Raw genomic sequence first — 144,179 nt, forward strand, 5'->3', positions numbered from 1 at the left:
TTGCAAAACTGAACAGCACTTCCATAAAACCCCAGATAATCTGTCAAAATATCATGCCACACCTGACTCAAATGCAGGCACACCAAAACAACCATCTCTGAAATCTAAGGACAATCAGCATCACTTTACACAATCACCAAGTAGTTATGCTAATTCACCTTCCTAACTCTTTAAATCCAACAATAACAGCAAAGACTAAAGAGGTGTCACAACGTTTAAGCTTCAGCAATACTCAGGAAAGAAAGTAATACTACACCAGAGCAGAGTGAAAATACTCAAGAATTAATGCTAGTCCAAAAATAATAAAAATGGTGTCTTTGGAAAATAAATGAGTCAAAAGATTATGGACGTTTGGTGGAAACACTTCACTATCTCTACAAAAGGAAAATCATCAGTTTCCATCACTATTCAGGAGGAAATATTGCATATTTGTGGAGCAGCCTATACCCTAAATACCACACAAAGCTATCAAAAAATAAACTTTTGCGCAGAAATGTGGATACTCATTAGAAAACTAATTACAACCTTTATCATGGAGAAAGGAGTATTTGATTTCCACACCATAAAACTTATGGAAACAGTGGCAGAGAGGAAAGGAATAGATTCATAGTCATCTCTTGGAGCATTACTGATACAGGAAAACAGGAGGAACGAACAAAGACATAAGACAACTCTACCGTTTCTGTTGTTCAACCGTATTAATGGCCGAGTCCAGGTTGCAGCTACTGTGAACAGGACAACAACATCACAGCTGATTAACAGTCAGTATTTTAGCTCCTGTATGACAGCCTGTTTAAATCAGGATTTTCATCACTCCCATTTGCATGCAGCAGTTTAGCTCTGTTGCCTGTGGCATGTTTTGGTAACCGTGACCTGCCAAAATCAGCTTGGTCCTGACATGACCAAGCTGAAACATCTTCAGTCTGACTGGCCCAATTGTAACGCTTGGTATCCTGCCACCATGACAGACCAGACACCTCAATCCCGAGGCAGGTCCGCGTTTAAATTAAGGGTCAAGAATTAACCAACCCGCACGCGCCACACACCTGCCGGTTTGCCTGTGTTCACCATGTGGCTGCTTATAAAAGAGCTGCAGCATCGCCGGGATGTGGGGGTGGCACAACCGCGGCATAGTGTGAAGCGTGAAGAGGACACCGGAGCTGAAAAATCACTGCACCACGCAGAAAAACAGCTTGGCGACCTTTTTCACGGCGACAAGACACTAAGGAGCCTTGCTCAAGGCCTCACTCGCCGGTCAGCAGAAGGGCAGGCCTCGAACCCCAGAGCCCTCGCTCCAACCACGCCAGGAACCGCCATGGGAGCCGCCATGCCAGGGCCCTCGAAATATCTGCACCCCTCTCCACCTCGGCCAGGAGCCCACCTACAGCGGACACGTCAGCATCCTACGGTGTCAGTATGGGCAGACGGCACACCACAATTACATGTGGCCAGATAGCTATACGGTCCCACTGCCAGGAGACGGCATGTCTGCAGGGTGGCCTGACTGACGAACGGTCTCAGTACCAGGAGATACGCGTTTGTCCAGAACAGCCTTTCGGGTGCCTTTTTGTTGTTTCGTCTTTGTATGTTGGGTCTCATTTCTTCAGACAACCTACTATTCCTTGTATGCATGTACTTTTAGGTTATTTTAAATAGTACCTCTATCCACCCTTGCAGTAAATACTTAGTTGTACATATACCAGAGTTTTCAGGGTTATTGGTTATAATTGTTATTTTTAATTGTTATTAAAGGTTGTTTGTCTGTTGATACTACTTGTGACACTGTAAATCCGTTCATTCTAACAAATACGCCTATATTGCCATCCCAAAAATATTTGATTCACGGTTGCCTATCTTTTACCCCATCGCCACCATCACGTCCTTCTGCTGGGGTGCTTGCCCTTCTGGGTCGGACCATAGCACCTCCTCTTTGTAATAGCCCCTTATTTATATTAAGATAGATTGGAAAAACTTGAATAAAACCCATTTCAGAATACAATCCTAAAATCTATTTGCTGTGGCAGATCAGAAGGGACGAATGTGCTATATTTAACTTTTAAACTGGAAAGAATTAGGTTAACTATTAAAGCACACTGCATATAAATACCTACATTGTATTTATACAGAGAAAGAGATTGAAAGAGTCATTATCAACAATTTCAAGCCTACAAAAGAAATCAGTAATCTTAAACTGTAAATACATCAATAAAAGAAAGCCAACAGTAATGAAACTTTGCGTCTCGAGTTTTTTATTCCTAAAAAAGGCTTTTTGTGATATTTTTCTTTTAAATCTATGGTGCCTGCTAAGGGTATACGTATAAGATAAATGCTTTTTACAGTCTTTATTAAATCAAGGTGTCAGGAGACATTAATGTCCTAAAGGAGCAAACAGTGAACTCCCACCTGAACAGGCAGAAAGAATGCATTTTCTATTTCAGATTGACACAATTGAATATACCATGCTCTTGAAAAGCAACACAATAAAGTTCTTTATTAAACCAGATCAGAGAAGCAGCATGGTCTCAGCCTGGGCAGGAATTAAGCACTTCTGCAGATGAAAAGATCATTCAGATTGCATGGATACCCAGTTCTTGGCTTGCGCTGAGTGCAGTATGACAAGGGGTTTAGTTAGTATCATTTGTAGAAGGAATATGAAGTGGATGTAGCTCTGAAATTCACTTTATCTCATTTCTTCTCTAAGCCTCTAGGAAAGAAGGACTTTCTTCTTTTATCATCAGCTCTCAATCTGTACGTTGGTGTCCAGCTGGGTCAGAGCCTGAAACCAGGCTGTCTGTGAGGATGCTGAATACTCCAAATTGTGCAAAATCTCTGATGAGTCAAGTAACTTTAGGCAAACTTTGCTTTATGATTCACTTATAAGAAGCAATCAGATATATTCCAATGAGCTACGGATGTCTTGTTTTAGGATAAGATAAGATAGACAAAATGAGGAAAAGAGAGCAAATAATAGTCATCCAGTCACCATAGCTAAAAATAGATGCTGAAGTCAATTGTCAGAGCATTATAGATGAACCAACTATTTTTGTCCTAAGTAAGAGTCTCCTTTCTTCCTTCTTTCCAAATAATAGCCCACTATAGTTCAGTTATGATTTTCTTTAAATTTGAGAAGACGGAGCAATGCAACAACTGGAATAACATTTTTGTAGTTGGGTGCTACGGGGTAACTTCTGCATTTAGATCCTAGAGATAGAACTTCAGCAGAAGATGGGAGAAGGATGTTAGAAAAGTGCATGCATTACAAAATCTGCTACAAAATGCATTCTTCTGTAAAGTGAGATCTGGAACTTCAGTGAATAAACTGAGTTTCCCAAACTGATTTTCTCATCCAGAGGGGTTTGAGTGGTGCCATTTTAAGTATTAGTCCACCCCGCCTTGAACATTTTGATATTCACAATTCTACCCAAGACAATATCTCCCCTGCAGCCTCTGCCTTCTAGTATCCCTTCATCCTTCTCTTTTCCTCAGAGCTTGCTGTGTCTTTGGCTCCAAGCCATTTCTTGAGTGATGTGTGCACCATACAGGGACATTTTTGAAAAAATGAATGGGTACAGATGTCCTATTGAGCTGCGCTCTTGTCACTGCAGTTGTGTGGAAACTCTCCTGAGCATCCACCAAACCTCTCTGCAGTACTCCAAGAGTCACAGCCTGATGCTCAGTTGCAAACCCACAGAAAGTATTGGCATAATGCAGTCATAGTCTGTGTAACACTCTGATTAAATTAGGTATTTAACTGTGAGTGTCCTATACGTACGACCCCACTACATCAGGTTAATTCACCAGCCATAAGTTACAATAGCAATGGTTACACCTCCATTGATAGGATGGCAAACCAAAAAATTCTGACGATTTAAAAATTATTAGCTTAAAAATTGTTAGCTAAGACCTCTTCTTACTGACAAATCTGTTGAGCATTACTGCCAAGTATTTAAACAGTACGACTTTAACTCTCCCTATTTTTAGGAATATCTGCCATATTTTTGTTGCTAGTTTAATAAAGTACATGGCTAATTATGTGGACTTTTTTCTAATTCCGTATAGGAATGGAGACACAGTGTTTCCTACAAAAATATTGTATTGGTTTCATTTTATTTTAAATATTTTTAATTCTAAAATATTTTTAAAGTTTACTCATAGTTTCATTTACAAAAAGGTAGTTGCAAATTTCTGTTGGCTCTTTAATTATTGCAATATAAATAAATGTCCTTAAATAATTACTCAACTGGAAAACATCTCAGTAAATTCGCACTGGACTAATCTATTCTCTGTGTCTTCCCATTTGAAATTTTGCTGAAATATGTAAATTCCAGTGGAATGTTTTTTCCAGTAGCATGCATTTTAAGGATAAGATTGTCCTCCTACCTCCTATTTCCATTCCTGAAATTATTCTTATCAGCTTTTAGCTAGGACTTCTGAATACAGTTCACAGGCCCTAAAGACATTTGCATAGGAACACCTTATCTAGGATTAAGGAAAAAAGTGAGCATTCCTTCTACAAACTGCAGGTGTTTGGCTTTCCCTGACTAATGAGGTAATCAGAGTTGTCTAATCACCCACTGTCATCTCTTAACTTTTAGCTCCTGCAACTTTTTATTATTTCACAAGATCTGTGGAGAATACCTACAGATTCTAAAAGCTGTTCCTTTGGTTAAATTTCTTGCAACCAGGTTTAGCACCTTCTGTGATACAGACTTTGTTCTAAATGGTCTCTTGAAGGTTGATGTTACTTGTGCTTCTTAAGAAAATTGTCAAAAAATTGGCTTCATTATTATGGTTAGCCTGGGCGTCTGAGGTCTCAGAATTAACATTAATCCAAATTTATGACCCTTGCCGTTCAGATGTAAGGTCCTTCTGGGTTTAGATGTAAAACACAATTAAATGAAAATTCTTTCATTATTTTGCAGCTAGAGAATCACATGAAAGATGAGTATGTAGCCTCTATTGCCTGGAAACTTATTGACAGAAGTTGGTAAATAGGGAGAGCTGTTCTGTGTGCACTTAGACCCTTTTAAACCACTAGAGAGTGGTAATTTTTTGTTGATGGGAGCATTGTTACGAGTTATGATGTACTATTATTCTGACACTTTAGATAAGGTGTTTTAGCAAGTAGGAGAGATAAGTGCAGCAGAAATTTCATTATTATTACAATGCACAGTTCTGTAGTGTCTCTTCTAGCATGTAATGCCATTATATAGAAGTGGAAGCATGCAATTTCCCTCAAAGACAAGATCAGTGCTCCTTTATCCTTCTGTCCCCTTCACAGTACAACAGATTAGAACAATTTACAGAGAAGGGAATTTTTTTTTGTCAGCTGTTTGGGGTTTGGGGTTCCCCTTTTCCCCAAATTTTCAGTTTACCTCCCAGAGAAGATTTGACATGAAACCAAAAGAGTAATTCTTCTATGAGCTAAATGAGCTACGACTTGTGCTGAACCGGACCTCAAGAATTAATAAAGATTTGACCAAGATTTGATAAATCCTCAACTAGGAGCATCAGCAAACTCAAAATATCCCGATCTCCAAAGTTAGCATCTACAAATCAGAGTTTCTCTAATATAGCTAGTCTCAACTCAATTTTAAGGTACTGAATGTAAAATTGAGGGTTAGATCACTTGTTACATCAGAGGGTTAGGTTCCTTTTCTGTGAAAGCTCCTTTAGGTCCCTAGTTTTTTTCTTTGTCTTTCAAAGTATTCTGACCATCTCAAAACACTTAACAGTCTGAGAGGTTACTTCCACAAAACGGGAGCAATCCCACAGAACTGTCTTCCATCAGACTATAGTCCCTTTCTCTTCTTCACATAGGGCTGAGAAAGAACTTCCCCAGTACTAATTATACTAACTTTTTTTTTTTTTTGGGGGGGGGGTCAGGAATTGCCTTATCAAGTATAAAAAAGTTCTAACAGTAATTACCTTCCTCTTTCCTACACTACAGTAACAGCTTTGATGGACATGTTTGCCTAAATTGCTTGAAAGAAAAACTCTTTTCTTCTTACTTAAAGAAGCATTTCCCAGTCTTATTTTGAACCTAATATAATAGCCTCTTTCCTTTTGTTTTCTTGGCCTGACAGATGTTTAAAGTTGCCTATGGTGTCACACAAATGGAAAGGCCAAATTTCCTCTCTCACAGGAAAAAAAAAAAACGAAACATGGGTTTGTGTCAGGAGGTTTCAATGATTAACTCGGAAAAGTAGTACATTCTATCCTATTGCAAGAAAGAAGGGAGCTTTAATGAGATAAAAGTAAGGGTAGAGAGACATTTATACGAAACACTAAAAGTTAAGCTGAATATCAGATCTGTAGTCCAGAATAGAAAACCCCCCAAACCCTAATATAGTTGCAGAAACTTCCATGGAAAATTCTCATATTTTAGTATTTCCCGTACTACCCTGAAACTTGCTGAAATGGTTATTTAACGCTTTGAAAGGCTGCACTTTAAAAAATCACCAAACTGAACGTGAACAGAAGTGACTACTTGGGTGTTCATTCATAACCTGCCATTTGTGTCACCTGCACTTGGACCAGTTCAAGCATCATCCAAAACAATCTGTATGTTCTGATTCACTCTGAGAGTTTACTGAAAATTTTCATACAGGAGGGTTTTACAAAGATAAAGTTACACATGTTCTGCCACAACCTTTTCAGAATACTTTAGCCAGGAAGAGGAGGTTGGACGGAGACTGGTAATTAGTAGGCTCCTTTTCTATGAGGAATGTCTCTTTAGTAAAGGAATAATTGCTGCTTCAGAACTCTGATAAGGAATGTGTCTGCTCCAGGAGTCAGTTCAAATTTTAATAATATATAGCGTTTGAAGCCTACACTTTTCTGAGGACAAAAAAGAAATTCAAAGACAGAAGTACAAATACAGGAAAGACCGGCCAGAGTCACCTCATGGCACCTAATTTGCACATCAGAAAAATACAGAGGTGAAAATAGTGGACAAGAAGTAATATTACAAGTTGATCGGTTTTCAAGGAAGTAGTTTTAAGCATATATCTTATTGCACTTTTAAGCATGTTTCTCATCCTTACTGAAAAGGTTGTCTTCTGCATGTTCCTTATAGTCTAGAAATACTAAAGGAAGGTGTTTTGTGTTCTAAACTAGCTGCACATACATTTCTCACTTACACAAGTCCACTGTAGCTGCCGTGTTTTACTTATGCTATTGAAAATGCAAAACTCCTGCTTACCTAAACCCACGGGGTAGAATGAGGCTCTCTTTCTCTGGCTCCATCTCTTGTTTGTTCTCTCAGCCATGGAAAGGACTCCCAGTGTGTGATTTTTCTGATGGAAAGTAAATAGAAAGATTCTCAATGACCTTTGATGATAATTCCCCAATAGCATTGTCTAAGTAAATAAGTTGAAATATTTAAGATAATGAAACTTCCCACCAATCTTTAAGGTCAAATCTATAAGTGTCTTATCAAGAGACTACTTTTAAAGCAACTGAGGTTGTGATCTTCAGCTTATCACCATAGCCTAAGTAGAACAGGGAGGAAAAAAAAAAAAAGATAAAAAAATGATTACTGGTTTGGGGCTTTAATTTTCCTTTAATAGAAAACCTACTCTCCATACTCTCTTGCTCTAAATCACAATATCTCCCCAGCCCATCAACATTTCCTAAACATATATGTGGTTCTTTTACTCCCTTCTTGCAGCCCATTCTCCAGCCAGGCCTACGCATCAGTCCCCACAGAGAGGTGGGATTTGAAATCAGCTAAGTTGGAGGAAAAAAGGAGAAGCAGAGTGAGAAAAAGGGAAGAGAGGAGAAATAAGGATTTTCCTGGAAGTGGAGATAGACCGGAACATGTTCTCTAATGCAATTGTAGAAAAATTTCATAATTGGCTTCCTCATTTTAAAACAATTATCATCTGTGAAACCAATAATAAAAAAGCTGTCTATCCAAGCTGCTCCAAAGCAAGGATATAAAATTTAGCTGCATAGTATGAAATGATTTCCACCACTTACAAGCTTAATAGGATACACCCTATAATTGCAAGATAACACATTATTTCTCAAAAAGCATAAAATACACTTCTTTCCACTACAATCTTAAATAGCCTACGTTTTCCTCTGGAGTTTTAGTGCATCTATCATGTAGTACTGAATATTACTGTATGCATTCTGGACTCATGGACCATTAAAGTCATTTAGACAAAAGGTACACTATAAATGATTCTTATACGACCCAGAGCAGAATAAATATAGCAAGAGTAGTAACGGAAATGTTGTGACATATGCATGTCTTTCAGGCTTATTTTAACTGCAAGTTGGTTAACTACCTTAGTCCATCTATTGCACTCAAGAAATGTTGTGCTGTCTGATGACAAGAAATTGTTCACTCAGGCTACCTACTAAATTAGTAGATTATATGGAATAGCAAGTGTATCACAAACAGGAAAAATTTTCTCTTCTACTGAGATTCTTTTAGCAAAGGAAAAAGAGATGCAACCAGTGAGCACCCCAGTTCTTAAAGTCCCCTTTATCTTCCCTATGCTCAGATTAGAACAGCCTAATCTGAGCAATCTTTTTTAGTGTTAAATTGAGGCTGTGGTTACTCAGGGTGAGATTTGTCGCACTACTAATCTTCTAAACTTCAGTGTCTAGTCCACTTTAATCATCTATGCTCTAGTCAATGAAGAGAAAGAACCCTCTTCTAGCAGACAATTCATCCTATTTTAAAATAGGTTTCTAAAAGAGATGAGATGAACTGCCCTCAGAGGGAGTCTGTCTTACTGCATGGACTAAAGAGCGAGACTGGACAGCCTCCTTAGATGAGAAGCCCAGTTTTAAGCTCAGCTTAGGTGAGACTAGTACTATCTTACATGATCAATTATCATTTGGAAAATGGATGAACTGGCACTTCCTTACCTGTTAAAAATTTTCAAGGGGCAATTTGCAACACATATCCCATGGCGCTTTTAGCCAGGCAGCCGGTGTTAGACTTGTACCTCTCTGCACAAATTAAGCAGTACTAGCTGTGGAAAATTTCATTCTGTTGTAACAGTGGCATAGCTAAAAATTAATTTCACTGAAATATGCTGAGTGACATCAGGACACTAACAATGTCAGAAAGGAATTCAAATAGCAATTATACAAAAAGAGCGTAGTTAAGTTCTCCACAAATGTGCTTCATCTGATCAAGTCCTTATACGTGATATGTCTTCGGTATAAAATCCTTAATACAGCCCTTTACCACACTTAGTCTCTACAGAATACATGTAGTGAACATGGCACACCTAATCTACAAATACATACCTCTAACACTCTGTGCAAAACTTGATGTGTTTGTATTCGCCAACCACAGCATGGCCTGTCTTTCATGTTGTGATAAAATGTCCCAAATAGTGCTAATTCTTAAATGGTTATAGTTTTTGTTAAAGTTTTTTCTTCTCCTTGATGCGCGATATATCAAGAACTATTCTCCTGCACAGGTCCAAAGAATCCCCAGGTCAGTCTGAAATACGTCAAGCTGAGACCCAAACATTGCCCTGAAGGAACGTGTACCAACTAGTGTACAGTAACAGCCACTATGATGAGTTAATCCTGAATCAAAACCTCTCTGCGTTCTGTACTCTGGGAAGTTTTAACTTTAGATGGACCTACCTGCCTCCCTTTATTTTTGCTTTGTCTCAATTTTCATATGACTTCAAACATGACCACAGTATTGTATCCTTCTCATTATTTTTCTTAGCAACCAGCCACCCTGAGTGAATTTTCACCTACTGTAGATTTTCTTAAAAGTGCACTACCAGAAATTAGCAAAATGTCTCTGTCGTATAACTTGTCTATAGTAGCCTAGCACTGATTGTTCTAGAGTTGCCAGGCATCTTGCTCTAATATCACATCCAAGATGACCATCACCATAAGCTAACCGTTATCTGCTTATATTTGCTGTAAATTCCCACCCACAGTCACTTGCAAATGCCAATGCGTTCTGTAAGATCTCCACCTGATAAAAATTCTGACTGCAAAAGGCAGTTTAGCCATTAACATTTGTATGAATGGATAGGCTGTAAGATTAGTTCTGCATGAAAAGATTTCAAAAAATGTTCAGTTCAAGAATGTCAAAACACTTCATTTATCATGGGTATTCTCTCAGTATTGGTTTCATTCACAGTAGCTGTGATTCTTGGTCCCAAACACCTCTGCTGTCCTTTGTAGTTATGATCTTTGTCTGTGCCTTAGTATGTAAAGGTTTTTTACAGTTCCACATGTACAGAATCTACAGTGAACTGAGGGAAATGGAGTTTGGATGGGGAACTGTTTTGATGTATGCATGCCCTTTGAGTTTATGTCAACTGCCGGCTAAGAGCTATCATTGTGGCTCCAATAGGTGAAAACACTGATAGAGCCCCCACTGACTTTAGCCTTACTTGGAACCTGAGAATGTGAATGATCCTATAAACTAGTCCTCAGCTGAGATTTCATTTCCTCCTAGGTAATAAATTTCCTGCCTGACTATCATGAACCAAATAGACAGTAATGCGTGCAGAAGCAGATGACATTTATAATTTTATAGGAAGTTTCTAGACAAAGCTCAACATCTGTAATAGCCAAAAGATGTTATCCCAGAACACCAAATGACACTGTAGAGTCCATAATTCCAACAGACTGAAAAGATTCTGATACTAATTTAAAGTATCTGCTTAAGAAAGCATGTTGTCATAGAATTATAAATAGATCTGCTCATATTAAAAAAAAAAAAAGAGGAAAACAATTATTTGACCAAATACAGCAAATAGTGCAAGACCAGTTGACTTGTCTAGCATGTATGGGATCAAAAGCACAAAAGTAATAAATGCCTATACTCTACACCTTGCTTGTTAGCTTACTGCAAGTAAATCAGCTTTCCAAATGCAGGGAAGACAGCTTTTCTGGTAGGGGCACTGGAAGTGGTGGTGAAATGGCAGCCTTGGTTTGTATCCTGAGGCCCATCCTATTTCTCCACACTATGAGGGAGGAAGGCATATCTTACAGTAAGGTCTCTTGGAAATTACTGCCTTTGGGAGCAAGGGGAGAAAATTTCTGCTATCCTGAACTGAGTTAGTCCCCTGATGCTTTTCCAATTTGATATGTTGACACCTTATCTGGACGAGAAACGTGACACTTGATAAACAGGGGTAGTGCTAAAGGTGCAAACACAATCTTCATGCTGTTTCGTAGTTTTACAGTGCATTGTAAAAATGGAACTGGGGACCAATGATAATATCATTCCATTTGTTACATATTCTGTTTCACATACAAGAATGTCTATATTTGAAAGATACCCCTAATTGTGAGTAGGTAGCATAAATCTTTATACTGAACATTTTAACTTAAGGGAGAACAAGACAGTGAAGGGTCTGTTATTCCCGTGGAAGTCAGACTTACTGGTGTTCTCATCTTAACATGTTATCTATCTATCTGCTTTGTTATTTTAATTTATGTCATTAGCTTCCCTGGGGTATTTCCTACTCCTTTAGGTTTTTTAACAAGTGCAATACAAGATAAACACTTGCAATAACTGCCTTTCTATTTGGGGGGAGTAATTGCCTTCCTTTGAGCCTCCTTATCACTCAAATAAATGTGTTTATTTTAATAACCTTAATAGACATAAACAGGTAAAATCTGAAGTACTTATTCTGGGTTGGCTGAAGACTCCTGCTTGCAATTTGTATTACATTATCATGTAATGCACCTTTTAACAATTAATTAATTTTGTCCTAATGCTGGAAAGAGAGAAGCACTTGCAACTCTCATTACACAACTAGGCAGAAAAATATTATAAATGTTTCCCTAGACAATAATGCCAGTCGTCCGTTAGCTCAGCCAAGCTGTGTCTGAAAGCTTGAGGAAGGTACTTGCTCATACACAGGGTAAAAATTTTGCCTGGAGGAAGCAAAGGATTATCCTGGAATTTAGGACTTCATTTGCACTAAACTGTAATAATCTATTTGTCATTATCCTGCTCCTTAGTTTATGGATCCCCTTAAGATCCATGCGAATTGACAGATATTTGCCTGGTCAATTTTCACCTCCACACTACCATGCACTTCTATTATCTGCTGTCAGCCATTGTATTTAGAATCTCTTAAGAAGGCAGAGTAATCTCAGCATTCAGGGTAAAATACAAATTAACTCAGGTTATTTTAACTTCCCCACATTATCTAAGGGTAGTAGCAAGCTAGATGAACCCATTTCATCTCTTCCTGGGCTCTTGGAGCTGCAACTCAAGAGAACTCCTGAGCAGAACGGTTGGCATAAAAGATTTGCCTCCAGCTCTCGTAAAACACACTAACAGCAGATTTCTCCATTACATATGAATGATATGCTTAAAGTTTGTCATGATGCAAAATGCTCCATAATCCACCAAGGCAAGGATCACATCACCTGCCATTTAACAGATTCTATCTAGAGCAACTGACAAGTGCTTACACAGAAATGCGGTATCAGGAGAAAAAGGGATTTTGCTTCTTTAATAAGATTTAGCAACTGAAAGCAAAGGGAGGATGCAGTATCCAGTGATCATCCAGATCAGACAGTTTTACTTGAAAAAAGCAAATGTATGTGTTTTCCAAAGAATACACAATCATTTGGTAATCCAGCCATTCTTGCTTCAATTTCATGATACAATTTATTCAAAGCACAGATGGAGCTTGGGCCTCTCATATCCAGCAGGAAAAAAAAAAAAAACTTGCTTATGAAAGCATCCAAAATTTCCATTTCCACAAAGCAGAATTTTCCAATCACAACAACAAAATATGTTTCAGCTACAAATTCCTCATTTTCATTTTGTTCAATGCATTTTTTCTAAATTGAGGGATATAATCCTGAAAAACAAATCGATCCATGAGAGGGTTTTCTCCAACGTGCCGGTGTTTCTGCTAGGACTTTGGAGGAGACGGAGAATTGCCACTAATGAGGAATGGAAAGCCCAGCAGAGTAATGCTTAATCTCATATTGCTTTTACCTTTATTTTTATATATATATATATTTATATAGACATTTAAAAACATTAGGGCATTTTCTGAAGGTCCACTCTTCTAAAAATAAGCTTTCAGTGAGTCTTCAGAACTCACTTTCACTTTATCTAGCAACAATTTTCAGCATGTCCAAAAAATATCGAGCATTTTTAGTTTTTTTAATTTAAAAATAACTTTTAATCCATTCTAAACTTATTCTTTCCTTAAAATTATTCTGCTTCAGAAGTTTCAATGAGAAAGCACATCCAGAATTATTAATATGCACACACGTGCATGCACGTGCCATGAGTGAAGTAGCTGAGCGTATCCCATGTGACACGTCAAAGTGTTACAATAGCTCTTTCTGCAGATGGAAAGACGGGTGCAATAACGTTATACCTGTGCAGTAAAGCTTAGTAATATTGTTTTCTTTTCACCCGTTCTAGTATTTCTACATATTCATAAACAGCACTTCTATAACCCACACGTGAAACTTCCACATTTTTGTCTTTCACTGTATCAGGAGTTTATTTGAACATATGCTGGGCCACAAATCTGTTGCCCTGTACATTTTGCATGAGGAATTATACTTGTTAGGTTCAGTTTCTTTCCCATTGTCAAAAAGAGTATGTTTCTGCAACTGAACTTTTCATATATAACTATCACTAGGTGAATACCTGAGGGATAAGACAAACAAACAAATGTTCATGGATCACAGTAAATCTGGCTGTTTAGCTACTCTACATACTTGGAAAAATATTCCTTTAATTTTTTTTTTTAGATCAGCTTTACTCTACACACTTGGAAATATTACTTAAACTTTTGTTAAATAAACTTTAGGGAAACTAGAAAGAACTGACAAATCCTTGGAAAATCATTTTAAAAGAAATAATAAAACTGTATTCATAGGCACAAACAGATTTTCTAAGGATTTCTTAATAAAAAGGATTTCATAAGGTTATATCATCTATTTCAAAATAGGACAAGTTCAAGATGAATTTTTACTTTGGTCTCTAAAAGTCTCAAAGTTGCCTCTTAAAATTAAAGCAAAAAGCAAAGGCTGTGCCACTGGTAGACAGAGGATTAAAAAAACATTAAAAAATCTAGGGTGACCCCAGCATTCTCAAGGAGTTCAATAATCTGTCTGGATTCCTAATAGCCTGCCCCAGACATGCCTGAAAATACTAATTCTTTACAAGTCAGGACTCTGTGGTTATCCAAAAGCATTAGATATCTCAGCCACATTGGAGCCACCAGGAAGAGCAAGGTGGTCCTATGCGTATGCTACAGAGTCATCGTTAGTTTTATTTTTATTGTATCAAATGCTGGTCAGCACAAAAATGTCACCTCTCTCCGAGTGGAAATCCTACTTTTCCTGGAATTCAGTGTTTCAAAATGCCTGCAAGCAAAATTGAGGCAAGGAAGATAGGGAGCAATTTTCTGCTGTGTGCCTCCAGCACATGTGCTGGCCACGGACACTGTGTTGGCAGGATTCCAGCCACCAGTTCTCTGGAAGATCCCTGCTGGCTGATATGCTTCAGTAGAGCAACACGGCAGTGAACATTTTTATTCTTCTGGAAAACTCTAGGTAGTTGTGCAATACAGACAGAAGGAGTCAATCTGATCTCTCCCATCAGCTGCAACATACGCCTTGAGCAATGTGAGAAAATTTTAGCTATGTCCATTTTTGTATACTGTAACTCAGAATGACTTCTTCAAAGCCTTACTCTAGGAACCAACATGAAGTCCCACAAATATACAACCTGCTGCTCAGTCCTCCCAGCACAAAGTCAGCCAGGAAAGAGCGTGTTTGTAGCACAAAGGTGGAGCAATGCATTCCTATGAGAGCCATCTTTAAAAAGAGGCATTAGCTCTGAGACAGGAGTTGGGGTGATTCAGTGCATTTTCTCAGAAAGCTGTGGAGCACTTGATACAGTCTAAAGCCGCCATTCACTCTGCCTTTCCTTTCTGAATTATAAATCTCACGGGGCATAAGCACTCCCACTGACACAGGAAGGTACAATCAAGAGCAAGAGCATCAGTGAATCTAGCTTTTAGTAGGTTAGTCCACACAGAATAGTATGTCTTTATACTGTAACTTATAAAAAAATCTTTAAGACAGAAGCATTACCTCGAGGGAGTTACAACGCGGGGAAAGCAGACTTATGCGTCTGGAGTGAAAATTGAGCACTAAGTCTGAAGTTCCTTTAAAAAAAAGACCAACCTTTCTCTACCAAGATGTGTAGCACAATTAAATCATATTTTTATGACTTGGCAATAAAGTACAGCATTTTTCCTTTCTCATCTATGATTATTTCGCATATCTAAGTAGCAGGTTTACAAGGCAGAAAAGAGTTATTTTGCTGTAAAACCTTTTCATTTAAAAAAATGGTAGCCTTTCCCTCAGAAAATATATGAAAAATACAATATTGCTGCAGTGAGATTAAAAGCTTTGCTCGTTTACAGGCACAGTGAAATGTCCCAGTTCTGATTTGCAAATTCTTATAGGCAATTATAAATATATCTGAGGAGTTCTTTACCCAATTATGACCATGCCATTCCCGGACTAAACAAACTGAATACATACACCTTGAACTTCTTGGCACATGTGACTTACAGAATGCTTGCAGTAACAAAGAATATAAGGTTTCCAAGTCTGTGTGAAACACTTTTCAGAAGTATTATGTTTTCTGCTAGTGTTTTGATCTGAAGCTTTTATATTTCTGACTATCAGAAGTGACACAAGCATAGCTTGTAGCTAAGGAAAATTTCTCTGCTATGGAAAAGATAAAACTGCACAAATCAGGGGCTCCTAGAAACTTAATATAGAAAGAAATTGTGTGAGAGCTGTTATACTATTAGACAAAAAATAACTATTACTAGGAAATGCAGGTGAAGATTTTTTCAAACGAGTGTCCAGGCTGATATTCCTAAATGTCTGTAGGTGCTTAAATAAAGGGTCTGCTGCCAAGGCTAACACTAAAGGCTCATACTACATTGTCACTTTGGAAAATTTCTGCATAATCTTTGGAATATCTATATTTTCCTAAATTTCCCTTCTAGTCTGAAAGATCTTACACAAATTTAGAAGTGAACATTTTAACTTAGGGAAGAACAAGACAGTGAAGGGTCTGTTATTCCCGTGGAAGTCAGACTTACTGGTGTTCTCATCTTAACATGTTATCTATCTGCTTTGTTATTTTAATTTATGTCATTAGCTTCCCTGGGGTATTTCCTACTCCTTTAGGTTTTTTAACAAGTGCAATACAAGATAAACACTTGCAATAACTGCCTTTCTATTTGGGGGGAGTAATTGCCTTCCTTTGAGCCTCCTTATCACTCAAATAAATGTGTTTATTTTAATAACCTTAATAGACATAAACAGGTAAAATCTGAAGTACTTATTCTGGGTTGGCTGAAGACTCCTGCTTACTTTGTATTATGGTATCATTATATTATCATGTAATGCACCTTTTACACCTCTTACACCGGTTTATAAGTGGTCCCTGATATTACTGGCAATATTGTACTCTAACTGCTCTGCTTCCAAAAGGTGTAAGACACGCAGTAGTCTCTGCCTGTGCACAAACATGTGATATTCCACAAATTTCCAACAAAAACAAAGGGAAATAAACTGCACTGATAGCACTGCAGTGCTGCTAGGTTGTTTTCTAGTAGATGACTGCCAGCAGGCTATCTCAGAGATGTAGGCAGGAAGTAGCTCCATCTGCCTTTAGTTTTGGGCCATCATTTGGCACATCGCTTTGCGTGCCATATCAGTCCAGAATCTGGATTTTAAAACATGTGGTGCTATCCATTAATCATATCACAATAAATGAACTTCAAACTAAGCAACTAATCAGTTTAAAAAATCTAAACGTCAACATCATAAACGTGTGTCTTCTTGATGATCAGAAGACTGGAATGGTTTCTGATTTTAATAACTTCCAGATTTGTCAGCAGACAGAATATACAAACGGAAGGGTTTTATATTGTTTTGGTGCTGGGAGATCTCACTAAACTGTGCCTTACTGTTCACTGTTTCACTAAGGATATTTCACTTCCTCACGAACGTTCACATTCTCGTAATTGTCTCCTGCTGCCTAACCCACATTATATCCTGGGGAGAACAGTATATTGTGTGTCTCATCTGCATCTAAGCAGAGAAGTTTAAAAAAAAAAAAAGAACAAAAGAACGTGAACATAGAGTGGAAGACAAGCCAAAGAGGGCTCCAAAAAGTGGGTCAAATGCAAAGCAAATATATATAGTAGATGTATATCTCAAAGGTATGTAGTTGCTCAGCTCCCCTGGATCTTCACGTCTGGACCTCAGCTGAGAGTACCGTGACAGGCACTTGCTGGACTAAATCCTAAATCAATATATTCAGGTGATGCTCAGGAACCTCACCCCAGCCCCCAGCAACCTCACCTGGACCCCACCCACACCAACAGCAGCCCTGCGCAAGGGCTGAAACGCAGCTCAGTGGGGCAGCCAGTGAGGCTCATCAGGGCAATTAGGACCATCAGTGCTCCCAGGGCCCAGCTGAAGGGCTGCACCTCTCACTGGAGCCTACGCTGCAGGCAGCAGGCAGGCGGGCAGGCACCGCAAGGCCTTGCTGAACACCCAGGCCTCCCTGCACCCTGCAGCAAGGCTGAGCTCCACGTTTAGGAAGCCGTGGCTGATACACATAAAGTCATAATTGCCACACATACCAAGCAGCTTTTCCAAAGGAATAAGCATCCGGCTGCCTGCACGATAGTAACAACACATATAGATGATGAATTAGGACGTTTCTTTATACAGTCTTCCAGCGTGCACATGTCAACATGATCACTTATACTCCTTTATTGAACTGTTGTGACAAACCCATGCCCTACGTGTTAGACCATCTGAAGTCACCATCAAAAAGACATGGAAATCCAATGCAGAGAGTGAAATGCAAACTGGGTGACAAACTGATCTTTTTGTTTACTACTGGTAGTATACCATTGTTTTAAATTATGCATTTCAGCACTGAATATTTTAACATTTACATAAGCAGGAGAGTCAGCAATCAAAGTCGTTAGTACCCTCTACTGGTAGAATTCATAGTAGCAGACGATGTACAAGTCTCACCTTGTTCAAATGACTTCTGTGCAACCCATCTTTTTAATAGGATCCATAGCTAATTAAGAGAGCTAATTATTCCTCTATAAGTTACAGAAAAGGTAGAATTATAAAAAGACATTAGAAACTGGACACAGTTTTGTAATCTGATATTTAGATTTCTTAGAAGAAAGTTAAGCTTGGAGTCTCTTTCAAAGTCCTACAAATCCCCTCTGCTGGATGAGGATGTAAGCAGAATACAGTCTCTCCGGTGCTTTAGAACAGGGACTAGCAAAGTGTTCTCATTCTGCTTGCTTCCATGCTTTTTAAAAAAAGGAAATACACCTTACGATCTTTGTGCTTAGCACATCGGTTTCTCTCACTGTCTGTAGAAACCAGTGTTGAATATATAGGGATAAGAGTACTGATGCAATAAAGAAAGATGTGCAGACAGCAAGGCCCCTAAAGTCACTTGCATCATAAAAACTTCCTGCTTCCCAAAGCCAGCCAACCAGCATCAAACAGTCTGGGCACATGCATTGTCCAGCTCAATCTCAGCCTCAAGGCTCAAAATAAAAGCATGGTGCCCTTTACTCTGCAGGCCACGGTATCCCATTGTGCTACATCAAGGCACAGAGACGTATTTGTGGCTCAGAACTTTGCAGTGTGAAATAAAGCACTGAACACAGGGGTGCTAAAAGGTAGTAGAGAAGATACTGACAGTGAGCACTGTGTGTCACATTTTCAGAGACTGGGGCACGAGCAAACTCTGCTCTCTTCATTCTTCGACTACAGAGGAATAGAAGAGTGTGCCAAGTATCTAAATTACTTCTGGATGGCTTGACATATCTGTGATGATAATCAAAAGGAAAGACCATGTAGCAGCCATCATTTTGTAACAAGAAGTCACAACCTGTTATGATCTATCCAGGGCTTGTGAAATCTTTTGCTTGAGCATTTTGCTCAAATGCCATTCAGTCCAGAGAAGCAGCAGACCAGATCAACAGAAGGTAAAATCACTGAGAAGGAATCCAGAAAATCTTTGTAGCTCCGAACATCCTTCAGCCTTTACGGGTAGTAAGAGTAATCCCTTTCCATAAGTACTTAAAAGGACCTGTGCTGAGAGAAGTAATGAGAATAAAACAGCTTATTTTTAAACTTAGAAAGAAGCTACCCTGTGCTGCCCACTAACGTAGTTAAGTGATAACAACACAGGAAATAGTGATATGAAACAATGATTTTAGCTTATCACCATCTTTCGATTTTTGGTGCAACACAGTAAGATTTTCTGTTAGAGATTATTGGAACACTCAGTTCAGGGCAACAGAAGACGAAAAATCCAAGTATTATAATGTCTATCTTTCTATCTGTCTTCCTTATTGTCTATCTTTCCAGTATGCAGACTTTGTTTTAGAAGCAAGTCTTAAGCCTTAGAGGACTGTAAATACATTTATGCTTTACTGATATGATCACATATTATTTACCTTGCTGACAGAAGTACATACAAGCTCCAAAAAAGGTCAGGATCAATGATGCTAAACACCGAGTAAAACCAGGTAAGTTAAGGCAAACTAACGGTCCAATGAGTTCATAGTTTGATGAAAAATTAGTATTAGTACACATACTTTCGGAAACATCCCTGGATACTTGTAGCAAAGCTCTGAACTTTAGCCTGATCTCATGAGTGCTGAAATGATGACTTAGTCAAGATCTACCATCCCTCCTTGACGCTTTAGAGGGAATTGCATCTTCCAGGTTCTGGTAGGCAAGACAGATGCACTTGTGGAAATCTGTCTAGCGTGTGTATTTACCTAGTCAGATGTCACCCCTCACCTGCTGATACTCAAATCTGAGGCAAAAAACATTAATTAAAGATACACAGGGGAAAAAAGATAATTGCAGGCAGCTTGAAGTAAGGCAGAAGTTATTTTCTGTTTAATACAGATCACATTTTTCATTAACCTTAGTATCATGATCTAGCACTTTTCATGTAAATAATTCACAGTAATGCTAAGTCTGTGTGAGGTGAAAAAAATAAAGTAAATTTGAATCTACAAGAGGCAAGAGGGAAGAGCTAAATGGCACGTATTTCACTACTATACCAATGGGATGAAGAGCGTGTATTTTAAAGTTATGCCAGTACCTAAAGATATAGATAGTCACCTAAGGGGAATTGCAAACAAAAACAAGTTAATCATATGAAATCACTAAAAATCAAGGAGAAGTAGCTGCTAGCCACTTTGAATAATTCTACTATGCAGTCTTCTTTATCTCAATGTTATGAAAGTTACCGTAAAAAATCTGTATCCAAGACAATATATCCTCATATCTAGTTTACTTTTGCAAGTCTGCCACAGAAATTCACATTGTTTGAAAACCCTTAAAATATATCAATAAAAGAAATTACTTTGTGAATGTAGTTAACTGTAGGGATGGCTATAATCAGCTAAACAGCTTTAGCCATTATTAAAAAAAAATCAATATTCTATCTGCTCTTTATAAGTATTAAAGTACCTATTTTCCTAGGGATTTTTGCCCTAGTGTGCTTAGTTTCCTTAATCATCTGCTATGCATGTGATTAAGTGCCTTACTCAGAAGTAAGCTTCAGAGAAGGTGAAGCAATGAGAAAAAGATGCAAGACTGAAGCCAAAGATATTGAACTTGTGGCATAAGTCTGAGGAAGTCATTTTAAGGGGAAGAGTACAGAGGAATAAGCTTCAATTGCAAAGAACCTTGTAACCTTCAGATACGCCTTTTGTTCTCAGGAAAAATCCACACCAAATTCCAGTCTTTACTACTGGAAGAATGTAACTAGCAACATAAAAACCCAAATACTCCTCAGTATCTGCAAAGGACTCCAGTACTGAGACTCTACCTATCTCCCCTTAACCCTAGGTGGAGGTAAGTGTAGCAAAATCTCTGCATGCCAGAAAAAGAGGCTATGCATGATATTACCTATAGCCTCATGCCATTGAGCTACCAGGGATCTTAACTCATGCCAAAAATTAGTACCATCAGTAGGCATTCCTCCCCTTTGCATATCTCCAGGACTTGATACTGGTGCAAAAGGGAGTGGTCAGCAAGAATTTGGAGGAAAGTGTCCTCTGGTGTATTCAGTAGATCAGAGCGTGGATCTTCCCTTCCCCTTGGCCTGATTCAGGTCTTGCATAAATTCCCACATCATTAGACACTACCTGAAATGCACAGTATCATGAAATAAGTGCTTCCCCATCCGTTCAACTGAGGCCATTCCACTTCTTATAAATAGTCTTCTCAGGACAAGAGGTAGGCAGAGACAAAACAGACAATCCAGTTGTTAGTGTGCTCACCTAGTTAGTCTAAATCCCGACCCATAAAATATTGATAAAATGTGGAATGACTTCCGAGGAGAAAAAGGTCAAGCCTATAATAGCTAATAACAGAGTGCTGGACATAAAAGAAGACTTTTTTCTCCTCCAGACCAGGCCAGAAAGTTTAGAATGTACACCATTGACTGCCCTAGCTACTAGTTAAATGGAGAGGTTCTTTTTTTTTTCACATTTTGTAGGATTGACCCCAGCTTTAGGAGAGGGTTTAAAATTGAGCAGCATTAGATGTTTCCTTCTGATTTGGGCTTAACCATCTAATTATCTGTGAAGAATGGGAGCCACAGTCTTATCCCTCTCCTTGGCATTTCCTGCTGCCTAGCTAGGAAGACTCTTTGCTCAAATTACTAGATCCAGTAAGTTCTCTGCTTTGGCATCAAATTCTCCAGGCACTCACTAGAGAAGCCAGATACTATCCACACTAAGCCTGATCATCCCAGAGACATTGGGAAGTTGCTGGAATAGTCTGCTGTATTTGAAGAATTTCCACCCAGGAATTGGGAATTGTGGCTAAATAAGGTAAAAAGATTGAATCATCATCACATCATTGTCTTAACATTTCAAATAATTAATTTAATTCCTGGTCATTTTTCACTAGAAAATAGTTGTATTTCAAATACGTTTCAGTGTAATATTTAAGGACTTAATCTAAAATCGAATTTTAGTGTATTTTTGTGTATTTTTGTGTAGTTCTGCCCAAATCAAGCAGTTCCATTCAGCATTCTTAAAACAGCTGTAATTAACCTCTAAACCAAATTTAATAAAGGTAATAATTTAATTTATATCGCTGTTCATACACAAAAGATGGTGCAACCCTTGTGATTACAAGTCTTCTGTAAGCACACATTCAGAATCAGGCTTTTCAGCAACACCTTGCAGAGAAGTATATTTCAGTTTATACCATAATGAGTTCGAGGTAGAAATGGGCAAATTCCATATGAGGCTGCTGTCCAAATTGCTTAGTTAAAACCATGAATTGTGGATTCAGGCCTTCACCTGTTTGTACATCAGAGCAGAAATTTCACAGTAGTTAACACTCAAAAGCTTCCTGGTTTTTTTCCTGATAACAGCGGTTTGGGTTCAGATTGCCTAACAAAACAAGAAGAGAAGTGAGGAAGTGTATGCAAATCCTTCAAAGACAAATTATATCCAGCATCAGAAACAAAATTGTTTCCTCCCCTCACACTTCATGCAATTAATGAAAGCAAATGTAAGGTTACAGAGCAGAGACTCCCTCCCTTTCACATAGCATGTTCACCAATATATCTACAGTTCCAAAAAGGGGATCCATGTCCTCTTATAAAATTTTGAGATATGAATTTTCTGACTTGAGCGTTTTTTTCTTGTGTGTAGAAGGCAAATTGTTTGGGACTACATCTCGAGGGAATTTGTTAGCTGGCTACAGGGAGAGTAAACCAGGCCTGAAGTGATATGCTCCAGGGTTTAGAAAGCAGTTACTGAGAAGAGCATTTGGCAAGAGAAAAGATTTGAGGCATAAAATGAGAACATGAAGAAACATGCAAACAGTTTAAATGCCTGTTCTCAGTTTCTACCTGTGACAAACGCAAGGCACTCCAACCAGAAACAGTGCAGCAGAGATTGGGCTGCTCAACACTTCTCCTCCGTGTAAAGGAAAGGGTTCAGACACCCCAGTGTGCTGCCACCGCCAGCTGGGCAGAAAGAGCCAGAGGAAAACAAGGGATCACATCCGCCAGGCCTCCCCAGCTACCTTGCAGCAAAGTTGCAAGAGATAGACGAACTCTGAAAGAGCTGAAAATTTGGGATGGCAACCCTCTGGAACTAGCTAACAAAACTAAACTAAAGGCAAGATAAACAAACAAACAAACAAACAAACAAACCAAATTAAAATAAAATTTAAAAAAAGAGTCAGATCTCCCAGAATAGATCTAATCTGCATTTCAGGTACTGGAGGAGAGGTAGGAAAAAACACCAAACTGTGCTATGTTAAATATCTGTTTCAGCTTTACATATTACTCGAGCTGATCGCCTGTACTAACTTTCGTGACAAATACTTCATCCCACCAGCCACACAGAGCCAACCTAGCTACTTCCATTGGCACATATTCCTCTCTTAGCATTACTAAATCCAGGGGGTTACATTTATATCCTCACTGACGGGCTGAACACGCACCATTAAGAGCATAACAAAGGCCCCCGTTTCAATGGGAAAACTGAGGGCCTGATGCAGTTGCTATCACCTAATATTACTGGTAGTGATGGGTAGGGAACAAAGAAACTAGCTCAGCATCCAGGATAAACAAGTACCACTGTTCTGGAGGAAGAGAAATTCACATCTTTTTACTTATAAATTGAAAGTGTTAGATATGGAAATTAGGGAGAAACAAGAAATACTAGGTACTGTCACTTTTCAGGGTAGAATTGTTCTTGACTTTTATTTATTTCATTATCATCTTCTCCCATAAATCTGGCCTATCTTGAATGCACAAAGACTATCTGTATAAAAAAGGTCTCAGCAGTAGGCAGTTTGCACCTGATTATTTTTTCTCATATCTGCAGTATCCAAATCACCCTCGGAAGAGAGCCATGTGGCAAGCAAAAGTGAGAACAGCAAAACTTTCTGCATTCTATTTAGCATCCTAAAGACAAAGGTTTGGGGTTTTTCTCAGGCTTGTTTTCAGCTTTCTGCTCTAAAAGAGATATTCTGCCTAGACTTTATTCCCAGTAGCATTAATTCAGAATATGCTACTCCCCATAGGAAATTTTCCAGTCCCTATGTCCAAATTTTTTTCTTTAAATCAACAGGCAAGTTTGATGGAGTTGAAAGGCCAATGTGAGCCCTAGCATAAGTAGTTGCTGTTCCGGTACAGTTGACAGTGCTAACATCAGCACTTAATTTGGATGGGCCAAGCTTGCCTCAAAGACCTATTCTGATAAATCACCCTGAGGAAAGACGATTCAGTCAGCTTGTCAGGACAGCTTATCGTAGTGACTAATAAACTAAGACTTAGCTTTGGTAATATGGAGAAGAGCTGGGCGGCTGACATTGCTCCGCTGGGATGTTCTGTGTTTGTTAGTGCAAGAAACCCGGACCAGCTCATGTTCCTTCTCTAGGGTTATTTAAGCATAAACTATGTACATCATCAGGCATTTTAGTGTGTTCTCTCAGAACATTTGATTAGGGGCATCAGCAAGAGAACAAACCAAGAACTGAGTCAGTCTGACCTTCTACCCTGTTATAAACATGAAGCCTTTACAAAAAAAGTAAAAATCAGCGCCAGCAGCAGCGTGGTCATGAGCAATGAGCCCATGCCAAATACCCAGCACCTGCCCAGTCCTCAGACAACAGGCCACTAACTGGGCAGCTCTGCTCTCCTCTCTGCTCACCTTCTGGCAGCCAGCTCCCTCATGGCAATGCTAAACGCAGTTGCTGTCGTAATGGAAAACTCACCATTACTCCCTTAATATGCCAGCTAACAAATTGCAAAATTGAACTTTGGTGCATAAAATGTCCAAATCCAATGAGTGATTATTGCTTTTTCACACATGTAGGTATAAATTGCGCATTGGAGAAGAGTAACCCAATATTCAGCAGTGGGGGTGTTTATAACTTGTGTTGCGAGAATATGAGGAAAGTTGATCACTCTCCCTCCTGAGCAGTCCCCTGCACTGCTTGCTCTTCCTTTCCTCTATGGCCTTCATTGCTAGGCTTCCTGCAGAGCACCACCAGTCTTGGTTCTCCTACCTTTTAACTAGTATCTGTTAAACCACGCTGCCTAAGTTGTTCATATAGTATATTCTGACGTACCTGTATTGTACATGAAAGTAGAATATTCTTCACGGACTGTGAGTGAAAGACCCAGGCTCACTGGGTGTGCTGAGGTTTAAATTTTGCCCGTATGTAAGTACTTTGCAGAAACAACATTGCAGTCAAATGTGGAGATGGTTGTTTTTGGGGGTTTTTTTTCACTGCTACCGCATAAGAAGTTACAAATGCTGCAGGGTATAGACCACAGCTAACTGGAAAAGATTTCCCAGATGCAGGAGAGATTGGGTAGTCAAAGCAGAAGTATAGGAATCCAGAATAAGCCGGGGGTCAGAGCTCCTGCCTAGAGTTGGTACTACTGGGTACGAATCCCTGGCCTGATTCTGACAGAGCAGAAAAAGACCTGGATTTCTCACATCTTAAGCAAGACTTCTCTTCTAGAGACCTTTCCTTCTGTTTTTCTGCAGAAAATTATCTGAGATGACCTAGGGTTTCTCTCAGTCTAAAATGGCTATTATCCCAGATTTCAAGGCTGTTACACCATCGCAAAGAAAAAATATTTACTGTCTACATTTTGTGAAAGATGATAAGGGTTCAACAGAGCAGTATGAAAGTGTTTCAGTCTTAGAGAAAAAATGCTTTGGCATAGTTTCTAGGACCAGTTTATAGCATTTGTCTTTATTGTTCCACATTGGCTAGAAAACTCCCATTATTTATTGGTTTGAATTGCTTCCACACTGATGAGTTAGCCCTTTTGCTGCTCCATTCCAGAAACAGAGTTTATCAAGTATTTCTCATTTCCTTTGAGACTGGCAAATCTCCCAAGGAATGATACAGTTGCAAAGTCACTGGAAATAAAATAATTTGCAATATTCAGGACAATCTTGCTCAATTTTGACCACTTGAGATTTCCAGACTTGTACATATATACAGTTTTATATGCAGGAAGTAAATACATTATTTGTATGTACATAACTACAGCTGACAGAACAAACCACACTGATAGTATGCAATTCTGAATGTTCAGGCTACAACAGATAGTTGAATTTATAAGCATTTAAGGCTGTATTAGTGTTGTATTAGTTTTCTGTGCGCTATCACAGCTCCAGATGTAGAAAAAGAATAGAATTCACTCCAGCAGAAGTTCTGTCAGTAATAAGTATTGTGAACTGCAGCCACAAACTGTGCTCCCCAGGTGAAACACTGATAAACTGTGATCTCAATTTGTGGGTACTGGGTACAAGAAAAATTGCTTTTGCCTTGGACTGTGGCAACATATTCTGCACTACACATCTCTGCTAAGCTTCAGCAAAGTGCAGAAGAAAAATGGAGATAGATAAAACCAGGGGTGATAACTGCACACAGTGAGATGGAAGAGATGCAACTGTCAGCTGGGTAATGGGATCATTCCATGTACAATGGTATGAAGAGGAGGAAAACAACATTACAGCAGAATAGCTGAATGTAGTGCATAGCAAAGACTTGGCTGGGTACCCAGACATCTTAGAAATCTAGTGGCTAAAAAGACTCAAGACACAAAAGAAGACATGAGCAGATGATCATTAACTTTCAGGCATCAAATGATAGAAACAAAGAAATGGTTCTAAACTCACAGGATTTGCCAGAAGACTGAAGACCACAGCTTCGTTTATGAATTACTGAAAAATGGTAGGCTATATCTGTAGCTGTCCTGCAGACTTTTAAGGTCTTGCCCAATGAAGAAAGAGAAATGTTCAAATGTTTCAGTTCCTCCAGGTATATTACTGTTTGTGCTGCACAGTGTGATAAAAGCTAGCTCATTTCTTACAATGGAAAGAGATCGTTGTTTCCAAACTCCAAAAATATCAAGCAGATTTCTGTGGAAAATGATTTCTGTGCCAACTCTCACCCAGCCACCTCAAACTGAGTTTGCAAAAATCTTTCTGCTTTGTCTAGCAGTGAAATAAACAGACTTTTCAAAACTTTTCTCAAAAAATGGGCAAGAATAGCCCACAACCCAGCAGTTAAAGCAACCACCTGGTTTTTAGGACACTCCCACTCCAGTTTGGGTCCTGCTGTTCCCTCACATGTTGTCTATCCTGGAGTAAGTTTATTTTAATATATTTTTGTTAGAGGCATTTCACTTTCTATAAATAGCTACTGAATTGAGCTGAGAGTCGAATATAAATCCTGTATTTGAAGAAAGTTCTTTTGCCTCTTCCCTCTGATTTTGATAAGAAATTACACCCTGTGGACTGAACTTTGCTGCTGGAAGTTGAGCGACATTTGGTACAGTCCCGTGAAAATGTATTTTGTCAGAAACCTTTCTAACTGACAAGCATGCTGATGAAGCTGTGTCTCACAAGGGTATCTACAGTTGGGTAATGGGAAAAGCAGGACTTGACGTGAAATGAAGATAGAGGTCTGTGAAGGAGAGAAGAGCCTGGTGGAGGAATCCAGCATGGTGCTCTCTCTGATATCCTGAAAGATATTCCATTTTGTCTGTTTTCCACTTAAGAGCTGGGACCAAAATGTGGAAATTTTCTCTTTTACCTACCTTACAGAAATCTTTAGCTTTTTAATTGCTCCTTCTTAGACAGCAAAAGGAATAGGGAAGAGATCTGTAGGAGTGAGTCTATTCACTCAACAGAGATACCTGAAGTCAAGCTTCGCCCTTGCAGAGAAACTTTTATTAGGTACTTCACACTGATTTTGGAAAGTCTTGCTACAAATAGCAATCCGTGTTAAGTTAGTTAGACCCCACTGCTCAAAAGCAGAACCAAAAAGGGATTCCTACAGTTCTTTTCCTGATTAGGGACAAAACCTTGGAAACAAGTTAATTATCTGAACCTCTTACCCATACTGCTGAAGTGCAGATTATTTCCTTACAAATGATCCACGCTCATTCCCTCAGGTGTTCTTTAGGCTCTTAATTTAGTATCTTTCACAAATACAAAGCCACCTTTGTATAAAATTGAAAGTGTAAAAAAAAGTTGAAAGCCAGGAGAGGGAGCTTTAGCAGGTGCAAATAACTCGAAACACTCCACAGAAGAAGAAATGTATTATGTTGGAATTTATACTATCACTACAACTGTACACCAAGTCTATATACACGTAAATGTTCCTAAAATACAGTAAATGCTTTCAGCTGATAAATGTTGTAATAAAAGGCCAGAAAAACATTCTTCATGCAGTAGAATTCCCTATGATTTGGTAGTTCCCAGTAAGAGGATGCTGAAATCTAGCTGACCAGCATTTTGGTCAGAAAGCACACAAGCAAAAGTAGCTTATCAAAAAAAGCCTCCCTATTTTTTGTCCTCAGGATCAGGTTAAAATTCCTGCAGTTAACTTTCCAGGTGCCAATATCCTTTGGGAAGCTTGCCTCAGGCCCTCTTCTCAGGAAGATTATTCGGGTTTCCATGTCTCATGGCTGATGCCAGCCATGAGAAAGGAGATTGAAGCAAGAGAGAAACATTTCATTCTTCATTGCATAGATTGTGGGCATTTCTTCAAAATCCAGTTCCAGTATATCGGATTGAATGGACATCTGTTACACAACATAGAAAAGACCAGTTTTATTTTGTTTTAAGATTTTCAGCCTTTCTTGGTGTGGAATAATGGCCCCACTTTATTTACTGTAAAGTCTTAGCTTTCTAATTATTGTCTTCTATAAGAGTGATGTGAGACCCATGAGAATCAACAATACTATCAAAGAGAGGAAAATGTGCTACAAAAATACTCCTAAGGAAATTCCTAAGGGGGAGGGGACTTTAAAATCACACATTTTCTTGTAGCTACACTAAAGAAAAAGCATTACTTAGAAACCTCTCAGATTTTCTAATGAGTAACAAACAAAGAGGGGTGTTAAGAAATAAGGCTTATCTCATATTTTCCTTTCTGCTGACGAAAAAATGCTGACTCCTTTCCTTAAGCTCTTTCTTGCCTCCCAAAATCAGAAGTTATGGGAAAGATTTCACGCATTACAGATTATAGAGCAGGCTCTGCCCTCAGACAAAGTCAATAGCTGCTTGCAGCAGTACATCTCCAGAGAGCTCAACAGTCACAGCCTCCCTCCTTTGCAAAAGCCAGGCTGGCTGCCCCATGGGAGAAGCTGGAATGTCTCAGGCAGCAGCTATGAGGGCACATTGGCCACCTGAAGTTGCCAAAGAAATCGCTTGGTTTCCCACTCTCCAACTGCTTCAGGGGCAGTAGCAGCACCAAGCCCAACTGGCTAGGGTTCTCCTATTCACGTCTCAGCCAGCTCCAACTCCTTTCTAAATTCATGGCCCTCAAGGAAGAGCAGGCTAATCAAAAGTCTGGCTTAATTTTGGCTTAAACTGATGAGAAACCTAGATTCCTGTCCTCAGAAGAAATAAATAAATCTCCCTTTAGATTTGTATGTGTTCTCAGAGAGGGGGGAGAAAAAGTCAAATGCACTCAAAGCAGGATAGGGAAAAACACTAATTTTGATGTTTCTCATAGCTACTGTAAAAACTTATTCCTCTAGAAATCAGACACAAAATAATCAATACAAAAGATATTCTGCAGTCTGTGAAAGACTCTGTAGATTGATAGTTTGGTGTGAGATTTATTCACAGGAGTATTCCCTCTTGTTCAAGAATAAAACACACAGTAAAAAGAGAAGCGCTGCTGATGCCCTTGCAAATGACTATGTACGGTTCACCGGTCACTTTGGAAGACAGTCTCTTCAGATCTGGAAAAATCTCAGCTTTCTTACTGTCAGTCAAGTTACCATTTTCTCCAGTACATGCGGGAAACAAGAATGATTTTCTCTGCTTCATATTATTGTGCAGTCTGTGCTAACATTATACAAAGAACAGCTTATAGAAAAGTTCTAATTTCGGAGCCAGACGGAGAAAATACTTTATATAAGCACAGTGGCTCACTACTTTATGATTCAGCCTGAAGACATTCTTCTCTACAATAATCAATATAATAAATGTGATTTATGCGATTAGAAACATGAGAAAACGTCCTTCCATTGCGTTGTCATTCCAGCCAAACTCACCTCATGTTCTTTCACAGATCCCAGGTTGAGCAAAAAAGCTCAAGGAATAATTGGTTTTCCTAATCTTTAATGATGCTCTGGTTGAACAAAGCAGACCTTAATGTAGGCAAAAAGAGCTGTTTTGCAGCTTCTGTGTTCCTAAAGGTTGATAGTAATCTCCCTCAAATGCCATGACAATACTACCAGAAAAGCTACCCTGTAGATTTAGAATTGCACTTCTAGAAAGTGTGATCAATAATTTGACAAAAGATCTTTCTTGGCTGAAATTATTTTGAAGGGAAGGATATTTTCCCCTATCCAAAAAGGAAAATCACTAAGAACAAAGGGGATATGCTACTCTGTGTATACTGCCTTTAAAAACTTACATCACACGTACCAAATTCATCCCTGACTGCAGTGAAATCCCATGAGGGATGAATGTGGTCCCTACGGCACCTTTTTAGACCTATTTCCTGTAGAAGTGTCAAAAAGAGTGCATTATAAAGAATTCGTTTTCCCTTTAACTGCCAAAACCACATAAGATACAATCAAAACTAAAACAGTTATTAGTTTCACAGTGCAAAATCAGAGGATTAACATTCAGAGTTATAATAAACAACAAATGCATCAAAATACACAAAATTGTTTACTACTTCATTTCAAGACAAATTTCACTTTGCTCTCCTTTCATTTTCACCTTGCTTTCTTGCGCTAGTAGGAGCATTATGAAATTTTCATCTGGAGGAGTTAAAGAAAGTACGTACATTGACATGCCAGAGTCCTATATATTCATACTCACACCAAAGTAAATGACTCTAAGAGCTTAAGGGTTCAATAAAACTTTGTTTGCACAAAATTTACACTTAAGTAGTTAGGCCAATAGGTGTGACTTTTTGCATTCAATTTCATTTGCATACACATGCCTCCATTTCTGCAGGCACAGTCCAGAACCGGTTTTTGAAAAATAAGCTATAAAGAGTACTAGGTATTTTGTAAGCATCAATATCATGTGTCCTGGGGTTTCCATGTTACATATTTTAACTGTGGAATTATCAGAAGTACAGAATATCTCCCCAGTTGCTCCAAGTAAATCACTGCTGACTTCACCATTAACTTCCATGGAAAGAGTGGTCAATTTAAAAAGGGTGCTTCTGAAAAATCTGATTTCTGCAATAACCCTGAAATAATTGCAGTGAAGGTCTCTAATCCTTGACAGATTAATAGCACAAAGAATATATATGACAAAACAGTGATTTTTTTTTTACATAAACAAATAGACTTTTTCAATTATAATGAAGTGACTTTTGGTTGCTTTAATAAATTCAGCAAATGAAATTTAAGCAGTAAAGTAGATGCAAGCAATTAATAAATCTGAAACAGAAAATCCCTTCCAGACCTTTAAAACAAACTTGCCACCAAAGGTGACATTTCCAGATAGAGATAAAAGTTTTTGCCCTTCCCCATCATTGCAGCATTTCAGCGTGTCTCCATCCTAGACAGATTAAAAACTCTGAGACCTCTCCCACCCCTTGTTCTTTCAGAATTTTACTTCAGGGCTATCAGGAAGCCCATCTCTGCAGGTTTTGCTTGTGACAATAACATAGGCAACAGGAAAAACTATGAATAAACTGATGTTTTACTAATTAAGGGTTTATGTTACACAAGGAAATAAGACTCCTAAAACAGGATGGCAACCCAAGCACCAGATTTGGATCAGGGTGAAGGAACTTATGGACCCAACAATTTTCTAACCCTTGAGGGGTTCACGAAGGGGAAACTCCTCCACTTCAGAGTGTGTGACAGCCCCTGCAGAGGACCCATCAGTCCAGCCAGAAGTTAACCTCAGAGAAAATATGCTGCCCTGTGTCTTCCATTACACCAGATGGGTGCGGTTTCAAGAAAGTTCAGTACTGCTCACTGCAGCACCTCAGGGGGTCAGCTCTGGGGCTGGCCCTTTGTTATAACTCAGAGGTGACAAAAGCAGAGGTGCTGGAAAACGAAAACCTTGCACTGAATAACAAAATAAGTGCTCCTACCTTCACATAGTTTGCACTCTGTACTCTCATCCTGCTGACACAGATTTGCTAATTAAGCTAAAAAAAAAAGTTAATGCAGCTCATTAAAATACGTCTTTTCCCCCACAGCCCAGAATATAGGCTCTTTGCTTTATTCTATATATCATACTGTGTGGAAATGTATTTTTGAAAGTCCAATCAATATCAGCCTTTTTAAATTTAGCATTAAATAGGCTATATTATAGCAAAAATTTCTGAAGATAATGGCATATTAAATCTTCTCTGAGGAGAGGAGTAGCGGTTTTATTCATCTGAAATTTTACAATGTAGAAGGGCAGAAGGAAGTTCTGCAGCGGTACTGCTGTGCTCTGACCTTCTACGGCACAACACAGGCCATAAAGACTAAATTCCTATTTGAATTAAAGAACATGAGAAAAAAAAATCTCAAAAAATTTGAGCAGAAAATCCACCATAGGAGCTATTATGTTGTTCAAGTATTTTATTGTTACTGGTGGCACTGTTACCTTCAAATCTGAATTTGTCAGTCTAACTCCAATTTCCATTCTTTGGGTCTTCTTGTACTCTCCACTCTATACTTCTCATATTTCTGCCAGACCTTGTTAGCAGATTTCTGCCCCTCTGCAGATGCCAGTAAACTATAACTCCTTTCCCTTCTCTCTGATAAGCCGAATCTGTTTTTCCGTAGAATCTCTTACCTTACAACAAATTCTTTACTCTTGTGGCTCTTTATTGGCTTATCCTTCTTGAGTTTTGCACAATTGTAAATGAGCCAAGATTCTGAGAAAAGCCACGCTAGAGACAAATACAGAACTAACATCTTCTATCTTTTTGCTCAAAAATCCCTGATATGCTTTATACTTTGGTTTAGATAATTAGGTGAATATAATTGAAAGCCTCCGTACTAATTTGATGCAGAATCAGGATGAACTGTACTTCATAGATAGCATTAAAATGATGTTTTACACTATAATTATCTAATAACTTGATCGCTTTCAAGTCTCATAGCTAATAGTGAAAGGATAACAGGCCAAAAAATGTTAAAAATAGGCCCAGTACTTTGGAGACTGGGTTTTTGTGGAAATCGACTTACTAAGAACAGAATGAATCAGCTAGTCTCAAAACTCCCCTGTCATTAACATGATACAACTCTTGACCTTTACAAGATAATCTGATGTGTTGTATAAAGTAATGACAAAGTTGCCCTACTGCACAGAGTGCTTAGCTGCAAGTATGCAGCAAAACACACTGTACAGTCCTTAGGAATGCACAGGAATGAAAGCAATAGTATGTCACTCTTATGAGGTGGTAAACAGGGAAAAAAAATAAAATGGAAACCAGGTTGTCATACTGGAAGAAGTCATAAAAAATTCCATAAGTCATAAAAAATTTATTAGCTGTTCAGTCTTCGACCTCAAGGCAAGAAAATTACACTCTCCAGTTCTTGAATTTTCAGTTCAAAATGGCAAGAACAAGAAGAACCTTGTCTCTTTGCGGGGTATAGCAAACAGTTTAACTGCGGAGGTGATGTAAAGGAAAACTTTAAAATAACGTTTTATTTTACTAAAATCTTTACTACCCAGAAAGCAATCAAGCATATTATAGAACTGACAAGACCACGTGAACATATTACATTTCACTTTTCACAGAAATGACAACAGCCACATCATTTCCTACATTCGAACTAGTTTGCTTGCGTAATCTCTGACTTGTGCAGATGTCTGTATCTGAATAAAGTAAATGTACAGGTGACACGATTCCTGTTAGAAAACAATCTTTTACCAAGTTACAGAGCTGCACGACACAGTGGATGCTAGTTTGCTGGATTATAATGTGATTTTTGCATCTGTTTAAATTCTTACTGTGGTAAGTGAGAGAAAAGAGGTTAGAGGTATGTACAGAAGTGAAATGTGCTTTTCACTTTCCTTCCCCCATACGCTGGGCCTTATCAAAGACAATGCTTGCCATGATGTTGAAGAATAATAAACCCAGTTAATAGGTAAGACTGACTGCACATGAAAATATATGGAAATAAAATCAGACTAATAGCGTGGGTTCATTTGGACTTTTTCTCCCTCTAATTTTGATAATTTTTCAGATTAACAATTGTCAACATATTCTTGAACAAAGGAAGAAAATCCCCATTGCCATCTTTCCATCCAATTTTCTAAGAAAGGCTGATGGAGATCCACAGAAATACAGAGCAGTACCGCTGGTGTCAAGACAGGAATACACATTATCATTATAATTCCATCCAGTCAGTTGCATCTCTTGCAGCCCAGCTCCTTGCCAAAATTGACCATGTAAGGTCTGCTAAGACGCCTCTGGTGAACAATTCATTTCCTGTAGAAACCCATCAGAACAAAGCCATTTTTAATAACCTACCTACAGTAGCTCCAGAGCAGCCATTTCAGAGAAGGTGCTGCCGTAGGGAGAAGGCCAAGGAGTCAAAATGGAAAACCCACATAGCAGTCTATAGTCACTTTCTTTGCCAGCTGTAGTGACCTGGAGAGAAGCCAATACGAAGGCAAGAATTAGAATGTGAGTATTAAAGGAAGAGCAGATATGCCACTTTCTGATGATATAAAACTTCTCTGTTCCTAATATCAATTTTTACCTAGTTTATCACTTTGAGACTGTAAGCTGGCACAGTATGGTTTGGCTTGATCCGCATGTGGCCTTTCCAAGAGAACAGGCTTTTATTTTTTTAGCTTCAAAAAAGCTGAAGGATACAGCTCAAGTTTCAGTTTTGTTTGTTTTGTAAATCATTTCTGCAACTTGGGATCATTAGCGTAGATTTTCTTGGACACACTCAGAAGACTATATGACAAATCAAAGCAAGACAGGGAAATCAAGAGGATTTTTCTTTCCCTCAGGCTTATCCTGGTATCAGAATAATCCTTGTAATTGCTATGAATTAAGCCCATTTTGAGATTGTAAATATAATTACCTTCTACTAGTGAGGAAGTTTTTTTTCTGTCACCACACTTAAAAGCATCTGTCCTTATGAATGTTTGTTAAGGAAAATGAGGGTAGCTTTCACATGACTTGGGCTCCACCTTGTCCCCTTTTTTTTTTTTTTAATCGGTGAGCACCGGCTGAAACTTCATCCAGCACAAAAAGACATCTAGTGACTAAACAGTTTCCTGAAGTAAACATTTCGTTAACCTTTCTAAATTGAACAGTTTCTCCCAAGAGAGAAAGTATGTTTCAGATAAAAGAAGAAAGAACAGCAAAGTGGGGTAAATGATCAAAAGCGTTTCCATACGAAAGACCGGAAGGCAGACATCAATAGCACAAAAACCTAAGAGATATAGAAGTAGGTAATTATACCAAAAACTCCACCTTTTTGCTAGCATTCAAATCATAGCCAAACTCCACTAGGCAAACAGCTGGCAGGAAGCCACTTTTTATTTTTAGATGAAAGGTTGCTACATCTAAGCTACAGTTGTGCTGTTCACATATTCTTTCACTCCAAAGGCAGCAGTCTTCTGAAAAGAGGGGTATCTTCACGTATCGAGGAGCAATTCCGTAGTGGCCTTCAGCAACTGCTGCCCAGATTTCTGCCTGGCGTTTTCGGTGCTGTTCTGCCAGCACCCTGGATCAGCAAAGAACATGGCTATCCATCTGTGCTGAACCTACACTGAACACGAAATAAAAATATGCCCTCTACCCCTCCTACATGCCCCTGTTCTGGTGATTTACACCACATTCCCTTTTCTTGAAATAGCTTTCTTGCCATGAGTGCTGCATTCCTCTCCTGCTTATTCCTGGAGGGACCACACAAAAGCATTGACTAGAGAAAGAAGAACAAACAGTGAGGACAGAATACACACAAGCATACTTCCAGATTTGCTAAGCAAGCAAATGGGAACCGGCCTGTTTCCAAATATCTCTCAGTTATAAGAAACTTAAGACTCTTCATGTAATAACGATAGACAAAACATTTTCAGCGTGATCCCTTTTTCAGAATCCCTTTATAATTAAAAGCTAGGTTTCATCCCACCTTTTTTTTTCCTCCACATCAGCTTTTTGTCTGGATAAAACATAAGCTTGTAGTCCAGAATACTGCAAAAAGAAGAAAACGTAGATTGAGTTTAAACTAATTACATATTTCTTCATATTAAGAAATAATAGGCTCTGGACAATGACCTTCATATAAGTGCAAGTCTCCGCCTGCTTGCAAGGAGCACACCTCATGGAAGTAAGTAACAAAGGATATATTGAGTAGTGGGATTTGAAGAGTATGTATGTGGTGCATGAGGATAGAAATATAGGCAGCTTGTGGTTCCATCTGCACCCAGCCTCGTTGCCCTGAGCTTTTGAGGTCTTTTGCACTAGTTGAAGACTATGTGAAAAGATGCAAAAGGAAACAATGAACAATAGTAGATAGGCAGGAGAGGGTAGAGTTTTAAAGCATTTGAAGGTGAGGATAAGATAATTGAAATGAGTGCAATGAAGGCAACCATACAAGGATTTTAAAAAGGTGTTAGTATAGTCCAGACTATTGACGGCTTAAGTTATTACACAAGCTTCATTTTCAACATACTTGATGGTATGAGATGAGTAAAAGGCATTTGAAATTGAAGTTAAAACTAAGCACACAGAACCTGAGAAACAAAAGAATCCTATAGGCAAAGGTTATTACTTCAGAAACTATTTCTATTCACTGTCCTTTCTGTTTTCTTGCTCAGCTACACAGGAGCCTTAGCTGTGAAATATTCAGAAGCACCCAGCCCCACTGAAATTGAATTTCTTTTTCTATTTTTAAAATTAAAGGTCTTGAGTCAAACCATGATATATTATGCAATGAATCTGAACAGGAAGAGCTGTATAACATTGCCAGCTAGTGGTCATTTGACTTCAAAACACAGTAACTCAATTCTATCACAGTTTTAGTATTTTTGAAATGTAATAAAACCTTTTATAGCTGTAGTTTAAGACGATGACAAATAAATTGCAAACATATTTCTGTAGCTTAGCTATCAGAAGCTAAAAATCTGCATGAAGGTAACATTTAGTTCATTCATGTTTAGTTTTCCAATTCAAGAACGCATGGACATTTTAAGACCATTACAGCACTGCCTCCCACAGCACAGGAAACTGTATAATAGTTCAGTGTTTTTTTATTTTTCCTGGCTGTGCCAGCTCTACATATTCTGACACCTGGATATTAATATAGATTTTCATTATGATTGTTGCTGAAAAATACTACATAATTAAAAGCAAACTCCCAAAAATGAATAGATGTCAGCAGAACAAATACGAAAAAGATACCAACGGGGCAAGGAAAATGCAGGGGACTGCATTTATAATAAGGCACATATTTAAAAGTACGCTTACAATACTAATAACAGATAACTTGTTCTCTAGATCCTCTCTGTAATCTAAAGTCTAGCTGCAAACATGCTGTTTTGTGAAGTAGGATATAAAGAAACACGAGCACCAAGTAAAGCAAAATATATGGTAAGAGAGAGTAAAGGAGTGGAAAGACTTGATCCTAAGGTAAATGTCAGATCCTGCAAAAACGCGCACACTCTTAACTCTGCTTCTGTAGACGGCTCCATTGGTGACATTCGCTTTATAAAAATAAAGTCAGTCAGCATTTGAAATCAAGATCTAAAGGCTGTAGAGAAGAACATGCATTTTGGAAGCAGATATTTCCTACAGATTAATAGAATAGAAATGGAAATTCTAGAAAATTATATACGAAATTACAACTAATACAAAAATTTAAAGGCATTCCCATGGCTATGAACAGTTATCACCAAACAATTTCTATATCTGGTGAGGACACTGTTGGGACTGACACCATCTCAACGTGCTGTGGAGATACCTACTCCACCTTTTGCAAGCAGTTTTACACTTGCTCTGTTCACACTCTGAGCAACCTGCAATTGGGAGCTGCCTTCACATGGCAATAAATCTGAGTTAATTCAGCTTGCATTGCAGCAAGGATTACTGTTTAGGGTCCATTTCTGAGCTAGCTACGGAACAGGGTGGGAACACGTCAAGCTCATAGCAGCAGGGAGCACCAGCAGGACCTACCTGCTTTTGCCTGTAAAGGACCAGGCAGACACTTCTTAAGAAACTATCCCTGTTTTAAGGACCTCCCCAGCCATGTGACCTAGTCTTGCAGAGATTTACACACCCACTCAATTTTATTCCAACTTCATTTATCCGGACGGATAAATACAACTGCAGCAGGCCTCTTTGCAGATGTGATGTTAATAGCCAAGATAAGTAGAAGGTAGGAAGGGAGATACAGAGTCTGAGGGCCAAACCCACAGTTGTCTTAAATCTTGTATAGGCATTGAAATGTATGTGAGGACTATCCCTGACAAAACAAGTCTGTCAGTAAAGGCATAGAGTTATTACAATGAGGACTGAATATCTGGACTAAACTCAGCATCCTTTAAAATTATCCACTACATATGATGGAAGAAGCCCTCATTTAGGAGCTTTTATTAAAAAGGGGGATAGAAGACAGGTTTCACCTTGAACCCTGCAATAGCAATTAAAACAGGCAAGGAAAACACATTGCTTTCAGGAAGAAACTGCACCGGTGACTCAGTTCAGAGCAGCAGTGCAATTTGGAAGCAGTCCCCTAGTTGTCCCTTCTTACTGTGCAGGCTCCGTTCTGCATGTGCTTTTAATGGGCACAGAACCTGGGCCTTACAGCAGGTCCCATCGTCACAAGATCATCCAGTCTGCAGTCGACTTTTTCCCTTTAGGTATCTCCAAACCACATGCATGATGGCTCAGGGAACAGGACTAAGCATAATTCAAAGCAAATCCTCTGAACCACATACGAACAGAAGTAGAAGTCACAGCACTAACCTCCATCAGCTAATCCCCTTCTATTGTGTCAAGTTATTTCCTACTATGGATGAAACAAAAGTTATTGAATAAACAACTCAAAAGCTAAGGTCAAGCCAAGACTTTGGTCTTCTTTATTCAGTGCCTGAGATCTAATGTGAATAATTAAGTAACACAAACTTCTAAACAATGCAAGTATACCTAACTTGAGGCAAAACCCACTGAAGATACAAATCCCTATGACTTCCTTCCCCTTTCCAACAGTGTTAACCATTTGTGCTGTTATGTTGTTTGTCAGTGCTAAAAGACCATAGATTTTAAAGCATAGACAAAAATTGCTCATTAGCAGATTGTTTAATTAGCCTCAGCAGTGTCAGGTACTGTGAAGCGCATCTGTAAACCTCCCAAGGCACAAGCAGCACTGCTGTCAGGCAGTGAAGTTAGTAATTCTAGCTGGGCCATTGCCATATTGGGAAGTGCCCAGGGATGACTTATTTTTTGCTTACTGTCACAAAACCCCATGGAGCCTGTCTCATTTGTTCAGTTTCCGAGATTCTTCTTAAATATTTGCAAAGGTATCCAGCTGCTGGGAAATGCATATTTTGAAGTTATGCTTCCAAGCAGTTAAATCAGTCCCCCACATACATTCTTCTTCCCTCCAAAGATTCTCTGTCGTGTTAACTCCTCTCTTGGGTCAGGCAAGGTGGCCTCAGTCTTCTTGTGATCTAGCTGTTTGCCTTATGTTTTTCCCCTGCTTTCAATTCCAGGAAGTTTATTTTTGTTTGTTTGCTAAAAAGATGTTAGCAGTGCTTTTCTAGTGTTTCTTCCATAGCTCAAAACAGCGTTTACAGAGTCTGAAAGGCTCTAGAGGCTACTGGATTTTCTGGTGAAACCCAAACGACAGTTTCAAGGTTTGAATTTCCCCCAAAGAAATAGAAGATGTGCTCTACTTTAACATAGTATAACTATATATGAACAACAGATATTTTTTCTTTCTTTCTTTCTGCAATAGCAAGTGAATTAATTCAATCTGCTCCTTGAGAAATGAGCCTTTCCTGATTCTCTTTCAGTTTCTACCCTAAGGCAAGCTTATGATGTACACAGTAGGGTCAACAAGCTCTTCAAGCTTTATTCTGTCCTGTGTCAAGAGCTTCCTTTTCTTTTGGGGGGCTTAATACATCTCATATTGTTCTTATCCTCTGCCTTTCCAGCTTCATAACTAGCACAAAAGTTTGATATGTTCTTATTACTTTTTGCCCCAGCAGAACTGCAGTATGCTCTTACTTTTTCCCCCGGCAGAACTGCAGTACGCTCTTTACTCCCATGCCTAATTTGTATACTGAGAGGTACTACAAGTCTCAAGCGTCTAACTTGTACAGCAGTGACCAGCTTTCAGAAGGCTGCTTTCAGGCTGAGTCACACCCTTCCTGATGCAGTGCTGTGCTCACTCTACAAAGAGTGGCACATTTTTCACTTCTTGGACCACATTGTGCACATTGCCAGTACGATGGGCACAATCTCCTCCACAGTCTTCACTCTCAACAGCATAAAGTCTTTTGTGTGTCAAAGGCTCATTGAGCTCAGCTTCTGTTTTCGGCTCTGTCCCACATCAATGCCTGATTAGGGACTTGTTTTTCTCCTTCCATCAATAAACACCATCAATATACAAACATTTGCATTCTTTTGTATAGTTTAAGAGCTCTCCTTCATGCAGGCTTCACTTTTGCATAGAGAGTAGCATTCCTAAATTTTCTGTAATACAGTTCCATAGCTAGCTCTGAGATAATGGAAAGACTAAAATAAGTGTTTCAGAGCCAGCTGTCACCAATGAAATTATCCTCTAACAGTTTTCATGTCTGGTGGCACCTTGCTTTGCAGACACAGAAGAAAGCAGTCTCCAGCCATCCCCCCCACCACTCTACTAAAGTGCTGTCAGTCACAGCAAGGCTTTTAACCCACTACTCCACTTCTGGAAAGATGTTATAGCAAAATTCAATGCAGGAAGGTGATTTCATTTTACAAAATGATTTTAGATACACTCTCAGTTATGCACTAACAAGCATCAAGACCTGTGACCAGGCAGCCTAGCCAGGATTGCTTATGCATAACAAGCAACACCATCTACCTAGCTCTCATCACACCTTTTTTATTTCTTCTTGGTTAACTATGACAAAATGATTTTGACACGTGCTTTTTATACTCCTTCAGTGTAGACACTGCTTGGGATCTTCCACATTAGTAGCTCATTTCACCCCTTTTAAACCTTATGTAAAATTCTTGACATTCATGGCTCTGTTTTCTCTGGTTGCGTATTTTATGGCTCCAGTCCTGTCATCTCACTATCTTATCACTAGGATTTCAGTTTTTGTCTTCTCGCTGGCAGGTCAGATGAATGAAGTGGTCTCTAGAGTGTTATGCATGAATTAGTAGCAAGTAGTATATGTTATGTAACACACTATTTCCTTGCTCTGCTGTTTGAGGCTTTCACACACACTTTCCATTCATAGTTTATTCATATCAATTTTAATATTTTCTGCTACAAATCTCTACACATTTAATTTAGATGGATTTTCTTAGTTTACCTCTATTTGTTCTTCAGTAGTTGTTGAGCCATGTTATCTCACAAAGGCATGGCTCCACCTGCGTCTAACTCCTTTGAATCACGAGCCCATTTAACACAACAGCTGACTCTTGCCAAAGGTATTCTGCTATTTCCCACATTCAGTTGTAAAACAGGAAAGTACATTCCACTTCCCATCATCTGCTTTGGAAAATACATTCCTACTGCACAGACAGTGAGCATTCTGGAAAGATTTTTTTTCCATCCAGTGAAACTCAAACTAATCTATGCACAGACAGAAGACAACTGCTCATGCTTAATAAAACTTTTGGGAGATGTAGACAACAGGGAGTATAGCGCACTGTGCAGGTGTGGATGAGGTGAAACTGATCTTTTTCCACCAGTGGCACTTTCAAAGAGATCAACACAAAAGCACTCTTTCTACTCCCTGTGTCACCTTTATTGGGGTTTGTCTTATGTGGCACCAGAAACGATGTGTGCACATTGGTAAAGCATGCTGGTAAAGCTCTGCGGTCCTTTGGTTTGAAGGGTGATATATGAATGCCAGATACAGACTTTTTAGGCAGTTCTGTAACCTTTCACTGTAATGTAGGTATAATATTTTCTCAAAGAGGTGACAAGACAGTCTCAGACTAACATTCAGAAAGCACTTGATGTTTTATCTTAACATTTGAAGGTCAGTGCCTTAAGGCACATTCCAATTCAATCAACATGCTGAGTTTTGTGGACGGATATACCACTTTCTCAGATTTTCTCCTGTGATTAATTCTACTTAGCAATGAAGGGCTATAATCGTTTTACAGAGATACATACGCCTTGAAGTACTCCTGAGATGCAGAGGCTAAAGCTATGGCAGCAAAAGTCTGAATTCCCTGGTATTTTTTACTCTTAATCCTAAGCTTTCTGGACAGCTGCAACCTAGCAGACCGCCAGGGAGTTCCAGCAGTCCCTGCTGTCAAGGAAACTAATCATCTGAACCTTGACTAGTCACAAAAAAAAAAAAAAAAAAAAAAGAGAGAGAGAGATTGAGATGCAGTCAAAGCTGAAGTAATCAATGCATACAGTGCGCTAGTATTGCTGCCTGACCCTTTCCTGTGGCGTTTAGAATTTTTATGCAGGTCAAAAGCACATGAGAAAGCATAAACTAACATTGTCCTGACAACAGACTTCTGAACTCCCATTCAAGCACAGCTATTTGCTCCTAAATGTTGTTGTGTAAGTATCTGAAGAAGTCTTCTCAAAAGTAACATGGTTACTGACATGGTCAGAAATAAGGCAAGAATCATCTTCCTTAACAGAAAAAAAATATTGGAGCATGAACAAGTAAGAAATTATAGTACTGGAATTAAGAAAAAGTGTATCCTACAGGAATCAGCTGCAAAATGGCCATCTCAGATTGCAGCAGATGGACTCTCCCAGCTGTAAAGGACCAGTTACTTGAACCTGTAAAAGGTCTGCTGGGAGGATGAATTAATACTTGAAAGGCTTGTAGCAATCCCAGGAAAATGACTTTGGGAGATAGAGTCAAATATTCCTCTTTGAAGGCTAAGTTTTACAGTTTTAGGAGGCCAGGTTTGGTATGCAGGTTCTTCTGTGTGCTTTTGATTCATAGCATTAATAACAAATCTAGATATCTTACAGATGTAACCTTGGCCAAAGTTGATTAATGGGAAGTCAAATCATTCCTTTTCAAAGCTAGGTCTTACTTCAGGCAAAGTAATTTTTAATTAAAAAATATGAGCAAAACTTCTTTGCAACCAGCAGTAACCTTTGTCTCAACTTACACATACGAAGTGAGCAATTTTTTTTTTTTTAATTAGAGCTGAAAACTCAATTGGGTATGAAAGTCAAGCTGCTTTCTTTCCTTCTCTCTTCAGTAACCTTGTGCTATTTCAAACATACTTTTATTACATTTACCCTACACCTTAGGTGGGCGAGCATTTCCAATAATTGTGTTAGAAATATAACAGCATGAGCTGCAAATCTCAGGTTGAGTTTGCAGTCTTGGAAATTAAGGAAAAAGCCCGATCTTAAATATTTAAGAATGACATATGACTTCAAAAGACACACATGGAATCTTTCCTACACTATTTTTACAGTCCCTTTTCCAAATACAGCTATGCCCAACATCGAGTAAAAGCAAAGAAATTCAGAGTTCTTTGCCCTTGGCACCTTCCACAAACTTAGAGATAAGCTTTCACCGTTGTGTATTTCCTTATAAAAGACCAAGACCTCGACCAGCTGCTTGAGGCACCTGTGCAGAACTTTTTAATATTATTGCTACATGGTATTTTGACATTTTTTCTCCTTAGAGATGAAACAAATAGGGCAAATGGTTTGTTTTTACTACCTTCCATTATTGCCTAGAGTCATGAGCTGTTTTTCCTTTTGACAGATGCTATAATATCAAGGTGGTACCATCTCACTCTTGGTGAGACTTTACCCTAGGAAAGTGTTTTGCTTATAATCTACTCCTTGGCAGTCCAACCTTTATCACATGTTTTGTTTCTTTCACTCCCAGGAAGGGCAGGTGTGGTTGTGTTGCTATACTTCATATACAGATAAATAACTTTATAATTATTTTGAAACACTAAAAATTGAATTTTTCAATTTATCTGGCCACATCTTCTGTTTTCACATTTAAAAAAAAAGGATTAATTTATCATCTGGTCTCCTAATTACAAGTTTTCAGTGTCCCATGGTTCCTAGTACATTTGCCCCAACATGCCTTAAAGTTTGAGGAATGAACGTGTAAGTCATCGGTAAGGACAGCTTTCTTCTTGAGGAAAAAGGAAAACTTATTGTTTTCACTTTAAGCACATTAAAGCACGTTAAATCTTCAACCACTCAGTTCAGACCTCAGTTAAAAGCTCTGAAAAGCTTATTCCTCTAAGCGCTGCACAGAAACTTACAGCTTATTTCAGAGGTCAAAATTTCTGTCTGGCAAGTACTAGTAGAATGCAACTGAGTTTACATTGTACAGTCTAGTGAATATTCATATTCCTCACTCTCCGTTTCAGTTTTATACTTCTCTCAATGTTAACAAAGGCATAAGGCATGGAGTTGTACAGCTCTTCAAATATTCTATTTAAAGTATTCTACTAGTACTTAAATGTGCATTTAAAATCTGCTAAGATCCCTAGTCCTATTGAATTAAAACCTCCGATGCATTTAAGCATGAGTGTGAGCCGTTGAACTGTACAGGCTAGAAGCCCAGTTGCGCAAGCCTACAGAAGTTTACTGTTGCAGTTAAGTATAAGCCAGTTACAAATACAGCCAATGATTATAAAATACATTTCAGTAAACCATGAAAGGATAAAATAGTAAGATAGAAGGACATAATAAATAAAGGTAATGAAACACACACAGCTAAAAAAACATTGTTCTGGAGCTATAAGTAACACGCAAGGATGCTTAGATTTGTATATACAGGTTTTTTTTTCCTTGATAATAAACACTTCAGTCTCCACTGAATACTAAAGGATTCAGCTACTGGTATTTCCTATTTTTCACAATGGTGTTTGAGTCACTGACAAAAGCCATCAAATTGTCAAGAGTCATATTTGCATACCACAGGGTAGACACCCACCATACGTGACAAAGTATCTCTAACAAAAGAGGACTCATCTCTTCCCAAAAAGACTGCAGTATTTTGCTAAAAATGCAAACTTCTAAGCATAACTTAAGATCACAACTGTGGGGAGAAGGGGAGGAAAAAGCTGCCCATAAGACAAGACCTCAGTTTCTGCACAAAATACACAACAGCCCAATTTAGAAAAGCATCAACATCAGCAAATGCTAAACATCTACCAGTGCAGAAAAATCATTTGACATGGGTGATGTTACTGACCTTTTATTTGCAGTAATTGTTGCATCATGTCTACATGAGCAGATATTTACCTTCTTTCAGATTGAGCAGAGCTAGCAGAACAGTTGCTTCTCCATTCCACTCCTTCCACAGCTATACTGATATATAATCATTAAGGTTAAGATTCCAAAAGAGCAAGCTGGTACCTCAAGTGCACCTTACAACTTTTTGAAAGCCATAAGTCTAGGTTCTCATTTGGATACACAAATACGAGTTCCTCTCATTTACTGCCAAGAAATCTCAATTCAAAAATTGTTAGGCCTTAATTCGATTTATTGTATTTATGCTACCCAGTTCTACACTTCTCAGGGGTTCAGCAACTGATCCAGCACCTACTTTTAAGCTAATGCAAGTCAAAGTAAGAATTTTAGTACTCTTTTAGGCCCCTAGGCTGTCTGTGCAACACACAGGACACCGCTATACCACACACAAAACAGAGAGGTCATAAGGGCCAGCAGGTAGACAGTGTTAGCTCTGCAGTGCATCCTAAACCCTGCGCAATATCTTCTATCCTCATAGCATCCAAGACTTTGAGATCATCACTTCCAACTGTTCCTTTAAAGGACTCAAAGGTACTTGTCTTTTGAGGACACATGAGAAGACAAATAGTACCTTTCTTCTTTTTGCAGCACTTATTCAGCACAATTTGTCCAGAAAACAAAAATCTGCTTTCAAATAGTTCTTAAGACACACGGGGTTCAAGCCTTCTATTCTTCGACCATCCACACTACCAAGCTTCCCAAGATGCTACACATTCCACTGAAGACAAGCTACCATGCAAATAAAGCAATGGCTGGAAATCATGATTACTTTCCTTCATAATATAAAAATTAGGCCATTCTGCTTGTTTTCTCATCCTGGCTCCTAAGCATTTTCGCATCAATTGGGAAAGGTCTAAGTTTAGCCACTAAAGCTTAAAAGAACCTGCAAGTGAGGGCTTGTTGGACTACATTAAGAGGAAAGTCTGAACAAGAGATTTAATAAACGAGTCCAATTTAAATTCTGTCCTTGATAAAAGCCAATTCTCATGCCCTTTACATATGAGAGAAGTCAGAGCTCAAGGTTTTCTTAATGTTTTCTACTATGTTAGTCTAAATACAGTAGCATGATACTTCTGTGAAAAATGTATGTACATAGCAGTGTAAAATCTCTGCACACTGTGTTTACCTCCAGTAAAAATCAGAGTCAGTGAAGAGAAAGCCAGGTAGGAAGCAATTACGCCAAACAGTTTTCTAGATTTCTTTAACTCCTCTCCCCCTCCCCACCTCCAATTTTTTGGGGGCAAAGCTACAGCTGTTTTCTCCAGAGGAAAGTAAAAGACAGGTATATTGCATCAGAACAGTTGGAACTTTCTCTGGACCAGGAAATAATACATTGTCTTAACGGTGTTTTACATTCTTGCATTACAACAAAACATGCTCTAGAAGACCACAGCATCTGAAAGACGGATCTGCTTTGGCCTGACAATCTGTTCAGACCTGCTCCATATTAACAGCAGGTCAAACTAACCTGATCTATTGCTGGAACACAGTAGTAAATTTGGCACCAGCTACTTTTAATATTAAAGTGCATGATCTCTGACATTTCATGTCAAGTTTAAGACATTCCATGCTGGGGCCATCCATAATCAAATTATGACTAAGCATAACACCACTCATCTGCAAACTTACAGGCATTCCACATTCATTTTTAAAACAGGAGCTTGACTGCAGGCTAGCCTGCATCAAAAGAGGTCTGTTTTCTATACTGGATATTTTGAATTTCAAACAGGGTAAAAGGGTATTCAAAATATATATCATATATGATATATAGTCTGTCTTATGGGCAAGATATATATAGAGACAGCTAAGTCTCATCAGAAATAGCATCTGAAATCTGTTCATATTAACAATTTTTAACTCACTCCCTTCTACTCTTCCCTCCTCTCTGTTCCAGTGGACTCTATACTGGCTTAATCATATGGACTTCTAAGCAAAGCACATATTTCATCATACTTGATGCCAGACAACATAAGACAATGAAAATTCAGATACTGAAATATAGTACTAAGATTAAACCACTTTCACTCCGAAGCAGAGAAGACACAGTGAACTTGGAAGAACACACACTTACACACGAAACCTAGAAAGCTTAAGATGCAGATTTATTATGCATTAGGAAGCTTATTAACTTAAAAACCAAACTGCATAGTACAAAAGGTTGGTTATCTCTGCTCATGTGGAACAAGTTTCAAAATATATATATTTAAAATCTGTTCAGTCAATACATAATCCTTTTAAAAAAGCTGTATATCCATCAGTACCCTCATTACATTTATAAATACATGATTTACACAGCACCTCATCTGGAAAAATTAAAACTCCTTACAAATATCTACATATATTGCATACATATAAAACATTCATAAGAGTACTTTGTTAAAGTCAGGTTTAATGGTCCATTTACACTGCAGTAAAATACATATAAATCTGTATTTTTTCATAAAATGTCTCTAAAAATTAGCACATTTGTAGCCATTTGTAACTTCTTTAAAGCATCTTTTAGAAAGGAAATTTGATATGAATATATCCATGAGATTCAGCAGGTGAGACAGTTATAAGAAGGCTAAATACAATTAGTAACTGAACATCAATTAGCAGTTAAGGCAGGAGTGAAAATTAATAGGAAAGATTTCATATGGCAGATAAAGTGACAAAATGCAGTAAATATACAAATTTCTTGATGTAAACTTCTCTGGCACCCACTGCCTTTCCTGCCTCAGAAGTTAGGAATGTCCATACTTCTGATGCTGAACATTACATCATTCAACTTTATCTTCCTATGAGCAAAACGTTAATGTGACCAGTGCTCTCAGGCGCCATCTGGATCTGCTTTAATTGCTCAGTACAGATTGTTCTGAAACATGGGTTTAAGACATCGATATGATCTTCATCTAGGAGCAATGAGTGGCACGTGTAATCATTCACGTTCTGCAGTCACCTCAGGTTATCATCATCAGTGCCTTCTGGTAACGACCGGATTCCAAGTTAGTAATATTTGAGAATATGCCAAGAAATTCAAAATGACCTTTACGAATAAATAATATTTCGGATACCAGAACAATATAGATCAGTCCCTCTCATATCCATGAGGACTATACGGGGCATGCATGCAGACAAAAGGCATAAGAAACACAAAATAACCTTTAACCGTGGTGGCAGAAACTGCGTTCTGTCTCAAATTGGATCATTTTGCATATGACTTTGGGAACTGAACGTTCAACTTAAAGTTTCCACTACGTCTGCATGTTAAGGTTTTTACCCAATACCAGGATTTGACATGCATTTGCAGTCACTTATTATTAGGTCCTGGATATGGAATCACATCTAGTAGTTGTGACCTCCTACACTAAACAAACCCTCCTGCAAGTATGGAATCAGCCGCAAGTACAGATTTGAGTATTCACACAGCATGTGCCCTCCCTTGCACACGGTAACCTTCCCATTGGAGGCCAGATACTCAGCACATCCTACCCTGCTTCCAGATCTACAATTCAGCACACGAATTTCTTCAAGTGTCCTCAGAAGTTAGCCTTCATACACTGCTGTCTTGCAGGAGTGGTTCAATGTCCTCTTCACTCCCTCTGTCCAAGTTGTTGCTCACCGTACTGTTGATGCTGTTGCTGTGTTTTCTTGTACTGTTGGCTTTACTGTGCTCAGGAATAAATAAGGCCACCAGAAAAGCCAGAAGAACAATACATGCTCCAACCAGGAAGGGCGGACCAGGAATGATTGCTCTCTGCAAGGAAACAAGCATATCAGAAAAATTCAAGGAATTTAGGATATTGACTTCTGCATTAAGAACTACACCATTAAGACAGGAAATAATAGGGAATATTTACACTGTCTACAAACTGTATACAAACAAGTTCACATGTGCACTGCAAAAAAAAATTGTGTATCTACAGTTCCTAAGAATTCTTCACCTGATCTGCACAGGGATCTAAAACATAGAACTATGCACAAAACTATCAGTTTACAGTAAGATTATTTCACAGACCGATGCTTCTGATGATGTTCTGAAGGTTTGTTTTTTTTTTTTTTTAATTAACATAATAAGGCTGTGAAATCGGGAAAATTTCTCTTAAGATTAACAGGATAAAGTTTTAACAACAAGAAGTAAACATGCTCAATAAATCTTTAATTTTGTAACTTCACATTTTCATTTGCTTCCATGCCTGACACTCTTTAAAGTCAAGGTCGCTGAATATACAAACATTCCCCAAATATACAAACATCTCCCAAATTGAACTATATGCGAGGAGAATAAAGGCAGGCTATGCAGTTCAGGTAATACATACCCCCTCTCACTGCAAGGATAGATTGCTGACATGTATACTGACTCGATATTTAGAGTTCACCTCTCTTGCTCACAGGCAGTTCAATTAAAAATAAAATACAACTTATCCACATTTCATAACCATGCTTAAAAACCAAGCACCAGAAAGTTTAAGCTTAATTTTAAGCCAGCTAAATTTGATTGCAGAATTCCACAGAAGACTGCAGCAATCCTGAAATTTAAATAAATCCTTAAACATCCTTCCTGTATTTTCAGTAACCACAATTAAATAAAAATTAGAAGGTTAAGCTTGTCAGTCTACAACAGTACTTGTTTCTATCAAACAAAATGGAGAAAGTCAGTCTACTATAAAGCAGTAAAGTTGAAACTGAGCATACAGTAACAAGACATTTCCCTTTCTTCAACTCTTGTGGCAAGCAGAGGCCTAACTTCTCAGCTGACAGCATCAAAATTTAAGAGGTTTACACATATTAAACAGAATTTGTATTAGCAATATTATATTAATGTCCCCTAGATGCTACGCGCAGAAGAACTTAAAAATTTACTACACTTCCATGAATGAATCCCCTTATCTGTGGCTGAACAGCTGATCTATCTGAGTAACTTTTGAATATTCCACTATTGCAGTTTCATTGAAGGGAGTCATAAGTCGCATTGAAAAGTGGTCCTTGCTTATGGCATTGCTGGGTGTTTTATTACTGTCCAAATACAGTCTAGGATTGCATTGTCACTGTAATGGATATGGGTGGATAATTACTATGATGTAACCTCATTCTCCTCTTAAAGCTACCTAGTTCTGAAAACGGTTATTTAGAAGGGAACAGAGATAAATGTTTGGCTTTTACTATTTTTGCTGCTTTGAGGATCAGGTATTCAATATTCTTTGAATAGATGCATAATGATATTTCCTAACAGAAGAAAATTATAAGTGTGACCTACACCGCAGCTCTCCCACTTCAAAGTGGAAAAAGGTGATATTCAGTAAAATTCTACTTTTAAGTCTTCTAGCTAGAGAAATGCTTAAAGGTGAGTTAGGAAAAAGGGAAACAAACTTAAGTCTGAGTTGATAAAGAAGAAAGAAAATCCACACCTTAAACAGAACCACTAGGATTTGTTTCCTTTCATTCACTTGACCCATTAAATAACTGAAATTTGCAAACTTCCCTGTCAAACTGTTTGAATATGAAGGTCTACAAAAACATTAAATCTGATAGTTTTAGAATGCTGCCCACAGAAAACATCATATGCAAAAAATACAATACTATCTTAGGACAACTGTTAGTTCTGTGTAGTCAAGTTTAACTTTTTTTTTTTTTTAAATGAGACAAAAGATAGCTTTCCCTCATCAAGGTATAAGGTATCAAAAACTGCATGAACAAATCAGTCTTTATAGTAAGAATTTCAACAATAGCTATATAAATAGCCTACCTATGTCGATAAGCAGAGAACCATTTCCTGTAGTCACACTAACAACTAGTATTACAGTAAGGGAAACAAAGGAGGAAGCCTTGACAGCACATTGGATTTAATCAAGGTTCAGCCCTGTAACCGCGCATTCTCAATTCAGTGCTTGTAGACTCAGAGCTCTGGACAAATAGGGGTAAAACATGAGCTCAAGTACCAACAAAAAACATTTAACAAGGCTACTGCAGCTCCAAAGACACTCATGAAAACAAGGTAACCAGAACATCCGAGCTTGTTATTAAAACCCTTCTTGGTAAAAAAGCTGCTAGAAGAATTATGTAGCAACTCTTAGCTGTTAACTTAGAACACTGGGAGAAGAAAAAAAAACAAAACATCAAGATACATGTGACTTGCATTTGGGCCCTGCAAATCCAAGGTACTTAGCACTAAGGTTTTAAGTTGGTTTGTACACATTCACTTACTTCCTAGTCTTTCCTTGCTGAATTCCCTGGCTTTCACTTTCACTCATTTAAGATTTTTTTTTTTAAGTTAACGTATTATTTAAAAGCTGGAGTTCTTTCCCCCTGTTACACTGGACTGAAGCATAAGAATTAGCAGGGAATTATGAAGTTTAATGTTTTAGGTGCCTGCAACTACAAACAAGGAAAAGTGTAATTATAGACATTCGGAGTAGCTTAGGAGTATATACATAATTAAATATGAGAGCAGTTCCACTGAAATTAGTATATGAGTAATACGAATTATGCAAATACTTAACCATTCTGCTGTACAGCTAAAAAATATTTACTTATAAGAATCCAAAAACCAAGGCAGTGTGAAACTACACTTTATTTTATACTTTTAGCACAGAAAAATCATGATTTTATAGGGAGGTCCGCACGTCAGGTTTTAGCACAGGAATTTTTTTTACCACAAGCATTAAAGAACCTTAAAGCAGAAGTCGACTCTTCTGTAACTTACAGGAGCACTCAAGTCAATGCACTGTGATACATCTGTACTACTTCAGTGAGAACACATAAATTTTCTTAAAGTAAAGGAAATATTGAAAGTTTCTACGATAAATGTACAAAGACAACAAGCCAGCTTTTCCTCCCCCCAGAAAAACTTTGTGTGATTTGATGCTTTAACAAACTTCAGAAGCTGAAGTTAAACTAAAGGAAGCATGTCAAAACTCTTGAAAATCTGGATTTGAGGTTGAAGGTATTTTCAGATTTGATTATAGCTTCCTTCCTGTACAAAATTAACATAGATAGAGGCATTTGCCCCCTTATAAGAGTTCCAGTTTGCTTGAGCAAATTATATAGAGTTCTTCACTATGGATAAAAAAAAGGAGCAACATGTTCAAGCTCTGGTGATAGTTTATACCTGTAAGGTGCACAGACTGGGGATGGACAATAAATGGTTGTTTGCACAGTAACAGTGTCAACCAGTTACTTACATATTGAAGTATTTTCTTCCTAACTGAGCAGGTGAATGAGAAGCAAAGAGATAAGATCTCTGAAAAGTTCAATTATTTGAAAAAGTAACGAAGCTGTAGCTGAAGAGCTCAAGGAGATCAGGCTAAAAGGAGAAAAGGTCCACAAGAGATCAGATTCTCCCAGTTCGGGTAATCATGGATTTGATATTTTGCAAGCCAAATAGGAAAGAATAAAGCAGACCAAAAAAAACACATGTGGAATGGATAAGACGATAGACTGAACGGAGTTTCAAAGAAATGTTGCATAGAATTGATTATACTTTGGCTGGAATAAGAGAGACAAAAGCCAAAAGCACCAGAAGTTAAGGAAGGGCCATGAACAGCGTTATTACTGCCATTAAAACCATTAAAAACATCTGCACTTCACCTGTGTACCGAATCACTGTATGTGAATATTCAGCCTAGGACTATGAGGTTCAAAAATAAAATTGCTGTAATTTCCTAAGTTACTAAATAATGACCTTCCTATTTGCCAAAGATTCATATTTTGCACTGATTCAGGATTACAGCTGTGTTCTGAGTAGACTTAAATAAGTTAACCAGTTCTGTTAGAAGAGCTGAAGCCAAAACTTCTACTTAGCATGAGCTAAAAAGTTCATAATCAAATGTTGATTATCAGCTATTTTAATATTTCAATACAGTTGACAATTGGAAACTAAATAGTTCAGGAATTAGACACCAAAACTTTAATCAACGAAAAATAACAGATTTTTTACCCTAACAAGTTCTGCACTGCTAACTTCACACATTTTACACTTACTTCATCACTGGGATCTTGCATTGTTTTTTTTCCAGGACTCTGATCAGGTGGCAATTCATTGAGCTCCACATGAAAGAGAAAAAAAATAAAGCCATACAGCGCTGGTCCCAGGCCATTGCACAGTCCTCTTATTCCAGTTATTATTCCTTGGACAACACCTAAAAAAAAAACAAGAACAGAGGTTTTTTTGATTAATCAAGAACATAATAGAAGTTAACAGTCCACAATTTTTTCTAACGGCTATTTCAAAATATCACATACTGTAATTATTCCTATGTACTAAGATGTTAAAATACTCTGAAGAAAATTTTGCTGGATTAAAATAATCCTCTGCATGACGATAATTCTGTCGCTATACCATGCATGCTACTGTCAGCCATTTGAGTTTTGAAATTTCTGATTTAGTTGCAAAGTTAAGTATTCCAAGTATGGCCAAGCCTAATCCTCTCCCCATAACAATTCTTCCACCCTCACCCAATGCCTACAATGAACAAGATAGAGCTTAAATATAGTACTTACCCTGTCTATTCTCAAGTGAAAGCTAGACTATTATGTATTAAACAATGTTACTGGCAAAATATGCCCAAACTGTAAGTTGGTCTCTCTTCTCCAGTCTAAGCCAGGATTTAAGGCGCCTGTATCAAACAACTTATTTGGGATGGAAAAGCAGTAAATTCATGATACTAGCTTATCAGTTTCAGATTAAAATATTAAAAAAGCTTGATTAATCAAAGTTCTGTAAGTATATTTTTGCTTCAAGCTCATTAAGTGATTGTGATGTCAACGTAAAAAGTACAGCAATTTGATGATCTTAGTCTAAGATGCTACAGGACACTCTTTTTATGATATCAGTAGTCCAAGTAGCCCTTTCCTCCTTGTGCCAGTAACTTGTAAGAAAGATGGATAATTTTTTTTTTGGCTTGTTTGCTATCCAAAATTTTTTCATTGCAGGTTCACCTGTATGCTTAAAACTTTGTCTGCCACTAGGTGGCAAAACTTCACACTAGAAACCACTACATACTTAACTATCAACAACAGTTTTCTTCAGTGTAAAAAGTGTACAACTTCTGTAAATTTGCTCTTTAGTTAAACTATTCATTTCATGACATGAGTAGCCAATGGGTCTTTTCGATGTCTCTATCAGAAACAAGAAATTGAGGGGGAAGGAGATTAAAAAATCATGCAAAACATTGTCTTTTGCACCTTTTGCGCCTTACTCAATAGTAATCTACCTACTAGAACTGTATTTCCTTTCTTTCTTCCATATTAAACTCAATTACCTAACTTCTCACTGTACCTTAAAGCAAGATTGATATTTGACTTATATGTACAGGACTTTAAAATAGAACATTGTAAATTCAGCTACTAGATGTCAACATGTTAAGACTTAGTACTATGAGGACTCCTTCCCACACTCCATATCAAAATAAGACAGTATTTTTAATGTTTATTCTCCTTCAAAGACAATTACATGCCATTTCTTCTTCATGGCGTTTTCCTATTTGCTCAGATCAACTATTTACTTACGTTCCCTTTTCCATTCCTTGAAATCTTGAAGTATTATAGCACACAGGGCCATCTTTCCCCACACAGAACAGAGCATCTTCTTGTGAATATGTGGCTTATTTTAATCTAGTAAACTATTTTTTTAGTTTGCATTAAAAGATGCTACTGGTATATTAATACTGGTTATCTACTTACAAAATATTGCTTCTAGTAAAAAGAGGAAGGAAAGAGCATGAAAGTTACCTCATTTTCTCATCATTTATGGTCACAGTATTTTCAAGAGGAAACCAGAAGAGGAGCAACTTGTCCGATAAAAGCTATGCATTTTGCAATGCAAATCTGACAGATGTGCGCACCTCCTTTCTACATATATTGGTAGACTTCCACAGCTAGTACCACAGAAACTCCTTACTCATCAGCCTATTTGAGAGGTATGACTAGGTAAGTATTCTGCTTTCTAGACAGAAGAGTCATCCAGGAAAGCTTTCTTTGATGCTGAAACATGAGCTCACGTAATACTCACCTTGTTGATCTGATTCTGCATTCCGTGAAACCAGAGCACTGATTGCTGGGAATGTAATGCTTGACATTGCAGCTACAGCTCCTGCTGCCCACATCATCCTGTTTTAAATACGTAATTTGAATTAGAAAATAGAATGCCCATAATTCCCCTTACCTTTCCTTCCCCCACCTCAAAAAGGCCACAAGGTTACCCTCGTTTAGAGGTTAACCCTCTTTCAAAAGTACTCTTAATAAAATAACTAAAGGCCAGCAACTATCTGGTCAGGGCCTTCCTCTGGCTCCTTTTTCCAACTTACTCTTGTAAAAAGCTTGTTGAAACAAAACCTTTTGATTCTACACTAGCTATTAAAGTACGGGAAAAGGGAGCGTGAATGAAATGCTGCACTGGCTTGCCCTCTGCAAAGACTGTAACCAGAAGAACAGTTTCAGAGCATCTCCTGGTGAAGCAGCTCTAGTTTGTAAAACACCCTAGGAAGCACTCTGATGAAGAATACACATTCATCACTGAGTCATAGGACAATTTTTTTTGTGTGTGTTAAAGGGGAAAACCTGTTTCAGCTTCCTGTTTTAGTTCACTCTGCTTCCGAAAAAGAAGCTTGCATAATTTCCAAGATCAAAAATAGTTATAGTAGGAGAATGACAAGGCAGAAATAAAAACGAAAGTCCTGCAACTGATTGATAGAATGAATCTAATGGAATTACTGGAGAGAACATGCTACTTATTAGTTTGTGAATTTAAAACGTTTGAAAATGCTTTAGTAAGATATAAAATAGGTCAGTACTAAAATGATGCAAAGATTCCTTTTTCAAAAGAGCTGCTACTCTACAACTTACGCTACACACCTGGAAAGCTCCATCATTCTTAGATTTGTGAAATCCAGACCAAACATCTGCAGCATAACGCAGATCAGAATATTTTATGCACAGAAGATAAATCTCATGATGACAAAAATAAAATGGTAGGATTTCTTGGAAAAAAATCAGTTACATAACACGTACACGTAAGTGAAAACGCACTTACCAAGACTGAGATCCAAAACCATACCAAGCCAACTGAAGGATCTGAAAACCAAGGCCAAGAAGAACCGTGTTTTTGTTCCCTATTGACCTCATCAAGACACTCAGAAACACAGTCTGCAAGAGAAATCAATTCATCCAAAAGTTATTTTAAACTAATTTATCCTTCCACACAAAATAATTCATAAGACCTAACTGCTGAGGAAAGTCACGCTACTCATGCTATCACTTTTCGTGTATTAAAACTAAAACGCAGACAATCAGTCACAGCAACATTTGATGTACAGATATTGTTAACTATTAAAGGGTTTCTGCTTCTGCTTAAGGACTTTAGAAGTGTTACGTATTGCCTTCTGCGTACATTACAGTAGAAACAGATGCTAAGGATAAACAGGATTCTGCTTCCATCCCTACAATTTATTTTCTCACAGAATAGAAAGTTCCACAATAAAAGCTGGTCTTAAGACAGTACAGACTGAATTTAGGAGTACATACAAATTCTAGAGGAAAAAAGTTATGTCAAGCTTTTTTTCAGGGGGGTGGGGGGGCAGGGGGAGGTGAATTACTACCCATATTTACAATTAAAACCAAAGAACAAACCCTGCTGCTTCCATTCCTTTACAACATGCAAAATTAGGCCAAGACCTTTCCCTATGCAACTTTCATTATCTATTCTACTTACTCTTTATACCAGTCATTTGACCCTTTTAGTTGCATGTGGAAATAAATCCTGAATGAAGACCAGTTTTTCATTTGTTAGGAGTGAAGTTACTACTGAAGGGGAAGGAAGTCCCAGTTCAGGTAGAACAGCAATAGCCCCACGGCAACAGGCAGACAGTTCCCAATAAGGCAAAGTCCAGACAGCCTCAGAGTTAACAGCACACACTTTTTTCTTTAATGTAAGAACCTTATTAAAAGCCAGGGAAATGGCATAAGAATGACTGCAGAGAAAGCACGCTTCCTCTCACATTCATCTTACCGATCTTAGTTTTCTTGTGTGTTCTCATGCTTAGTTTGTCTCGGGTAAAAGAAAAGCTGCATAAAATAATTCTATCTACATGTGAATCAATCGCCTCTAAGTAGATCCATACACCAACTTGCAAATCAGTATTTATTAAGCAAGATTTATTTCAATAATTTGCACTCAGAGTTCAAAAAAATCAACAGAGAGTTTCTGCATTTTAATATTAAAAATCATGAAGCAGTATGTCAACCTTTGCACAGATTTATAGCAAAAGTATTGAGATTGGTCTGAGTAAAGTACAACTGGAAAATGTAAGCACACATAAAAGCATCAGAAGAAACAGCACAAGGATTAAAAGAACAGCTTGTACTGATAATTAAGGATACAACTGACACCAACAAAACTGGTCAACACTGAGGAACATGTTTACATCAAAACAGTAAGACCTCCATTCTGCTTATAGGAGGATGGTAACAAGGTTACAACACCCTGCACGTATCATTCCTCTTCCTTTTATCACAACAGGAAGACAAACTGTAGCCAGCAAGATACCTAAACACCCAACAGACAAAGATTCGAGGATGAAGCAAAATACCAGGCTATAACGACTGTCTGACTCCTAAAAGGAGGAGAAGACCTATTCAAAAATCAGCTCACTGTTGCCAATAAAGAGGAACAAAAACAATATACCAACATCTCAGAAGTCCCTCAATCTCCATGCTGAGCCTAAGCAGCCTTGGCTAGACCACTGGGACTCAGGCGTTTATACGAGTTTGATAGCATAAGCTATGAAATCTATGAGCATTGGTGCAAGTAAACAAAATTCACCTTCCCCTTCCGGAAGGCTTTTTGCACTGAATATTGTTAAACTAATCTCCTACACCATAGTAATCATTTGAAGTCACAGCTTTCAGTACATTTACTGATCCAGGTTTGGTGAATTTTGGTTGCATTTGCTAATGCCTAAGGACCAGTACTCCTGAGGAAAATCTACCTAAAGGGAGAAGGATTTACTCAGAGAATCTGTATGAATATAATCTTTAGTGAATGCAAGATCTATAGGTGTTTCAGAGCATGTAAAAAAGTTTACAGACAAGTTTAATACTCAGAAGTGTCTCAGCATCCAATTTTGTACTGCTTAATAAAAAGATAAAAAAAAAATAGAGCTTACCTGAGCTATTATAGACAGAATTCCTACCACAGCTATAAACGCTGCAATACTAACAGATCCAAAACCTATAACCTGAACAGAAACAGGAAATGCATCAAACAAACGCTAAACAGTCTAGGAAAAGCACTAGCAAAAAGACTTCTCCTTAAAAGAAAATATTGATTTCTGCTTATAATCTAAATTATTTTCAAACATATGAATACTTCCATTAACTTTATTGCTTGCCAAGGAATCCATAGAAGAAAAAAATTGCCCACCCCCCCCCCCCCAGAAGAAAAACAAGACAGACACAGATCAAGCCACTAATGGAAATTAAAGTTCTCTACCCCTCCCACAGACACAACAGTAGCTCTTCAACAGGCAAGATCCCATTTTGAGATGTATAAACTACTACACTGAATGGGAACAAAGGTCTGCTTCGCTCATTAACACATGCTTAAGCTATGGCAGGCTTTATGCTTCCCTAGTCACATTTCCAGCTTCATTCAGTTCTTGACGCAGGGAAGGATCTTGTATTTTATTTTTCAAAGCTATATTTTGCCACATTGCAGTTTTCCAAGAGTAGTCCTTCAACAAGAAACAGGTCTCGGGGAACCTCTACTTAAACAATACTATCAAGATAAGAAACGACCAACACTTACCTGTCGCAAATATAGAAAAAAGCTAGAATATTGGCCAGCCTCAGGCAGATAGGAGAGAAACACTGTAATACAGATCGGGAGAACTGTAGAATCTTTTCTAACCTTCTTTAGAGACTGAAAGACAAAGAAGTAAAACAAATATTAAAATATGAATACAAAGTCTAATGAAAGCATGAAGAAAGCAGAAGTTGGATTCAATTTCTTTTTATCCGCTTTTACCCACATATACTAGCCAAATACTGAGAAAATAAAGTTGTACAAGGAAATAGGTAAGTTAAACATTAAGTTAAAACAGCCATTTGCTCCACAGTTCCTGATATCTGAACCTTCTGGTAAGTTTTTCATTAATTTTTGAAGCCACAGTCGGGTGTCAAATTTCACGTATTTGCTGTAAGCAGCATTATATAATATGTACGGAAATACACAGCATCTGACTCATCTCCCTAATAGTCCGTTCTGAATGATGCTAGCAAACATTATAACCTCATTAACACTCTGTACATTCCTGTGGCCAAGTCATAAAGGTATCTTTCCAGTTTGTTTAAAAAATAAATCGTAGAAAACAAATTTAACAGTAATCTTTCAAGTGCGTCTCAACATTCACAACAATTCCCAGCAGGACGATCTGACTAAGGAACAATGCATTCTCCTCTCTTCACATACCAGTGTGTAATACATAAACACAAATAAAGTTTCTGCTTTCTCTCTATGAAAGCAGAAAGCATAACATTTATACAGAAAGTCTTCTAGCATCAGTTGTTGGGGCTGCAGCAGCAGCATTAGAATTCAGCATTTCTCTTACCGTAACAGAGAGAGTAGGTTAGAAGAGTAAAGCGTTTCCCTTTGGATTTCACAACAGAACTTGTTTCCAATATAAAGAACATTTAATCCAAACTACTTTATTATTATTTAGCTGGGTCTTTTTGTGCAAGAGCAGAGATTATGGCATATTGACTCGTCAAGTTATCAATTAAACATTTATGAAAAACAAATATTTAAATATTTATGGAAGTGCATCTTACCGCAAAAGGGTCTGCTTGTTCCCATGATATAGAAGCTCCCCATGAAGCAGGCCTCATTTTTTCAGGTAGAGATTCTGGTACAACTAACAGGATAAAACAGATGTCCACAACAGCCACCACTGTGGCCACTAGCACAACAAGATTATCTCCATAGCTGGCAGACAGGTACGCTCCAATGGCAGGACTAGTTACCAAACTCGCTGCAAAGGTGGCAGATACCTACGCACAAGAATAGTTCGCAAATCGGTTACTCTGTCATTGCATGGCAATGGACTGACTTGCTAATAAGAAGTCCAGCATTCAAATTCAAACTACTTTCAGTCTAAAGTCATATGCCTGGAAATTTTCCATGCCTGGAAATATGGGTCCAAATAAAAAATTTCTCCACCCTCCTACACACAAGATAGATAGAATTGCGGCCAAAGATTGAAAACTGAATTTGGCTGAATCAAAGGAAAACAGCTCTTACAAAAACTGCTTAGTCCAAATGAAAGTTTTCCAATTATGAAGCTGACAAAATTTGATTGAAAAAAGTTGTCAGCATATTTAAATGCTTGTCTAAATGAACTTGAGTCTCAGAACTCTGGGGTGAATAGAGTAATAGATAATGTGTTCGTCAGTATTTTGAATTATAAATACATATGGCTACCACCGTACTGGACAGCACAGCAAATTAGGAGATCATTAACTACGACAAGAAGTTCAATAACCACTGTACTGCTTCGTATTACAGTGTAAGGACACACAGCTACTAATAAATCACTTACACTGACACACACAGTCTGAAAAGTGAGGTGTTGTTTAGTTTCACTATAGAAATCAGAAAGAGTTGGAAAAAGCTAGATTTTAAACAATTACCACTTTTCTTCATACCAAAATAAAAATCCTCTGCATGACTATTCTGTAGAATAAGTAATAACTCAAGCTAGAAGGTTAGTTTTATACCTACCTAGAAAAACCTTAAGAAAAAGGTGGTATAACAGATGAACTGATTAGAACAGGGGAACAATTCTCAGGGGAACAATTGCATGTTAGGATCTTTGGCTTTATAGATTTTTAGGGAAAAAAAGGGAAGGGGTGCAAAAAACCCTAGAAAATTCCACACTGCGTCATTGTTTAAAGGCAGGTGAACGGATCCTCCAGTTATTCTTACGGCCCTTTACAGGCAGGAGAAATAAAATGGAAGTTCCAGAACTTTAAAATTTTGTGCTCTGCTACAAACCACACATAAGCTTGGTGCAAGAGAACTAAGTCCTTTATTAACTGTTAAATCAACATTTGAGAATCATTCATTCCTAAGGTTTTCCATTATTTTCAGATTAGCCCTTAACAGCTCAGAGGATAACAGAATACTGTACAGTCCATCAAGAATCAAGTTCATGAAAAATTACATAATAAAAAAATGCACAGAAGATGAAGGGATAAATAAAGTTGAAAGGTTAAAGGCATCTACCAATCAGCCTCTGCTTGCACAAAACCGAAACCAACATAGATACCCACAAAAGCAAGCTAGGCAGAAATATTTTTGGAAAAGTTGGTTTGTACAAACTAAACTTTTCTTCTCCCCTTGCAAAGTAAGAAAGGTAATGAATAAGTTAATAGAAAAAGACTGCATTAAAAAAAAAAAAAAAAAGACTTTCCCCCTTCCTCCCTATCTGTAACTACAGAAAAGCCATTGTATATAGTTCTACTCTATAATAAAAAGTCATATATAACCAAAAGTGCAAATCAAGGTGGAGGAGATAGATGGCCAAACCAGCATTAAATAACTTGCGCTGCCATCAAAACTACTGCTTATTTTGACTGCAAAGTCTAGAACATGTTTTGCTAAACATGCCCTAGATGCAGGCAGAGTAGTCAAACTCTGATTATACTTTCCCATGAGCCCAGAGCAGTCTATGCAGCAACAGAAAATCTGAACTAGACCTCCCAAATTTCTAACACAATGCCTTGATCCATGGCTCATTCCTTTCTCTAACAGCTTTGTTACATGTATTGGGAAACAATCTGTATATTAAAACATAAGTTCAATACAATGGGTCGCTATTTGACCTTTTCTCAAATTTAAGTATAGTATATCTTACCCGTCCATAGGCTGTAATTCTTTCGTGTTCTTGTGTTACATCAGCTACATAGGCAAATATTACAGAAAAGGTAACAGAAAAGATTCCAGACACTGAAATCATAGCGAAGTACCACCTAATGATTTAAAAGCAACAATTAGAAAATTTAAGCTGAGAAAGACCTCTAGTTCTCCTGCTAACCAAGTAAGTTTGTGTTTAGCCTATGAAAACAGCTTATTTAGAACTAGCTAAAGCTCTACAGAAGATGAATAAAAAAGTCCAGCATTGTGTAGTCTCGCCTACATCCTGGAAATCACTTTGATTTTTGATACTCTAGTGTTTACTTTACATTAATGTGAAAGGAGAAGCGGCCTCTTAAGGACCTAACTATGGATTTTCACACTGTCAAAGCTGAAGCAAGTTGACGTTGAGAGAAGAATCGTCTTAGGACTCAGTTCAGAAACTACTCTAGGGCCATTTATCAATCTTTTAAAGAATAAACTATCATATTAATGCTTCAGAAGCTGAACTCTGAATGCACTCAGCGTACACAGAATTCTTGTGTTGTCTTCTTAAGTTTCACATCCAAAGGAAATGAAAGTGAAACCAAGTCAATTCCCGTCAGTTAAGTTTTCAAAGTTTCATAATCAAAATGTTAAACGTGGTCAAATAAATTGAAGATTCATTCATCTTCTAAGAATACGTTTATTACAGCATCTTATGAGGCCTCCGAGAAAGTCACAGTTGTGCTTATACCTACAAATTAGACATTGCTATCAAATCATTTCAGCTACTGCCTTCCACAATAAATACTTTCAAGACCAATAATTTTAACACCCCTTGAACAAAAAAGCTCCAGAATAATGTAATTGCATCTTAAAAGGAAAATGGTTCTTTCTCTTGCCTTATTATCTGTCTCCCACTTTCCCAAACTACTCCTCCTGTAACTGAATTTCCTGCTATACTGACAACTTCCTTACTGCAGACTGTACCACTTACCATGGACTTATTCTCATTAATGGAATTGGGGCACAAGTGAAGAAAACGGTGAGGAGAAGAAAAGATTTTCTTCCCCATGCATCTGACAGAGCACCTATTAGTGGAGCACTGAGAAAGGACAAAAAACCCTGTGACACAAGAAAACAAAATTAATGTCTTCATTCACATTTCCAAGTTTCACTTTAACTGCAACATAAAGAAACTGATTATGAGAAAACTTACAAAAAGTTAATGTAAACTGCACACAATTTCTTCCATAGTCTACTTTTCTCTGTGATTTAGATTGTTTTAATTGATTAATCCTGAATCAATTTAGAAAAAGGGGGGGGGGGGGAGAGAAATTTTTCAACTTCAATTTGATTCAATACAGAAGAGTATCACAGATGGCAGAAGCTTCTTTAAAATACTCAAAACCTACAGCCAAGTTGCACAGAGGACAGCTTCTTAGCTTTTTTAAAAGGCTTCTCAGTGCTGGGTTCCAAATCCAAAATTCCCCTGTAACTTAAATAAGATTGTCTTAAGACAGGGTTCCAGATAAGTTAACCGTACTCTGAAATAAATAAAACAGAAGAACTATGAAAACTGAATTACGTTTACTGCTACACACTGTACTTTTATCACATACCAGACATTTGTACACTGCAACAACTACGAAGACCACTCGAGCTCAGAACCTGAGACAGCAATACACCATACTACTGATGGACAAAACACAGACCTACAGATACAGTGTGCATGGATAAAGCGTTTGAGAATCAAATAAGATTTTTCAAGCTATGAAATATTATCTAAGTATCTCTACCTAGAGATCATACAGTAAGTCCAATGGAATATACAACATACTTGCAAGTAGCACATTCTCTCCATGGCATTAACCGTGAGATTATTACACCTAGGTAACAAAACATTTCATAAAGTCCTAGAACCTAGGACTCATTTCTGCTCTGTATTACAGTGAAGAATTAAAAAAAGAGGCCTTTCACTGATCTGTGAGCTCTGCAAAAACCTCCAGAAGAGACAAACCTACCTCCTAATTTGTACAGTGTTCTCACATCAATCCAGATCTACCATAAATCCAAACACTAGTAAAAACATGGTTCTACAAGTACCTAAGGAACCGACGTACACTGGAGTCTACTCCACCTAATTTTAGCTAGCCTCTAATGTTTCAATATAATCATCTTCCAGTTTGACATCTGCATACAGGCTACTGTACTAAAGTAGCATTATGCCAAATCCCAATAGCAAGGATTCCAAAGATTTCAGGAAAGTAAATTGAGAGCAAAAGCTGTAAAGCCACCAGATCCTAGGAAAGTTAGATGCCTTACTCAGTTGAAATTAATATTTTTTACTCCTTATAGTCAAAATTAACTAGCATATAGACTAACATGTTTTGCTAACTGGCACCCAAAATAGTTTTAATGTTTCACTAACAGCATTTTGAAGAATATCACATTGGATACAAATGCTCACTCTGATCTATCCCCCTCTGTTTATTACACCTGTCAGAGCAATGCATACGCTTACAGCAAAAGTTTAATACACTTTTCTATGGATACACTCTCTAGAAAATACAAGGAGAATACTACACTCTGATTTTAAACAATACTCACAATAGTTACACTGCACCATGAATGAGAGAAAGCAATAGAAGAAACATAAGCTTAGTTTTGCTAAGTGAAAAATGCAAAGCTAACTTCCTCTTCTAGTTTGAGATGCCCTAGATCCCTGCTGCATGGCGTCTTCTGAAACACAGTCACTACAAAAGATACCAAGCTAGCAATTCCCTGCTAAAGTTGTTGTCTTCCTTATAGCTACAATTGTTACAACCTGTTACAGAATACATAGCTAAATAATTTCTTGGCTGCTGTAAATTAATACTTGGTGATAGGGTACACTTTGGGCTTTGAAGTCTCTGGGTAGGATGGTTAGCAAAGACAATGCTTCCTGAAACTTTACTAGAGAAAATTTTTGCAAGCATTTTGTTTTCCTGGCAACAATCTAGCATGGCCTCTGTCTAAACTCCAACCTATCATAAGCCATAAGTTCCTGTAAACATCCTGGCCGCCTCAGTGTTCAAAAAGCTCATAAAAGACCAGGAGAAAAATGCAGTAATATAAGTAGCTTTTATGCCACCTCTTAGACAGAATTATAATGGTTTCAGTGCTCCGTTTCGTATCTCAATGGCATCAACATGGCTGTATTAATCTGCTTTTGATATATATATCATCTAACATTAAAAAGCAGGCACACTCCTGCCATTCTTAGAGGGATCCTTATCAAGATTACAATAATGAACTGTCATCTATTCAAACTAGAGGTATTTAAGCTTCTAAGAAAGATTTCACTTGTTTCAAGATGCTACCATTTAACTGTAAATCTTGAATTGGGCCCAAGAACATGCAACCATCACAACAAGAGAAATGGTTTGAGAACTTATTACATTCTCAATGTCCAAAATACTCTTATGGAGAATGAAGGAAAGACTAATTACATTACAGGAACAACTACACAGAACATTTAGCTCAGTGTTTCTAAGCAATCTTACCTTAACACCTTGAATGAGACCATTCATTAAAAACGTATGATGGGAAAATGTTTCATGCAAGACCTGAAAAAAAAAAAAGTGTTTGAATCAGGAGAGACAGGAGAAAAATCAATTCAAGGTTTAGATGTTGATATGTAAAACAGGATAGCTCAACTGGGACCTACTAAAAAGATATCTTATCCCATGATTATACTTATTAAAATTTTTTATCACAAAATATTGACAAGCTTTAACATCGATTTACCAGTATAAATGCTTCTGCGCACAGATGTGGCAAACGAACAGATATTTTGGTTTAGGATATTTTGCTCAAAAGGAGGATTAACATAAGAAAAACTGTCCATATCATACAAATCACAAATTGTGCAGTAGCTAATTCATAGATAACTCCTTCATATGGTTGACTCTACCAGTGTTACTAAGGAGTGAAAATCAAGTTCAAGTAAGAAGGTCTGTCAAAAAAAGTAAAATCAAAGAACTTCCCCCCACACCCAGAAAAAACTCATACTATATTCTCATTTGCCCAAAAAGGTTCTGTACAAACTGTTTCTGAATTGTTTGCATCCATACGCTCCACCTCTTCCCATCCCCCTCCATGTTACATATTACAATCTCCTCTTAAGAGAATTATCACAACCCCAAATCAGACTTACAGATGGGGAAGAGGAAAAAGGAAAAGTACAGCAGCCAACTTACTGTTATCAGCACAAACTGCAGTTTTTCAATGATCACACAGTTCGAAACAGTTTGGATGAACAATTAAACACTTATGAATGCTAGCAACAGCTCTGAATGGTTAATACATTCTTTAAGTAATGCCATGAATTTATTTAAGGGGCTTTAACGGTAACAAGCTCTCTCCTGAATTAAGGCTAATCTATACTAAAGAGATCGGCCATAAAGGTAGAAGAGAGTTAAAAGGCCTTACAGGTAGTAATATATCAATTAAAAAAGAGATATTGCAATAATCAAAGTATATATACACACACTTTTCAAAGATCAATGCTAGGTAAGCAAAGCCTACATAAACTAGCATCTATTCAAGCTCTTAAAAGATGATTTCTACTTTTATCTGTGAATAGAAGTGGCAACATCTACAAAAATTATGTGTATATTAAGAAATTCACGAGCCTGAAGAAAAGACTTTATGAGCATCATTTTTCCAGGAATGGGTGAGATTGTCAAACCACAGGTTTAAAAAAAAAAATACTGCTCAGATAATTCTGCTTATATACACCCCTCTTCCTACTAATATTTCCACCTGTTTACATATTTAAACCAATTCTGCACCTATTTGGTCAATCTTCTGATGTGAGTGGTAGAAGATAAAAAAAGAATCAAGTTAGAGATCAATACACAGCCTCTCTAGAAAGCAGATAATGCCTTGCAAGTCTTCGCAAAAAAAGGAAGCAGGAAGCTCAAGTCTATCTTTCTGTAAAGTGTTTTCCAGTATTTTTGCTAGAAGGTAACCAGCATTGACACACGTTCGACCTTTTGAAAGTAATTTTCTTTTACTTTATAGACAAAATAAATGCAAATGAACAAACTGATAGAGAGAATTGCCTTACTTTAGAATCAAGTACTTGATATTAGATATTTACCTATTTACAAAAATATATTATATTGTAGACATTAAGTGACTAACATCACTTACATTATTTCACTAATATTTGTTTACAAGCCCATAAATAAGAGTAATGAGCATGAACTTTGGGCATTCTGTGAGCAATATGTCCTTTGTTCATGTTTTATAAAGACACCAAATCTTTTCTTATCTAAGTATACTATGACACAATAAGCACTACAGCTTCTTTGACAAACAGATGCCAAAAAAGCTGAAGAGAAACCTAAACAATTAACTTCAAATAATCTCAGCTATTAGGAACTGCATTCAATTTATTTTCAAAATGGACAACACATTTTAATCTGTGTATTGACCATGACCTGGAGCATCAGAACACAACCACCAAAAACTGAGTGATCAGGAATTTTGATTAGCAGATCAAACATTTCCATCTCCACCGTTTTCTCGCTACTAGACAAAACAGTTTCAACAGAACCGGGCTGCTGGCAGTTCAAAGGCTAGACCTGGCTCACAAGAAGGCTCTTCATGACCCCTAGTGCTGCTGGCTGATTAGCAGCCCAACCTCAGTTATCACGTAACGAAGGCGAGAGTTGTCAGTTCATATCAAATCAGATTTAAAATAGTTTAAAACAATCACCTATGTTCTGAAGAGCTGGTTACATATAAAAATGAGTCACAAGCATATAGAAATCATCTATGCCTGCTAGACAGGTTACACCACTATATTTAAGTCAGCGCTTTACATTTACTTTGCAAGCAAATGCAACAGCCTCGTTAGTTTTCAAAACTGTGTAGAAATACAACATTCAAAATAGAGAAAGACATTCAAGACCACCACTTTTATTTCTGCAAGCATAAAATCCAAATACTTAAGTCAAAATAATAATTTTCCTTTAAGTTAGAGGCATTTCATAAAACTCCCATTAGATACAGTGCACTGAGAAATATTAATTCCAAGAATTACAATTTGAGCTGCATGTGACTGACTATACGAATTTATATGGAACTTTTTAAATTGGAGTACAGCACTAAAGAAGATACCCACCTAACATAAAATGTAGTTTCACTACAAAGTTTTTGAAGACTGTGGAAGAATTACTGTCAGAACATCATCCCCCTAAATGAGAGGTGCCAAGCTAGTACAACCTGAAGTTGAGCACTCTAATTCAAAAAATAAACAGAACACCCAGTAAGCTTCCTCATACTTTCACGTTGGCAAGACAAGACAGGACAGGACAGCAATCTAGTGAGATCTCTACGGAAATCTGCTAACTGTCTATATACACTATTATTAGACTATGTTAAAAAGATCACCATAAATCTATCTTTAGAAAGATTGCTTTTAAAAGGTGATTGTGTAATGTGGCTGATTTTAGCTGAAGATTGGGGAAGGAAAATAGGAACTACCAAGGTCTCCGAGTACCCAAAATCTTGCCAGTCATGTATTCAAAGTACTCTCAGATATCATCTGGTGAAAAACTGGGCTAACAGACTTTTGATAACTAAACTTAGGCACGTCTTATTTCAACAACTAAGACCCATGTGTTCACAGAATCACAGAATCACAGAATCGTTTAGGTTGGAAGGGACCTCTGGAGATCATCTAGTCCAACCTCCCTGCTCAAGCAGGGTCACCTAGAGCATATTGCCCAGGATCACATCCAGACGGCTTTTGAATATCTCCAGGGAAGGAGACTCCACCACCTCTCTGGGCAACCTGTTCCAATGCTCTGTCACCCTCACAGTGAAGAAGTTTTTTCTCAGGTTCAGATGGAACTTCCTGTGGTTCAGTTTCTTCAAATGAAAGGCTTCATATCCTACTACTAAACACTCAAATTATCTATTCATCTGGAAAATACCTGCAATCCAGAATAGATTAAATACTCGCAAAACCCGTTTCTTACATGAAAGCCTTTATATTTTATTTCCAAGTCATATGCTGACACAACAACCAGCCCATACTAGAGTTCAAAGTTGATTATGGGAAGTGTGGATTATTCAGTGGTTAAGATTGGCAGATGAATTGAACTATGAAATCTTAAGAGACTTCTACAGAGATTCTTATACACAGTTACTCTAAAAGGTGAATAAGAGTTACTTAAAATATAGTAATGTATTTCAGACTATCTTTTAGTCTTCCAGCAGTCCAGATCTCCGCCTCAGAATGATACCATTCTACAGTAGCCAACGCTGAAACTCCTGAATTTCAGAGTTCCACAGAAAATGTAAAACAAAAAAACTATTATTTCTAGTAAGTAACAAATTAACTTTTGTCATTACTTTAAAATAGATCAGCGGTACTTACCGTTAGCATTGGAGTTGTCAACAGTCCCCAGGCAAAGAATTCGAGAAATATGACCACCACTGCATGGTATACGCTTGGCCGACCAATACCTTGCTGTTAAAAGAGAAAAACATTTGCAGTGCCTGTACACATCCAGTTCATTACATGTGCAAAGCTAGCTTATAAACATATTTTGAGAATATAATTAGCTTTCAAGATGATCTGCTGCCAAGCCCTTGGGAACAATAAGCTAAACAAGGGTGGAGAAGAATTATTATAATATGACTAAAGATCTCCAAGGAACTTCAGAAAGATTGTTCCTTCAACCTCTTGCTGACTGAAGAGAACTATCTTCCCCATTCCTGACATTGCCCTACACTTCTCTCCCCTCCAGTTTTTATGTAAGCGCCCTTCCCTTCGAGCAACTCCCACCCCTCTGCAGTAGGGCTACAAGCTGTGTAACTCTCCCTGCTACCTCCATAAGTTTCAAACCAGTAGCAATGAAATAGACCAGTTTTATGAAGACTATGTCACTATTAAATGAAACTATCACAACATGCATAATCAGAAGCGCAGGAGCGTAGAGTTTTGTATCTGAAACTGTCAAGGCGCGGGAGGGAGAACTGGCAACTTATGCACTCCATAAAGCTTTCTGTTGACTGCTGACCAATTAATTCTGTACTTCTTTGTGCTTGCAGACTACAGATCCAGGAGCTATTCTGCTAGTCGATATATAGCTCCTAGGAAGAATTAGCATGGAAACGCTTGTGCTGCTGTGAACACACAGCCAATGTAACACCCAAGGACTGGATCCTACTTGAGAGATCTGGGAGTATCTTCTAAATGAACCAAAAAAAACCCTTGAGTAAAGCAGAACTAACTAGAAAAGTTGCTTTCTCTCATTTCTGTCCCTCTCTAACCATAGTAACTGTTTTACTAAGCTTAAGTTCTAAAATGATTTTCCCTTTTCATTAACATTTACCCTGTAGAAGATTAATTTTTCAAGGTTTCTAGCCAGTCTAACACCATTCCACTCCCATGAGATCAGTAATTCTTAGAAAGGAATAGCTGACTGCTCTCATCTAGCACTCCCATAAAAATCTCAAGTTTACCCAATATATGAAAGGATGCTTCTCTTGCAAATTGCACAATCTAACAATGCTGGATGCAGTTCAAGAGACATCATCTAGTGACACATATCAGCCAGATTATCTCATTTGGGCAGCTGGAGAATAAGGAATGCACGAACCTCAGGATCTCCCATTAAACCTGAAAAAGTTACAGCCCCTACTACAAAGGCAGAGCACAATCATGCACTTACTGTTTCTCCTGTCCAGTACCTTTCATCTGGATTAGCAGGAATGACAGGATTAGAAAGTACTTCTAACAAAATTCACTTAAGCCTGCTACCTATATTAAAGATTTTTAAAGAAATTCCTTCTGCCAAGACAGTCTAAGTACCTACTTCTCTGATAATTTTAAATAATTTCAGTCTGTAGCAGCAAACTAAAGCTACCGCAGACAATGCTTTTCCAACTGGTAAGAATTTTCTGCATCATAGCTTAAATAAAAGCTACAATTTTCAGGAAAACAGTTCCCTCTCCAGGGAAACAATATGATAATATCCTAGATCAAAGATAATTGTTGACATTGATAACTTTCAAGCAGTATCAACATTTCTTCCACATGTTACCATGTCACCAGTTTTTAATCTCAAAATACCAAAGTTTCCAAAGTTTATGTATAAGACGTTATTTATATAAAAAGTCTACAAAGTACTTCTGGATAATCTAACAGGATAATAATTTTAAGAGTATTTTTTGCCAAGATATCTGTCACTAAAGATACTGTTTGAGACAGATTACGCTTCAGTTTGAAGAAACTTTCCCACCATGCTCCCTTCAGGAAAAGGCAAACTCTACTGTAGAGAGCAGTGAAGGACTCCCCAGCCTTCCTCCTGCCTCTACTTTACTTTCCCCCGCCTCTACATCAGCAAGCGTGATGCTGGACCATAAACAACACTGTTTTGCATTCAGTACACACTTCCAATGCCCTAAATATTAGGTTTTGTGTGTTTTTTTGTTAGTACCAGGCTTGCAGTATAACAAAACTGAAACTTTTTATTATATAGAGACTTCTTCTGAGACTTATGTGGTTGACCAGAACGAAGTACACCCCATATTCAAAAATATTCGCCTGTTCTTAAGCAGTCATTTAAATCCTTTTATGAAAGGAACGACATTTTGTTGTACTGATCTTAAAGGAACATTTCTTGGAGATGAAAAGAAATTTTTGGCAGCGTCACCTTTAGGCAGTGTCATGCAGCTTCCAAATAGTTGTATTGAACTATAAAAAAAACACAAATATCTCTATAGCTTTTTGGAGTCAATAACCTGGAAAATTAGGATTTAAATCCTGAAAGAATATGCACCTGTCAAAACGAAGTCATGCATTCCAAATCAGACCTACAGTTTGATTTGAGATAGACCAATATCTAGGATTTGCATAGACTGTAACTGATAATTTTGAGTTTTCTTTATAAGCCTTAGCCATCTAGACTATCTGCAGAACACTCATGCAAGGGACTATCAGGTAACTGCAATCATGAAAACAGGAAAATTCACTGACTTTGCTAACAGTCTGATGCAGATACCTATCTCTGGTTATCTATTTTTCGTGTAGGCCCTAAAAACTCTCCTCACAAAAGCTTTTAGTTTTTTTTTTTTTTTTAAATCCATGTCAAGATATTTGAAAGGAAGTTTAGAATTGAACAGGTACGCAACCAAGACCATTAATTAAAATAGACAAAAATTTCTCTACTGGGTTAAAAAACAAAGAGCTTCAGAAGGAGTTTCCTAAAAGCACTTCTCTTGGCATAGCCTTTTAAGACTCTACTCCAGAAAAGGTTGGTGGGGTCAGTTTCCATATTGAGAAAATATTTTGCAGCACAAGACAACTGTATGCAATTTGCATAAAGAGAGAACTTGAGACTTACACATGTAAAGTGGGCAACAATTTGAAGTACAAAGTTTTAGAATTCTTGAACATTCTTGAACTAGCAGATACGGGGACAAATTAAATCTTTTTAAACACAAAGAAACTTAAATAGAAGTAGCACGGATCTGGTTAATTTACAAATTGCTTTCCTTCCCTCCCTCTGCACTCCCTTAGATTTTAAAACTTTGCTGGGGCCATTCCATTTCTAACGCATCAATGCTTTAAAATTTGTTAGGGGATTATTTTTCATCCGTGCAGATTTTCATAAAATTGCCTCGTGTGTGGGCTGAGAAATTATGTATGAGCATCATAATCACTTTCATATGCAGCTGTTGGTCAAACTATTATGCCTGCATCAATAACGAGCAAAACATTACACAATCTCAAGTGCTTAACAATAAAAGTTTAAGCCATCACTACGAAACAAAAAGTACCAGATGTCATGCAACTACTAAGAAAATATCAGTAATTTCTCCAATTTTACAATGCTTTGACCCCTAAGCTTCTTTTCCTCCCACACCCAATTCTAAAAAATTGGATAGAAACCCTTCAGATTAATTTGAAGACAACAGCAAAAACACTGGGACACAAAAAACTTTCTTTTAAAATCAGAACACAGCTGTTGAACATGAACCCATTAGAAGATACCAGGATTATAAATCCAGATGGTGAGGAATTTCTCACAGACAAGGAAAAAGACATTACTCTAGCAGCAGTAAGAATACCTTCTCTGAGGCATTTTGAAGGAGAACGAGTACAGCTCACCCTAAAATATTCCACATAAAGATAAAAGTTTATAGCTAGCTTCACCCTAAATCTTCAGAGCAAAGCTCAAGTTCATAGTATTTGTATATTCACAGAAGTTTTAGATTAACTACTCACCTGTTAAATCAAACTTGTACTTTAGGTACACTTGGTCAAATTGGCTGCAAAAGCACTCTAACATCAAATTTCAAATATTTAACTCATGTTTTGCATCTGTAAGTAATGTGCTTATTCCAGAACAAAACCACTTATCACTTTTCAAATGCTGAAGCTCTACAAAGCTCCATTTCAAACTTCCAAATTTGTATGACGATGAGGGCTAGGCGGATTAAGACTTGCTATGACTGGATGAATACACCATACTTTTTCCCCCCCTCCATGAGGCAGTCAAGCAATGAAGCAGGTCACCCAGGGAGACTGTGCAGGCTCCATCCATGGAAGTTTTCAAGCTCCAAATGGATAAAACCCTGAGCAACCTTGTCTGGCCTCAGAGCTGACCCTGTTCTAAACTGGAGAGTGGACTAAAGATCTCTTGAGGAAGCTTCCAACCTCAATTATCCTGTTATCTCTCAGGGAGATAACAATCAAATTCAAGCTGAACTTCTGAACTAACAACTACAGGAACTTTCCTTGCTCCCCTCTCCCCAACCCCTGAAATTCTTTCCCATCAAGTAGTAAGATATCTCAGACAGTAAGGAAGAGATTTTGCAAAGAGTAATCAGTCTTTCCACAGCACTGTAAACCAGCACTTAAATACATTAAAATAAACTAACAATACTAGTCATAGTAAAAAATTGCCTGTAGAAACATTCTCCCCCTACAAAAAGCAACCGCTGCAAGTAAAACTTTTAGCACAGCCACCCGCACTGTACTCTAATGTCAACTTTTACATTTTCAAGAAACCAAGCTGAACTAACAGAATCTGTAAATTTTTTTTTCAGAAGCATACTTTCCTCTGTGAATCGTTTTGACCAAATTAGCAAGCACGTTCTATTTTTAACATACATCTTCACTATTACTTCCTCAGTCTCCCTCATGCCCCACCCCCCGAACTTCTGTCGTTTAAAGACAAATGAGAAAAAGCAAACATTGTCTGCTACACTTCACTGCATCATCAGTTCATTATTGTTCGTTCTAGCACAAACATTAAGGTACCACTGTATTTTACTTTTATTATATTTGTACTTACAGATGCTCTTTTCTCTGTGTGTATTATCCAGCTAGCTCTCTATCCAGATTACTTGTTTATCTTGCTTTCCTCCTCTTCCTAGATTCTAGCGTGTCTAACTTTCAAATAGGTCTATTTAGAAATCACCTCAATTACTCCCTGGTTCCTACAAAATTCCTTCGATGTTTTCTGCATTTATTAGAACTGGTAAAAATTCGCTCAAGTGCAAATAGCACCCTGTAGACCTAAGCTGCCTTTGTTACATGAAGCAATCATCAGGTGACGGTGCACACACACTAAAATACTTACCTCACACACAGTGCAAGAATTCACTCAAAACAAGTGAAAGTATTTTCCAATCACAGTGCAGCTTTTAACATTTTAGAAGTGCCATGCAGGTAAACTACCCAAGGTCCCTCACCAAAGGCTCTTAAAGTAAACAGAGAATGAAGCAAAGTCCTTGCCAGGATTAAAGAGGAAAGAAATGGGGCAAATTCTAAAAAAAATAAGTTTCATAACACTCTGCTCTAGAATCTATGTTGCTCAACATATTCATAAATGAGCTGTAAAAAGCATGAACAGCAATGTAGCACAGTTAATTGATGATATAATGAAATCCAGGGTAGAAAATGTAAAAGGTAATTGGGAAAAACAGAGGAAGTTGGAGTCAGTTGATAGGGAAAGTAAATGGAAAATAAATTAATGCAGATGACTAACCTATGCAAAGATGAAGAAGCAATTTTAGCCCCACAAACAGAATGACTACCCCTCAGGAATGTTATCCCAGATCAATCCCAGATCCTGGAAAACACCATTTTAATATTCCAGCAGTGGTTTAAAAAGTATACTTAATGATATGCATTACTAGGAAAAAGAACACTACTACATTATTGCTCAAGTAGGTGATATGCCTGCATGACTGCTCTTATTGTCTGTTTCTGCAGCTTCTACGCATTTTTGTTTGTAAGGATCTTTCCTCTTATCCCATGACTGCTTATTTTGTCCAGAGCCCTAAGCAATGCAAATTGTTGAATAGTTTATTTTACAGAAGCACAAGTGGAAACCGCCCACAGAACGACAAAGAACGCTGCTAAAGGTACAGAGGAACCATGAAGTCCAAGCGGCAACAGAAACATCTGAGAAAAGATGTAATTGGAAATTACTAAACAGAGCAACATGAGGAGGATGAAGAGAAATCAATTTGTCATTGCCTTCTGACACTAAAATATGGAGAATTAAGTAAAATTATGAGTGGGTTTAAAAAACAGCGAGGTGGCACTTCACAGTTTACCCCCAAGGCATAAAATGTCTTGCCACATCCCTTTTGGGGACAATGGGAACACATTCATGTTTAAATTTACACTACATAAGCTTACAGAACAGAAAATCTCTGAGGATTGGTAATCATTAAAACACTACATCTGGTTCAGCCTTTGAGCCGAGAGCCATTGGGGGTAGGAAGAGCATCCAATAGAACAATCACCATGTTCATGCCACACTGTAAAAGCTCTTCTGCTTTAGACGCTACCATATTGTGAAAATAAAATACTTTTAGTAGAAACAATACACAAACATCATTCTACACTATACAAGACTGCAAGCTGACGTATCCAGTGTGGAACTTTAAATAGCTTTCCTCCATATAGACACACATAAGGCACGGAGAATTTTCTCTCAAAAACATAGGTTTGCGTTCAAAAGCCCAGCATTCTTAGATACTTTATATGCTTCCTCCATGGGATAGCTAATTAGTCACTGGGGCAGTAAGTTTGGAACGTCAGTACAGAAGAATCTAGTCTTACTTTTGGGTCAAGTTTTTACTGCTCTAGTCTAGCATACTTCTCTCCCTTCTCAAAATGTTCCAGATTGTGTTGCTAATTCTCTAGGCTCTGACAAAAATCAGAACAGTAAAAGTGACCTCTCAATATGAATAGAAATAAGAATGACTTGTATTTAAGACAGCAGCTAAATACTACTTTGGTTCAGAGTCCAGAAGCAGTGTTATTTTAATTTAACATGGTGTGAAAATTCAGAGTAGCATTAGCCTTGAGAAAATAGAACAGTTTATCTCCGATTATTCAAATTTAACAACCTACAGAAGAGTTGACACGGAAAAATAACTCTCTTGTAAGATTTAAAAAGTGCTCCATCAAGAGTTAGATAATTAAATTGCCAATTTGACTGACCTGTTTACTACTAGCAAGTCTCTTTAAACCCTGCATGCAAAAATTTAAGCAGCACTGGACTGAAAGACATATCAGTAAAGTCTCATAACACAAATCATGCCGCATCAATTTCATCATGCTATTTTTTTTATGAAATATTAAAAAAACTCTAGCACTAAGAGTAAAAATCTGCAATTCGCTGGGTATGAGTTTAATGAATAATGACTAGTAAAACTTATTTGAAGATGCACGGTTTTAAACTTTAGAAAGTTTTCATTTTGTTAACCAAACACACAGGTCTCGGTTTCCACAATAGCTGTGGTATTTTAGTGTCTGAGAACGGAGACTGAAGTACAACTGACTTACAAAAAGGTACACAGGTATGTTTACTCCTTATATACCCCATTTGAAGATTTCTGCTATTAAGATAACTGTATTTGAATACCATGGTATTGTATTTTGCTAAAAAGCTTCCTCAGTGTGGCAGCAGGCTACTGATAACAGTCTGTATAAAAATGAGGTACATGGCATGAAGTTTAAAATACTTATGCTAAGTTTTGTACTATCAGTGTCCAAAATTTATTTGGAACAACATTGCATAACCAGTAACACAATGTCCGTGGCATCATTTACTTTAACTTTTGAAGCTTGCTGAAATCAGGGCAATACATTCAAAGGAAACTGATTTAATTCCAGTGGAACCTACCTAAACATACTTTCTGCGTTATTACTTTTGAGCCAATAACTGAATTTGTAAAGTCATTTGTGCAGCATTTATCCTTTAGTTCTCGCACTCAAGAAAGTCAGTGCCAGAGGAGACTTCAACAGGGTGAAGTTAGTTACAGAAAAATTGAAACAGAAACTTGCTCTTCTCAAGCAGGGGGTGGGGTGGACAAAGCCTAGTGCAAACTGATAAGACTTCTTCACAATTACTTTTCCACTTTGTCACATCAAATTACCTCAATTTTTGTTCTAACTCTGTCCCTACATAAGATACCCTTTACAGACCAAAGAAATAGATCACCAACATTTCTGTACTTTCTTCATCAGTAGCCCAAGGGCAAATTTCCACTTTCAAATGCCAGAGCTAACTCTCACTGATTTCAAAGAGATCTCTACATTCATATCTAAAGCCATGATCTGGCCCGTAATATTTTAGTCTGAATAAGCTCATTCAAAGCCTCAGCAGAGAGTGCTCCAACAATATGACAACCACGTGAGTATCACAGGGAGGTATATGAACTGCAGCAACAAAATAGGAAACACACTATTCAGTCAGGAGTTGTAAAGCAGGCCCTAAGCTGATGCAAGTATATTCTTATTACAGCTACACCAATGTACAGAAGACAAGGCTAGAGCCTGTTATCTTTGTGTCGTGTAGGAGTATTACAGTAACATGAACTCCCTTAGGGGCATAAGCGGGTGGCGGGGGAGGAGTCGAGCAAAACCTGAGATCATTTTATAAGTTAATAATTTATATCTTTTAGTAGCTAAATTTACAAACTGGTAAAACAGCATATTTCAGGACTCAACCATTATTTTAATCCTTTTCCCAGTTTTAACATTCAACCCGTTAGTATGAAAGCCAGGTTAACACCTTTTTTAGATATGGCTTTACTTTCCATTTAGTTTTAATCCTCTTCAAAGTTACAGAAAAGTAAATGAAAGTTCTTCAATTTACTTGTTCCCTTTCTTTTCCTACCTTGCGTTCATATTTTAGTAAGTTCATGCATTTTCCTTCTATATATTGACACTCTCTTCTATTTCTTCTACTATGTCATTCATGCCGATAAAAGGCAAACCAAAAGTAGTACTGAAAGTTTACAGTTTGTAACTAATAAGTAAATGGACACCTGCTACAGTTATCTCCTCACTCTGACTTGAAAATGCATGACTGCATCACATACATCTGGAGTTTTAAACAGGAGTTGCTGTACATGATCCTAAAAGAGCAAATATATCATTCATCAAATGTCAGCTGAGGTTCTTGAATGAGTCCAATCTGCTTTTTAGAAGGCATAACTATTTCTAAAAAAGACCTGAAAGACTCAAATACAGAAGTGAACAACTCTCCAAAGCAACCATGTGGTCAATATTATAATGCCACAAGAAGTGTGAAGCTGTGAAGAACTAATGCGTATGTTAGTTCTTCTGTGAAGAACTAACGTGTATGTTAGTTCTCAAGTTAACGTACCTTCATGGGATTGATGAACACCACATAAGAGTATTTTTCTACATCACTTGGCCTCACCATTCATCAAAAGTATCTTAACATCTTCACCAGATAACCTCGGATGAGCAAGGAATGAAGAACCTACTGATATCATATAGATGATTTCAAGCATTAAAAAACCCTCCAGCCCTGATATCTCAATAACACTATACCATTAATGTTCAGCTAAAGATACGACAAGTTTGCTCACTTCACTTTACCATAAAATAGCAAACTGTTTTCTCTCTCCAAAGTAGAGATGCTTATGTGTGGAGCATGGAGGGGGAGGGAGGGGAGCAGAGATTACGACATGTGTAGCAGAGGTCAGCCATCTGACAAAAACTTAAGGATGTTTAAAAAACCTTTCAGCATAAATGATGCTTTCAGCACATCTAATTTTGTGAGTAAACAAGTGTTAAATACATTACTCAGGAACACCTACACATGCAAGTAGTCTAAATATGTATATTTAGATATATACATGTATATTAAGAGCTAGTAAGTCACATTTCAAAACAGGTATAAATCTCTTTTGAAAAGTTAGAATCACTTATCACAGAAAGTGAAATGAGTTACTGTCTTTGCTCGGTTTTGTATTTGGGCCCTTTTAAAAGCTGTCAATGACAATCATCTATTTTGCTACCTTATGCATTTCCCTGAACTCCTCTACTCCCATCCTGTGGCCTGGGTTCACCCTCTACAAGACAGAAGAGGTTATATCCTCTCAGCCTGGCCCATCCTGCCTGAAGTAAGTCACTTGTATTCAACTACAGAAAGCTCAGGTGCTATTATCTCAGGTTTGTTTTTAAGACAGCCTATGCGCATGATGTACAAAGGGAAAAGCTTAAGCCAACCGAAATACACTTCTGCTGAAAATTATTTATGCACCACTTACAAACACTCACGAAAGTAATCTTTCCTGCAGATGCTTTCAAGTGTGCACAGGGACCATTTCTCTCAGTTCAGCTCCTCTTAAGCTTGTTGCACACAGACATATTAATGCAATGGGAAAGGACTGAACAAGAAGAGCAAGTTATTAAAACTGCACGGTAATTCTATGGTTTCGGCTTACCAAGATGCGCCTATCACCAACGCTTGCAAAACGCGAACGAAGGACACCTAAGCTTCGTTTTGAAGCACCTTTACTTTATTTTTAAGTACTATGTAACTACCACCTCCACCTTTACGTTTACTACCTGGCCAATATTGCCTCCGCCTGGCAGGAACTAACGATCAACGACCGGTCGCGCCGGCAACAACCGGCGCGCGCTCGCCCCCTCAGCCCCGGCCGTTAACGGCCCCCGTGGGGATTCGGGGGGGGGGGGGGCGGGGGGAGGCGGGCGCGCGACACCGGCAGCAGCGCCGCACCCGCCAACTTCCACAAACTTTCCCCGGCCATGAGGGCATGTGCCCCGGAGAGCAGCGTCCCGCGCAGAGGCCAGCTGAGCGACCCCGCACCACCGGAGCCCCGACAGCGGCGGCGCTCCGCTCCGCAGAGCGTTGCTCCGCCACCGCCCGGTCCCCTCCTCCGCCCAGCCAACCGCGGCAACGTCGCCGGGCCGGGGCGGCCGCCCCCGACTCACCGCGCCGCCGCCTGCCTTCAGGCCGACCCTCTTCAGCAGCATCATGCAGCCGCCCCGCCTGGCACCGCCGCCTTCCCTCGGCGCCGCCGCCGCCGCCGCCGCCGCCGCCGCCTCCTCCTCCTCCTCCTCCTCCCCCTCCCGGACCGGGGCTGGCGGCGGCTCCGGGCTCATTTCGCTCCCATCATCGTCGCGGAGAGGCCGGGCCGGCGGAGCAGCGGCTGCGGAGCGCGCTGGAGGCGGCCCCCGCCCGCGCCCGCAACTGCCGCCTCCGCCACGCCGGGTGGGTGGGCGGGGCTGCACCGGCCGCCGGGCTCACGTGACCGCGCCCCCCCCTACCCTTCACCTCGGCGGAACTACGCCACTCGGGAGCCCCGGAGCGTGCCGGAAGCCGAGCACCCCCCGCGCGAAGCCCTCCCGGAGGAAGGAAGGGGGCGGGGCAACGCTGGCGCTTAAATCGAGGCGTGGGCGGGGTTTCGGCGCTGGCCTTGCCCCGCCCCGCGCCGCCCCTCTTCGGGAGGGACGGTTAACGGCCGGGGCTGCGGCGGTGCTGTGGTTGGGGCTGGGCGCTCGGGGCCTAGGTGCCCTTACCTGTCCCGCAGGTTCCGGGAGAGTCACGTTCAGTGCAGTCTCTTCCCTTTTGATGACGGAATTAAGAGTCTGCCTAAAGCCGGGGTCATGTGCTATGATGTTAGCGTCATTAAGCCGTGTGGGATCCCGGCGTTTCGTTACCGCGACGGTGTAATAGGGAGCTCCGTTTCCTCTCGCTTGGGTATTACAAGACCTTTTAACTATTGTGAAAAGTATTTAGATGCTTTGTACGTCTCAGTACATCATATGTGTACAAACGGAGTGCTTTCAGATAACATTGTACAGCAAGTAAAAACTATGTCTGCTAATAAGCCATGAAAAATCAGTATAGCACGTGAACTGTCAAGAATAAGGTGTTGACCAGAGAGCTCCAAAGGTCTGTGCGTGGCCAACGGTGAGGGGCTTTCATCCTGCACATGCTTGCTTCCGTCTTAATATATCATTGGAGTCAAGTCGTCATTTTCCCTGGGACTGCTTAGTTGCTCACAGCTAAGTACAAAGATATTTACAGAATCCGGTGGTTTTTTTTTTTTTTAATTGTTGGAATAATAATTATTAATTTTAAAGGTCTTTCTGTATTTTATGTTATGTATCTATTTTGTGCGTGTATAACAAGCTATAGACTTGCTAAGTGTAGCATGATACACAAATTTGTCTTCTACAATACGCTGCGTAGCAGTTTAAGAAGCATTCTCTTCTAGCAGAGTTGCATGTGTTGATTTGAAAAATTTTATTTCTCTTTTTTATGTGACCTTTCTTAAACCTCTGTGTTTTGTTCAATCTAGACATAAGCATTTTAAGAGGAATACTGGATACCGTGAACAACATAGGTATGCAGAGTGCAATCCTTTATTGTGTAGAGATTACTAAACCAGCATATGTTCTTTAAAATGACTTTTCACAGCCTGCCCAAGTCAATCTCTATGTTGGGTTTTTGTGCTTTCCTTCTACTTTCTTATTCCTATAGCCTGCAGGTTTTTAAAAAACCTTTAGGTTCTTTAAGAGTAAGCAATGCTATGAAATATAGGTAATATCTTCGGTCCTTGGAGGTCCTGACAGTTTTTCTGGTGACCTGAAAACAAAGATGTCATTGCTTCCAGTTTTTTATCAACAGGCTGCCAGATACTCAAAATTTTTGGCAAACAGCTTTCTTAGCTAGCAAGTTATGAATGTGTAAGTCTAATGTATCAGCTTTTGTAAACTCATTGTAGGTTTCAATCTACGGCACCGGATTCATATAAGAGGAATCACTTGAAGTCACCATTGTATTTTGAGGATTTCAGCATTAAAGTAATCTCCGTTATGAACTTAATCCAATTTGGATCCAAATCAATAGAAAGTCTTCCATCAACTGTGATGGCTATTGATTCAGGACCAATAAAGACAGCTAGTAGTAATTTGGTATCATAACGTTGTCTCCTTCTCCGATACAGAATTTAAAGTCAGAAGGTTTTTGCCCAGGCATTTGCCTTATTTCCTTCTCTGCTTCTTTTACAGTGATCTTACTAATGCTTGGGCTTTCTAAATAAAATCTTGTTTCATTGAAGTAGATTAGAATTTTGTCATTAATTTAAACATACTAGAGCTTTATCTTTTGTCTTTGGTATAGCACAAGTTAAGTATATACTATTCATCATTAAATTAGGGTTTAATTATTCAGCACCTTGTAGAATCAAGATCTATCTGTTTATATAAAGTAGCCGTAAGGCTTGTCACTGGAATATCACTGAATCGCAGAATAGCTGATGTTGGAAGGGACCTCTGGAGATCATCTAGTCCAACCCCCCTGTTTAAGCAGGGTCATGTAGAGCAGCATGTGGCCCAGGAATGTGTCCAGATGGCTTTTGAATATCTCCCAGGGTGAAGAGTCTGCAGCCTCTTTGTGCAATTTGTTCCAGTGTTCTGTTACCATCACAATAAAGAGATTTTTCCTCATGTTCAGACAGAACTTCCTGTGTTTCAGTTTGTGCCTGTTGCCTCTTGTCCTGTTGCTGGACACCACTGAAAGCAGTCTGGCCCAAGACACAGCATGATAAATTTAGAGCTTGCACAGCAATGAATTCTGCACTGGCCTTCCCAAATTGTCCTGCTCTTTGTGCATTCAGGCATGCAAAGTTTTCCAAGAAGTTCTGTGAAGGATATGTAAAGTTAGTGTTTTGTTTACAGTAGAGGAGTTTTTTTTATGGACATTTGCAGTTTAGTCAGAAAGTCTGTTCACTGCATGAGCAAGCTCCTTTCACAAAAAAACAGTTTGTCTTCGGCTCATGTATGCTTAATTTTAGATTTATTAGCTGTATCATACTAGAGTGAAATGTGAGGTGGAAGTTGGTCTTTTTTTGTTGTTGGTTCAGCATATCAGTCCCGTTTTTTGTTGCCTGCCATCTTGAGCTAAGCATATAATAGTTGTTAGGAATTGGTTAAACAAATAACTGGAAACAAAAAGGAGGAGTAAGTAGTCAGTTTATGAAGGGAGCTTACTGGTAGAGTCCCCCTAGATTCTGTACTCCATGCTGTCCATAATATTCTTAAGCAATATTCTTAAGTGATCTGGAGGAGAGGATTAATATTGAAGAGATGAGGTTTATTACAGAATGCTAATCAGTGTGATCAAAACAATAAGGAGTAGCAGAAGAATATCATGAACTTGAGTGAATGGGAAAACGTCAGTTGTCATTAACTGTTGATGAATGAAGATCATTCATCTAGGGGAAAGGAATTCTAATCAGTCAGTAGGTATGGAGATCTCTGAATTAGCTATTCCTACTTAGGAAAGAGGTGTTAGAAACCTTGTAGGTACTTTTCTGAATGCTCATCAGTGGTCAAAAAGGAAAATAGAAATTTAGGAAATATTAGGAAACAGGTAGATGAGAAAAAAATTGAAAACATTATTATGTCAACATATCAAGGGTCTGTGCATTCTCTGTACTGTAAAATCCTGAAAAAAGAAAGAATAGAATAGAAAATGATCAGGTAGCACGTTTAAAACAACAGAAGCAAATATTTTTTCAGGCAAAGTGTCATTAAATTCTGGAACTCATTTCCACCGGATCTTTTGGTTCAAAAGGTAAGTGGTTTAAAAGGCAGTTACACAAATTCACAGAAGAAAACTCCATTAAGGGCTATTAAGCAATAGAAAATCCCAAAGCTGCAGATTGCTAGAAGCCGGGTAAGTTTACTGGAAGAAAGATGGCTCCGCTGTTGCTCATTTTTTCCAGTCTTTCCGTAAGCATCCATTAATATCTCAGAGGTAGGATACTGGGATAGATGGAAGTTTGGTACAGCTTGTATATCTGTTCTTATATTTTAAGGTTCAAATCTTGCCAGTCTTACAGACCGAAAGTCTCTGAAGCAGAAATCACAGTAGCACTATCTGGCTAAATTTGCAAGTATCCAGTGGCAAGTCTGAGAGAAGTACAACTGGTCCGTTTGTATCAATGGATGTATGCTCTCTAGCTAATTGATGATAATTTGTACGTCAACACTGGTGGCCATAACTCCTGATCAAAGAAATATGAAAGATCATATAAAAATGTGCACAGTCTTCAGAAAGTAAGCTGGGTGGAGCTTGAGAAAGTACTCTGTACAGCCTGTGAGAAAGTGCTCTGTACAGCTGTCTTGGCAGGATGCTGATGAAGATGCTATTACTAAATGAATTGTCAAGAAAAACAGCTTGAGGGCTTCCATCAGTGAAGCAGTAGTGTTTGTGAAAGGCGGGCCACTTTATTCTGCAAGGTAGACACCATGGCTTCTGCGTTCAGTCCCAGCTATGTATTACAATAAGGTGAACTATAGGTATTGCAGATCTGAAACACCCTCTACGCTCTGCTTGCTCCATGCATCACAGTCACCTGGCAAGAAGAGTTTAGAATTGAGGAGTCATCTTTCTTCTTCAATTTTTTCATGTTATAAAAGGTAAGAGGAACAAAGCCAGTGGAAGGTGCTAGTAATGCAGTTTACCAGTGTACACTCATTATTGGACTGTTCATTATAAGCTAGTCCCGACCAATCACTGTTCCCAGGCAATGACGGTAAGCGGGTATCAGGCTGTAGTGAGATTTTCTTTTACAGCCTTGGGCCCCCTTATAATTTATTAATTTTCATGACCACAGACAACTTTGATGGAAAACCATGCAGTTTGGGTAATCCGAGGACCATTGACCTACGCTACTTTTACATTGTACTTTTCTATCTATAAATCTCTTACCTTTCTCGCAACTGGATGCTTGTATTTTTTCCAAGGTGTTACTGTAATTTTTCTCAGAGTTCATTTAGATAACATAATAGATAGTATTCCTGAATACATCAACCCCTTATTACTAGTAAGGTAATCTTAATGGGAGCAAGGATAGAATACTTTAAGGAAAACTCTCGTGCCAGCAAAACCCAAGGCTCTCCAGCTCTTGTTTTTTGGTCTTTTCTGACAGAAAATATTCAGGGTAATAGTAAGAAACAGATCAAATCCTATCACAGAGCTATTGAAAAGGAGTCCCACTAGATGGGGTTATAGTTTCAAATGAAGAGGATTTTTTTAATCTGGTTTGAGGACAGATTTTTTTTTGCTTGTTATTTTGTTCAAGTTACCTACATAATTCTGTGCAGTTAGCATAGGTTCTTTTTCTCTCTTCAGATCATAATCTAGATTTTTTTGAGCTTTCTTGAATTATTTCATAGTCTTTCAGCATAAGCTATTTTAAGTTTATCTGATGAAATTACTGACATGTTCTGAACAGTCTTGCCACTTCAAGCCAAACTACAATACGTTTTTGTTTAGCATGATTTTTTTTTCTCTGTGCCCAGCTCTACTCAGTCCTTATATTACAGGCTTCCCATATGCCATATAGAAAAAAAATCCAGCACAAATCATCTTTATTTGGAATTAGTAACATAGTTGGTGCCATCCTGTATGATCTGTTTGGAAAAGAGGTTTTATTTTTTATTTGTTTTCTTGAGCAAAGACTGCTTAGCACAGGGGTGCCCTATAACTGGGTTGAAGTGCTTCTGCATTTAAGTAATAAATAATTTTGTTGAATTTAAATAATAATTCTGTTCTTAGGTCCTTCTCATGGTGTAGTTTCAAAAGAAGCTTCTCATATGAAAATGAATCAAATATACTAATACTAAAAGGAAGAATGCACACACACAAATGTTGTGAAGACAAATTGAGATTGTTGGGCAAAATTAATTTTTGGCATTACCTGATTTGTGATTATTTTTAATATTTAATAATATGGTGCCATATTTGTTATTTTTATGGTGGGCACACTTTCATTCTTACACCAATGTAAATAACGCCAATATACTAACGCCTTTGAATTTTTGTTTTAAGAATGATGAGAAACATCTCAAGAGTCATTCCCACTCTCAATCTAATGAAGTTATTTGAAATTAATTAGTGCTAAATCACTCTTATCTACCGTTTTTAAAACAAAGTATACCAAATGAAATTATCTTTTACAAGGACAGCAAAAAAAAAAAGAGGCAGGGAGGAATGGAAAGGGATGAGAAGACATGGAAATTAAAAGCAATCTAGTGATAAGCTCAATGTAGTGAGTTGCACCAATTGTAAGAGGTACTGGGAAATTAAACAATTTATTTTTTTTATGATCTAAAACATATCAAAGCCCTATTTCCACAAAATACTTTGAAGCGTAGGTTCCCTAGTCAAGAGTAGGAGCTCTAATTTAGTATAAATCCTGAAAGCTGAAGCAGTGTAAAGCCTTAATGTAAATTACGTACTGTCATAGTCTTTTCATATGCATATGCAATAGCAGAGACGTCTCTTGATAGCTATCCATATTTATCGATCAACTTCTAATAATTATCTGGGGATCCCAAATTACCAGTCCCATTTGTACAGGAAAACAAAGAGAAGACTATATTGGAGAGCTGAGTTTTTAGTATTACGGAGAAACAAACAGGATTTTATCTTTAATTTCTGTGATCTGAATTCCTTTTGAAAATCAGAGCTGTATACCAAAGGAAGAATTAAATTTAGTACAATCCATTTACAGCCAACATGCTTTTGTTGGAACAATGCTACTGTGTTGGAATGAAAATCCTCAGCTGTTTCAATATGTTACTATTTCATTTACAATGAAATTCCCAGTTTTAGGCCCGCATCTCTGTTTTGCTCCTTTGTAGGAATTCCAAATGTGATGATACAGTTACCTGATAATGGAGACCATCAATTGTATATAGTAGATAAGGTTAATTACTCCTAAAATGAACAAGGATAGCTACCAATTGTATATAGTAGATAAGGTTAATTACTCTTAAAATGAACAAGGATAGCTACCAATCAACTGATGCAATAGTTGCAAAAATCTTTAGTGTAGTTTAATAATAATATAAAATACTTTTGTTTACTGTAGTGCCATGCTACAGACATATCAGCATGAACGCAGAGTTCTCAGGTATCTGTGTAACTTGCCATGTGTTCCAGTAACCCGGAAATAGTGCTGCATCATCAAGCAAGTGTGCATCTTTTTTCAGTATACCTTGTGTCATAGCAACTGCTACCAAGGCTGATAAAGAATGAACTGGAGCTGGATAAATTAGGTTAGAGGTGAGTTTCTGACGATACATTGAACCTACAGAAAGTCATCACACTATGAGTGAAAAAAACAAGCACAACAGGTGAGTGGAATATGGGTTGAGGGAAAAGAGAAAGATAACAAAAGAGGTTATTTTTGACTTGACTTCTGAATCAATGATTGTCGGTCTTTAAACTTTTTATTTTTTGCTGGAAATCTGGCAGAAATACAGTTATTTAATGCATGAAAGAATAACCACAGATATAATAAAGAAGCAGTGATTGTGTTCTTCTAAATACATTTTTAAGTAAAATAATCACAATCACTGAATTCATATACTGACTGCATTTCAGAATATTCCTGCAGAACCTTTTTAATAATATATGTTTTTCCCCATAGTTCAAAGGTGGCATTAGCAAATGGACACTCAATTACAAAAGAGGTCGCTGGAGACCCTCCAAGCCATAGGTATGTTATATTTATCTACCTTTTGCTTGTCAAATGCCTTCCAATTGTATGTCTGCATGTACACTATAATTCAGCTTTGATGAGACTTTTGTTTGTGTGGTTACACTTGTTTCAACCTAAGAATAAATTTAACATTAATTGGCTCTCACAAGAGAAATAAGTTGATATTCTGATCATTTGTGGTTGTTTTTGAGATCACACATATAACAATTAACACATAAGTAAGGAGTTTAGCATCATGGTTTGATCAAAATCTGATTTTGTTTGTTTCCAAAAATTTACCTGCTCTTACCGCTACTCAGTGGCACTAACATACTGAAATAATGTATAAGTACACATCTGGAATAATCTTGAATGTATAAACAGTTGGCAAACAGAGTGGTTTGGGGCCCTTCTAGATGAAGAATGCCATAGGCAGATGTTACTACTTTGCTTCATTGATTGCAACAGAATAGCTTTACTAGCCTCCAGGAAAATTCTGCAATGCTTTTTTAGCTGTTTTTATATCTACCTTTATAAAATAGATATGATGTTTAGCAGATGATTAGTATATGTGAAGATCTTTAAGTTTTGATAATGAAAATATCCAGAAGCACCTTTCTCACTAATAATTTTTATCTTTCTGTTGGCTTAGCCATTATGAATGTATATATTTTATTAGCTTAAAATTATTGGATTAGCTACTGTGCAAATAAAAAGCTAACAACTGACCAAAAGTTCACCATCTAAGTTCTCATGCCTTGAATAAAGGTCCTCTACTAATCCTGTGCCTGGGTCCTTTGCCACACTGGGACACAGAAGTCCATTTCCCACCAGAGGATGCTTACAGCCAAACTGAGATCAAGGAGATACCATTTAGCAGATATGTTCACTGGATTAGGCTGTGAGCTTTCAAAAAGGCAAGTGCTAGAACTGCAGAAGAATTTAAGGTGAGAATCTGAAAATTAAGACTCTGTTCCCAAAAAGGTGATTCCTAGTGCCTCTTTTGGTCGTGGAGGTTTTCTGTGCTATCAACAGGCCAGTTACACTTCCAAATGGCAGTCCAGGCATCCCGTGTTCTGGACAAAGATGTACATAGAGTTATCTAAGAGGGGTCACTATGTAAGAAGAGCATCTGATCTTTTACTGTTCACAGAGGCTGCACTTGAGATGCAGGATAAGGCAGGCAACTAATTTCACAGGACACACCTTCTTTAACATAGTAGTGGCAAGCCATCCTCATTTTATCTAATGTCTAGCAGAGCGCTTCTCAGGAAGTGACTGATTTGAGTTCGATTCCCTACTCAGGTTTAAATCCATCTCTTCTGCCACTCAGGCATCCTAAGTTACTCAGTCGGATTAAGGGCAAAAAATGTGAATAATTTCAGCAGCCCGCAATTATTTTCCATCCTTCCTATTCGGTTTAGGCGTGGATGCGCTTTGGCAGTGGCAGGCAACATAGCATTCATGTTTGCAGGCTGTTCCATTTATAACACCTTTGTATAACCGGTTTAAACTTGTTATACTTTATTAAGTTTGCTGTGAAACTGTATTCGGTGATATCTGTTAAAGCTTTCTGTTTTCAGTCTTCAGTACTATTGGATTTCTTTTTTCTTGCCTGAATATTTACTAGTTATTGTAGAAGGATTCCATGCATCGTACGCTGCTGTGTATTCCTGTTCTTCACGCACTCATCTCTTGGTAACAATTTATGTTTTATTTCTTGTACTAATCAGCTGCGATATCTTAAACACCTCTTTAATTTAAAAAACAGTCCTTACTATGGTGTTGGTATTAACGTGCTTTAAATAAATATAACAACTTCAATCTCTCTATCTCTCTCCACCAGGATGATCAGCCAACATATTTCAATGACTTCTATACGTTGACAAATGAGATACTATTAATCTTTTCTAGCTGGTAAAGTACTCACAGATTTATTTCACCCTCTGGATTTGCACATATTTCACAATAATAGGACAGTCATTCGTGCTGTATGTAAAGTGTTATCACCATAGAAATGGTGAAGCGTTACTGAGAGCAAGACTGAGATGGTTAAACAACCATTTAAAAATTACAAAATATTTTATATTCTGCTGTTTCATGAGTATATAGAAACAAAAGCTGCACAATTATAATTCCCTGTGGTTTTTAATTTACTTCATGTGATCAATTATCGTCTGCCCTGTCCATATGACAGTTTATTTAGATGTATTTTACAGTCATTATTTGCTAACCTGCTGTATTTGTATGTGCATCGAGAAATATTCCATGTTATTAGAACAGCTGATGTTGCTGCAGATAAATTGGATATAGAATGCCTTTTTCATAATCTCTTTTAAATACATAATTGAACTTTGGATTTTTCTGTAAGAGCTTTGCAGAGAAATTTGACTTGTTTTGGGAAAGACAGGAAGGAAGGACAGTGAACTACGCACTCGCGATGTCTTCCTTCCTCGAAGATGAATAGTCCACTTCCTTACCAGAAGCATCCATGTCACAGGATGTAGCATGTTCTCTTTTCCAAATAAAAAAAAATTATTATGATGACAAAAAGGTGAAATAATTATGGGGAAAATAATGGAAGTATACCATGTAAACTATTTCAGTCACCATCTTTCCTAATTTTTAAGTGTGTCTATCCATATACATTACATGGAACACTGCTAGATGTTAATAGTCTAACCTTCTTATTTATCAGCAGTCACGCTCACTGATTTGACTTGGGAGAGGATACTACAGGGGGGACATACTCCTTTTGGTGGAGAAGGACATACGTTTTGGTAAGCTGGCAACTCATCTCTGCTCAATTAATCCCTAAGCTGTTTTATCCTGTTTTTGCTTTGTCATCATAAAAGAGTAGTAATTATTTGAATAACGTGTTCTTTTTTCAGTGGTCAAACCTTGCAAACATACTTTAAATGCCAATCCCTGCTTTTGAGAAAAACAATATAAGCAAAAGTACATCTGTCCTTTTTAGGAAAATTATTGAAAAGCAGAATTTTGGTTGTGACTTTTAAACGCTAAGTATCATATTCAGCAAATATTAGAAAGGGAGGAATGAAGTACTGAGCTGTTACAGCCATTTGCTTAATTCTACAGGCAAAAGTCGCAAAGGTCAAAGTTATTTATTACATCTAGCAGTACAGAATATTGTTATGGATATACTTTGTGACATATAAAAATATACAGCAGAAGTTAGTGACAGAAGTGAAAGCGTTCATCTGTGAGAGACATATAAATGCATCTGCTAGAGCTGTTTGTACTGTCTAAATGCCCATGAGTGGTAAGTTGCAACTGTTGCAGGCTTACATACTTAAAAGAAAGTTTATGTAATTCTGTGTTCCATAGCTGCAGGATACGGATAATTTTCCATTTTTCATCAACAGTTGGGGAAGCAAATTTCAGTTTGATTTGGCTTTAGTTTGAGTATAGCCATGAGAGTGATCCATAAAAAATATGCATGAGAATTCAGGTTTTTAAATGGATTTGATTTAGATTTATCTGAGCAATGACAAAGACTTTATTTCCATCATTTCTATTGATAGCTCTCAAGTAGGTTATATGTAAATACGATAATCAATAGTCGTTCAGGGAGCAAAGTGTTATTTATGTGTGAACTGCAGAAGGTAGTAAGCGCATTTTACTTTTGTGTTACATAGGAATTCATCTGGGGGTAGACCTCCAGTTAGGTTTTCTGCTCAAAGTAGTCTTGCAGTACTTCTTTATGAGATGCTTTACTGTTAAGTATATGGAAATGTGATAGCTGATTTGACCAAACCTAGATAGACATCCTTTTAAAAGTTGTAAAAGTGTCATTGCTAATGAAAAGATTTATTGTTGAGTTGTTAGTGTAGTCAGAGAAGACAACCTGACAGATTAGCATGCAGACGTTTTAAAAAATTGTTTTTCTGATTAATTGTAATGACGAGTTGGCTTGAGTATTTTTCTCCGCTGTTTGATGTGAAATTACCTCGTAGCTGGGGAAGGGACTAGGAAAAAAGTCAGCTGAACATTAGCTTTTTCCCCTGGAGTAGTGCCTATTTCAGCTTCTATCTCAATTAGAAGACAGTTGCTCAGTGTGGCAACTCCGTATTGCAACGCATAGGACACACAAGAGCTGCAGTTAATGTTGATTAGAGACACATGGTGTCTGGTCACCAACTCAATAGAACTGCTAAAGTAATCTCTGTAGTTCATTCAAAATGCAAGAGTAGTGGAGGACCGTATAGCTGGAAGACAGTGGAGGATTAGGATTCAGGAATGCTTTATATAGTTGAGTGAAGATGCAAGTGTTTTGGATCAATGTCTGCTGAGGAACAGTAGCCATTCCACACTGGACAGCCCTGCCCTTTCCATGTAGGCCTAATATCTCCACAAACTCTGTTACAGACGAAATAAAAGCAGCAGTGTGTTGACTTCACAAAAAGCACAGACAGTTACAGAATGATACATATTTTTACACACGTACACATTACAGTACCCCATCTGATATTCAGGAGTTATACGTCGGATCAAGTGCAGCACTCAGTGATATGTCTGTTTTAAATAGTGAATTCTTCTTCCATTTTAATTCAAGCAGGACCAGCCTAGACATGTCTGTGTTCAACCTCAAAATCTAAATAAGGCAATGAAAAATGCCTGCTTTTTAATGCAGTCACAAATTACATTCCAATTGGGAGGACTAGGATCATGGGAAATCAATATAAAAGACAAATGAGACCTGTTAAAACTGTACCCCGTTATTCAATTTACGAAGAAAGAGATAAAGACAATTATCTTCCTCACCCACCGTGGGAGTTTCAAAAGCTTTATCCCTGTAACCCAAAACTGTCAATTCTATGCTTATGTTCCTTTAAAAATACTTCTGTTTGGTTGGTTGGTTGGTTGGTTGGTTGGTTGGTTGGTTTTGTCTCTCTGCTTATTGCAGAGGGTTCTACTAGTTAGCGGTTGTATAAAGAAGTATACCGTGTAGCCCTACACTCCTACGTGAAAAGTACAGGAATATTCAGGGATTTATGAATTTCAGAAATTAAGACAGAGGATATATGGGCTATGTAATAGCGCATGTATTAGCAAACATGCAGGCCAACATTTGTCAAGGCTGATTATCTAGAAGTGATTACCTTAAAGTGAATAGCCAGATTTTCAGCTGCACTGGACAACTGCAGCTCCCTTTGACATCATCAGAGGAATAGGCAAGTCAATGACCTACGTCACCTTCAGCTCTGAGGAGAACCACAAATGCTCAGAACATGTCAGGACAATGACATTGGTGGGAGGTGGAGCCTGTACAGGAGAAGGCCTGGAGTCCTAAAAGTCTTTTTATTGATTTAATTAAAATACTTGTTACTTCATACATAGCCACATATCATCTTATTAAGGATGAGACACAGAGGTTCACTGAATATCCTTACTATTAAGGAACATTTTGATTCTGTTCATTATAATATAGAGTCTGCCGAAGCTATGGGCCGATATTGAAAATAAGCCCATTATTATGGGCTTGGAGTGATCCATTAGGAGGATTAGGGGAAGCAAGACACCTGTGCAGAGGTCAAAACATAATCTGCTTTTATTCTGAAAAGGAGCGTCAGCATCAAGGAGAATGTGTGCACAAGCAATGTGGGAAATCTTACTGGCTCACAGCAGTGGTTAACAAAGTTTAGATCACTGTTTAAGGCCCAGTAACCCCAGTAGCTGGTTTCTGATGGAAGGGTAGTTAGAAAGAAGGTAGTTTCACAAGGCTCTGCTGTCCTCAGTTATTCTGTAAGGAATGAGGCAGGACTTACTGTTCAACAATGCTGCAGGCATGCAGCAAGGTTGACCTTATGCCATATTTCCAAGGCACTCGCACTTCTATAACTTTGTTAGGCCTTTCCTTGTGTTTACTTCTCAGGACCAGTAGGTAATCGAAGGAAAAGAAACGTTGCTGTGAAAATTACAACGCTATCAGAAGGTGGCTTCATCAAGTGAGTGAGATCCAGATTTGGATAAATATAGAACACTTCTTCTAATTAATATTGTTCTATATTTTTTAATTGCCTTTGCTTTATATATGTATGCTTCTCTTCTACTTTCTTAATGGGTTTTAGCTGTAGAAATTATTGACAACAAAATCTCTAAGTTAAAATACTGAAGAATCCTTGTCAACAGAAAATTGCAGGTTGGTTACAGGTGCCAGCAGTAAAAACCAAATGCAAGAGTCCAAACTTAAACAGGAAAAAAGAAAGATGATATTTGACCTTTATAAATACAGAACCTACTTCATTCACCTGAGCCCCAGGTGAATTTATTTTGAGTAATGGAAATAGGATCTCAGCCTTAACTGTAGTGGGAGCTACTTAACCATGTTTTATTACAAGAATCACTTCATCCCTGAACCACAAATAGTTGCAGTTTAGCAGTTTACAGCAGATTGTATAATTTAACAGATGAAATAAAGAATATAGTGTAGTCAATTCAAAATACTGAGAAAGGTCAAGAAGGCAGAACATATTTACTTAAACCTGAATTTACTCAGGAGACACAGAGTGTAAATATGAAAGATTCCAATGTATATACCTGCAAACAAAATCTTTTCTCTATTGAAATTTCAGCTAGCGTTGTCTTTATCCAGTTAAGTCTGTCTGTTCCTGGTACTGCTGTTCCTCCATTTCTCTGGAGTGAAGCAAAAGGTTATTGAGCCATAGCCTGGCCTCCGGCTCAGTACTTGGTCAGTAGAAAAGCTGTGATTATTGTGATTACTTGAATATATCCCTGACCTTAAGTATCGCATATTTCACCAGTTAAAGAAGAATTCAGTCCTCACTTTCTATGTACTACTTTTATGAAGAGAACAGAACCTGAACTGTAACAGTGATTTAAGGTGTTGGATGTGAAAGAGTGTAGATGCTGGAACGTGTACAGCACTCCTCTTTGAATGATATGTACATATACTGCCAAACATTGTAAGCTATGTTCGGTGGCCTCCTGCAACAGGGATGGTCATCGCCATCACCACTGCTTGCCCCGTGACTCAGATTTCCCATCGGGGTCTTCTCTTCAGAAAATAACTAGCTCTAGTTGTCAGTTTGCAGTGCGTAATGATGTAAATAGCTTGCAATAGCATAGCTTCAGCTTTTTTATTGGAACATTAATACCATTCTGTAAATTACTCATTATTTTGAATCTCTCTTTTGGTTTGAAGAAAAGCATCCTAAAATGTACACCAGCCAAAAGCTATCACTAATAGCTAGTGATTAACAAAGCAGGGCTTTAAAGAGCCAAGTAATGTAAGTAATGAAAATGAGTGTGTATGCTCACAGCATACTCAATCAGCCTATCGATATAAGTTACAGGTACAGAGAAATTGTGAGTACTGGTGGTATATAGCCAATTAAGGCCTCTTCTGAGAAAGTTAGAAGTTACGAACATCTGCCTGCAGTACACAACACGCTAAACTTTAATGGAATCAGTTATTTCCCTTGCAGCTGTGTTCACATCTGTATCATTTTTCAGAATTCCCTCTTAGATGATTATTTGGCTTTCCTTTATGGTTCTTTTTTAGTTTTTTTGTATTTATTTTGAATAGCAAGCCTTGGACACTGCCTTCAGAGCTTCAGAAAAGATTAAAAAAAACAAAGTAGTCCTAGAACTGCTGGAGTATAGGTGTATTTTTAAGTCAGTTTAGAAGCCTCTTTCCTTTCACACAGAACTGGAGTTCTCTATAATTTTGCACAGCCATAATGGGACAGAAAGGAAGAGCACTCATTTTGCTCAGCATGTTCCCCTCCCCTACTTGCTGTTCACATATAGCTAGTCATGTAACAGTTAAATATTTTTTCAAAAAGCAGGTGAATAATGATAATGCTTTTTCCCAGTATGAAAACTGAGGGGTTTTTTGAGGATCCAGATAGAAGTGTTCTCCTTCATGGCACTCCATTCGCTGGAGGACTTGGTAAAGGTTTTACTGTAGAGATTCTTGTAAGCTCTTTTTATTCTTATGCAAACGTGGCAAAGGATGGAGGGGGGACAAACAAAAACAGACATTCATATGTGTAACTCTTTTCAAACAAATTACATACTCTCTTCCCAAAGTGATAGCACATATGGTTCCTTTCCTTCATGGGCAAAAAGGAAAACATTAGAAGTCCTATCTTGTATTTCCTTTTCCAGGTTAAACAGCGGCTTTTGTTAATGCAAGTAGGGAGTCACTTGCCCATTTAGCAGGCAAAACATGTCTGTAAGAGATCCCCTTTTCTTGTAAAGATTTCAGTCCTGCATTCTCTGTGCTAGCATGATAGATGCGCATTTTATGTCACAATGGACCTGCCTGGCCTCCAAGGTCCCTGAGGATCTAGAGAACTGAATCCTGTATTTCTTCCAAACGGATAAGATTTGCAGGCTGCACCTTCAGGACTTCCCCTGAAGCTACCAATTTCCTTTGAAGGAAGCATAAGCCAATATATCCTGAAAACTGTGGAGCCATAGCTTTAACTGTTGTCAGCTGAATATCTCATTGATTGTATGAGGAGGCCAGGATGGTCCCCTCTAAGGATCTGGGCATGGATTGTATGTGTCTTATTTGCCTCGCCCTCTACAGGCTTAAAGCCCTCTCTCCAACTTAATATCAGGTGCCAAGTGTATTTCTTTTCTACTGTTGGGAGCTCATTAGTACATCAGCAGTGTCACCCATCAGTCACAAGTTACTCATAAGGCAGCAGAAGACAGTTCATAACAATATTGCAATCAAAGAAATAATAAGTGCCCTGAGGAAAAGTTGGGAGCCAGTTCATGATTGCTACCAGTATCTTCTGACATCCAAGCCCATGTGTCATTTTATATTTTATCAGTATTCTATACGTTATTGTTTCTAATTTTGAAGTAAAACACAATTTTGTTTAGCAATAACTTTTTATTTACATACATGACACACAGCTCCCTTGCTTGCTGCTTAACAGTAGAGGCCTGCAGGATGTGTGTGTGTCTGTGTGTGTGCCTGTGTGTGTCTGTGTGTTTTAAAGAAGTTAGGTGGTCTATTGATTAAGAACACTGAGAAATTGAGGAGCAGGAGGATTAAAGGGCAGGGTAACATGGGTGACACTGTTGTGGGGGTATACTACAGGCCACCTGATCAGGAGAGAGTTGTCGATGAGGCCTTCTACAGACAGCTGGAAGTAGCCTCACGATCACAGGCCCTAGATCTCATGGGAGACTTCCACCACCCTGACCTCTGCTGGGAAGAGAGCACAGCTAGGCACAAACAGTCAAAGAGGTTCCTGCAGAGGACTGGTGATAATTTCTTGATCCAGGTGATGGAGACGCCAATGAGGAGAGGTGCATTGCTAGACCTTGTACTAACAAACAAAGAAGGTCTAGTTGGAGAGGTGAAGGTTGGGGCAACCTTGGCTGCAGTGACCATGAGATGGTGGAGTTCAGGATCCTACGAGGAGGGAGCAGGGCAATGAGTAGGATTGCAACGCTGGACTTGAGGAGAGCTAACTGTGGCCTCTTCAGGGACCTACTTGGGGGAATCTCATGGGGTAGGGCCCTAGAAGGAAGAGGGGTCCAGGAGAGCTGGTTAATATTCAAGCGTCACCTCCTCCAGGCTCAAGATCGGTGCATCCCTCCGAGTAAGAAGTCCAGCAAAGCGGGCAGGAGACCTGCATGGATGAGCAAGGAACTCCTGGCCAAACTCCAGCAGAAGAAGGAAGTCTACAGAATGTGGAAAAGGGGACAGGCCACTTGGGAGGAATACAGGGACGTTGTCAGAGCGTGCAGGGATGCGACAAGGAAGGCTAAGGCCCAGTTGGAATTAAATCTGGCAAGGCATGTCAAGGACAACAAGAAAGGGTTCTTCAAATACATCAGTAGCAAAAGGAAGACTAGGGAAAACGTGGGCCCACTACTCAATGGGGCGGGTGCCCTGGTGACAAAGGATACAGAGAAGGCAGAGTTATTGAATGCCTTCTTTGCTTCAGTCTTTAATGCTAAGGCCAGTCCTGAGGAATTCCAGACCCTGGGGACAAGAGAGGAAGTCTGGAGAAGGGAAGACTCTCCCTTGGTTGAGGAGGATCCGGTTAGAGATCTTTTGTCCAAACTTGACATCCATAAATCCATGGGCCCTGATGAGATGCATCTGCAAGTGCTGAGGGAGCTGGCGGATGTTATCGCTAGGCCTCTCTCCATCATCTTGGAAAGGTCCTGGAGATCAGGCGAGGTGCCTGAGGCCTGGAAGAGAGCCAATGTCATGCCAGTCTTCAAAAAGGGTAAGAAGAAGGAGCCAGGAAACTCCAGGCCTGTCAGCCTCACCTCCATCCCGGGAAAGGTGACGGAACAGCTCCTCCTGCAGGTCATCACTAAGCATCTGGAGGACAAGAAGGTGATCAGGAGTAGTCAGCATGGATTCACCAAAGGGAAATCATGCTTGACCAGTCTGATAGCCTTCTAGGATGGGATGAGTGGCTGGGTAGATGAGGGGAGAGCAGTGGATGTTGTCTGCCTGGACTTCAGCAAGGCTTTTGACACTGTCTCCCATCACATCCTCCTAGGTAAGCTCAGGAAGTGTGGGTTGGATGAGTGGACAGTGAGGTGGATTGAGAACTGTCTGGATGGCTGAGCTCAGAGGGTTGTGGTGAATGGCGCAGAGTCAAGTTGGAGGCCTGTAGCTAGCAGTGTCCCCCGGGGTCAGTCCTGGGTCCAGTCTTATTCCATGTATTCCTCAATGACCTGGAGGAAAGGACAGAGTGCACCCTCAGCAAGTTTGCTGATGATACTAAACTGGGGGGAGTGGCTGACACACCCGAGGGCTGTGCTGCCATTCAGGGGGACGTGGACAGGCTGGAGAGCTGGGCGGAGAGGAACCTCCTGAAGTTCAACAAAGGCAAGGGCAGGGTCCTGCACTTTTGGGGAGGAATAGCCCTCTGCACCAGGACAGGCTGGGGGTTGACCTGCTGGAAAGTAGCTCTGCCGAGAAGGACCTGGGAGTGCTGGTGGACAACAAGTCAAGCATGAGGCAGCAGTGTGCCCTTGTGGTCAGGAGGGCCAGCAGTATCCTGGGGTGCATGAGGCAGAGTGTGGCCAGCAGGTGGAGGGACGTGATCCTGCCCCTCTCCTCAGCCCTGCGGAGGCCTCACCTGGAGTCCTGTGTCCGATTCTGGGCTGCCCAGTACAAGAGAGACATGGTGCTACTGGAGAGAGTCCAGCGGAGGACTGCCAATATGATGAGGGGACTGGAGCATCTCTCCTCTGAAGAAAGGCTGAGAGAGCTGGGCCTGTTCAGCCTGCAGAAGGGAAGGCTCAGGGGGGATCTGATCAACGTGTACAAGTATCTGAAGGGGGAGTGTCAAGAGGATGGGGCCAGCCTCTTCTCCGTGGTGCCCAGCAACAGGACAAGAGGCAGCGGGCAGAAAGCGAACCGCAGGAAATTCCACCTAAACCTGAGAAAAAACTTTTTTCTTGTGAGGGTGACAGAGCACTGGCACAGGTTGCCCAGAGAGGTGGTGGAGTCTCCTTCCCTGGAGATATTCAAAAGCCGTCTGGATGTGATCCTGGCCAATATGCTCTAGAGGTCCCTGCTTGAGCAGGGAGGTTGGACTAGATGATCTCCAGAGGTCCCTTCCAACCTCAACGATTCTGTGATTCTGTGATTCTGTGAATGCTGCTGTAAGGGAACAAAATGAAGATGATGTAGTGGGAGGTTCCCAGCTGTGGTTAAATTAGAGATATTTGTTCTCATATAATTATGTTCCTGTATTCTTGTGCAACTGTCTAGTGCGACATGCTGCACTGAGGTGAAGCAGAGCATTTGCTGATGCAACTGCCTCTAATCTAGACACAGCTCTGCTCTCAGTGTCAGGCTTCTCAGGAAATGCACATCAACAGAACTTCATGTGCTTGAGTGCAGTAAACAATCTGACTGCTAAGTGGAAACACACCATAGAAAACATCCCACAGCAAAAGATCACATTTGTTAACAATTTTGGAATCATTTGTAAGGTTCCTTAACATTATCCCTGATTTATGCTATTGTCTTCGCTGCCTCTTGCACAGGCTTTGCCCATATGGAGCCAATTAGTGCAGTGGAGAAAAATATATTCTTAAAGAAAAAAGAAATCTTTAATCTAAAAAAATTCAGTATATTTTGCCACTTCTAAGAATCCTAAAGCTCTCTAGAGTTTCAGGTAATCAAAAATTGCAGCAATCCTATGAAGTTGCTTAGTATTAGTTCCTTTTTAGAGATGAGGAGAGTGAGAAACAGAGGTATTTTAGTGTTTTTGCAAGCTTGTTGTTAGATAAGGCCTAGAAGCTTGGAGCCCTGATTCTCAGCACTTCCCTCTGGACTATGCATTTATTTGTCATTGTAATATGTATTCTTGTAACAGAAGAATTGCACATAAAACTTGTGACTGTTTCTCTTTTTGAAAATATTTTATTTTGATGCTTAGAATTGGTTTCATATGGTACAGCCAGCAAGTAAACTAAAAACGTGAACGCCAAACAATTGCATGGCAGGGAGTCTTCAACCATGAGAGACATGTGGAAGGATTGTCAGGAAAACAGCTAACATCCCTGTGTTTTGGAATCATCTGTTTTTAAGGCACATATTTATGATCATTGTAACTTCTGTATCAGTGTCCCATTTGGGCTATAGCAGTAAACTTTTTTTTATAAGATATCCACTTCCTGTGTGACACGTCTGTCAGTGTTGGATATACAAGACTTGTAAGATGACTCACATAAATTAAATTTGCTATTGTCAAATAAACTAACTGTCTGGATTTTTGCTCAGTGTATATGTATTTCTAGTACTATATCATTATTTTATAGACACTTGCTTTAGACAGAAGAATATATCAGATATTATATCTAGCTTTTTCAAAAGCAGGATCAATATACTGTAAAGGCATACGCATTCTTTAAACCAAATAAGTATGTGAAAATGCACAATTTATAATCAGGAAAAATAAAGAACAACTAGATGTATGCAATAGATATGTGCTTAGAAGTGCAACACAAACTTCTTCGGCAAGAATGACTTGGCAAAAATCCCTCTAAATAATTAGTTGAATATGTATCAAAACATTCCACAATACTGAATGTGATATGTTGGTGTCAGGAAGATGATGTAAAACATTTGTATTGGTATCTGTGGGAAAATGAAAATTGTGGAAAACAATGTAAAAATTAAAACAAAATTGAGGAAAATATAGCTAGAATACAAAATTCCATATTAGGCAAATTGAAGGAAGAATCACGTGGTTCCATTTTAACAGCAGTGATGAATTACACTTGAAGGGATTGCATCAATGTGCTTTTGCTTTCCAGGTTTTTAATCTATAGACTAATTTTCCTTGAATACATCAACACATTTCCATTTTTGGGTTAAGAGGCACTACCCGCATTCTTGCCTTGATTAAGAAATAGTTTCCATTTTTTTAATGCTTTTTCAGAAACCTGAAAGTAAAAATAAAATGTATTTCCTTACAAATGCTATCATGGACAAATAGGAATATGCAAAGCTTGGGGAACATCTGTGAATTGATGTGCGGCAACATAGGAGGTTCACCCTGTTTAAAGATGTGTCATAAGGGCAAAAATTTGTTTTCAGTTACTCTGAGATGAGGTGACAGTATGCTTTTTTAATTCTCAGAATCGAAGGACAGCTTTTGCTGTAATACTTCTGAAATCTGCCCAATTGTTTGCTTTTTAATATACAGAAGAGTAAAATGGAAGGTGCAGATGCAAGCAATGTTACAGTAAAGATTTTCATCAGATTGCAGGTGAGGTTTAGTCTGCCTGAATCTAAGAAGTGGTTTACATGCATGATTTGCTGTAAAAGAATAAATCTAAAAGCATGCTGCTTTTATGGAAATTCTGCTTATTCATTCAGGAGCTGTTTTATGAACCAGTCGTACAGTCTTTGCTTTACATTACAGTGTAGTAAAAGCAAAGTTATATTTATCTGAAGGATGTTCAACCCAAGATGCTGAAGACTGTCTTCCAGGAATCTACAGCTTTGCTCTTACTGAGTACAAAAGTTCAGTCAAAACATGTACTATTTATAATTACACTAAGGCAATGATAAATGCAAAGGGCTGGGTTTTTTTACAAGTATAACATTTTGTTTTCAATGCAGTTTGTGTACTGAAAACTAGCAATGGGAATTCTCATGTGCTCGGCTTGTGCCCAAGCAAGACTCCTACATCCTTATCACCTCCAAAAATGTGACATATGTATTATGAAACTATATTAATATATATTATAATATATTGTAGTATTATGTATTATTAAATACTTATATATTATACTATGTGGCAAAGAATCTGCTAAGTGCTTTAGAATCTCATGGTTTTCAAATATGAAAAATAAGCAAGATCTATTTAGTGTACTAAAAGTATACCATATTATAGCAACTTTTTCCATTAGGAGAATTCTATGTAAGGCATGTTAGCTGCATGGTTTTAGCTAGCTCTACAGAGATGTTATGTTTCTTAGTGCTTTAATAAAAGAAAGATAGATAGAGCAGTAGGTTAATTTTCTTTAGTGGTGTAGCTGTTGCTGCAATTCTAGAGCTGACATATAGAGACCTAGCTGGAATGCAGCTTCTTTCGGATTGCCTCTTTTACATATTCTCTTACTTCATTCACTGAAGGCAGCTTGGCTCAGAGCGTGAGGTTCCTTGCTGTGAGCTTTCCAAATAAGAGACTCATTCAGTGCCAAATGTCAGTTCTCAATGCACAGCATTTCAGGTTCCACTTCAGACTTACAAGTTCCACAGAGAAACATAGTTTGAAACAGTGAACTAAGCATAGGTCATTTCAAGAGTACCATTTTCAATGTTCTTATAAAAACAGGAACTTTAAATCTTGAAAAGTGTTCCCAGACATTGTATGTAGAGGTTGATGGGAAATATCTTGAGAATTTCCAGAGTATTCCCATTCTACATTAAGATAAACTCAAGATATTCTGAAGTTTCCTTTTCCTTCTTCAGGTCCCCCGAAAAAAATACTGATACTAAGAACATGTGATCCAGTGACAAAACATTTCCATGGGATATGGGGTACTCTGGCAAAGCAAACATTTGAACCTGAGTGTTCCATAGCTGAGGTACCTGCCCCAGCTACTGGACTATGGATTTAATCTTTCTCTTTCTTCCTCTCTCACTCTCTCTCTCCTTCTTTCTCTCGTTCTCTGTTTTTAGATCAATTTACAGAAATGGAGCAACTCTGGTAGGAAGGATCAGCAGATCTATCCCAGAACTCTTCTAGGTTTTCTTTTTTTCTTTTTTTCTTCTTTTTTTTTTTGGTAATCTTGTGGTCAGGATATGCACCTGGGATGTGAAAGAGAGCGTTTCAAGTTCCTGACTTGAAGCAGGTGGGGTGAAGTTTCGAATGTTCATGTCTAGCTTTCTAGCTTTGTTTCCCCAAACAGATATCAATAGAAGCACAGCGGCAAATGATAAAAAAAGGGCACATACAAACCAAATAGGCAAAACTGAACCATTTTGATTTTCTGAAAGAATGGAAGACAGAAAGGTGAAAGAACTCTAGCAAGATAGTGATATTGAGTCAAACAACTTCTTATGTGAAAAGGTGAGTATACATTATGTACTGTGTCTTCCATATGGAAGTTATGGGTAAGATCCAGTTCAAACTGATGCTCCAGTCACTGCTGTGGATCTTGCGTGAGAAAGGAAGAGAAAGGTCACAGTAGATGTGTGTTGTTGAGCAAGGCTGTCACAAGACAGACAGTGGAATATTCATCATTGAAGCAATTGTGAGGAGGGAATAGCAAGGGAGGAGTCAAAGGGCAAAGTCTGACCTGTTACATGATGTATTTTATATGTAGATGCGTTGGAGTGTGGGAATTTTGGAACTAATCTAAGGGTGACCCCTACAGAGAACTTCTTTTTTTTCTTCTTAACTTTCCTAATTTCTTTAGTGAATGAACAGTTTGTTTCTTACACATAGCAGGATAAGAAAGAATAAACCAATAAACCATTTCTGTTATCATGAATATTACAAATGTTGGTTCTGACTCTTTTTCTTTGTGAATATGAGCAGCGTTAAAATTTTCCAGCTTTTTATGATGATTATTTTGTATTACATTAGGAGAGCAAGAACACATTTTTCCACGGTGGAGGAGTATGGATACTTAGGCTGACAAGAAAATGTCCCATACATTGGGAAATTCTGTGATTCTGCAAATGGAACGTAAAGCTTCTGGTACACCAGAAAGAATTGTGCAAATTATTTTATTGAGAGTGTTTGTCATTTCAAGTACACACCCTGCAGAGTTTTCTGCCAGCAACCTTAACCAGATCCATTAGAATTGTATGTTCTCTAATGTTGAGCCAGACCTGAATCTGTGCTTCACGCTGACGAGAAAAAAGGTTCTGACTCAGTTTACTCTTAGGTAAGTGAGGAGGCAGAATATGAGTAACTTAACACATTGGGGGTTTTATATTTCCTTCTAACTATTTGAGGTATCTCTGCCCCCTTTTACAGGGGGTCTGTGAATATAAGAATTTCACTAGCATTGTTCAGGCAAGGTGATGTTTCACACGTTTTGTTTCTTTATGGAATAAATTTTTTTTGCCTTTTTTTAATAGTTATTATTCTGAGGCTGAACAGCGGGGTAAAATCTATCACTTCTAAAGAGGTGACAGTAAATTATGAGGTTCAATCAACTTGATGCATGATTTGTCACTACAGTTAATTGTGAAGAAGAAAGATGGGATTAAATTCAGGTCTGAAACTGCATTAGGCATATGTTCAAAAATCTACATTGCAGAGGAAGGAAAGATAGACAGGACAGGACAGGACGACTTCACAGTCATTTGCCAGAATCCCAGAAATACCATTCTTGTCCAAAAGCGGTTTACATCTGTCTGACCAGATAGAATACAGGCTCATGTTTCTGTTGCATACGAGATGTGTCTCAGATGAACTGTGGGATTTAGAAGTTGGAGGTAGGCAAAAGGAAACCCACTCTCTTTGCTTGGTACAAGCTTGTTGCTAGCATTGTCAAAGAACAGATAAAATTTTTTCATTTTAGGCAAAAGATGGTACCTCTGGGCTTGATTTTTCAAATGTTTTGTAAGACAAAATGATATAGTTTATTTTAGATATGTTTATCTAAAACTTCCCTCTTTCTTTGACCTAAAGACGACTGGTAATTGTATTACTATATACCTGTGTTAAATTGCCTCTCTCCAAAACTGATTTCACACCAGAGCCATGAGTAATTAAAATATGAGGTTTTAAGCTTTCGTGTTTTTATCTGTCCAAATCTTGCTGCCTAATAGTGCTAAGAAATGACTTTTGATTTCTTTCCAGGCAGCCAAATCTCCTGCCTGCAGCTTAAGTATCTCAGAATCTTATAGTCACAATTTTTGTCTTCCCAAGCAAAATTTCCTAACACCTACACCATCACAAAATCATCTTTATTGCTCCATCTATTTTACTTCACTCTCTGAGTTTTGCAGCTGGCTTTCTCTGTTTCACTGTGCCAAGTTGAAGCCTCTTTACTGCTCTTCCAAGGCCCTTTACAACTTTACACTGTTAGTTTTTACCATTCTTTCTAACTGTCTCATTTGACAATTTATAATATCATCTTTAACAGCTTATGGTCTCCTTGTCATATTATGTTTCTGTTGCTCCTTCCGTTCTTTCCTTTATGTTCACCCTCCTTAACCTGATCTATAAGATACTAGACTTTTCCTTCTGGAAGTAAGGGTGCCTCTAAGAACATAGTCATGAATAAAAGTTGAGGTAAGTTGCTATGGAACGATTAATATATTTCTATTAGTATGAAAAATATTAACACATTTATCACACATTTGAATATACTCAGCTGCTTCCTTTCTTTCCATTCCTTCTTCTTTTGTCCCATCCATCTTCTCCCCTCCTTCCTATCACGTACACATGTCCTTTGTTGGTTATATTCTTAGGCTCTGGTTCTATGGTCAGGACAGATCCTCAAGGCTACCAATGCATATCTTCTTTTAGGTTCAGGGCCATTCTGTTAGACTGCCCAAGTAGTACTGAATTCCTGCTCAGTCTTCGCTCTGTGCTGCAACAGTATTCTCTTCTTTCTCAGCTTTAAGACTAGCTATCTAGCTCAACAAATAGCAAAAATATGCATGATACTGTGTGTTTTTTTCCCAAAATAAACACAGCATGGAATCTTAGAATCGCTGAGGTTGGAAGAGACCTCTAGAGATCACCTACTCCAGCCCTCCTGCTCAAAGAAGGGTCAGCCACAGCAGGTTGCTCAGGGCTGTGTCCAGTCAGGGTTTGAATAGCTCAAAGGGTGGAGATGCCACAGCTCTCTGGGCAACCTGTTCCCAGTGTTTGATCACCCTTACAGTTAAACAGGTTTTTCTTATACCTAAGCAGAATGGCATAATATTTTTCCATTTTAAAAGACAGATTTGTAATATATTTCAAACACTGTTTCCAATAGTATGTCATTATAAGGATTATGATTACCTGTTTCTCCCTCAATACATGCGCATGCAGCTATGCAAAGGTTATTACCCAGCCTCTCCACACTTCCAGTGAAAAGGGTTAGGGACCTGTGGCTACCCAATAACTTGCTGGTGAGGAAGGCAAGCCAGCAGGAGGCGACTGATTTAAAGGAAAAAGTATGAAATGAATTTGAGTAAAAATCAGAGTTCTGCACACCTAGGCAAGACGTTCTGAGTACCTCAAATCATGCATGCCATCCACTGTGAAAAAAGGTAACACAACAGATGAATTTTACCCTCTGTAAAAGGAAGTTTATATCATTGAGTAAAATGCCAATGAATTCAGTCTGGACACTCCAGCCCTGTTCCCCTCCCATTGCTAATTGATCAAAACAGAGGACAATTTTTTGTTAATATTGTTTCTGTTGTTACTTTATTTTTTTCTTTACTTGGCAGAAGATAAAAAGCATTGGCATCACAGCTCATACTCTCAGACACAGCTCAGCTGTGTTGGGGAATGTATCTATGTGTGTGGTAGTGTCCACTAGAAGAAAGTGATTGGTGATCTCTACATGTTCAATACAGGTAAATAAAACTGTCCTATCATCTCTGTGTTTAGGAAACACATCTCACAATGCTGCAACAATATACTTGAGTACCAGAGAAACTCTCCAAACTTAGGAAAAATTGCAACTGGAAAGCTATGTTTGTAAAAATTAATACTATTAAATAAAGAATACCATTAAAATATCAGGCTTGCAAACCTTTTTGGCATATGCTATATAAGCACGAATCAGTTACCTTAATAACTTTCCTGTCACCTTCCATAGGATAAATACAATGTAAGACTTAAGGATACACATGTAAGTCACCGTCTTCCAGGTCATATTATTTATCTGAACGTACATTTAGGCACCTAAGCTCTTACAGTAATTGAAATTCACAGGTTCCATCCAGGTTGGATGGAAAATTGATTGTAGATATTAACTATAAGAAGACCAGTTACATAGCTGGATAATTCCAGGCACTTTTTTTGTTTAGTTTTTGGTAAATTATTGGCTATGTTGCAAATAAGTAGCACTTTCTTAAGGTTGCAGAAGTTATGACAATACCTTTTGGATAGTTAATATTCTTTTTGTACTGTCATATAGTGCCCAATTTTTAGAATTTAGAACTCTTGCAAAGGATGCAAGTTATAGATTGGATCAATTACTCTGCTGTTACTATGATTTTGGTTTAAAGTGCCATATTATATTTCAGTATTTCTTAGTTGGAATCAATTCAAAACCACTGGTACAGCACCTAGTGCCAGGTTAGTGAATTCTTCTAAGACTACTATAGTAGAGAACGAGGAATTATTTGATTCAAAGGTTCAATGTAAAACGAGCTCACAAATGATGAGGAATTTATTAACTAATTTCAATTTCAAGCTGAAATTCAAGCTCCAAGCAGCACACAGTGTATAACTCTACTTCTTTCCAATACTCTCTTAGGAAAAATGTCCATTTTTCTGACATTTAAACATATAGAAACAATACATTCTTATTATTTTTAGATTTTGACATGGAATACGTAAGTTGACATGCATACTTGTTATGTTAGAAGTAAATAGGATGCACCTGTATTGTTAAAATGATCCGTATTAAGAAAGTCAGTTAACTGGCCTGAGAAGTTCATATTCTAGAGAATATGATGAAAGAAATCAAATCCAAAGTAGAAAATTCTTTGGTGAAGATGTTACAGAGATGCATAAGACCTGGGGTAAGAAAAACATTCTTCTGCAAGTATTTCACCTACAAAAAGTACTTAATTGTCCTCTGAAAAATGACTGTGCCAAAGTTTGAAAACTAAAGGAAAAAGTTTTGAATGCTGCTTTAAATGCAAATCTCGAAGCAACTTCAATTTTTTTTGTCGTTATTGCTACCTCCATAATGCAGTTCTGATATAATACCATTTTTGAGGGCTGCAATTTTTTTTACTCTAATAGAATAAGAAATAGCACTTTTGTTATTAATGTTCGGCAGTGCAGTTCTTAGCATAAGCAATGTGTAAGAGATGAATATGCAGCCAGTGTACAAATCATGTAAAGAGAGGGAACAAAACCACAAAACACGAAATGACAAATGAACAGTTACTGTGTACAGTATTTTAAAGGGCAAAAAATCTTCATTCATTCCTCAAACAGCCTCCTTACCAGTTTACTTTCAAAGTGAGGCTTGGATACAATTTAAAATTAAAGATTAAACCCCATTAAGCATGACAAAAGTATGTACAATTTAGTGCTGCTAAGCCTGCAATTTAGTTGGAGAAATGCTGAAAAAATTATCTTGCATCACCTACTGCCATGAGAAAAATGCCTGGAAGAGCTGAGCAAGATTCTTTGAGCTCTAAAGTAAATTTGAAATGAAGATGACATTTGCAGTCTTTGCTAGTGTTTTTTGGAAGCCTCATCAAGATATTCTGAGTTTTGATTTCATCTTCTTGGCATGTCAATAGATGTATCAACATATACGACAACCATTTAAAAGAGTTTCAGCAGAGATTTCATCAGACATAATTCTTTTAAAGTTTTGTTTAAGGAAATGGGAACATGAAAGCAATGTGATTTTCTGATTTGTCTAGTATGTGGACAGTATTTGGATCTTAGTAGAGCTAAATGTTTACCTATTCCATCAGTGGAACTCATTGCAAGCTCTTACCTGTGTACAACCGAGTGAAGTTATACCCATGCTACCAGCTCGCCTCCTCCAGAACAGGGCCTTGAAAACTGGGAATAATAACTGGCAGCAACTGTTTATATTCACTTCCTTCTTTGGAAAATCTGAGCTTTTGGCAGTAGTGAAAGGCAGTTCCTTGGCTAACATAAACACTTGCTGTCAGTCATTACAGTCTTTTCTCACTTTCCCACCTTGGGGGAACTGAGCTTCTGGACAGCTCACAGGAAACTGAACTGCTGCTGCTGCTGCTTTCTGTCTTCTACCATCTAACACTTCAAGACTTGCTTGAGGTTCTTGACACACAATTTAAAGATTACAGCTCTACAGAAAAGAGTTAGTCATTGTGACACTTAAAATCAGTCTCCTCATAAGCATCTAAAATGTTTGTGTCTTTCAGCATGCTATGCAATTTTAAAAAGTCTCCTTAAACACACACAAACGTGCATCTGCATATATGTGCACATACACATTTTTTCAGGCAGATCTAGTAATTTTAAGGTCAACTATCACTTCTCTTTATAATACACCTTATAACTCTGCCAAGAGTAATCATTAGGGCTACAGTTTTACAGGCCATATGTCTCTCTTCCCTGATGCTGGCTGTTTTATTTTGTCTAGGATACAAAATTCTGGCAAATTTTCTTTTTAGGAAGCTTAGGTTTAGGATAGCATTGGAAATTTTGTGGATGTTATTTTGTTTAGGATTTGTCTCTCTGTTCTGGGCTCTTAATCTCCCCTTTCCCCACCTTTTTGAGTTTCTAGTTCAGCAGTGAGGACAAAGACACCTCAGCATAACTCAAGGCTCCTGAAATTCAGTATTTATTTGGTGCCAACAAATACAGAAGTATCTCATCTTTCTTCAGGGCTTGTCCAAATAGAGGCTGGCAAAATGTCAGACAGTTATTCTGTTAGTTCAAGTACAGAGATCTGTGCAGAGAATTCTGAGATTCCAGGCCCACTGATGACCTGAATGAAGGTTATTACAGTCTTGTTGGATGGTATTTCTATTTTTCCATTGTTTCTTTTTTCAGGAAATGAGCAATGTTCATATTGTGGACTGAATCAGGTATAGATTCCATTGGAGGGGAAAAAAAAAAAACAGTAGGCAACAGTGAAATTACAGACTACAGCATAATGCACACACAAGAGAGATGAATTAATCCTGCTTATTTTCTGAATTTGCAACTTGTCCAGGAAAAAAGCAGATATTTCATTACCTGCAGCTGAATTTCTGAAGTCAGTAATAAATAGATTTAAAACAATTTGAAGATTTGGCAGTAGAGGTGTTACCAATTTTGCTGGAATCTCTTTCCTTCAATGTAGTTTGTTCAAACATTCAAAAACAAGATCAATGACATAAACAATCCATGAGTTACTTTCATCCAAAATAAGCCGTTTTATTTTATTTTATTTTTTACAGAATGTTAACTTATGGGGAGCTAGCTACATCAGTGAAATATGCAGACTTCCCCTTCTACTTTCCTGCATGACATCCAAGTTACCTATGTTAGCAGTGACCATAATTTGTTCATTTTGTAGTGCAAGCCATTATATGAAACATTTGATCGTTTCTCTTCTGTGCATAATAGATAAATACGCGGAAAAGTATTCCCAAAACACTCTTACCTTAACAATCTTTTGTGCAGGAGCCAAGAATTATATTAAAACAGAGACTGACATATTTTGTCCTGTAAATATGTGTCCAAGTCTCTGCTAAGGCACTTTGGTCAAACAATGAAACATATAGCCATGTATGTGTATACTCAAGCTGGTGGTGGTGGGACTTTGACTGAGTTTATAAGTCTCAAGTTTGCAAATTGAACAGTCGAGTACTGTTCATTAATACCAATGCCATGCTTAAGAACAAAAGCATATAGTCTTAAACAATTTACAATCAAGCCACTGCTGCCCCCAGGTGTCCATCAGGCATTGACACATGAGCAAGAATGCAGCTATAGGATCTTTCAAAACCAGGAGAGATGGAACGTGTGATCTTATAGTGACATATGACATGAGTGTCTGGCTTTATTCGTATTACTGACTCATTAAAACCAGCAGAAATTTTTCATTGTGTTAGCTCTAGAGGAAGAGCAGTCACTATTTAGGCTGTGTTCCAGTCATTCCATGATCTAAGTTGTTGACCTATCCTTCTCACAGTATTTCTAATTAAACAGGTAGAGCAACTATTCAGTTTCTTCAAAGATAACCTATATACAAGATCTTAATTAGTTTTAATAAGAAGAAGAGTCTGAAAGGGCTGCTTTATTCTATTGTTAGTATTATTCAGGGCAAAGAACCAACTCACACAGATGCCTAAGTTCTGACTCATTTTTAGTTCCTGTTAATCCATTATTCAGTTTATGAGTTTGTATGTAAATTCTGAGAAAATTCATTCAGCATTCAATGAATAAGTGCTAAACATTTGGGGAAGATATGCTGAATTCTTCACATGCAACAAAGAAATTGAATTTCTGCTTTATGGACAAAATTGAACTCAACTGAGGCCTCACGAGTATCTCTGTAATGGGTTATGCCCTAAAGTCCAAATCTGTTCCTGCATGGCATCCATCAAGGAAAGGCAATTGTTTCAAAACCATATAGGACTTCTGTGCGTCATAAAAAAAAAAATCGTAGAATCCTTCTGTACCCAAAATTGTCTCAGTAGGATATTGCTTACATAATGAAAACCAAAGTCAGAAAATTCACAGTAAATCACAAATTCTCATCTGTCTTTAGAAAAAACTAGGAACAAACCAAAAAATTATTAGTAAATAGTCTGACTTTGTATGTCATTAAAAGATCCTAAAGTGTGCCATGGGAAGGGAAGTTGCCCCTAAAGTATATATAGAACTAGTCTGTCTAGGCAAGCTTAAACATTTTTAATGTTAGATCAGTCTTAGAAAACCTTATAGGCAGCTACCATTGGAGTAAATGTTGCTTGTTCATTCAGATTGCTGTTTTTTATGAGTATGTTTTCCTAACATAAAAGTTTAGTTTCATGTGCAATTCATCCTAGCAATGAAAGATGGCAACTGAATGTTTACATAAACAAAAGTGTCCCTTCTCTGTATCTCAGGCAAGAAAGTAAGACAAAAGTTGTCCTTGAAAAATACTTATATTATGAAAGTATGATGGTAAGAGGTGTTTTCTGCTTAATGTGAAGCTTTAGACTCCTTGAAAAATAGAGTTCACTGAAGCAAACAATTTTGGTGCTCCAGGAATACATCTCGATTAAGCGTACTTTTAAATGAAGGGCTTTCTAATATCAGTAAAATGAAATTATGTAATGTGCATGGGAATGATCTGTACTATGGGTTCTTCTCTTTCTTTGCATCTTTGCTTACAGAATCAAGGGAGCTTACTTGTGAAATTAATTTCATAACCATCTGCCATCCTCCGTGCTTTGTTATTTCTGTTTTAAGCTAAATGCATTCATGATGGTTGACAGAATGATAAGTAGTACAAGTTTTAGAATGACTCAGAGGGGTTAATAGTACAGAAAGATCTTTCTTACCCATCTTGTTTTTCCCTTTCTGTTTAATTAGATATCTAATGAAGGGACACAAATGTGGTTGTACAATCATGGTTAATAGAAGAAGCAAACATGATTGTTAAAAAAATTATTGCACTGTATTTAGAAATGGCAGATAAATAGCTTTAGGCCATGTTTACCCCTGTCATAAGCAGAACAATCGTCAAGGCACCCTGCTTACACCAGGACTGAATTTATACCATTTGCAATTGAGTCACTAAAATAATTTGAATATAGAATGCAAAATTTAAGAACATTGTGACTAGAAATTTTCATGGCTATGATTCCAGCTATATAATCAAACCACTAATTAGCCATCCTGTTTGCTGCAGTTTTTCAGAGCTGTAATTGTCATGGAAAAATATTTCTCATGCCTTCACCTTTACCATAAAAAGCTTTGCAGCAAAAAACACAGGGCCTGCTTTACGAATGAGTTACACAGAGAGTAGATTGTCCTAGAGAATGTATTCTGACCTTGGCTCCATATTTACATTTCCATAGCAAAGTATTACTCCCTACAAATAAAACACGGGAGCTGGCATAGCTAGCAAGCAAACTTAAATCCTCTCACCTGAACAATGCTCGATTAAATAGGCCTTGAAGAAAGAAAGGAGGGTTCTATTCTGCAGGGTTGCAGTGAACAGCATCCTACTCAGAAGGTCCTGTTGTGCAGCAGAGCTTTTCCATGACTGTTGCTGACATAGCCTGCTCAGGCATGTGTGACAGCTGAATGTACATAGTCACTTACTCCTACACAAGAAAGTGGAATCAGCTACCTTGTTACAAGTCATGCTATAAACGGCAAATCTGAGGGATAAGCATTGTCTTTTGGTTCTGGCCGGAAGCCACAACCAGCTTTTGGTAGCTGGTTTGTACCTAACACAGCGGTATATTGATCAATAATATTAATAAAAAAAATCCTAAATTCCTCACTATACAAATGAGAAATAATCATTATGATAATACCAACACAGGTTGTTCCAATGTAATTATTGAGGCAAAAAGCCACGCTCGTAACTAATATATTTTTTTTCTAAAAACAGACGTTACAGGCTAGACCATAATGGGATCCAATAAATTCTGTTAGAAAATCAGTATGCTAAGTTAGTCGATTAAAGAGGTTGGTATTATTTTATTGTCTAAGGCTCTTAAAGAACTTTTAAAAGTCATATAGATTCAAAAATAGATGCTCAAATAGATCAATAGTCTGCCCATTTTCTGTAGTGAATTATTTTTTCATTGCTAATAGCTATCTGAATTTTAAGAACTTTGATTCCTTCAGAGTTTTTGAATAATGTGGAAAAGGATGTTATTCCAATCAGGTGATGCAAAGGATATATGCCTTCCTGTCTGTTTGATTCAAGGAGGAATCCCTTGAGCTCTTGGAAACTCAGGCAGAGCATGAGTCGTGATTCACTGAGCAATGAGAGGAGGTGATATACACATTTCTTCTTCTGTATTTTCATGAATATCTCTTTAATTTTAATTCTAATTTTTCTAACTTGATAGGGGATTTGTAGTGAAGTAAAGTCACAGGTTCTGTTAGGGAAGTTAATATGACAATGTAAAGTGAGCAAGTGTTAATGCCATTTATGTATTTAATTTTAACAAGCCATTTGTTTTCTCTTTCTGCTTTTTCTAGTATCAAATATTTTTCTTTATTCAGTCAAGATCCTTTTCTCTCAGTTGAGTTGTTATTATACAATGAAAAGTCAACTTTTTCTACAGCAGCTGGGGGTAAGTATTACATCTCATCTGAACAGTGACATTCTTTTGGTTGGACCACTGAATCACTGAATAATTTATGTTACAAGGGATCTCTGAGGGGCATCTGGCCCAACCACCCATTGCAAGCATGGCTAGCATGGATCAGGTTGCTCAGGGCCTTGTCCAGCTGTGTTTTGAATATATATTCAGATATATATGTATATATATCACAATCATTGAGAACTATTTCTAAGTTTCACTTCTTTCTTAGGTGCAACTGTTTGCTTTAATTTTGTGTTCTTGGTGAATTAACAAAGCTTAACAAAGTAATATTGCCATGTTTCTTGACAGTGACCTACAAACAGGGAACCTGGACTGGATATTTTTTTGTGTCTTATGCTGTATAAAATACTGAAAAAAATGGAAAATAACCTTAACATTAATGTCAATTTATTTTCAAACAATACTTTTTGATTTTTGTTTTGTAATGACCCCTTGAAATCTGCCTGACTTTATTAGAGAATAAAATTCTAAACCTGCAATAAAACAATTTATAGTATTTGTTTGTCTGACAAAGTCCACATAAATCCTTTTGAGGGTACTTTTTAGGTAATTAACATTTTAAATTGATGGAATGTTTGCTGTCTTTGTTTAAAGGCGTTAAAAGTCATAATAAACATATCTCATTCCTCCTAAATTTGATTATATGAAGAACTTAAAGACTTTAGAAAGGCCATACCTTTTATCAACACAGAGACACCGTCCTCCAAGGACAGCTTGTATGAATGTTTTCACTTACATTCTCTGATATAATATTTTACCACATTTGATATGTGATTACTGTGTAGGAGTTACTCCATTTCTTCTATGTACTGATGTCTTTTATTGGTTAATTATGTTTTAATTAGAAAATAAGTTTTTCATTCTTTTGAAGCAGATTATTTTATAATCTTTTGTAAAACTTCCTTCACTTTTTGCTTCTTAAATTTACTTTTATCTGGACTGGGCTGTAGTGGTCCCACTAGTGGCAGTACTACAGATCTTGTGAAAATATCCATGTTCTGCCATGATATTTCTTGTTCCAAGTCTTAACCAAGACTTTCCACCCTCAAAGCGTACAAAGCATACCCATTTTGTACATCTGGGGGTTAGCCCAGGATGCCAAAAAGTGGATGAGGGAAAATCAATGGTAAGAAGAATTATTTCCTCTGTGATATTGGAACAAACTAGGAGTACGGATTTATGATTTACCAACTCTTCAAAGAAGGGAAAGAAACTTCTACTAACAGCATTATAAATGCAACATATTTTCTGCAGTATTCTTCTTATCCTTATCTAATAGTAGTCTGATTTCCCTCTATTTAATAATTTCTAATTTTATTAATTCTAGAAACACTGTTGGAATCAGAAGTTACTTCATTCTTTCCAGGTTAGGCCATGCTTTTGCTACAGTTAGAAAAATGATACATGCTTGGAGGCTTTTCTAATGAAAGTACATACTGTACTGATGTGTATGCATTGGATTCAGGTAGCTTTCAATATTACACATTATTTCCCTGTTAAGATAGATAATGTCCAGTAAAATACACTGTTATCAGACTATTTACTATTAGAGAAGAAGAGTTTCTTGCTTACTGCCTCCTAGGAGAGGAGTAAGCAGGAAAAAAAAGACATTTTTCAGACAACATTGATATCCTACAGTATCCTATGCTCCTCTGAAGTAGTTATCCTTTGAGACTGATTGATTAATAAAACATTCTTCTCTTCCTCACTTCTGCTGCCCCCACCGCCTGCAATTCAGGCTTGCATTTCAATTAGTTCACTTGGAAGTCAGTCATTTTTGCTGAGAACTTGGCATTTTTATAGTAAAACAGATTTGCTCTAAAGTTAAGGGTCTGATGCCCCTTTGGGTGGTTATGGAGGGGTCACCCCAGAGACTCCCTATGTTCCTTGCACGGTGGGATGTGCAGACAGTCTGTCTTAATCTTTCCCAGAAAGCAAGACTCGTAAGAAGGAAGTAGAGGGAAATCATTCTCTTTCTGCATCACCCCTAGACTGGAGCCAGTACTATTTCTTATTTATAGTTATCTTTCTCTTGGTAGCTGCATTTCCAAGAATTGTAATATGCTGGGGAGGGGGGAGAATTTTAAATACAACTTTCAGATAGTAGAAGAAAGTAATGAAAAATACATCCTTATCATAAGCTATTTTCCCACAGTTACATTGATGTGGCAGCAATGCAAAGTCAAAGGAGAAATACCTGGTGGAAGGACACATCGTACACATACACATACACACTCTGACAAGGTAAAGACTGATCCATTTTGGCACGATTTTCTATCCAAAATGATTTTTCTTATGGTAAATGTAAAAAATATGTAAAAAACATAAAAATATTTCCTTTTTGGAATTCTAACAGGAACGGTATTAATGGGGGTGTCTACACAGTCTTCTGTTTCTATGTTTTGCTGACTGGCAGTGTGCTCAAACAGCCTGAGCAGAGAACCAAGAGACAGCATCTCCTGTGCTCTAATGCTGCCTCTAGCATCTATGAGCTGCTTTGCAGTCTTGAGCAAAACTTTAGGCCCCAGTTTTCAGAAGCGTTCTTCAACATATGGCACTCAAAGTACTTTTTATCAGTTTTTCAAAGTTGCAACGGTGCTCACTGGCATCATATACCCCGCTGAGTTGTTTGCAGCTTCTGAGAATCAAGCCCAGCTACTTCAAGCTTAGCAGCAAGGAGCTGCTTAAAAGAAAATGTAGACATCCCTATCTTCTCTCAGTTTCACATGTGTGAAAGATGTCTCCCTTACCAAAGTCTTAAGTGACAGCTATGACAAAATGCAACATAATCTTCTTTCAAAGTGCTAGCATGTAGATACGAGCAAAGATTTCTGTTTAGTGCTGCCTCATAAAAATCAGTAGCTTGATATGATCCACTTGATGTATTTATCAGTCATTAATTCACACTTAATCTAAGCAAATAGCATTACTTTCTAATGGCTTTTTGAGTTTTAGAAGAGATCGTGAAAGTGGAGTGTTGTTCACATGAATAAATACCACTACAGTTGGAAGTCTTATAGGACACCTAGGACTGATAAGAGCAGAACTTGGACTCTTTTCACCCCTGTAGTGGCATTCTTTCCAGCACTAAGTTGAGGGCCACAAGCAGTACCACATGGATATTTCTTGAATTTCACTGCCCTTCAGGGGTGTATAAGTGAGAGATTCATTTCCCAGAGTACACTGTTGCAAGTATTAAGTTCACATCAAAAAAAAAAAAAAAGCCATAATTTTGAGCATCATTTGTTCATGTCACGTTTTGTGGGTTCCTCTTGCCGCAATGCACATGAACCTGCAAAGGTTGCTGTTAAAGTGCTACCTGGCAGGTCTGCTTCTTCTAAAATGTAGCCATGCTGTTTGTGTCATCTTCTAGGAATCCATCTACCTGAACTGAGGACTGAATAATCTTGCTTAACTGCAGTCCCAAATGCTCCTTGCTTCCCAGCCCCTCAGGGTTTGGGGGTTTTGACCTTTCACTAAGACATGAGAAGCATCCAGGATGCCTGAGGACCCCTTGAAATTACATTAGGATATTCAGTAGCCCTCTTCAGGGTAGTAACCAAGCAGTTGCCTAGTAAATGAGATCTATGTAGAAAGTTCATAGCAAATTTCATCAAATCCCACACTTACCTTCTCTCCTTAGTAATAAGAGATAATTAGTTGATGAGCTCCTTCATTCTTTCCCCCACCTTTTTTCTTTTTTAACTCTGCCTGTGAGAGGAAAATTTTTACAGTGGTATAAATACTTGTCTGTCTATCTACCTATGTATATGGGAAAGATTTTGCATAAAATACTACTTTAAGTGTGGTAATACCTGCATTTTATTACAGGATAATTATTTGATTGGAGGAACATATGGGTCCAAAGATGGCGATAAACTACCAAATAATGTTATGATTAAATTAGGGCTAGGTGAGTAAAATTGCAAAGATAGGTTAATCAGGTAGCGCAGTTTTTAATTGCTGTGTAGAATAATGCAGCATACAGAAAAATATCTAGTTAAACAGGTACACTAGGGCCATACGATGAGATTGTATGTGCCTTTGAATCTGCTTGGCACTGTATCAAAGAATATTCAAGTATACCTCTAATCAATTTGTGATCATTCATTTAGCAGTTAATTGCGAAGCTGTGAGATGTAATGAACACTGTAAAATGTTTATACATAAGAAACATTGACTCTAAATCTAAGGCCACTTTTCTATGCCATTAAAAAAGTTATGGCGTCCTCTGGTTGCCATTCCAGATTCTGTCTGGAATCTCTAATGCAAGTCTGGGCAACATTTTATGGGTTAAATCAGTTCACAATGTTTCTCCAGGCAAGCTTTCTAAACAACTTTAATCCAACACTGTATTTTGCCCAGGGGTCTGCAAGATGCTGTCCTATTTATCTCGGATAACACATATCCTCAGATGCATGTTGAGAACCCTTTGCTTCCTTCTCATGGTGAGCAGTCACTCAAACTGTACCAAAGGAGTCTGTGTATCAGTTTAGACATGTAGTTACTCACCAATGAAATCAGCAGATTCATTGTGATCCATAGTAAAAATGGTTGTAAATAAACACAGTTCTTTAGTAAAATCAGATATGACTTTACCATTTCTTTTAAACCAGAATGGACTTTGCCATGCAGTACAGAGAAGTAGTGGTGACTGCTTATTGCATTTTTATCATTTTTGCCTGTAGAAGAAGAACAAATCAGATGAAAATAAGACTATTAGTCTATAGACTATAGACTATAAGTCTATTTTTTGTAAATTCATTATCACTTCATTTTTGTCATGTTAATTTGATGTTTTTCATGATTTTTTTGGCAAGCTTCTCTTCCTTTAAATAACTAATATACGTAAATATTTTCAAGTCCTCAAAGTTAAAACATTGAATTGAATCACTATGCATGCCTTTCTTTCAAGGAGAAGTACTACAGGGCACAATATATGAGTAGATCTTATGATGAATTCAATATTAATAAGGACTAGGAAAAACTGCTAAGAACTTTTTTATGAACCTATATGACATCTATGAGAAGGGAGGCTCCTCAATCTGTTTTTGAATGATTTTTTGACCCCCTAGAATTTCAAGGTGCTCAAAATTATTTGCACTAAATCTTGTCAAATATCAGATGTTGTTTATGCTTAAAAATCCTTCTATCTGAATTTTGATAAAAATTGGAGGAAGTGCCTTCAAAAAGATGTAGGAGACAAAGCTCTGAAAACTAAATATTAACCTGCTTGAGGCCAAGTTATTCCTTAGAAATTCTTTTTTTTTATGCATCAGGTTATACGGTGGGGCTGATGATTAATTTTTTTTTTTCAGGCAATATCAAGACAGATAATAAGTATTGAATTTGAAATACTGAACTGAGGAGATTAGTGCAGACACATCTTTGCCCTTTCCTGCAGTCTCTCCAGTCCACCTCTATAACCCCACCTGGGTCTTTGGAGTGAAACTGCCCTTTTTCTCAGGGAGGAACTAATTCAAGTCAGTGTGCTGCTGGTGAGGCCAGCTTATGTTCCCTCAGTGACTTTCTTTCGCTAGGGGGGAAAATGATTCTTTAATACAGGTTATAAAACATTTGTGGATAAAAAGCTACTCTGTGTATATAAAATTTGCTCACAATATTATTATCCTTTCTGACATTAAAAATGGACTTCCCTTTCGTGTGTCATCCTTAGAATGTTTTTCTTAGCAGCTTGTTTCAAATACAGTTGAACAGTTACACTTTTTATGGTACTGTGGCTTTAGTTTTAGGCATTTGGAGCTTCCTGATTTCAACCTTTCACTGTTTAGAAGAATGCAAGATTTCTGCCTGACAAAACCTTCCTTCCTATGATTAGAGGATTACGCAGAATCCTGAATTTTCCTTTCTCTGTAGCTTTCATTGCTGCAGTTCTTTCCTTGGCAGTGCATTTCTTTTATTTTGTATTTGTTTTTTTTCTGTCGTTTGCTGTTTTACAGCAAAGATGAAATGGAAGATGACACTTTATGTAGGAATCCCCTCTGCTTGTAGACACAGCCATGTGGCATTTATTCTTCATAGCCATGTAAGTGAAAATAATAATATTGGAATAAGCCTTCTGCCCACCCTTGGTCACAACAAACTTTTGGCCTTCCTGATTTGTGTTCTGCATTCAATCTACATGTATGCAAGCAATATACAGCTCGGCAGTCTCTTCAGTTCTTATATGTATAGTCACTGTGTACTCACTGTCTGCTCTCTGTGATTATCTACATTTCAGTTTCTGTTTTCCTAGCAAACCTTATTAATTTGTATTGTTTTAAAAATGGAACTGATGGCAGTTTAATAGTAGTATTTAACAGTGCAGATCACAGTTTATCAGTAACTTAAAGAACTTGAAATAATTTTTTTTTTTCTACTACTAAACATTATTAGTAGGAAGTGGGGTCAGCAAGGCTTCTGACTTACCAGCACTATTTTTGCTCCTAAAATTTGCAATCAGATTCCAAATCCTTCCATCCTTCTCATGTGCTGGCAGGAAATGAGCACTTGGCAAGGCCCACACCTCACAGGATTTGCTTCATCTCCTCTCCATATCCCAGCAGTATCTGTTTTTACTATCCAGTAAGAGAGACTAACTGTGTCTGAGCTTTTATTATCTCTTCCACTTGTATCTGATGCAGTTTTTACATTACAGAAGTTTTTTCCTGGAGCACTTCTAAACATTTTTGCAGTACTTTGCCATTTGGGTTTTTTTTTTCAGTACTGCTTAAGTTTTAGTACCTCTGCTTACTTCATTTCTCATACTGCCCAGAGAATGCAAAACTTGTTTGGTGTATCTGCATTCTTTTTCACAGCGCTACCTGTAATTCCTGACCAGTTTTTCATAGTTCTTCGGCGCTGTTATCTCTGCATTTCAAGCTGGCATCCATTTTGTCACTTAGTGTTTACTCCACTGTTCTACTGCTTTGAGTCCCTACCAAATGGAGACAGCCCTCTATTAGGTATAAGACTTCTTTTCCCTACAAGCTGCATGCAAAAATGTTGTATGACCAAGAGACGTGCAGGGTGGAGAGATTGGACAGATCTCCCACCCCTCCTTTTGCATATAACAGATCAAGTTGATCCTTAACACCTTCAGGACAGGGCAGACAATATCTCAGTCTTAAGCATTCCTCTCCGTGTTCCAAAGTTCTGGTATAGTTAGGCATTGAATAATTGTCATATGGGTGTGACCATAATAAATTGAAGCAATGTTATATAAAAATATAATATATAATACAGAAAGGTATCAACAAACTTTAACTCATACGATTTTATAATTATGTGCTCCTGATATATTTTGCTGATTTGCACTGCAGTCTTTTGCTTTTATTCACATTCCTAGCTTTGTATCTTTGGTAGAGTGAATGAAGAAGAGCTTAATGATAAAATGTCAACGAAACTTATAAACCCTTCTAATAGACAACCTAGTAAGTTAACATTGCATTTGTTAAATGCTTAAGTTATTGTTGACATTGCGCTAATTACAGAATCACAGAATCACAGAATCACAGAATCACAGAATCGTTTAGGTTGGAAGGGACCTCTGGAGATCATCTAGTCCAACCCCCCTGCTCAAGCAGGGTCACCTAGAGCATATTGGCCAGGATCAAATCCAGACGGCTTTTGAATATCTCCAGGGAAGGAGACTCCACTACCTCTCTGGGCAACCTGTTCCAGCGCTCAGTCACCCTCACAGTGAAGAAGTTTTTTCTCAGGTTCAGATGGAACTTCCTGTGGTTCAGTTTCTGCCCATTGCCTCTTGTCCTGTTGCTGGGCACCACGGAGAAGAGGCTGGCCCCATCCTCTTGACACTCCCCCTTCAGATACTTGTACACGTTGATCAGATCCCCTCTCAGTCTTCTCTTCTGCAGGCTCAACAGGCCCAGTTCTTGCAGTCTTTCTTCATAGGAGAGGTGCTCCAGCTCTCTAATCATCTCTGTAGCCCTTTGCTGGACTTGCTCCAGTAGTGCCATGTCTCTCTTGTACTGGGGAGCCCAGAATCGGACACAGCACTCCCAAGTGAGGCCTCATCAGGGCTGAGGAGAGGGGCAGGATCACGTCCCTCCACCTGCTGGCCACACTCTGCCTCATGCACCCCAGGATACTGCTGGCCCTCCTGACCACAAGGGCACACTGCTGCCTCATGCTTGACTTGTTGTCCACCAGCACTCCCAGGTCCTTCTCGGCAGAGCTGCTTTCCAGCAGGTCAACCCCCAGCCTGTCCTGGTGCAGAGGGCTATTCCTCCCCAAAAGTGCAGGACCCTGCCCTTGCCTTTGTTGAACTTCAGGAGGTTCCTCTCCGCCCACCTCTCCAGCCTGTCCACGTCCCCCTGAATGGCAGCACAGTCTTCTGGTGTGTCAGCCACTCCGCCCAGTTTGGTATCATCAGCAAACTTGCTGAGGGTGCACTCTGTCCCTTCCTCCAGGTCACTGATGAATATATTGAACAAGACTGGACCCAGGACTGACCCCGGGGGACACCACTAGCCACAGGCCTCCAACTTGACTCTGCGCCATTCACCACAACCCTCTGAGCTCGGCCATCCAGACAGTTCTCAATCCACCTCACTGTCCGCTCATCCAACCCACACTTCCTGAGCTTGCCTAGGAGGACGTGATGGGAGACAGTGTCAAAAGCCTTGCTGAAGTCCAGGCAGACAGCATCCACTGCTCTGCCCTCATCTACCCAGCCACTCATCCCATCCTAGAAGGCTATCAGACTGGTCAAGCATGATTTCCCTTTGGTGAATCCATGCTGACTACTCCTGATCACCTTCTTGTCCTCCGTATGCTTAGTGATGACCTTCAGGAGGAGCTGTTCCGTCACCTTTCCTGGGATGGAGGTGAGGCTGACAGGCCTGTAGTTTCCTGGCTCCTCCTTCTCGCCCTTTTTGAAGACTGGCATGACATTGGCTCTCTTCCAGGCCTCAGGCACCTCGCCTGATCTCCAGGACCTTCCCGAGATGATGGAGAGTGGCCTAGCGATAACATCCGCCAGCTCCCTCAGCACTCGTGGGTGCATCCTATCGGGGCCCATGGATTTATGGATGTCAAGTTTGGACAAAAGATCTCTAACCGGATCCTCCTCAACCAAGGGAGAGTCTTCCTTTCTCCAGACTTCCTCTCTTGTCCCCAGGGTCTGGAATTCCTCAGGACTGGCCTTAGCAGTGAAGACGGAAGCAAAGAAGGCATTCAATAACTCTGCCTTCTCTGTATCCTTCGTCACCAGGGCACCCGCCCCATTCAGCAGTGGGCCCACGTTTTCCCTAGTCTTCCTTTTGCTACTGATGTATTTGAAGAACCCTTTCTTGTTGTCCTTGACATGCCTTGCCAGATTTAATTCCAACTGGGCCTTAGCCTTCCTTGTCGCATCCCTGCACGCTCTGACAACGTCCCTGTATTCCTCCCAAGTGGCCTGTCCCCTTTTCCACATTCTGTAGACTTCCTTCTTCTGCTGGAGTTTGGCCAGGAGTTCCTTGCTCATCCATGCAGGTCTCCTGCCCGCTTTGCTCGACTTCTTCCTCAGAGGGATGCACTGGTCTTGAGCCTGGAGGAAGTGATGCTTGATGCTTAATTAGCCGATATCTTTGTCTTCTCTCTACTTCTATCTTATCCTAAATTCTGTGATAATACTTTTTACAGTTGCAGAAAGAGAACACTGTGGCTACACAGGAAAAGACTGAATCGGTCTGTGATCTCAGGCCATAATTCATACTATGAATTCATACCATTCAGCTGAAGAATGGCTGAATAAATATAAGAAATATTCTGAATCTGTTCCACAAAAAGACTACACTTCTTACACCCGATCTAGAAAGCTCCTGGGACTTGTTGGGCTCTCTGTTCCTGTTGAGATCTAACCCTAGTGATCTTGATAGAATATATCTACACAAAATGGCTTCCCTTTTTGAAGCCCTGCCTTGTTCATCTCTAGCTAAAGGAAGTAAATGCAAAAAGTGCACCACCAGCGAGAAACGAAGATTCCCAAAGAAGATCCTCTGACCTAAAGAGGGAAAGTAAAGGTTCCAGTCATAGTGGTGATGAGAAAGACATTTTAAGAATTGCAGAACTTAATTTGAGAGTGGTCTTGAACCCCATTATAACAAATAGGACAACCGAAAAGGAAGAAAAAGAACCCAGATAAATCAGGAAATAGAACCCGAGGCATGTATATAGATTTCCAGCTGAAACAGTAGAATACTTATACCTTGAGCTGAATCCTAGAACAAGTCATGACTATGGAGTGATGCAAGTTAGGTCCATGAGGATAATAAAATTGCCCTCACTTCCTGATTGAAAAAAATTTGTTTGGAATATCTTCTAAGACCTTCACTCTTGGTACCTTCCAAAAAAAATAATAGTGAATGAATTGCGGTTTCAGTTTCTTATAGAAAGTGGAAGTGGAAAGCTTAGCACTGTTCCAGCCACCCGGAACAGTAAAAGATCAACATGTATATTCTTGCCTATTTTTTCTGACTGGAAGTTCATAACAATGCCTGTCATGCCACAAGAGCTATCAAGAAGAGAACTCAAGCCTCCAGTCCTGCTCTCCATATATTTAGGATTTTATTTTAAAAAGCTAGAAAAGACACTGCTGAGTCTCTCAGTAAAGGCTTGGCCAGCCTCCTTAATGAAGCCTGTGAAGGAAACTTGGGAAGTGCTGCTTTGATTTGAAATGCTCTACTGCAAGTCAAGAAAACCTTCAGAGGGTCCCACTTAGTCTGCCGAACATTAAAATGGTTGTATAACAATAATTTAAGCCTGGGGAAAAGCAACTGTTGTTGTTCACATTGTTCCCCACCCTTCTGATGGGAACCTGGAGGTGTTATAGAAAGAGTAGATGCAGTGTGCTACTTGGATACCAACTGATCAGTCACAGTATAAGATGCACTAGGTCTAAAGTGTCAGCTTTTTAACCATTCTGTCCTCTTCATAACATTATTCAGAAAAAATAAAATATAGGACCTCAGTTTGGGACCCCAACAAGAGAAAATCATCAGTGAGTGAAACACTCAAGTGATTTGAAACATCTCAAAGGGAACATTAATTCAAACCACTGTAGGCATTAACTCTATATTAAGGCAGTGATGCCACAGAAACTGACAGGCAAGATTTCTCTGCTTATGTCAAAAGCTGTAAGTTAACCAAAGGCAAAACTAAAAGACTCCTTTACCAACTGCAGCCTATCCAGCACTTTACGGAATTTGTGAAGGTGATAGATGGACTTTGTCTTCTGGCTATTGTTTGCTCTTGCTTTGAATGACCACATTTTCTCAGTGCTCCAGGCAGACTAGAGCTTAATTAGAACCCTCCTTTAATAATAGGTTCTGCAATTCGGTAAGTTTTTAAACACATACTTTAGTCCTATGGAACTAAGTAAGACATATGAACATAGATAAGTTTAGGTGTGCTTTTATATACCTAAGTGTTCTGCTGAATTGGTGCTATAGAGCCACTGCCCATGGTGTTACTGGCTGCAACAAGCATTCATAAGGAAAAGATCCTTTCTGTGACTGTGATATATGATGTACTAAAGCCTGGTGGATTTCGGTGTAAGAACATTTTTAAAAAGTAGCATGGCAATTTAAAAACACAAGATTATCTTCAAATAGTCAAGCAGTTCCAGTAAAGCAAAAATAGCAATAATTTACTATTCTTTTTGCAGCTCTTTAATTGCGAACAAGTCTGCTTACCTCCAGATACAGAGAAGATCAAAAAAGGCCTGTCCAACAAAAAATTACTTCTTTAATATTAACCTTTTAAAATCATTGCTGGACTCTTTTTGCTTTCAGCTCTTCTTAGGTTGCTAGGTTTTGAGTCTATAGAAGTAGAATTTGACTTCAATAACATGCACAGCTTTAATGAATCGGTTTCTGCTGTCACTCCTCTAGCCGTTGGCTGTCATTGATCTATAGACTAGAAATACAGCAGGAAACAATTTAATGTAAATGTAAAACAGCTTTAAAACAGCTCTCTCTCTACTTTGTAATAATTCCTGGAATGAACACAGTAATATTAGTATTTTGGCTGTAAACACACACGTATATAATCTATGGCTTTGGATCACTTGTAATGGTGGATTGATTTTAATTCATAATATTTCAAATGGTATTCAAATATCTTAGAGAATAAATTCTCTATCTCATCCATAAAAGGCTGAGTGAATCATTAAACACTACAGTGCTCATTTTGTGAATTACAGAGCTTAGTCACTAACATCCCAGTAATATGTATCTACTGTGTTCTAGCCTAAAACTGCATATTAAGGAGGGAGCAATTTCCACAACTGTAATGAAATGTCATCGCGTTATACGACCTCTTAGATATCAGCACAGAAACATGCTCCAGCTTTCTTTGCCCTCTGCGTTTACAGACCATTTTACTGGCATGCACCTCCGCAGTCCTGCTTTACAATTAGTGATAAGAATATCACAGCAAGTACAGCAGTACTGTATAAGCTGATATTCAGAGCTCTGGACCATTTATAACATACCACTGCAGACCTGTAAACAGGCCATGATTATCCTTTTCCCTGTAGCATAGCTCTGTCTTCTATCAGACTCCAGCTCTCCTCTCAAGATGCAACAACATTTTTTTTTCCAGTGATGTGAGCAACTCTCCTATTCTGGTGGCAGGTCTTTTATTGTGGAGGATATCTGGCCATCTGTGCCTGCATTGATGGGTGTTTCCTCATAGGGGTTTGTTGTTTTTAGAGATGTGTAAGTGTTTAAGAACCTTCCACTCCACAGGAGGAAATAGCTAAGTGGAAAGGACTTAAGCCCTGAGTGATCCATTTCCTGTTAGCATCTCCTCATTACTATATGATTTCTCTTGCTTTTCATCCTAGAATGTATTTCCACAAGTCTTTCTGAAGTCAGAAATCAATTGGAACCGCATACTCATTATATTCTGGGACTCAGGTAGGAGTACATCCTGTCAAATTTACAGAGTTTTAGTGCAGCTGCGGGAGAGAAGACTGGAAGCCTGTGGGTGAGCTCTCAAGCTCACAATTTTCCTTCTGACTGTCTTTGCTTTCAAAATGGAGTTCCAAAGCAAGAACTTGAACTGAAGAGTGTGTAGCATTCAAATTCAGTTACTCTTTGGTGGTTCCTCATACATGGAAGAAGCTTATGTGAAATAATCCAGGATATACTCTACCTTAAAAGAATAGGGCTCACTGTAACATGCTAAGCATCTATGTTATATATAAAACAGATGGAAAATAACTGAAAACCTGCACTTATCCACACTAAGAGAGTCAATATTTTTCTCTTTGTCACAGATGTCAATGTAGGCACAAAAACGAATCATGGATATCTCCTGAAGGTAGAGTAGTACTGAAATAAGTAAGAGTAGTTGGTGCACTGTTTAATGCAAACAGATGAAGCTACAAACTGCTGACAGAATGACAATATGACGTTAAAAGCACATCTTCATTATGCTTAATTTACACGTTGCTCAACTTTCAAATGGAATTGAGCTTTGACCAAATTTATAAGCACTCTATTTTCAAAAGAAATATGCACACATATAGTACCCTGGGAAAATTTCAACTCAGAAGCAATGCCAAACCAAACACGAAAAAAGGAATATTCTTCAACTTTGTGAAAATCAGAAGTATCATATGGACATTAACTAGGTGCCCAAATACTCTGAGTGGACTAAAATACTAAACTTTAATGACTTCACACCTTGCAGTAGTAGCTCTGCCACTCAATTCCCAGTTTTAAATGGGTTACAGTATGCGCTGAACCATCTGTGTGTATATCAAGGTTCAATACCATGTTGCAGGTACAGAGAATTCCCAGTACTCATCATTCCTACCCCAAAGTACATAGGAAGACTAAGCTGGGCTGGAGCATAAATAAATGGATAACAGAGTCAGCTGTTTCCCATTCGTCTGAAAATCTTACGCCAAGGTAAAAATATTTACAACTGTTGAGTAATAAAATGCAAAACTAGAAGGAAATGAAAAGTGGGAGAGGAAAAAAGGTTCTGGAGTTCATCAGCTGATGAACTCACGTTGATATTGAGAAGCAATTGCTGAAACAGCTGGAATAACAGCCATTATTATTAGTCAATATTTATGTTATAGAAGCAAATGTATGACCAAGATAGGGTCAGAGTAAAGTTATACACTGTCTTTTGCAGAGAGCTGGGGACAGCCTCTGTCCCACAGAGTTTGTATCAACTCCTTAACACTGACATGTGAGTAAATATCCAGGATGATCTCTGGAGAACTTGTTTAATATTCTTTCTGACATCTAACCTACTAACAAATCTGGCACTCATATTCTAAGCTAGTTGAAGCTTCCAAATTATCTTATGTAATTTGTCATTGTGAACATCTGACCATTTTGAAACGAAACTTGCTAATGAATACTCATAGTAGCTACAGTAGCTTTCTATGTTATAGATAGAGCATCTACCAACGCTATTGTGAGTATATAATTCTGGCCCAGTTAGTTTGTAAAAGGGTAAAAAAGTTCCCCTTGTAAAAACTTTTCTTGATACAATTCATTTCTGGCTCTATTAGTCCTTGTTTGTAAATTGCATTAATCTACCAAAGGAAAGTGTGTAACTTAATTTCAGTAACAAAGGAGATTTTCTCTGGGTTTGGAATCCAAGGAGTAAGGAGCGGGTACCCTTATACTTTGGCATTGTTTCATTCTTTCATTGTTTTCATTCTTTCTTTCTAATGGGGATTAAGGGCAGAGATGAACACTTGCAGTTTTGTTACTCTGACTGAGCTGGTACGTGTGGGCAGTAAAATATTTTTTCTACATAAATCATCTATGATTCTGGCCCATCTCTAATTATTGCTCACATTTCAGTGAGAAATATAGCAGCACAGACAGGTAAGTACTTTCCCTTGCTAGCAGAGATCAGCTTTTAATGACAGTGAGATAATAGATGTAAGTCTGATATTTAGATGCAAGTCCTTAATATGAAAGTTTCCACTCTTCTCTCTCTTTCTTTTCCATCTTGCTCCTCTCTCTGCTTCTAACTGCCCTCCCCTCAGGCTTACTGTCTTCACTGGGTTACTGAAGAAACAAAATCAGCATGTTTTCTAATCAGTTGATATGTCAGGGGAAAAAAAAAGATTTGTACCAGGCTTATCTTTGGTTGCTCCTTGAAAGTATTTGAAGGCCATCGGTTTTCCACCTTGTCTTTGATGGTGGCCAAGGAACAAGGGCAAATGCTTATTTGATATTTCTTCTCTTCCTAAAAATCAGGAAAAGAAAATGCTATTCTAGGGGGAAAAAAAACCTATTCTAGGGTTTTGTTATTCTGCAAAAAAACAGAGGGAAAGAAAGGTGAAAAAACAGCTTCTAATCCACCCATATAAGTGACAGAAAACATAGAGCATGAGATATCTCTACTTCCAAGTGGCAGAAGTATATGAAACATGCAGGGATAGATTTGTGATTTTACAGAGCTGTGAGCATATGCTAGTCTGGAAGAATTTTCTGTTTTCCTCCTACTGCCATCACATGCTTGGAAAGCACTCAGATGATGCACATCACCATCTTTGGTCACCCAAGCAAGCTGTCCACTCTCCCTTTCTGCCCAAGGGAGCAGAATCTGTAGCAAGGATACTGTTCTGCAGTTCACATGTGAGGACAACTCAGTTCACATGTTAACACAGATCAACAATTCAGTCTGTTAACATGCCAGACTGTGAGCTGCAGCAGCTGAAAGTCCTTGTTCATTAGCCCAGTCAGATTTACATACAGCAGCTGAATTGGTGACTTCAGTCAAAAACCTCTTCAGAAGCCTCAGGTAGTCTTGACAGGGATTGTTTAGCAGAGCAGTACTCCTCCAGTTTGAAGATTAAACCAAGCAGAGTGAGAAAAAAGATAATGTCTTACTCTTAGGTCTGCTGCAAGGTTTTTTGCAAGGTGACCACCTACTTGGAATTTAAGCTGTTCTTTGTTTTTCTTCATATATCAATAAAACTGATTTTTATTAATATGCACAAATTTACATCTTTGTAAACATCATCCATTTTCATAGAGATTTAGTTTTCCCATTTCCACAGTTTTCAGCCCTGGAGAGCTTAGTCCCTAGTGGGACTAGTTTGCTGAAGTAAGCAGGGTTTGCTCTAATGATAATAACTCCTGGAATTAGTCGTTAGCATTATCACAGTGACATAAAATAGAAATCATGGACATTGGATTCAGCATAAGAAAGAAAACAGCATGCAACACTGTAAGGTCAGGTTCTCAAATAATGTTGCTAATTTGCCAGTGCTTTGTTCATTTTACCTAAACATGACTAGCAACCCTGTAGCTGTGAACTTGAATTTCCTCCAAGTAAATCATATTTCCAGAATAAAAGGAGGAAGAGCAGCATTCATTCTCTATGGAGCCATTTTTCTCTTTATCTGAAATTTGTTGAGTAACAGTTGTGTATGTGTGTTGGGGTGGGTGTGTGTTGATGTGTGTGTGTGTGTAAGTTTCCTCCCACCTAAATCCCCGAAGTGAAATACAAATTAACAGAATCACCACTCCCCAACAGCACAGACACCCTACGTGCAATAGCAGTAAGCATCTTGCCTTGTCATCCGTAGAGCTAGATGTTTGCTTCCTTTCTCTTCCTAGAACTGTGGATTTAGCAGGCACATTGAGGAAATGCACTGTCACCTGCAAGTAAAACAGGAAGAGGTGAAATATTGGATGTATTTCATTCTGTATGACATTAACCCTCAGGTGTATTGCAAGGAAGACAGACAGGTATCCTGAATCCCCTGGCCATGATTTGTATCTTATTATGCCTCAGGGCAAATACAAAATGACTTCTTTGCAGATGCACTTTCTGATTTGTTTAGGTTTTCAGAGCTGGGTTTTATTTTTTGTTTTTGAAGTGCACATTTTATATAGAGGTCTCCGCCTAAGAGAGAAAAAGAATCACAGGAGAAACTCTCATGGGTCAGAACATGCATGCTACTCAGAAAGCACAGAAGGGAGGAGAATTTTTTCTTTCGTGAAACCCTCAAAGACTTGTGGAGAGAATTTGTGTGTGGAGAACAGGAGGTGCAGCAGTGACTGCTCCTTTTCTGATTCCCTACCCTCTGGCAACATGACTCCTACAGGACTTGAACTATTATTGGCTGACATCCATCTATGACTGTTCAGTAGCAGCTGCAGAGATGACTCAGAGGGAGTTAATATATCTGTATTTGCTCCCACCTAGATGTGTGCAAGGCAGACCCTAAGACTGGCAAAGCTCTGTGGCTAAGAGACCGCTCCTCCCACTCTTCTGTTCTCAGACTTTGCAAAATGAGCCCCACGGAGTTCAATGCAACAAGCAGATTGAAACACATAGAAAAGTTTATTTGGTAGGCAAGGAAAAGGTGATGATGCAAAATGGAAGAATATTCCTTTTGTCACAGAAAACCCCACACTTAAGGGCTGGTAATATTAAATGTGGAAATGGCCCTGTAAACATTACTGGAGAAGCGAATGACTTCAGCAAATGGGAAATAAAGTTTTGAAGTGCTCCTACTGGGAAGTTCACTGTGAGTCTCATGACTTCACGCCTTCCATCTATACTGCTGGCTTAAGTCAGTAACAGCTTGCCTGTAATTTAGATGCAAAAAGTTGAAATTGTGGATTTTTCAAACTTACATGGAAGAGTCAAATAATCCACCACAGTAAGCATAAATGTCCTGTAAAATATATAAGCATTTTAGCTTATCTCCGAATCTGTGTGCTGAATCAAAACACTATAGATCGATCAGTAGCTGATCCATGCAAATTCATGAACAAGAGAAAAAAGGCCAAGCTAAGGCACCAAATGTACTTAGGCTGACTCCAGTGCTGAGCTAAGACTCCCTTGTAGCATGTGCTTGTTTGCTAAATGTGCAATGGGCACATTTGGACAGCTGGCTTACACTCCAGCTTTCTCAACAGTGTCAAGATACCCTTTGGACTAGTCTGACAGGTAAATAGCCTTCATTCTCATTGAAACAAGTATGACACTTAGATTGCTGTCTTGAGGTTCATTTTGTTGTGGTTAAGGTCCCAGTTCAACAAAGCATTGACTCAACTGCATAAAGGCTTTACAGGATACCAGGTCAGATAGCATTCCTCCATCACCATTGTCCCACATATAGAAATTTCTAGTGACTTTCAAATTATGAGCTAATAAACTCTTAATTTGGTGGAAGCCAATCAGGTCAATTCCGTACATTTTTATGGTATGACAAGAAAATTTGAGTTTGCAGGCTCAGTGTGCAATGTGCATATGTAGTCTTCTGGGGATATAATTTCAAAATTATTGCTACAATACAATTACTGTATAAACTATTTGCTGGAGGGAACAATTTAAATGGGTCACATGTTCCTTCAATTACTTACTTGGGAAGATTTCCCAGATTACCCAGTAACAACATTACTGAGCAGATAAATTACCCAGTACTTAATTTACTTAGTAAAATATTTAATTAGTGATTTAATTACTACGTAAAGACATTGCTCAGTAAAGGAATTAATTTGTCCTGAATGACTTGAAATTACTAAACAATCTACTATGAGTTATTTGCAGAATGGGTGCATTATTTTATTACTATTAATAATTTCAGTGCAGACTTATTCCCTTTAGGGAAGACTGCAGACGATTCAAGTCAAGTTGCAGGCCCGTCTCCAGGACTAGTGTTAGAAGCCTATTTTACTTGAGAGACTGGAATTTAATAAGGAAAGCTGTCAAAGGGATTAAACAAGGAAAATCCATGGCGGAATAAATCTCTTTTGAGAACAGAGAAGGTAAAGTGGCTACTGAGTGAGACGGGGTGAAAAATTGTGAAAGTAAATGACTTAAGTAAGCTGGAAATTCTGAGCTGGCTCCCTACTGTGGAATAATGATCAACATAGGTCTGTGTTGTAGCAAAATCTATCTCCACTTATCATCACCAAGGGAAAATGGGTTAGTAGAACAGTGGGTCTTGATGAGAAAATTTGAAGTCATTTTGAAATGCCATTGTAGATATAAGTGGAGAGACTAATGGTAATTAAATTATTTTTCTTCTTCTCCAGTTCTGTATGGTAGCTCAAGCTGTGTTAACTAATGACTTTCTACGCAGGCAGTTCAACTCAGAGATTTCATTTCAGTGTGCAACCAAGCAGTGGACAGGATTATAAGAGCCTTTGTCTTGCTGGACCTGGAGTTTCAAAAGCTAGACATTTAGGTATTATTTGGAACTTCTAGAAATGTTCTTTAACATTGGTGTGAGATGTAGAGTTGTAGAAGGGAAGATTCTTTTCTGTGACAAGACATGCTAGAAATACCTATATTTGTAAACACTGTAAATAATGATTTTCATTTCTGTGATATTTGCCTCCTAAGATGCTGAATTGCACTGTCCTTAAGCTGTTTCTGCGTGCATGGGACAATTTGCATCATATAATGTTGGCCACTGCCAGGAAAAAAAAAAAAAAAGAGTGAAAGAGTGTCATTTAGAAATTTGCAAAGGCTATAATCTTTATACTGCCTGCTTACAAATTGTCCAAAATTAGTATGTATTTTGAAAGCTGAAGGTTGATATTTTTTAAAATTGAATGAAAATTTGGAGGAGTTGCCCTAAGATTTAGTGCTGGTTTTCAAGGTGCCAGATTGCCCCACTGGCAGAATGATACTGAGTGTATTATATATATGATTGTATAGCTGTGTTAGGATAAGACTCATCCACATATACATGTACAGCCCCCATAGTGTCCTAGAGATTTAAGGAAAATACGAATGACCCTAAGCTGCCCTGACTGCTGTAGTCCTAACAAAGTGCTCTGCCCACCTCCGGATCTATTTTTAACAGAGGTTGTCTTCAGATGAATTTACTCTTAAGACCAAAAAAAATCTGGAAAATGTAGATGCTGTGAAACGTAGCAAGGAAGGACTGACTGTTTATTTCTGTTTTGACTGACACAGAAATAAACAAGCGTACTCTTGTAAAAGGAAGGCCGCAGGATCTGGAAGTCCATCCCTTTTATAAGTAATGTGGATGTGGGGCCAGTCAGCTGTGTTCCAAGGTATGGCTCTTAGACGAATGAGTGATTCAAGGAAGGTTCACTAAACAAGATGGACTATAGCCTTGATGCCACAGATGTGTGTTACCTGCAGCAGATTAAAAAAGAATGCTAATAACTTGGTCAAGAAAAGCTTGACAAGATGAGCTATTCAGAAACACTCTTCTGATAGAATGTATTGGGGGGTAAGAAACTGGGCTTGAGGAAAGAAGGATTTTGGTGCAGAGGACTAAGAGAAAGAGAGATTCTACAGAGCCAAGCCTATAGGAGCAAATTCCCAAGGCCTTATTCAGGCAGTGTGGCTCATCCTAGTCGCAGGGGCTGTGACAGAAGGTGAATGAGAAGTGCTGAAAAAAGGTCTTGAAAGCCCTGGAAAAGGAAAGAGTTGGCCTGGCTGGTCTCAGAGAAGTTTGTTTTGAGGGAAGGCAACATAACTGCTCCTTCTGAAATAACTGAGTAACTGAGCTGGGATGTCGCAGTGCTCTGTTATGTTACAACTTCTGCTAGACAGTGCGAACAGGTACAAGTGGAAGCATGTACTTCACTCTGGTCAAAAGATGGTAGCCCAGCAGTCAAGCACCTCCCTCGTTCCTGAAGGCACAGCATCTCCAGAGAACTCTTGCGATTTTTTTCCATTGGTACTTACTGATATTTTTTACCTTGTGGAAATGGTTTGGTTTGACAAGCTTCTTTCTGGATTCCAATTCCCCTGGGAGCCATGTTCTTAGAAGTTAATATTCTTAGTACTTTCCAGAGTCTTGGATGATGTGAAGTCAGTGTCCTTGATTTGGTTGGAACCATAGGCCAAAAGAACTTTAGAAATGCGCCTGGAAAGCAAGTCCTTGTTTTGTCAGATTCCCTTCTGCACATCACAGCATAGCTATTGAGCAACTGAATGTGGTATTCTTAATTTGCTAAAAATGCCTGCATATCCATATAGAAAACGTACAGTTTCAAATCACAATGTCCTTTTTTTTTTTGTCTAAAGAAAAAATGACATCTACTATCCTACTTGAAGGAAATTTTTACAGCCAGCTCAGACTATGATGTGTGGGTCTTGCTGCTGGAATAGCCTCAGCCCTATGAAATGTCATTACTTTGGGTGCTATTGTGCAGCTTCTGTAATGTACCTCCTTCCTATAAAGAGAGGAAGCCAATGATGCTTGTTACCATCTCAAAAGATTAGAACGGGCTGTATGCTGAGCATGTTCAGGTGTCTTATCCTACTCTGTGCTACTCCATTCTACATGTCAGCCTAGTGGAAGCATGGATTTCCAACATCAGATTTCTGGAAGCACCAATTTCCACTTCAAATGATACTATTGTTTTGTGTTACATAAAATTGCAAACATTAGCATATTTGCATTATAACTCTCACAAAACATAAAAACAAATATTCTCTTTTTCCCTTTCTTGGAATTTTAATTGATTCAGGCCACTTCTGCTTTTCAACAGGGGGAGGAAGCTTACACCAAGCAATTCAGAAAACAGCAGCAGGCAGGTTTCTAAGAAGGGCTGGTACCACAAATAATGGCTTCATTTTCGTAACTAACATTTCTCCTTTGGGTTATTGCCAGATGGACATGAACAAGAACCTCTTGTGATGTTAGACTTGCACCTAGAATTCCCCCTCCTAAACACTGACTATAGAAAGCCTTTGGGATATGATAATCCTGGGACTATCAGCATGCAATATAATTATTGCAACTAGTATGGCCGCACCTCTCTTTCTCCACACTTCTCTTTCTCTCTGCATGATAGAATGACCTTCCTGGTGTGATCCTGTACATTTATGCACCCCCAGTGTGTTTTCTGTATTACCTCAGATTTTGAAAATGCTGCCACTAAATGAGGGTTACATGAAGGAAGTTTCTTGGGCAACAGCCAGCTGGATGTGATTTCTCTCAACTCTTATAAATGGAAACTGTCCTTGTGGGATACAAAGAGGAATACGATAGGCAGAGAATTAATAAATCCAGCACGGAGTTAAGGCAGCAGGGCTGCCCCCCTTCTCATTTTTCCCATCTATTAAAAAAAACCTAGCAATAAATTACACATGGAGACTATATACATTTTTATTTCAAGAATATTAATGAAAATGTAATGACAAATTTACAAACCTCTTGGGCCATGGTCTTGAGGTGGCCTACAAGAATCTGTCAGCAGCCTTCAAGAGGAAATGGTCAGCGCCCAGGAAGGAGTAGGAACAAGTCAGCCGAAATTTGAATAGACTGAGCCTCTCTCCTGTATTTTCTGGAAGATCTTGCAGCAGCGAGCTCCTTCCAAAACACTTTCTTTGATGTACTGCATTGGAACTTGCTTTGTTTGCTTTCTCCTTAGGACTTGAGCACCTGTTCTGCCCTGCATCCTTCGCTGATGGGGGTGCAATGATCCCCCATTGTGAATATGAATTTACCACTGCAAAGAACAAGATGGAAAATGTAGTAACATTTTCCCACAGTGGGCTATTTGAGGGTTATTTCCACACAGACATTGTAATATGTCGCTACATAACTTAGCCAGCTGTTATGTCCCTTGGCTACCAAATTCCAAGGCAGCCTGCTGTTCTTCTGAGAGATTAATAGTCTGTTTTTTTTCCGTAACATTCAACTCTGTTTCTCCATTTTTTTTGGTTTTGTGGTAAAGGTTTGGGGGAGGGGGGTTAACTGGGTTTTATTTTGTAGAATTTCACTGCTGAAAGCTTTGGCACCTAGTTTTAAGTGCTTCTACACTATGACCCTACTTTTCAGAAAATTATTCCAGAGCCACCAAAAAAGTCCCCCAAATATTTATTTCACTTTTACAGGAAAAATGCATCTGAATTTCTTTATCTGTGAAACAGAAGAATGATCTCCCTTGCCATTTCTGTATTCTGAAAAATGTATTTCTTCAGATGCAATGACAGAAAGTTATCATGCAGCTGAACTTAAGTCTCAACTACACTACCTTGTCTCTGGTTCACTAAGTTGTCCATGAATCATAGCAATTTTTTCATCTGTCTTCTCTCTGTGCTAACCTAGAGATGTTCAAACAAGGCTTTACACTTTTTTTTCCAGAGCAGTACTCTAGGTAATTAAATGTAACTTGGTTTTTGGCAACCCTAGCACAAATCTGTCCTTTAACTATGTTAAGATATTTATGCCTGACATATTTATGCCTTCTGCAGCAAACCCTTTCATTCAGCATTGAGCTGACTTAAATTTGGGGGTGGAAGCAGGAGAAGGAGAGAACTTTGCCAAGCAAATTACCTTGAAAAGCAAGGTTATTACTGTACATCCGGCTCTTTTCTTTCTGAGCTCGAAAGATCTGAGCTGCTGCTTGCTATTACAACTAATGTAATGATCTAGTCTATAAAACTAGCCTCTCTCTCAAAAATCCTGCAAGCCTTGATGATTGATATGACTTCCCTACTGAGTGCCTGTGCTACTAAGTGAAGAATGAAGCAGGTACCTAATTCTCTATACAGGCATGGTCTTTTAAACAGAATTTAGATCCATAGCCCTTGATTGCCCCTGCCAGATTTAGATCCACAGCCCTTGATTGTCCCTGCAAGTCTCTCCTTCATTTTTCATCTCTCTTCCACATTTTACCTTTTATTTGTGGCAGTGTCCATTCTAAGTGGCATTCGTGCTATTACAAAAGAGTTCAGAGAAGCTTCCTGTGTAAGGAGTTATTTTCTTCCACTACAAATAGCAGTAGCAGGCATACGGTAGGGTTCCCTCATCCCTCAGGTATGGCTTTCCAGTTTTTTACTTTCCTGTGTTTTGTCTTTTCCTTTTGTTGTGCTCAACATACTTACTGGTGATTATGTTTGTGTTTAACCACACAGAATCCTTTTAATCTTCAGTTTTAACACAAAATAATAGCCTGACAAGACTAGTGATCTTAATAGCTTCTCTCTTCACCAGTGCTAGTTAGAATTAATCTTTCTTGAACCTGATTTACCAAAATTGTCAGTTTCACTAAAAGCAGTGGCTCCAAACTTAGTGCAAGAAGTCCTTACACTATTCTTCAGAAGTTCTTTCTCCCCCTTTTCTATCTTGAGATCCCCTTTTATTCTACAAATGCAGTAGGATTTTGGCTTTTCTCTCCTCTAAGGGCGTGTCTATGTGCAAAAATATCTCCACATACATATTAAGCAGTAGCTCTTCTCCACTAACTTTTCAGTAGGATCCTTTTATTCTGCCCTTATTGGGCAGACATATAAAAGTTTAAGAAGTTCCCACTCCTCAGATCTCTATTCCACCTCTTTGCTACAGGTCACTTTCTCCATAGCACAGAATAAAAATATATGCTTCTGTGGAAAGTGCTACGCACCACTAGAGCGGCATCCGGGCTGCGATTAGTTGCACTGAACTCAAGAGATCATCATTTGTCAGATATAAGAATTTATTAGAGCTAAGCAGTTCTACACATATGATGGACGCTGGACAACACTAAACCATTAACAGCAGACAATCTACAAGTATAACAAAGCTAAAAAGTATAATAAAGAACTAAAAATAGAATACACATATCAGAGCTCTATGGTTAAGCCACGGATGCACAGTACAATGACTGTTCTTGGATGCACGGTATAATGACCGCTCTCGCCCTTTCCTTGTCCTTATGGGCCACCCCTCTGGTATAGTTTTCCCTGGATTGTTCTCACCACGCTTGAGCTGCGCCAAGATGATTCAGGTTCTCCCTGGCAGTTGGCATCAGGGGCGTCCCTGCTGATGCGTGGGCTGTCAGATCTGCAGGCCAGCTGACAGTGAGTCCGAGTCCACACAGAGGTATGTGGCTTCCTTTCTTTTATCCTCCCCGGGCTTAGTTCATTATTCAGTCAATCAATGCCAGACCACAGTTGGACAATAGGACAGATGGCCTCAGGTGATAACAGTATGGCTACCAACAGGATGGTCAACAGGATGCTCAGCAGTATGGTCAACAGATAGCAGTATGCATATTCAACAGCTATCAGTACGCACATTCAACAGATAATCCAGTAGGAAATTTTACAGTACCTAGATGCTTATGGTGTGAGTCAGTGGTGTTACTTCTCCTTTGCTGACTAGGTTTGCTCTGCACTCATGGGGTCACTGGAGGGCTACAGCAGCCCTACAGCGCTGTTGCTCTGGCCGTGGTGCACCTGGGATTCCTAAACTCTTGGGGAGCACCCCCTCAGAGCAAACCCCTCTTCTGTGGGCTGCACCATCCTGAGTCCCGCATTTGCCTAGGTGGTACCTGTCAGGAAAGAATGGAGAGTGGACTTCAACTGATGATGTAAGTGAGTTTAAACAGGCTGCTGACTTCATACTGAAGCAGCAGAAACACACTTTTTTCCCTTTTTGCAAACTGTACTCTGAATGCGTGCGCACTAGGAAGCTTTTAGCAGAGTGATAGGAGCAAACTGTTAAAGCTGAACTGCCACAGTGGTCTTGCAATGCCAAAAGAAGCAGCCTTACCCATGGCTGTTTATTCCTGCTCCTGCACAAGTGTTTGTGTAGCCATGCAGTGAAGTGAATCATGGAACTAGGTGGGAGGAGGAAATGAGCAAAATACTTATTTTTCATCTGGACAAGTTCCCTGATCTAGCTAACCCTGCAGCCACACAGACAGCTGTTCTGGAACAAGCGAGCGGGTGTAAGCCAAGGGTAACTGAGAGTAGGACTGATTCTTTTGACAGCAGAATAAGTATTGAAGTATTAACTAAACTGCAGCCTAAGAGAACGAGCTTTTTTAGCGCATTGTGAAAATGTATTAAGCTGAATTACAGTTAAGTATTTGTTATAAAATTTCGTGCATAGAGAGTGAATATTGAAGAAATGGGGTTGCAAAATGAGTGGTTAAACTAAAGCACATCTTCCTTATGTAGACAGTAACTTGAGCCAGAGGTGAAGAGATGTCTTGTTAAAGAACCAGTGGTGTTTAATAAGTATCATTCAAGTGGGTTGTTATACTCTTTGAAAACACCTCTTCTGAATGGCCAATAAGGGATTTACTGCTGTTTGTAGAGGAACTTTAAAACTCATTTATTCTAAACTACTCCTTTCCTGACTTCTTGGTTCTAGTATTATTTTGACTGATACATTAAATCTGTTTCAGCGTTCCATTGAAACATCTCCAGAATACTGTATCTCCTAGTACTTACTCTCTTCGAGACAATAGGAAGATTTTAACAGTTGGAATCAAATGCCAGCATTGGGATTGACTATAGCTTTTTGTACACAACATCTTCCACTGAATATGGAAACTTAAAAACAGCCTTCCCTTCATCTCTTTGAGCTTCTGCTCCCAGATTTGCTTGGGTAAGCGCAGCTACTTTCATTCTTTTCCAGTGCTCTTACAAGTTTCTTTTCCAGTCCTCCTTTAATCAGACCAAAAACAGCAAAGTCAAGCATGGGCCATCATATTTTTGCCTGAATGAGTCCAGTAATAAATGCCAAAGAAAGAAGGCAGAATTAGTAATTAGAGCAAAGGAAAAATAATCTTTCACTGGCTGCAACATCACCATAAAAATCTTTGGGCTGAATGGTTCACATACATGAGCCACAGTAAAATTCAGGTCAGCTCCTCTTAGCTGTATTAGCTCTGTAAGACTAAATAAGACTAAGTTGTACAGGAGCTGGCAGTGAGACAAACTCAAAACTCGCTTTACTACTAGGAGAGGATATCCAATTAGAAGTTTAATCTGCTTTTACTTACTTTCATTGACTCTATGCTTTTGATTCTTTTGACTTTTCCTGACCTTTTCTTCGTGGAGATGTATCTTAGGTAGTAAATGTAACAGGTTAGGTACATTTTGTGAGAAGGTGCTGTTTTGCATAACTGCTGGCTGGTTAGTTGCTCAGTACCTATTTGAGATTCCAAATTGCCTCTCAGTGGTCAGAAAATAATTGAATTGTAAGGACTGCAAATAAATCCTCATAGTACTCTGTTCCTAACTCCATAAATTGACAACAGCTATTTCAGAATAGTAAGTTCAATGTCTCATGTTCAATGTTCAATGAGAATAGTAGTCTCTCTTTCAGGAGAAATACGGAATTCAAAAGAGAATGTAAACACTAAGCATGTGCACCCTTTAATATTCCAAAAAGTGATCTATTTAAGCCATAGTCTATTTAAAGTTGATACAACATCAACAACAATAATCATGCATTTCAGTCATTCACAGACTCTATCTGTATGCTTCATTACCATGATTATGCTAACATTAGCAAAGTACAGTGATCTCATTTCTGAAGCTGCATATTCTTGTAGTTTTATTTTGCAACCTTATTTTGTTCCAGGCAATCTAAACTTAATTTAAAACCATTTTTTCTCATACTTTAACTTCCTAATTTGTTTTTGTTTATCTTCATTTGCAATTTTGCTATTAATCTAAGAACTTTTTTCAAGCAACATAATTAGGCCATTAGCAACATGCTCTTCAAAGCTGCAGTTCAATTTGCAGACCCAGCACATAAAAATAATCCTTACTTAGGTGACTTCAGACTTGTACAGGATCTGTTCTGGGAATGCTGTGGCAATGATCTCAAATCTGCTTATATCTCTTCTTTATGATATTGAAAGATGTTCAGGGCAGGCACAGAAGGGGTTTTAGATTTCACTTGCAAGTTCCACTATTCAGGTATAAAGGTTCACTACTTACCACTCCTCGCACAAGCAAAGCTTATTCAAGTGAATGAGGACAGGGATATATAGGATCAGACACTGAAATAGTAAATGGCTGCATTTGACAAAGCATTTGCTGTTGCTTATTAAGCAGAAAAGTGGATAAAATACAGTTTAGAGAAGAAAGAAATTAGGAGAACCTCAAGTTGAATGGGAATGTGTTTCAGAGAAGTTTTATCTTAAAGATGACCTGTCTGAGATCAGACTAGATAATCTTTTAATCTGTTGCCATGTATAGATATATTTAAATGATAAGATGTTGGGGATATATTTTCATTTTTGTGATTTTTTTATTTTAAAATCAGGAGCTGCAAGAGATTCTCAGAAAGTACAAAGCCCAAATGAAGCCTGGCTCAAAGCCAGAGGAAAGGAGAGTGACAAGGAAAGAAAAGGGATCTGTAAACTAAGGGTAAACTTTTTTCCAAATGAGGTTGTACAGCTGTGGGTATAACTGAAGATTCCATTTGGATCCTTTTTATATGTGCTTTGGGCACAGTTCTTACTGCAAAATGTTTTTCTTCTTTCTTGAACACTGCATACCAAGATGATACAAAACCGCCATTATCTAAATACTCCAGGGAACTGTTAGAACAATTCACTGACTACTAGTTCTGGGTAACATTTTTAAATTGCTTTCAAATACTGTACTTGTATTTTTTTTTAAGCTTCTTAGTTATGTTTGCTGGACATGAGGGAGGCAACAATTGTATGAATGTTAAACGCATTTTGTTTCACCATAGCTCTCTAATTTATTATTATGAAATTCCCACATTAGAAACTGAACCCAAAAAAGGTTTATTTTTTAGGAAGCTAAGAAGCCCCCTCTTCTTATATGGCTTTATTGGTTGTGAATACATTTAAAATATCCTAATTTGCCCATGAAGAATCAAGGTTTATTATTATTATTATCAAAACGCCTTTCTTTTATTACCGTAAGGGTAAGCATAGCCTTCTGAAATTATAATGAGGGAAAGCACTACAAGGTGAAACTTGGATGTTTTTCCTTCTCATAACATGAGCAGGTCAAGAACACGACTCCAAGTCTTTTCATGGACAGAGGACACAACTCAGGCTGGAGCTGGGGTTTGGTTGTGCAAGAATAGACAGCGGTTTTAACCTCTGCCATATGTAGTGACGTATATGCCGCCTGCCTGTGCTCACAGCGTAGCACAGCTGTCCCTCCAGCCACCTGAAAGTTTCTGCAGACCCTGCTTTGCCCTTTTCATTTTGGAATGAGAAGGATCAAACAACAGAGAAGAGCTTTCTGGGAAGTAAATGCTAAATGCTTTCTGAAGAATCATCCTCTCCTTGGCCACAGGTTTCCACACAGAAACCAGAACTGAGGCAATGCTATTCATACCACCATTATGTCATGCTGAGCCCCCCATGAGGCTGCTTTTGGGCTTTTCAGAGGTGCCTGACTTACTGGAACTGTGATTAGATGGGAAGCAAGGGCAAAATTTGCTGGCCAGACACCTTAGATTGACAGGGGGAGTCATAGATTAGATTCATATTCTAGCACCCCCAAAGAGAGCCTTTAGGATTGCTGCTCTGTCCTGGATTTTAAAAATAGCATATGTGACAAGTAATTGTGTTTTTATTGTCTAGAGTTTTCCCCAGCCCCCTCAGTCTGTGAGCATGGGGAAGTGAGGCACTTCGTGCTGAGGCAGCAGAGGAAGAGGGAGGAGCTGGCTGCATTTGAGTTGCGTGACCTGACTTGTGCCCGGGCCCTTCTGAGAAGAGGGGATGGAAATGTTACCATCCTGTAACCCAACAGAAAGGACGTGCTGTTTATCT

At 38.4% G+C, this 144,179-nt stretch overlaps 1 protein-coding gene and 1 long non-coding RNA gene across 6 annotated transcripts; one reads left to right on the forward strand and one right to left on the reverse strand.

The window, feature by feature from the left end:
- Positions 1 to 47,565: 47,565 nt before the first annotated feature.
- LOC104148644 (hippocampus abundant transcript-like protein 1) lies at positions 47,566 to 80,945 on the reverse strand. The gene is made up of 12 exons (XM_068927379.1): positions 80,656 to 80,945; positions 69,787 to 69,879; positions 65,897 to 65,959; positions 63,349 to 63,476; positions 62,371 to 62,485; positions 60,287 to 60,505; positions 59,265 to 59,378; positions 58,624 to 58,695; positions 56,493 to 56,605; positions 55,473 to 55,570; positions 53,444 to 53,601; positions 47,566 to 49,220 (listed from the first exon to the last, which is right to left on the reverse strand). The coding sequence occupies exons 1-12, from the start codon at positions 80,824 to 80,826 to the stop codon at positions 49,017 to 49,019; spliced, it is 1,548 nt and encodes a 515-aa protein (XP_068783480.1). The 5' UTR covers positions 80,827 to 80,945; the 3' UTR covers positions 47,566 to 49,016.
- Positions 80,946 to 81,053: 108 nt separating this feature from the next.
- LOC104150294 (uncharacterized) lies at positions 81,054 to 100,985 on the forward strand. Of its 5 annotated transcripts, none has more exons than XR_011137765.1 (6): positions 81,054 to 81,760; positions 85,045 to 89,173; positions 90,073 to 90,143; positions 90,925 to 91,006; positions 94,123 to 94,195; positions 97,813 to 100,985. It is a non-coding gene; the product is annotated as an uncharacterized lncRNA (long non-coding RNA). The 5 variants fall into 5 exon arrangements; XR_011137766.1 differs by having other exon boundaries at positions 90,928 to 91,006; XR_011137764.1 differs by having other exon boundaries at positions 85,045 to 88,244; positions 88,995 to 90,143.
- Positions 100,986 to 144,179: the final 43,194 nt, after the last annotated feature.

The sequence above is a fragment of the Struthio camelus genome, chromosome Z (genome assembly GCF_040807025.1).
Source record: "Struthio camelus isolate bStrCam1 chromosome Z, bStrCam1.hap1, whole genome shotgun sequence".
Classification (NCBI taxonomy): domain Eukaryota; kingdom Metazoa; phylum Chordata; class Aves; order Struthioniformes; family Struthionidae; genus Struthio; species Struthio camelus.

What these genes read in the sequence shown, in the direction of transcription:
- LOC104148644 (XM_068927379.1), bottom strand. Translation starts at nt 80,826, where the DNA reads ATGAGCCCGGAGCCGCCGCCAGCCCCGGTCCGGGAGGGGGAGGAGGAG. An exon ending in TGAAGGCAGGCGGCGGCGCG is followed by an intron (nt 69,880 to 80,655) that starts GTGAGTCGGGGG and finishes CTCTTTTAACAG; the next exon opens with CAAGGTATTGGTCGGCCAAG. An exon ending in GTCTCATTCAAGGTGTTAAG is followed by an intron (nt 63,477 to 65,896) that starts GTAAGATTGCTT and finishes CTTGTGTCACAG; the next exon opens with GGTTTTTTGTCCTTTCTCAG.